This window comes from Sceloporus undulatus, chromosome 6 (assembly GCF_019175285.1).
Source record: "Sceloporus undulatus isolate JIND9_A2432 ecotype Alabama chromosome 6, SceUnd_v1.1, whole genome shotgun sequence".
In the NCBI taxonomy this organism is placed as follows: Eukaryota; Metazoa; Chordata; class Lepidosauria; order Squamata; family Phrynosomatidae; genus Sceloporus; species Sceloporus undulatus.
This window is the reverse complement of record NC_056527.1, coordinates 12,575,888-12,720,066: the sequence shown is the minus strand read 5'-3', so window position 1 is coordinate 12,720,066 and position 144,179 is coordinate 12,575,888. Positions and strand designations below refer to the sequence as shown.

Here is a 144,179-nt window from a genome sequence, read left to right as displayed (position 1 = left end):
CCTCCCTCCCTTCCCTACCCCTCCCCAAGAGACTTATTACCCTCCTCTTTGGCCATGGAAGGAGCAAAAAAGAGGGCCTCTGAGCATGTGGAGAGTGATGCCCAACTCCCACTGGGCAACGCTGCGGGTGGGCAGCCTTGGACCAAGGCAGGAAGACAGGAAAAAGAGGAGGAGGGAAGGAGGAATAGGGGAAGGTGAAAAAGGCAGGGAGAACTAGAGAATGAAGGAAGAGAGGATGGGAAGGAAGGGAAGAAGAAGAGGGAGGGAGGGAAGAAAAAGGCAGAGTGAAGGAGAAGAGAGGGAGAAGGAGACAGGGAGGAAAGGGAAGCCCTGAGAGGCTGAGAGAGTGTGACTTGCCCAAAGGCATCCAGTGGGTTTCCATAGCTGAGCTGGGATTTGAACCCTGGTCTCCCATTGTCCTAGTCCACTAAACCATGCTGGACCCTCCACTGTACTTAAAGGTACAGTATTCAGTTATTATTTGTTGTTGTGTACCTTCAAGTTGTTTTCCACTTTACGGAGACCCTAAAGCAAACCTATCCTGGGGTTTGCTTGGGAAGATTTGTTCAGAGGAGGTTTGCCATGGCCTTCCCCTGAGGAGGCTGAGAGAGTGTGACTTGCTTGAGGTCACCCAATAGGCAGGGAATCGAATCCTGGTCTCCAGAGTCCTAGTCCAAAACACAAAGCTACATCCCTAGTTTAGTGGACTAGGAGGACCAAGGATGTGGACAAGATTTTTCAAAGTATTAGGAAGATGACATGCTCTCTCGATCCCTGTCCTTCATGGTTGGCAGCTCAGGGGGGAACTTCTATGCTATGCCGTATAATTAATTCATCCTTCAGGGAAGGGCATTTTCCATCTAGTTTAAAATCTGCAGTTGTCAAACCACTGCTAAAAAAGCCCTCCCTAGACCCCCTGATTCGAAATAATTATCAGCTGATAAGGCCAGCTCAGTTCCCAAACAAACAACTGGCAGAGCCAGAGCTAAATAACAAACTCTTTGAGTATCACAAGATGTATTACCAAAAGAGTTGTCAAGAAGTCCAATATCCAGGGTATCAAATGGGCAGGTTGATAAGGCAGTCTAAGATCAAGGGTTCCAGATAATCAAGATGGGTCAGCAATTCAAGAAGCAAGGGTTTAGGGGCCAGAGATAGAGTCTTTCCTCAAGAACGTCAGATAATCAGTGACAACTAGACATACATGCTTCAACTGCCTAAATAGGTAGGCAGCAGGCGTTGAGGTGTGTCTGATTTGCAGCTTGTTTCTGATAAAGGCTCCATGACCTGGGAAGGCCCTCTTTTTCAGCTCAATGCTCTCTGAAGGTAGGCACACTTCCCTGATCTTCTTCTATGTCCACAGACTCAGCCACAGGCAGACTTGCCTGCTGAACCTCTGGAGAGGCCCCAGACTCTGCTACAGCAGAGCTAGGACCTGCCTCAGGTCTCAGGGGCTCTGGTTCATCCTCTGAGTCATCCTCCAGGCTGGGCACGACACTCTGACAAATGCAAGAATCTACAGCTGAAGCACCCCTGGAAATCCCTCCATGGCCATCCAACCTCTGCTTAGAAAGCTCCAGTGAAAGAGAATCTACCACCCTCTAAGACAGTTTATTGGACTGCTGAACATCTCTTTTCGTCAGGAAGTTTTTCCTAATGTTAAATCAGAATGTCCTTTCTTGTAATTTGAATGCATGTGTTCATGTCCTTTCCTCTGGAGCAGCAGAAAATGAACACACTCCATCTTCCACATGACAGCCTGTCAGATGTTTAAAGACAAAGGCCAGAATCCTCTATCACGGTCTATTCTACATTTACATATGCTTAGCAACATAGCAGATGCACTAAGAAAACCTGTGAGCAAATTGCAAAGATGCTAGCAAGAGTGTCCCAGTGTGCATCAGGCTCTATTGATGCACATCAGCACCCCATAGGTGGAGGTCCGATGCATAATAGGCCAATGCGCATTGGTCCCATTCTGCATCAGTCCCTTAGCCAGTCTAGTAGGATCTTCTTGAATCCTGATTCTATCTTCTGAGGTATTACCTACTGACCAAGTTTGCTGTTGGCTTGAAATCTGATAAGTGTGCCTTTGATTCCTTCACTGATGCTCTTTATATAAATGTTGAATAACAGTGAGGCCAAGATAGAACCTTGTGACCTCCCTTTGGTCACTTCTCTCCACGATGACAAAGAACCATTGGTGAGAACATTCCTTGTATTCAACTTCTAAGACACCTGTTAATCCACCCAAGATTGACATTGTATAACCCAAGAGTGAGAAAAGTGTGACATAAGGGGACATTTGTTTTCCCTCAAGACCACCTCCACAACCCTCAGGGTCTAATCTCAATTTTCCAGATTCAACACATTTTTCCATCAAAAATATATATTGTTTTGCAGGTCAACCCAGGACCCATTGAAATGGCTCACCCTGCCCTAGTTTCTTGCATGTTCTTAACATTATATCATCTGTAGACACCATAAGAGCATATGGCAACCATCACATCCTTGGCTGGCTACTATATCAGTCTGCTAAGAACAAAGAAAGTACAACATCAACTATGTTCATATAGGAAATCTCTTTTAGATAATATTGATCATGCTAATATTGACATGGTTCATGTCTGTCCTGATAACATAGGAGTTTCTTCATAGATTCAGGAGCACACAGGCAAACAGGACAACCAAATGGCAGGAATCATTCAGTTATGCAGAACTTAGGGCCATCATTCTCCTCAATACAAAATATTGACATTATTTTTCACTGTAGACATTTTAGTGTTTAAAATAGTTAGAACTTCTGTGCCTCCTCTCATTCCCATTATCACATACTGTGGGCTAATTCATACATTAATGTCCATCATTCTGCCCACCATAACAAAGTTCACCTCTACCTCTGGCATGATGGATTTTTAAGTTCCCAGGAACATATTATGTGTCTCATTTAATTGGCACAGAATTTGTTCGTTAATTCACATTTCCATTAGAAATGTTGAACAAGTTCTTGAAGGTAGCGCAACTGGCATCATATAAAAGGTAGAGTAGTAGCAGTAATGTTATTTTAAAATTGTGCTCATAATTTTGCAATGGTATAATGGCGTGTGTGCAGTTACAGACCTTTAAAAAGTAGAAATTTACTTTTCTTATAAGAGTGTCTTTTTTTCTTACTTAGCTGGAGTCATTTTTCTTCACTAATAAACCTGTGAAATTTAACTATGACTTTCCTCCAGGAGTTGGATTATGAACCTTTATGTATTTTTTTAAAACCTCAAACATTAAGAATCAAAAGAGAAAAGCTCCATGACCACAAGAAAAAAGGAGTAATTTTTAAAAACTTTTTCTTCCTTTTGTACTCTTCAGGGAAGCCAGTTTCAAGTCAGATATTTTTGTTCCTGTGTTCGTCTTAAATTTTGTGTGTCTATATACAAAGTCTCATTTTGGCTATAACATGACGTGAGAGGATTTGAGGCAGCTGAGCTTTTCTTTAAATAACTTTGGCCATGCTGTTCCAAACAGTTAGAGTCACTGAACTCACTGAAATCAGTCTAAATACATGGATAAAAATCACATTGCATTGAACAAAAAAATTAATAGTAAAGGGACGAAAAAATGATATAGGAATTAGAACATTTGCATTATTTTCCTGACAGAAAGGTGGTTTGAATGATGGACTATGACTCTGAAGACCAGGGTTCAATTCCCAGCTTGGTCATGAAACCCACTGGGTTACCTTGGGCAAGTCACTTGCTTTCAGACTCAGGGGACGGCAATGGCAAGCCTTCTCTGAACAATTCTTGCCAGGAAAACCTCATGATAGGTTCACCTTAGGGCTGTCATAAGTCAGAAACAACTGGAAGACACACAACCACGAACAATATAGAATGCAAGGAGTTGCAGTATGCACCTGAAATGCCACAATGCAGACTGCTGCTTGTATTCCAGCTTCTAACATTTATTTAAGGACAGAACTACAATATCTAAGTCATGGTTATTTCCACTAAACCATCCCATTGTCTAGGGGGTGGAGGTGGGCACATGAAGACTAAGCTTTATTAATTTTTTAAAGATCTTTTAAGGTCTTTAAGAATGCAAACATAAATTGGATATAATACCCAGCGAGTTCCTAGTGAAATCTCTAAAACCAAATAGAAGTCAAGTGGGGCTCTAGTAGCTAAAGGACCAGACATTGATGTAACACATAATTCTTTGCTCTTCCTTATAAACATAAACAATAGGAATATCAGCAAAGATCTCCACCCAATGGAAGAGCACATGCTTTGCATTCAGATGCTCTTGGGTTCAATCTCTTGTGTGCATTTTAAGTATCAAGTAGCAGGCAATGAGAAAGCCCTTTGGTGGTTCAAGCCTGGAGAACTACCACTGCCAAAGCAGGGTAGGTGATATGATAAACAATGAAAAAGTCCAATATGATTTAAGCCAATTAAAGAGTCCAACATGATCTAAGCCAGCATGATCTGGTGTGTGTTGTATGTGTGTATACCGTCAAGTTACCTGTTGACTTAGGGTGACCCCACTAATTTCATAGGGCTTTCATAGGCAAGGCACTCAGAGGTGTTTTTCCCCCAGTCCCTCCCTATGAAATATAGCCAACAGCAGCTGGTATTCATTGGTGGCCTCCCATTCAAGTACTAATCAGGCTGATCCTGTATAGTTTCCAAGAACACATGGGATCTGGTGCCTTCATGCTATATAGGCCAAGTCAACTTACACGTTAAATTATTTACAAAAAAGGATTTCTCTGTACAGGGGTTGAAGGAGATATAGAACTCAATTGTCACTATGTCAGCCACCCATGAAAAAGGTTTTGTTTTTAGGAATATTTCAGATTTTGGAATTCCGGGTAAGGGAGACTCAAGCTCCCGTACTAGTATTTTAAACCAGTGTGGAAGTAATGGCTTTTTTGGCCCATTATGACAGAAGGAGATCAATTCAGCTTTGGGGCTGCATTGCCTTCTAATTTCTGAAGACACATTTTATTTATCTGAAAGACCATATGGCTTATCGGGTAAGTGTGTATACAGTATAGCTACAACAAATCCACAAGGAAAATAATATTTACCTAATAGACCATAACTGCACAGAATAACACAATATGGCCTCCTATTTTGATACAAGCATGTGCTATCTGAATGCAAGCCATTTGAAGAGCAAGCTATCATCCTGGTCAATCCATATTTAGGCAATTCAATTCAAAGTGGATTTCTGACAACGGAGAGATTAGAGGCATCCCTCGGATGCATTATGGCTCATGTAGTAATTTGGAAAATACTTTGTACATTGCTGATAATTGACTCCAAAGGAGCTGTTAGGCTTTTATCAGTTAAACACATCCTTTTGATATGCAGGGTAAATTTGAAAAGCAAAATATTTGCTGAATAATTTACTATTCTGGACTGAGTGCAACACATGTATATTAGGGGCTCAGCTAGACTTTACTGTTCATTATATTTTGCCAACAGGGAGGCAATGTAGACGGGGGCGGGTGGATTGGAGTGTGAGGGGAAAGAATCCTACCCCAGAGCTTATTCAGTGCAAAAGGAAATAGCACATGTTATGTCAGCCTCATGGGATGCATCCATCAAGCAGAGCTAACACAGGACTGAAGCATATGATTTGAACTGTTCATCATGCCCTGTGCTTGGTACACAGAGGTAAGCTGAATGCCTGGGGCAGGTATCATAACAACACAGAGATGCTACTAGTATGTGCAAAAGCATTACACACACCCCTCGATAATGATTATGATGAACACAGATATTTATACTCCACCTTTTCCCAAAAAACTTTAAAAAGTTCACTGTGTGTGTGTGTGTGTGTGTGTGTGTGTGTATGTGGTGTGCCTTCATTTCTGACTTACAGTGACCCTAACATGAACATAGCATTTTCTTGGCAAGGCTCATCAGATAGGGTTTGCCATTGCCATGTTCTGAGGCTGAGAGAGTGTGACTTGTCCAAGCCCACCCAGTGGGTTTTCAAAGCCGAGCAGGGATTTGGACCCTGGTTTCCAGAGTCCTAGTCCAACACTCAAATGACTACACCAGGCTGGCTCTCAAAAGTTAATCATTTTCACATTAAAAAACAAGGACGTATCCTGTGGCAGTATGTATCAGGTTCCTAGTTCTAGACATTTCAAATACATTCCCCCTCTTGTTCAGGATTTACTGGGAGTTCAGAAACAAAGCTGTTTCAAGCCAGTTTCTAATACTTAGCACTTAGAATCATAGAATCACTTTCAGGCTCAACAAAACCCTTCTTTTTAAATCAGGAAACCTGGTGTTCCTGCATATCCTGCTATGTAGCCAAAATCCTACAGAAATGTGCTTTATGCAAGTTCTTAACATCTTCCAATAAATGCAGCTAGATCAAGGCTCCCATTCCCATTCTCTTTCTTGGGCCATGTTCGCATGAGTGGGGAAGAAAATGTTCGTGCCTGTTCCTGCACTGACTTATTTAAATGATGCACAAGGACAAAATGGAAGAAACATGGGTCCAATTTGCACTCCATGGCAATTCTCCACGGTAAAAAGAGACCCCATTTGCAAGGCTGACCAGACAGGACAGTACTGGTGTTTTGTTTTTTTCATATTTACAGGCCTGTCTCATCATTTTAAAATAAATATCAATTTTGTCCTGTTTTGAAGAAAAATGCCCTGTTACATTGCAAAAATGGTTTGAAGATCCCTGTTTGAAATTGTGGTTGTCAACAAAACAGACAGAACCCACAAAAAGAAAATTGTGACATGGAGTGTGAGAAATTTTATGATAAGGTGTTGAAAGACCGAAATTTGCCACATAAAATTACTTCACTAGAGAAATATTTGTGGTACTATCATAGTGAAATGCCCTTTACATCTACCTAATTTTTTGTATGAGGTCTGTCTAGGTCAATACACCGAATCATACAAACCAGTGATAATGCTGCAAAGTCATTACAAGACACCAACAAAGTTCCCTTGATGAATGTTGGTCTGAAACTATGGGTCTCTTTGTCTCCACACTTGCCCTCTGCTTCCAAAAATCCTCATAGAAATGAAGCTCAAAATAAGGGCAAATGTATCTTCTCTTATTTTTTACATCAATCCCAGCAACAAGTCACCTGACATCTCCAATCAGAGGTTTAGATCATAAAGCAGATGCAGCTAGCTAGAATGATAGCAGCCTTTTCAGCAAGTATCACATTTCCAGGTGCAATGAACAGGAAAGATTAAGAAATATGATTACTGTTGTATCCCACAGATCAAACTGAGATTTACTATGAACCTCCACTATAACATCAGAAAGAGTGCTCAATCGGGCTCCTCATAGAAATCTCCTATGGAACACAAATGGGGAATGAGAGGAGAAAGAAAGAAAGACAAGTGGTATAAAAGAATTATCCTTCCAAGAAGAAAAAATCATGCTTATTTTGGGCAAAACTCCTGACTCTGATCTATAAAATAACATTGTCAATTTATCTTGTCTCTAAAGAGGTGAAAGCAAGAACAATCCTTTAAATATGGAAGAAGCACCGCTTAGTGATTTTTGAGGGGCATGGCTTGAATGCAGACAGGCCAAGATTCAATCCCATATTATTACTAGTTCAAAAGATCAGTTATTCAAGACCCTGGAAAGCTACTGCCATTCAAAGAGACAGTACTAGGACAGATGGACACTTAGGATGTGTCCACACAGGCCTGACTTCAAAGTGCTTACACATATTAAAACACAGATAGAGCTGCTCTGACGTCTCCCCCCCCCCCCCCCCCATTAGCTGGGGCCCTTCACTGTGATGCTAGGTGGTTGTTTGCACATGTGTCTCACTGTAGTACCCCCCACTACTACCACCACCGCCACTATGGCGGGTCACTCGCACTGAGATGAATGTTGATTATGTAGCTAAATGCTTTGTTCTGACCTCAAAGCGAGTGTCGTGGTGGAAGTGGCACAGTTGGACACATTGTAAGCAGCCACCCTTTGTCACAGTGGAGGGCTCCAATTCTTCCAGGAAGATCTAGATCAAAAGGTGAGTTTTTTAAAAATGTATTAAGGTGAGTATATGGTGGGCTCAGTGTTGAATTACTTGCTTGTCATCTGGACAGTTTGCACCAAAACTGGGCACTAGGCTCTGCATTGTCCAAACTCCTCATCATGGGGAGGAGGACATTTTATTTGGCCCATGCAGATAGGACCTTAGTTTGAACTAGAATAAGGCGACTTTGTATGTTCTTTGTAATTTGTTCTTTGCCATTTTCATTTCTATATGAACCAACGCATGGGAAGGCTCTGGGAAAGCCATTCTCTCTGTCTCATCACCTTCACAGGTACATCTGGTGAGAACCTGCAAGAGAGCCTTCTCAGTGGTTGTTCCCAGGCTGTGGAATTCTCTTCCTAGAGATATTAGACTGGTGCCCTCCTTGCAATCCTTTCATAGGCAGGAGAAAACTTCTTTGTTTCACTAGGTCTTCCCCTACTCAAAGGAAGGGGCTTTTCATATGCAGTGTTGATTATAGTTCCTGTTTTTCTTTTTAATGATCTGTTTTTAACTGCTTTTAATTTTAGTAATAATTTAGTAATAATTTAATTTAAATTTTTTGTACAATGCAATTTTTAGCTGTATTTGTTGTAATATTTGTAAGCTACCTTGAGTCCCAAATTGGGGAAGAAGTGGGCAATAAATTAGTAGTAGTAGTAGTAACAACAACATGTTCTGTATGCTTTTTACATCAATCAACACACTTAACAGATGAATTAATTATCACTGTCTGCAGAAAGAATCATTCTATATTTCATTTTTTCATGATCTCTGCATTTACAATGCAACTGTCTGCAGCCTACCACTCATGATAACATTCCATGTATTGCATGAAATGTGAAATGGAAAGCTTTTGCCATAATAAATTAGCTTTCTAAGGTGCCACAAAGCATTTCTTTGGGTTCTTTTTTTATGTGAATAAATAATCATCCATAATATAATGAGAAAGAACTTTAATACTAAACAACCAACCATCATGGATTGAGAAAATTATCCATCTCTCTATGTGGTAACACTGATCCCATGGAAACCTTTAAAGCAGCCTATTTAATATAGACACAGTATCAGTATTACCACATTGTGAGCCAGATTATGAGCTGCAGCCCTCACTTCACCCGCTCCAAGTATATTCACTGGCCCTTATTCCACAGATTTAAACATTTTCCATTGTGAGAGATAATAACAACAATAATAAAAACAACAACATGAACAGTTCCTCCCCAACAAAAACACAGCAAAAGAAAACCACTGAGAAGGAGTCAAATATCAAGTTTGGAGAGAAATGGGATTCAGAATTCAGATATTAGCCTGTTCCAGGCTTGTGTTACACTCCAGAGAGAAGTTCAGAAGCTATGCTACTCAGCTATAGAATAAGAGAATCATATAGAGTTGGAAGAGACCTCAAGGGCCACCCAATCCAACCCCCTGCCATGCAGGAATACACAATCAAACACTCCTGACAGATGGCCATCCAGCCTCTGTTTAAAAATCTCCAAAGAAGGAGACTCCACCACCCTCCGATGGAGAGTATTCCACTGTCACCATTGTTACCATTAGAAAGTTCTTCCTAATGTTTAGGTGGAATCTCTTTTCCTGTAACTTTAGTCCACTGCTCTGTGTCCTAGTCTCCGAAGCAGCACAAAACAAACTTGCTCCATCCTCAAAATGACATCCCTTCAAATATTTAAACATGGGTATCATATCAGCTATGTAGTACAGCTATGCAGATATAGTTGCCCACTGATCCTCCACATCACATTAAGTTCCCTTTTACTCTATGGAATTATAGCTCTGTATGCCACTTTAACTGCCATGGCTCCATGCTGTGGATTTTGGGGACTTGTAGCAGGTGAGGAACTAAAGCTCTCTGGATGTGCATTTTATCCCCCCTCCAACTCCAAATCCCAGGATGCCATAGGATGTTGCCATGGCAGTTAAAAGGGACTCATTGCACTATAACTGTATAGTGTGAATAGGCCTTAAATGCATTAGGGCAACAGCAGAATAGGCACTCTTTCATTAGTGCTTATCTAGGGAGTAATGTATTCTCTACAATGACTACAACATCAAGCTTTTGTTTTTAATAATGTCATTGTTTGAATATTCAGGGAGTGGGTGGATCAAGACCCCTAGATGATAAAACAAGGTTTGCTTGGATTTGTTTTGCTTCAAACACTGGTCTGCAAATAACATCTGAGGCTGAAGGGATCCAGGGAGCTCTTACATGTAAAAAAAAGTGGTTAGCTGCCATAAGTTTAAAAAAGTATTTCCCTATCCTGGTGAGAAACGTGACCAGGCATAATTAGAGCTCATGAAACATTTTAAAGATTTAAAGTACTTGTTAGTTTTTCAAATGTCTGAATTTCCTTACTTTGGTTTTAATTGGCTTGGCTCATAACCTTCAATGTTCTCTCCCTCTATTTTTGCATGTGCCTTATTTCTTTGTAGGCAAAATTTAAATGCATCATATAAAGCGGCATGAATAACAAAACCCAGCACTCCATCCGAGTGGTGTTTAATTAAAGCTGCTAGCCCACTCCTCTTTGGTGATGCTTCCAGTTGTTCCTACTCACAGCTGCAACTCAAAAGGGAGCGTGTTGGAAGGCGATAAATGAGGGGGGAGGCTACATCATCCTGCTTTTTTAAATTGTTGGTGGGGGATACATTTTTGACAGTGGAAGGGTATAGAGTCCAATTCTTCTCTGCTGGACTATGAGAAATTATTTTTCCAGAATATTATTCTACATTGCACCCTTTGTGTCTGCTTTCACTCTGCCTATTTGACTATGCAAGGGTAGCAAACACAGAAGCTGGAAGTCCTTCCCCACTAATTTCACAGCCAAAACTGACTGCCACATAGAGAACATAACCTGAGGTGGCTTCTGTAGTTGTTTGTAGTCAATGGCTTAGGACCATATGTATTGAATATTACAGATTTGCTCTTGGCATCCAGCATAATGAAAATCAGGTATACATCCAATATTATCCTGCAAGCAGATAATACCACCACCACACTCTTAAACAGCTCTTAACATCAGAAAATTCTTTCTAATGGAATCTATTTTCTTTTCTCTGGTTAGCAGAGTTACAGCTCGCTACAATTTGTCATTTGCATAGCCAAATTAATTTGTGTCTTCAACCTGCAAACAAAACTAACTGAAATGGAGGTATGGAAACTGCATTGTGGAGGCTTAGGATTGTTGAGAGGGTGCTATTTACCAATGCTGAAGAGGAAACCATGGAAAGAGGGGTGTGGTTTAGATGGCGTCAGAGGGTGATATGGAAGAGGAAACTCTGGATGGTTGGAGATAGCTCTGGTGGTTGTTCATTGCAATCACAAACTGGACATGAGGGGGGGGGGGATATTTATATCCTGTTTGGTGCTCTGAGGGGGTACTTAGTGTTCCCACACAAAGTATAAAGAGTGTGATTGCTTTCTCATGAGCTTAACAAAAGGGGCAATTTTGGCTGATGGCTTTAATTCTGGATTAACAAAACAGTGATTGCATCTGGGACAACCCCAAAATTGCTGGACAGGAAGGATGGCTGGGAACAAATCAGGGATTAGGTAGGAGATATCACACATCTTAGTGCAATGGGACTGCCTTTGTCACCAGTGCAAGAGGATATGCGGAAAGCCGGGGGGGGGGGGGGGGGGGGGGGGGGGGAGAGAACAGAGTGAGCAGCAAACCCATTTAGTCTTTCTTTTGGTATTATCTAGATCCTTCACATGTCTTTGGGTCAACATGCCTTTCTCAAGGAAAGCTTTTTGATGTTCCAAAGGTTCATTGTGACCTCTTAAAACATGCCAGGCTCCAGATATGAAAATATGATGCCCCATATACAACATAAGGGGTGTAGGGGGTGCTAACACCAGTAAGTCACAGCAGATTTGATGGCACATAACAACAACATGAAGGCCATAGAGTAGGCAGGTCAGAGTAAGCAAGTCAGTCAGTCAGAGCTCTGACCAACAACACGTTGCTCTTGCTCCCTGTTCCCCAGCAACTGCTGCCTCTCTGTACTTCATGATGTTGGCTGGCCCTGTTTCTATGTATGAAAAAGTGAAAAGGCCCTCTAAGGAGCTGTGATCATTATGCCAGTGAATGTAAGCCTTTTTCATCCTCCTACAGGAGTGGTTTTAAATGAACTGCCCATGCAGGCACTGTAGATTTTAGATGGCAGGACTTTCTGTGAAAGGCAGCAGCAAAACATTAAGAGCTGAGGGAATCTGAAAGTATGCCAGAGCACCAAACACCAAACATGCAAGAGGCTCTGACCACATCTTGTTGCTAAAAGTTAAGGTGGGTTTTTCAATTCTGCCATATGTTCAAGAGGGAATGCCAAAAGGCCATTAGTCAGAGCTAATTCCCCATTACTCTGGCCTGTATATATACAGCCCAGTCAATATCCTTTCCTGTAGTACTTTTAAAAAATTGTTGTTTCTAATCAGCATTGCAAGGAAATTCATCTCACTTACTATACCACAGACTGTGCTGCTTAAACATGTAATGAGGTGCTTTTTAAAGTAAATGTGCTTCAGTCAAGCCCCTTTCACTCAGGCATTTATATCACTGACTTATAAGCTTCCTTTATGGATTTTTCTGCTTCTGATATATTATTCCTTATTCCTTGCAAAAGCTTCATCCCTTTCCATTAAAGCCACCTCCCCATGCTCCTTAGATTTCCCCCTAAAACAATTTCTTCCTTAAAGCCGTTCATTTTTGCTGAGCAACCTTGGCTCAGTGTTGGGTGTATTTTATTTAATCAAAAAAGTAAAAATTTTGCACCAAGACGAGATCCATATTCTGTGAGAAAAACATTGCATTCTGAAACCTGATTATTTTCTACATAGCTACAATTAAGTCTTCTTTCTATTTTCTATCATTCCTTTACTTTTAAGGGGCAAGGAGAGGGAAATCTTCCATATTACCTTTGGCTTTTTAAATATATGTACCCAGACATTGACCACACATACTTTAAAACACAGTCTTACAACAATGAAGACAAATAACTTGCTTTAAAAAAACACACACAGTAGAGAATACATGTGTGTGTCATCCCTGGCTTTTGTGGAATCCCACCAGATGCATCATTTAGCCCTAAATTTTCTGTTCACTTTTGTACCAACCATCACATCTTAATATTAATACCTCACTCTGCCGTAAGGACTAAATTTCTATATTATCTCTAGTCTCTAATAAAAATGGTACTAAAATAAGTGGCAGTAGTATTAACACCTCTCCATTGACGCCCCCTTGTCGTGGGGGAGAGGCTTGCGTACCCTAATGAAGCTGTGGTATAATAGCCACCAGCAGAGCCTCCCATGCCAGACAGGTCACAACCAAAGGGTCTGACCAAGAGCGCCAAAGGGCAGGATGTGCTCTCTAGCCTTATGGCAACCATCCTAGGAGAAGGAAAACTGTAATCCCAAACCCGGGCAGATGGTGCTCGTCTAACCCTGCAAGGTCAACCATCTCAGACAAGGAAACTCTAATCAAACCTACGACCCGAGGACCTCGCTGCCACTGTCCATGCTTGTCAAGGCCTCAGCAGACGAACCTCTGGTTCGTCTTACTATCGCTTACTATCTGATGTTCTGTTGTTGGCTGTTTATCGATCCATTTCCTGTATTGTATTACTGTATATGTTATCCTACTGGGGGGAGTTGTTTTTCCCTGAATAATGATTAACCTTCCATTTTGAAGCCAAGCCCTCCCTTCAGTCCATCTGCCTTGATCCAGGCCTCGGAGGTTGAGAGGAACTGCTGGACCTCTTACCCTTTCCCGTCACCACTCCCTTCTCCTTCTGTGTTATGTCTTTTTAGATTGTAAGCTTGAGGGCAGGGAACCGTCTAACTAAAAGGATTGCATGTACAGCGCTGTGTAAATTTACAGCGCTTCATAAATAAAGGTTAATAATAATAATAAAAAGGGTGAGGCCAGTTCTGTGCACGCTGCGCTCCACCAGAAAAATCCATTGCACAGGCTCGAAGGACACATCCAATCTCCGAAAAAGGCGAGGGACGAAACGGCAGGTGTAAAGATGCACTGGAAGCCGCAGACCCAACCCTGCATGCAGGCGGTTCAGGACTTTGGTCGTTCGAGACTGACCAGGGATGATAGTCTTGTTCGGCAGCATCCTGAATGACCAAGCAGCCTTTATCACGGAGAGCACTGCTTGCTCCATATGGAGAGGGGCCTAGAAAAGGTGGCCTAAAGAAAGCTCATCCCCAACAACCCGGTTGGCTAGCCGCGGCCAACGGGAATCATCTGCTGCGGTCAAACAAAGACAAAGAGACAAAGGCACACACCAGCCTCCAAAGGTGCAAACAGACTAACGCTTGCATGCTGGAACATCAGAACCATGCAAGATTCTGCAGACAGTGGACGTCCTGAGCGTCGTTCTGCTCTGATAGCCCATGAATTGTCACGACTTAACATCGACATTGCTGCTCTTAGTGAAGGTCGTCTCCACGAGGAAGGCAGCCATAAAGAACACGGTGCTGGCTACACACTCTATTGGTCTGGCAAACCCAAAACTGAAAAACATCTTTCAGGTGTAGGCTTCATGATCAAAAACTCCATCGCCTCCAAACTCAAAACCTTGCCAACAGGACACTCTGATCGCATTATCTCCTTACGCCTCCCACATGTTGTTCTCTTCAGTATATATGCCCCAACTATGCAAGCCGACCCTGTGGAGAAAGTCAAATTCTACTCAGACCTACGCCACCTTATACAAAAAGTCCCTGCAGAAGACAAAATCATTATCCTAGGTGACTTAAATGCCAGAGTAGGAAAGAACTTCGAAGCCTGGAAAGGTGTTTTAGGCAAGCATGGTGTTGGAAACTGTAACGATAATGGACGTCTCCTGCTAGAATTTTGTGCAGAACAGCAGCTGACTATTACAAACACCATCTTTCAGCAGAAAGACAGCCTGAAGACAACCTGGATGCACCCCAGATCCAAACACTGGCACCTCATTGACTACATCCTAGTGCGCCAGAGAAATATTCACGATGTCCGTCATACCCGAGTGATGCCCAGTGCAGAATGTCAAACAGATCACCGCCTCGTAAGATGTAAACTAAATCTTCATTTTAAGTTTAAATGTAAGAGGGGTGGCATCCTAAAGAGGAGACTCCAAGTCAACAATCTTCAACAAGCTGCCATGAGAGACAACTTTCAGGCAAATTTGCAAACAAAACTTGAAGACCACCCTATAGACTCTTCTCCTACAGCGCTTTGGCAACATATCAAAAACAGCATCCTGCAGTCTGCGGAAGAATCCTTAGAGTTCTCCCTCAAGAAAAACCAAGACTGGTTTGATGAAAACAACCAAGAGATCCAGGAGCTGTTGGCAAAGAAGAGAACTGCTCACCAGGCACATCTCGCCCCGCCATCCTGCCATGTAAGAAAAGCAGCCTTTCATCTCGCATGTAATCAACTCCAACAAAAACTCAGAGACATTCAGAACAAGTGGTAGATCAATTTAGCAGAAAAGACACAACATTGTGCCGATCTGGGTGATTCCAGAGGATTTTACGAAGCTCTTAAAGCAGTGTTTGGACCTACATATCAGACCCAAAGCTCCCTATACAGTTCAGATGGTCAAACACTAATCACAGATAAAGCTTCCATTCTGGACCGATGGGCTGAACACTTCCAAAGCCTCTTTACTGCCAACCGAGTAGTCCAAGATTCAGCTATTCAACAGATGACATAACAACCGATGAAAAAAGAATTGGACATAGCTCCCACTTTAGAAGAAACCATTAAGGCCATACAGCAGATGAAAAATGGCAAGGCTGCCGGGATTGATGGAATTCCACCTGAAGCTTGGAAACATAGAGGTCATGCACTCCATGCTAAACTCCATGAACTCCTTGTGAGTTGCTGGGAAAAAGGTGAACTGCCATCAGATCTCCAAGACGCAGTCATCATCATTCTGTACAAGAAAAAAGGAGCAAAATCGGATTGCTCGAACTACCGAGGTATAACACTGCTCTCCATTGCTGGAAAAATCCTCGCAAGGATACTGCTGAACAGATTAGTTCCTGCCATTGCAGAAGAACTTCTTCCCGAAAGCCAATGTGGCTTCAGAGCTAATAGAAGCACTACAGACATGGTATTTGCCCTCAGACAACTGCAAGAGAAATGTAGAGAGCAGAACAAAGGACTCTATGTAACATTTGTCGACCTCACCAAAGCCTTCGACACTGTGAGTAGAAAAGGTCTGTGGCAGATCCTGGAACGACTAGGATGCCCCCACCAAATTCCTCCAAATGATCATCCTGCTACATGAAGGCCAGCAAGGTCAAGTCAAATATGGCGATGCTCTCTCAGAGCCCTTTCTAATAACTAATGGTGTAAAACAAGGTTGTGTTCTTGCTCCAACTTTATTTACAATCTTCTTCAGCATGATGCTCCAAAGAGCTATGGCAGATCTCAAAGAAGACAACGGCATTTATATACGCTACCGTACTGATGGTAGCCTGTTTAACTTAAGCCGCCTGAGGGCCCGCACTAAGACTCGAAACCATCTAGTCCGTGAGCTGCTTTTTGCTGAAGATGCTGCCCTCGTTGCCCATACGGAAGCAGCTCTGCAGCGCCTCACATCTTGTTTTGCAACAGCTGCAGAGCTCTTTGGTCTGGAAGTCAGTCTGAAGAAAACGGAAGTTCTCTACCAGGAAGAAGACTACCATCCCCACATCACCGTAGGCACATCTGTGCTTAAGTCTGTCCAGCAGTTCACCTACCTGGGAAGCATCATCTCCTCAGATGCCAAGATTGATAAAGAGATCGATCACAGACTGGCAAAGGCATATAGCACATTCGGAAGGCTTCACAAAAGAGTCTGGAGTAACAAACACTTGAGGTGAAGCACGAAAATCAGAGTGTATAGAGCCATTGTACTGTCTATTCTCCTCTATGGTTCTGAAACATGGGTCACCTATCGCCAACACCTACGACTCCTTGAACGCTTTCATCAGCGCTGTTTACACACAATTCTAAATATACACTGGACTGACTATGTGACAAATGTTGCTGTCCTTGAGCAAGCAGGGATCACCAGCATTGAGGCCATGCTATTGAGGACGCAGCTGCGCTGGGCAGGACACGTTTCTAGGATGAAGGACATCGCCTCCCCAAAATAGTATTCTACAGTGAACTCGCCACGGGTCAGCATAAGAGGGGCGCCCCAAAGAAGAGATACAAGGACTCCCTGAAACAACATCTCAGGCTTGGCCAGATAGATCACCAACAATGGTCCTCCCTGGCCTTGCATCGGGAGGCATGGAGACGCACTATCCATGATGCTGCAGCCTTCTTCAAAAGCTCACGCCGAACGAGCCTCGAAGAGAAACGACAACACAGAAAGAACCGCAACCTGGAAACACCACCCAAGGAGACTTTCTGCTGTGCTTTCTGCAGCTGGACCTGTTTATCCCGAATTGGCCTTTTTAGTCACCAACGCGCTTGTACAAAGCGCGGGATGAGTCCTTCCTGAATCTTCGTTTGCGAAGCAAAGCCAGAGAGAGAGTATTAACAGCAGTTCCTCCAAAACGGATTTGAAACCATAGGTCAAATCGTAAACCGACCATAGTCAAGACTACAGGAATCAAAGAAATAAAACTGTTAATTCGACTGACTGCAGATGCAGCTACAGTGCTGAAATACTACAGTTTGCCACCACTTTAACTACCATGGCTCTATCATACACAGTCCTAGGATCTGTTGTTTTTTTTGTGAGGCACCAATATCCCAAAGGATGAAACTAAAGTGGCATCAAATTGCATTATTTCTACAGTATAGATCAGAGGTAGGCAACCTACGGCCCGCGGGCCAGATCCGGCTTGGCGAGGCCTTGGGACCGGCCCCAGCCCGATCCTGCCGCTGATTGCCGCCAGGGCCAGTGGCCTATCAGGAGGAGGCGGGCAAGTGGTGGGCAAGGGGGGGCAAGCAGCGGGCAAGGAGGGGCAAGGGGGGGCAATTGTCTATAGAAGCCTCAGAAACATGCATTTATATTAACATTTTTTTAAAAATCAGCAAATTTTTTTCACGTGCCTTCCATTTGAAAATTTTGTCCTACATTTGTCCCTGTTTATTTATTTATTTAATTTATTTAATTTTTTAATTATTTATTTTTTGGCTTCAGCCCCCCAGTTGTCTGAGGGACAGCAACCCGGCCCCTGGCTCAAAAAGGTTGCCTACCCCTGGTATAGATCTTCTATACAGAGGAGACTGCCTCACTAGAGGCCACCTCCAGGCTCTCCTCAGACCCATTTGTGGACATCCGGCTGGTACAAACTAGGAAAAAGAGCTAGGCTGCATCAGTACTGCAGGGATAATCCAGTTTGACACCACGTTAACTGCCATGGCTCCATGTTATGGGATTCTGGGAACTTTAGTTGTGTGAGACATTTAGCCTTCTCTGTCAGAGAGCATCGGATGCTAATTGCTCTAGGTTACACTTCTATAAGAATTATAGGTGAAAGAACCAGGAATATGTTGGTAGCCCTATATTCTGTCCATTCATGGAGCTTCACCTGTCTTCACCAATCCATACGCACCTAGCAAAATTATTTGCCAGCCTGTAACAAATAGTGGGAATGGAACGCATGATGATGTTCTCAGCCAAAAACATGAAGAACAGAAGGTAGATGGAGGTGGAAGATTCTGTGCCAAACATGAAGATTAACTTGCCCTAGTATGGTTATAGGCAAAACTAGCTGTAATTCCATTTTCTAAAAATTAATAGGTGGACATTAAAAGGTATTCTGGAAAGGAGAGAGAAAAAAATGTACTCTAATGTTAGGTTGGGTTTTGTTTTTTTAAAGAGGCTTTTTCTGTTGCAGTTTGCCTTTTGTAGTTTGAATTCAAACATAATGTTCTTTGGATTTAAACATACAAGTCCAGTGGCTAGCAGCTGCAACATTTGTTTGTTTTTTTAAAAATCCATGTAAATATGAATATGAATTGTGAATATGAATTTTGCATTGGATCCTGTCAACCACTGCTATTTAAGCAACTGTCGTTTTTCATTAAAATATCAAATTTGTTTCATCCACTGTACATCCATTATTTAATGCTATAGTGACAATGAATGCAACTATGTCTTATAAACACTAGTTATCGGTAACTCCAGCCCAGGTGGGTTATAAAATACTTTGTGGCAGACCCACAAAGACAATCTTACTGCATTTCTTTAACAATCAGTTTTAGGAAGAACATGAAATTCATGGAGGAATGCACACACACACACACACACACACACACACACATCGTGCAAGAATACACGTGCACACACGCACGCGCGCATGCGCACACACACACACACACACACATGCATGCACAGGGTTTCCAGGAGCCCTTATTGCCATTTTTAATCCATTATTGAACAGCTCAAGAAAAGCAACAAAATAGGATATTTGGGTCAGTGGAGACAGCTACCATTATTCAAGGGTAGGAGCATGTGAAAAGTTAAAGAGGGTTTAAAGGGATGTTGCTTTGTTGTACTTAACACTGATAAATGACATACAAGTCAGGATAACAGGGCAGAGCTCCTGTCAGGGAAATGATGATAAATGAGAAGGCTGAGACAGAAAGGTCTACTAAACAGAAATCTGTATATGACACCTTTCTCATTGATAGACTTGTCTGCATGGGCCAACTAACCCACAAACCCAGGCTTCTCTTTCCAGCAAAGTTCCTTATTGTGTCTGTCGTACACAACGCTCTGTCTCCTGTTGGGTATGGTTTTCCCCCCTCATTTCCATTTGGCAGGGATGATCAATTGGCCTGAATGAGGACAACACACTAGTCCAGGAATTGTGGGGGTGGAGAAAAGAAAAAGCAGAACTACGACAGAAGGTAAAATAGTCGCTTGCAAATATGTCTGATACCCATTTCAGGTGGCTAATAATAAAACGAAAATGAACCCCAAAGCAAAAACCATTTTGGGGAAGGGGTTATTACAGCTGCCCAAATAATCTCATTCCTCTTGAAAGCAATATGTTCATATATATTAAAAAAAATCTTTGCCTCACAGGATAGAAGGGGATTGCTATTCTTTAGGGAAAAGGCACAGCGGCTGTGATTCATGTCCTGAAGCCATGCTCCTTAACCCACAGTGCAGCCTTCACCTTCCAGATGTCTTTATCTCAAAACAGGAAAGATGAGCAGCAAAATGACAAAGGAGAGTGAGGTCTAAAAGGCACTCTGTCACACACTCATACTAAGTTGAAAAGAAAATATCCAACAACAATCACATGCAACTTTTCCCCCCTTAACAGATGTCTGTCTCTTGGTCTTTCAGGAAAGGTGTTTGTCATTGAAAGCTACATATTATCATGCAACACACATGAAAGGAGGAGGTAAAAGCAAAACAAATCATCTGAGGGAAGGACGTCCTAAAATTCTGAAGAAAACATGTCATCTGAAATTAAAGACTTGTCAGGTAGGAATGTATTTTAAAGATCATCAGAACCAGTGATTTTCAATTTTCCACCTTCACAGAACACTTACAATTGGGGCAGCCTCTCCTGGAGGGAAAAGGCTGTGTGATGTTGCTCCAGGGCCACATGTGACGTACCACACAGATGTGACAATGAAGCCAGCCAAATTCACAGATCAAAACCAGGACAATATGTGGCTGAGCAACATCAGAATGTGGTCAAAACACTGTGACCAGGCAACAAGAGGGCAAAAGTTATTAATGAAGAACACACAAACTACTATTTTAAGCAGAGAACCGCTGGAATTTTTGCATGTCGATTTAGGAAAGCCTAAAAAGAAGTAGACTGAGAATAAGCCTACTGAGAAGGGTAAGACTCTGTCCCCATTTAACGGAGTGGAAACTACAGTCAGCCCTCCATATCCATGAATTATTTATCCATGGATTCAACCATCCACGACTTAAAGATATTAATATATATATATATATGTATAAATTTCAAAAAGCAATCCTTGATTTTGCCATTTTATATAAGGGATGCCATTTTAATGTCCACTGACCATGTAGGATGTACATGAATTCAACCTGAACAATGAGGAAATTGAAATAGTAAAACAGTTTCCTGTACATTGGATCAAATATTGATTAGAATGGGGACTGCAGTCAAGAAATCAGAAGAAGAATAGGAATGTGAAGGGCAGCTATGAAAGAACCACAGAAGACCCTAAAGGGTAAAGATATACAAGTGAGCATGAAAGATGAAAATCAATTCATTTGAGATGTGGTGCTGAGGAAGAGTGCTGAGAATAGCATGGACAGCCAAAAGACAAAACAAATGAGTTTTGAACAGATCAAGTCTGAAGTCTCCCTGGAAGCCAAGATGATCAGTCTGAGGCTGTCATACTTTGGCCACATCATGATAAGGCACAACTCACTGAAAAAAACAATAATGCTAGGAAAGTTGGCACGAAGTAGAAAGAGAGGAAGGCCACATGCAAGATGGATGGACTCTTTTAAGGAGGCCACAGGTATGAATCTGAAGGATCTGAGCAGAGCAGTGGAGGATAGGGAGTCTTGGAGATGTCTCATCCTCCAGGTCGCCATGAGTCAGGATGGACTTGAAAGCAGTTAACAACAACAACAAATATAATGGGATTGAATATCCACAGAGTTTGTTATCCATGGAGGCTCCTTGAAGTAAACTCCAGCAGATACCACTGTATCCACTGTATTTATTCACTTTGAACTCAGTTTGCAGCTTTTGAAGTAAGCTCAAGATGAAGGAGAAAAATGGGAAGCAACGAGAGAAACCGAGACATTTAAAAAGTAGCTGAGAAAGCAAGAAAGCAGAAGACTAACTAGGACTGTCTCTGCTAGCTCAGGACAGTTGAAGGCTGTGCAAATATTGTACCTGAGAGGAAGGCACCTTCTCCCCATAACAGAGAAGCAACATGCTACAATCTCCCTGGCAATTCCCTGGAGCTAGCATGCCCTTGAAACTGGTTAAAGAAGGAGCAGGTACTACCATAGGGGATTTTGCAGCTGTCTTCTTCCATAGCACCTTGGCTCTGACATACCTCCAAGTCAGACTTTTTTTAAAAGCCATCTCTTGAGGGCTTCCTACAGCTCTTCAAGCAGACCAGGGCCTCCTAGGGTCACCAGTGTAAAAACTGGAGCAGGCTCCTTTAGTTTTAATAGTTGCATAGAAGAGGGAATTTCAGTAGGCTTTGCTTGTTACTTGGTTGTGTGATTGTGCAGGGTTACTACAGGCTGAGTCTCCTTTATCGGAGGTGCTTGAGACCAGAAGTATTTTAGATTTTGGGGCACTTGGGAATACAAAGGCTGACTGTGCAATATCCTGGAGATATCTTTAGAGTCCAAACATGAAATTCATTTATGTTTTGTATATATCTTACACACATAGCCTGAAGGTAATTTTATGCATAATGATTTTGTGCATGAAACAAAGTTTGTGTAAACTGAAACATCAGAATGCAAAAGTGTCATTATCTCAGCCACTCAGGGTGACAATTTTGGATTTTTAGTGTACTGTATTTTGAATTTTGGTATTCTAAATAAGAGATACTCAACCTGTATTCTAAATAAAAAATATCCTGTGATGCTGACAATACACTTTAACCCCTTTTATTTTCCTGGTTGAGGAAAGGGATTTTCGTTAGGAATATGGTGAGTGAGTGAGTGACCAGCTGCACACCGAGATTTCCGTTTCCCCATCCCTTCTCCCTTTTTCCTGGCTCTTTTCCAGCTTGATGAACTTGATGTAATCTTATCACAATTTATTTTCCAAAGCCAACAAGCTTTCAAGAATTGACATAGCTAGTAGCACAAAGCCAACATTCGGTTAAAAGGGCCAGTTTTCTGCCTTGGTAATGAGTCTTTAAATTAAAAAACCCTGACCATGGTAAAGCCCTCTTGTAGTAGTCCATGTTAATTTCAGTGGGACTAATGTGGAGTAAATTGAACTACTGATTGCAAGTTGAATTATCACTCACACTCATCTGCAATTTTCTGCTATTAGTTTGCAACTTTATCATGTTTTTCCAGGTCTGGAGATTTTTATTACAAGGTTTAGGATTGAGGATTGCCTAGAAATGCAAGATTTGAGATAAACCATCACATTTAACCATTTTCATTTGATGCTTTTAGCTATCTTGCTTACAACTAGATCTAAAGAAATATGACAGGAATGTATTTCAAAAGTGTAAAAACAAAAGATAAAAGGAAAAGTCTTCCTGGTTTTTTTAAAATCTCACTGCATTAGTTTGTTAGCGTGTTTGTCTTTTTAATACCATTTGCAATAGCTCAAAATTGCCTAAGTCATCCTAACACCTTGATAGACAAATTGTCTGTAGAACTGCACACTGAATTAATGTAAATCTCCTTGGGGAATTATAGTATGTGTGTGTGTTCTTATATACACTCCTTCATGCTCTGAATCTTATGGCTATTTTATCATTGGAGCAAATGGATTTTTTCTCCATCCTGAAGAATACAGAGAAAATATACAGTACACTAGGGGCCTGCAGCCAAAGAACTGGCTAGTTCATTCAGATCAATATGTGATATTCAGTGTGTCGCTGCCCCTTAGGATGGTCAGGTCTTATTGCTTACAGTCTGAGCTAAATTGTCCATTGCATGTAATTATTCAAGCACAGAGGCTGTCCTTTCAAGGTCTAAAATATTATTTAACATATTTAGGGTTCAATTCTCTACTGAAAAAATGCCACTTCAAACTCAGTGGGCCTAAGAGCTTTATCACACTATCTCGTGAAAACGGGATTTAAACTAGAGTTAAATTAAATTCAAATTTAAACAGAACCTGCAAATTTGGGAAGTTTATCACACTGAATAGATGCTAAACTGAAATGACGCAAAGTTAAACCGAAGTTAAAGCGGAGAAAAACGCCACCTTTTTACTCTCAGAATTTCCATTTTTCTCCGGTTTAACTTTGGTTTAGCTTTGCATAATTTCACATTAACAGTGCCATTGTGTGATAAACTTTGGGCATTTCCAGGTTTTCTCTAATTTAACTCTCGTTTAAATCCTGTTTTCCTGTGGGATCTTGCTAGTGGGGTAAATTCCTAAGTTCTGAATATATGTGTATAGGATTGTAGTATTAGGACGTGATCTAGCCAAACCTGAGCCTAGCAATGGCCCCTGGTGATATCATTGAGCATGATATATTGAGCATCAACCATAGTTGCTCACTGTGGGGATAAAATGAGAGGAATTAGCAGTAAGATATAAAAATAACATAATCAGGAATCATGTAGTACTGCACTGAGTTTTTCCTGAAGCAGCAAATACCAAGGCAGTTCAATATTTCCCCATACTGTCCAATCCTATCCATGGAGCCCAAGCATCAGATGAAAAGATTAAAAGTTTATGGTCATTCCATAATATCCCAGCAACTGAATCAGTGATGTTAGAGGCTTTATGCCATGAAGAAAACATAATACATGGTTTACCCATCCATATCTAAAATATATACATGAATATTCCTTTTTATTTTGTTTTTAAATCCCTGACTTTAATGTTCATGTTTTTCGCTAAACAGTGAAGACTAAAACTGAAAAGTGACAAAGCAAAGACCTTTCAAATACATTAATCATAATACACAAAGCAAATTAAATATATCCTAAGTCTTTAGTGATTTGTTTTTTATATTAAGAGAAATTCTGCTTTACGATCTCAGTGTTAACATTTACACAGAACTACAAAACTGGAGCTTTTCGTATTGCATCCCTAAAAGCAAGCATAAGAAGAAATTAATATTTTATATTACAATTTGGTGCTTATTCATCTGGGAGAGGACCTGCTTCCTAGCCAGTACAATTTGTCTTCATACAATTTCACTTAACAGACTGGCATTTGAGTCATTTCTTAATCCACACACCTCCTAAAATGGCTGTGTTAAAGTAAAACTTGTACATATTGGTTTAGTGTTCTCATTTGGGGAAAACAATAGCCATCAAATAGAAAATCTGCAAAATACAATTTAGGATGCTAATAATCAACTGTTAATTCTTAGTCAATCCAGCGTTGTGTAGTGGCTTGAGCATTGGACTATGACTCAGGAGACCAGGGTTCAAATCCCAGTTTGACCATGTAAACCTACTGGGTGACCTTGGGCAAGTCACATTCTCTCAACCTCAGAGAATGGCAATGGCAAACCCCCTCTGAAGGAGATTGCCAAGGAAACCCCATGATAGGTTTGCCTTAGGGTTGCCATATGTCAGAAACAACTTGAAGGCACACAACAACAACAATTCTTAACAGGAATCCCAACGATAAATGTTTTTATTGGTGTGTTTGCCTTAACTATTGTAATAATATGATATTGTCATGTGTCTTCAAGTTGTTTCCTACTTACGAAGATCCTAAGGCACTCCTACCATGGGGTTTTCTGGGTCTGAGAGTACATGACTTCCCCAAAGTCATTCAGTGAGTTTCCATGGCTGATTGAGGTGGGGGGAATTGAACCCTGATCTCCAGAGTCATAGCTCATCACTCAAACCATTATACCACGCCGGCTCCAAGTAAACTGGAGAATGCGGACAGCAATCCCACATGTGATATAGCTATGCGTAAAACTGGATTATAATACACAGCCCATCTGAAGGCAAGGAACTGCAGTTCCTCAACAAATCATATGCAGAAGTTGCCTAACTGAGGTCCTGGCATCTCAAGTGAAAATGTTCTCAGTGAAACGTCTCCTCTTTGAAACACTATAGAGCTTCACCAGTACAGTAGAAAATAGTGATCTGGATAGATCAACATCATGACCTGGCATAAGGCAACTTCCTACATGGATACAAGTGCAGTGGAAATCAAATCCTATGTGAACTTGGACACTAAGCAGGGACCATGAACAAATACCAAGTGCTGCTGTAGGCTCTGTTTCAGAGGAAGGTACTGACAAAACCACCTCTGAGTATTCCTTGCCTATGTAAACCCTATGAAATTCATGGGGGTCGCCATGTCGACTTGAAGGTACATATACACACACAATCCAATCCCATTTTTCTGTTTCAAGAGTATAACAGAAAAATCTGTCCCATTCCTTGAAAACTTTGAAAGATTTGATAGCAAAAGAGTTGGCAAAGGATGTGTTTTTTAAAAATCTCATTGAAACATTGATTATGTTGTCTCTTTTCCTATTTTTCAAGTTACTCCCTTCCCTCTGCCAAATAACTGCACTGAAGCATGTGAACTTTTCCTGGAACTGATTCATTTTCAGTGTGATTTAAATGGAAATTTTGCATTGAAAATAACAGCAACAGATGGCTTTCTCTGAATTGAAGATTTGTATGCTGTTGTTGTTTGGGTTTTTTCCTCTTTTACAAGAAAAAAAAGACCTAAATTATATATTTATCAATTATGAGTGATTATGAGTGATTATGGCACGTGCCATAATCACTCATAATTGATAAATGTATAATTGAGCTAATAGTTGAGTTAAGGAAAGTCAGGCTGCATCCGCACTGCAGAAATAATCCAGTTTGACACCATTTTGTCATGGCTCAATGCTATGAAATTCTGGAAACTGTGGTTTGTTTTGGCACCAGAACTCTCTGACAGGGAAGGCTTGGGAGTTTTCCAGCTTGGGGAAATGGCCAGCGGAGCGCTTATGGAAGCGAGAATGGACCTAGACTGAATTTGGGTGGCAAATTAGGCGGTAGAAACCATCTGATAATATCAGGATGCCACCCGAATTAAGGTGTAAACCAGATAGAGATAAGCTGAATTAAAATGCCATGGGATAAGCTCCCATGTTGTGGCTGCAGTATCGGCATTTAACCACTGCATTTCCATGATGTTGAACCAGGGCTAGAGAAATACTTTTGGTGCCAGGTTGCAGCAGCACATCCACTGTAAACAATGCAATAAAGCTTGAGCTGGGAAAGAATGGGATTTTGTTCTAGCCAATCTTATTGTTGCTGTGTGTGTCTCCCTACAAAAGGCAAAGTAAACAGCAGCTGCTGCCACTTAGTATGCATAAACTGCAAAAGAGAGGGAAAAGTTGAAAGCACATTAGAACTTTATCATACCAATCTGCTGTCCTCCCACAGTTGTGATAAATAATTGAAACATTGCTTATCACATTTTCCCTCACAATTGTGTTTTGGCAATTCATGATCCTGTGATTTGTTTCCTGCATTGCCAGTGGGGGAGAAGGGGGAACAAGTGATTGCAGCTGCCAATCATCTCCTGAAAGTAAAACTTGTACATATAGTTTTAGTGCTTTCTTTAGGGGGGAAAAATAGCCATCAAATAGAAAATCTGCAAAATACATTTTAGGATGCTAATAATAAACTGTTAATTCTTAACAGGCATCCCAATTACAGTGCGCCCTTGCTTTACGCAGGGGATCCGTTCCGGACTCCCCCACGTAAAGCAAATTCCACCTATACTTGAGCCCCATTTAAATGAATGGGGCTCATGCACACGGCGGTGTGGTGGCACAGCAATGTATGAGCACCACGGGCACATGTCCCATTAATCCCTATGGGATGCGCCACCCCTTCTCCCCACGCAGCTTTCAGTGTATACTGAAAGCCGCATAAAGCATGCCCGCATATGATGCAGGTGCACTGTATAAATGTTTTCATTGCTGTGTTTGCCTTCACTACTGGAATAACGTGATAGTGTTGTGCACCTTTAAGTCATTTCTGACTTATGAAGATCCTTTATGGGGTTTTCTATCACTGAGAGTGCATGGGTACATGAGTGAGCCACGTGCACACAGTAGTCGGTTTCAGGAAGGGGTTGGTGGCTATGATGGCTGCTCTGCCCCCTTCTCAGAGTTTGGCACTGCTGTCTGGACGTTCATACAGTAGCCCTGTGCTTTGGGCAAAAAAGCAGTTGTAGCTGCCAACTACTTCCCAAAGCCGGCTGCTGTCCTTCAAGAAGATGTTGGCGACCACGATGCTGCAAAAGATTGCTGAAGAATCACACCACATAATTGCTTGAGAAGTGGAATTGCAGCAAAAGGGACCAATCACACAAAGACAGTAATGGAATAGCACTGAGATTCAGAGCCTATTGATAGGTTTTGCCCATCAATTCAAAGGTGCACATCAGTAACAAATGGAATGCAAAGCAGAGGCAGGATGGACACAACATGGTGTAATAAGTACCAGTCAAAGATGCTTTCATCCTGTTAAAATTCTGCATTTATAGCCTTATGTGATAAAGTTCTTATGCTGCCTCACCAGCTCACCCTGGCATGTTCTTTAACTTTGGCCATCTAAACAGAACTCGGAAGAAAAGTGAAGACTGATGGAAGAAAAAAAATCATCCATTGGTACATTTTGAAAGATGCCTTCAGGTGGTATCTTGAAGGCTTGAAATGTTTATTTATTCAAGTAAATTATTCATATCATATGTACATGCTGTCAGCTCTGAATGCAAACTTTGTTGAAACATGGTCAACTGCTGTTCCTTTTTGTGGTGCATGAAACTATCCTTACTACTTCCATTTTATTTCTGTCTCTTTTACCAAATTTTCTGTTAAAGAAGTAACACTCAGAAACACGTCTACTTCATTGTTAGGGCATACCTTTACAGTTGGCTCTGCATATCCACGGATTCCTTATCCATGTATTCAGCCATCCATGGCTTCAAAATATTTTAAAATTATATAAATTCCAAAAAGCAAACCCTGAGTTTACCATTTTTGATAAGGGATGTTATTTTGCTACACCACTGTATTTAATGGAACTTGAGCATCCATAGATTTTGGTATCCACAGGGGATCCTGGAACCAACCCCCAGTGGATACCAAGAGCCCATTATTGTATTTTAGTTTTAATTTCTGTGTTATAGAATAAAATGGACCAATCCCCCCCAATAGGCAGAAAAAGAAATCTGCCAAGAGAGACCCTTTAAGATGTATACATCTGCCACACAGCAACTGTCACACTGCTTTAACTGTCATGGCTCTATCCTATGGAATCCTGGGATTTGTAACTTGTTGTGACACCCCAATTCTGTGATGGAGAAAGCTATTCTGACCAAACTGTGAATCCCAGAATTCCGTAACATTAGACCATGTCAAACTGCCTTAATTCTGCAGTGCAGATGCAGCCTAGGTCAGTATATCAAGTCATATATACTTACATATATAAACTTACATAGATGCATCTGAACTGCAGGAATAATGCAGTTGGCCACCACTTTAAGTGTTATAGCTCCATCCTATGGAGTTTTGGGATCTGTAGTTTTACAACATCTTTCATCTTTTCTGCCAAAGAGTGCTGGTGCCTCACAAAACTACAGGATTCTGTAGGATGGAGCTGTGGCACTTAAAGTGATGTCAAACTACGTTAATTCTGCAGTGTAGAGGCATCTCTAGTCTGTGTAAGTCAAGTATATTGGGCCTAAAGCCAGCCAAGATATTTTGGCATATGAAGCAGAGAATCTCACAAGCACTGCATCCTACAACAAAAACATAAATAGCAAGCAATTTCTGCCCTTTCATGATATACAAAATCTGTTGCCTCGTTCTGTCGAATATTGAGGCCAGCCCTGCCTCCACACCACCTGTAAAGTTGAAATCTGAATCTCAGCCATGTTACTATTTGACAATAAAAGCTGTTAATGGAAGGTGGTGCTCCTCAGAAAGGAAACAGAAGTTCTGCTGCCCCTTGGAAATACACCGCAATAAACCTTGGAGGTTATTTTCTGTAGCATTCTGGAGAAGGTGCCTGTAAATGCAAGCTGAAATTACTATCACTTTATATAGTTCACGTTTTCACATTTAGTTGGCTCTCTTATTTTAAACATAAAAGGGCTAGAGAACTGTGGCGGCCTGCATCCTACTTTCCAGCATGGAGAAAATTACATTTTTGCCATACAGGATTGATGATGAAGATTTGGCAAATACATTCTGCAGTGTAGAAGAAACAAATGCACTTGGATATAATTTGATATATGCCTCTGTTATTGGTACAGAAGAAGAAAAAATGGCATATCTATCTGCCAGAAATATAGCTTCATTATTAAAAGATGACTGGTTTGCCAAAATAATAGTCAGCTACTCTGAAATACTGTCACTTAAGGGTCAGGATTTGGTTTGAGTTAGGACTCAGTGTGGAACCAGTTTTTAAAACCTGTGCATTTGGTACTAGATTCTAGCTACTAGAATTTTGTATTTAAAAAACAATACAAAAAGAAATCAGCATACAAGGAATGGTTTAGAGAAAAGATGAAAAAAATCTATCTATCTATCTATCATACCACCTTTTCTCAGCCCTAGGATAGCATGTAACTTAGGCTGCTTCCACATTTCAGAATTAATCTAGTTTGACACTGCTTTATAGCTCAAAGTTATGGAATTCTGGGGTTTGTATTGCAGTACCAGAGCTTTCAGATAAGGAAAGGCTAAATATCTCACAAAATTTCAAATCCCAGCACTTCATCGCATTGAGCAATGGCAGTTACGGTGATGTCGAACTGTATTAGTTGTGCAGTGCAGATACAGCCTTACAAATTTTTACAAAAGTATAGAAGAGAGTTCACATTGCTAAAAATATACAAAATTCAAAACAGAATTAAGCTGTCAATAAAATAAAAAGCAATTTAAAAGCATACTTGCTAATAAAGCAAAACAAAATAATACAGATTATACTGCACACTATGCTGCTGGTCCAAACAAGTCAAAATTTTCATGATATAACTCCCTGGGTTTTTTTTTTGGTTGTTGTCACCTTCACATCCTCGCATATCATTCTTCTCCGGGGTTATTTGTGGCCAGGTCTTGGATCTGTGCTGGAATTCTTCCAATGTTTTTATTAAATGGGGGCAGAGGTTTGTTAAAGTGATTCTATGGCTTGAAGGGAAATTTTATCCCTTGTATTTTTTATTAATCTAAGTTCTGGGTAAATAAAAGAAAGGAAGAGAAACAAAGGAGTCTTTTTCTTGTTGCTGTTTTCAGACAGTCTCAGAAAATTTAAATTAAAGTTAAATCTGTTGCTATTGTTATTGTGTGGCTTCGGGTAATTTCCAATTTATGGTGACCCTAAGGCGAACCTATCGGGGTTTTATTGGCAAGATTTGTTCAGAAGATGTTTGACATTGCTTTCTCCTGAGGCTGAGAGTATGTGACTTTCCCAAGGTCACTCAGTGGGTTTCATACTGGGAATTGAACCCCGGTCTTCAGAGTCATAGATGTTTATCACACTATACTCTTATAGTGCTACTATTCCACTTTGACTGCTCTAGCTGCTTCCTGTTGCATTCTGGTATTGGCAGTTTTAAGGAGGGGTATTTAGAATTCTCAGGCAGAGAACTTCTCCTCCAATCCAACAGTCCCACTAAGATTTATGCTCAATTTATCCACAGGTGATGTCAGAATCCATAATTTTGGCCCCAAAACCTGACCTCAATTTATACATGAGGTTGACCTATACTCGAATATGTGTGATATATCCTCCAACTGTCCTGATTAATCCTTTTCATTCAATTTTTTCAGCTCTTCTAAATTATCTCAACGTCTCTCTCTTCCTCCTACTTTCCCCTTTGTCCTCAGCAGGGGCATCACTAGGAGTGTGTGGGAGGGTGTGGATCACACTAGGTGACACTTCAGGGTGGTGACACCTGGTCGAGTCCTCCATCTGCTGGGCTTACTGCTGGGGGTGTTGTACTCCTGCAACCCAGCAGCCCCTTCTGGGTCTGGTGGAGCTGCTGGCTGGTTGGCTGGTGGTGGCAGCAGTGGTGCCACAGACTCCTCTTCCTGCCACCATCACATCCAGCTCCCAGGTGGCAGTAGCAACTCCCTGCCATTGCCTCCTCCCGTTCCTGCTTCTCTGCTGCCTTGGGCTCCCAAGGTGGCAGTGAGTCATGAAGCGGTGGCAGGAAGGAGCTGTTTGCAAGATGGAGAGAAGGAAGGGGTTATCAGGTGGCAGAAGCTCCCTACCACTGCTTCCCATCCCTTTTTCTCCACTGCCTTGGGACCCCAAGACTGCAGAGAGACATGAGGCACAAGCATCTAGAAACTATACCCTCTGAGGATAGACTTAGGGAGCTGGGTATATTTAACCTGGATAAAAGAAGGTTAAGAGGGGTGTCATATTAAAGATTGAGCAAGCTTGTTTACCGCTGCTCCAGAGAATACAAACTGGAGCAATGGATTCAAACTACAGGAAAAGCAATTCCATCTCAACATTAGGAGGAACTTCCTGACAGTAAGGGCTGTTCAACAGTGGAACAAAATCCCTCGGAGAGTGGTGGGGTCTCCTTCTTTGGAGGTCTTTAAACAGAAGCTGGATGGCCATCTGTTTGGGATGCTTTGATTATGAATTCCTGAATGGCAAGGGTTTGTGGTGTCTTCCAACTCTATGATTCTACTATTTTAAGGCAGTGGTAGCATTCCATGCCTGCCAGCATCTGCAGCAGGTGGAGTTGAACATGACACCAGCTTACTTCAGTTGCTGCAACTGAGTTAAAAGTACAAAAGTACTTTTCACTCAATTCAGTGGAGGGGGAGACAATGGGGCAGAATCTTGCCCTTCCCAACTGGCTCAGGCAAAAGCAAACTGCTCCATCCTCCCCTACCTTGTGTGTTCTTCCTCATTAATAACTTTTGCCATCTTGACCCTACTCTGATGTTGCTTGGCCATATGTGTCCTGTGAAATGTTGGAAGATATGTACTACTTGGATGGGGAATGGCAAATGAATATCATGTGCTGTAGGCTCTATTTCAGAGGAAAACAATGGTAAGCCACCTATGAGCATTCCTTGCCTAAGAAAACCTTATTGAATTCAATGGGTCACCATAAGTCAACACACACACACCTGGTAAACACTGCTTAGAGTCAGTCTGATCCAAGAGGTTTTGGTGTCAGAGCAGAGGAGAGATGATGCCATTCCAGATAAAGAAGTTTTACCTGAACATTGATGACTGTGCCTCCAAGACTAGCTTGATAGGGCATGTATAGCTTTTCCTACAAAACTGGAAATCCCAGATGGTTCAGAAGGACTGGCCACTGCTGCCCCTGCATCTGCATCCTTGGAGGTCTTCAAATGGAGGCTGGATGGCCATCTGTCGGGGATGCTTTGATTTGGATTTCCTGCATGGCAGGGGGTTGGACTGGATGGCCCTTGCGGTCTCTTCCAACTCTATGATTCTATGTTGTCTGATGAGTTTGCTTTATTTTGGCTTATGGTAGAATTAAAATACATGAAGACATAAGAGACTGACTTCTGAGCCTGTGCAAACCACTCTCTTTTTACCAGAGAGTAACTGGAAGTAGCATGCAATCATCTAGAATCTGGGAGTGTTTTTGAAATTAGATTTGTTTCCACACGGTGGCTATTTAGGATCTATTTGTAATTTTGGCCAAACCCAGGTTCTTAGACTCAGTAACAGCATTAATGTCAAAATAATAAGTCCCATAATGAAATATCCATTGATCCACTAAAATGCAATTGAACTTAACTTGTGTTTACCCAACAATGTTGGGGTGGAGGGAAGTCGAAGAAAACTAATCACTTTGCTTTACACTGTATATTTATAAGAAGAAACTAAAGGCCTTAGCAAAAGATATAATGCAGGAATCTTTCCGTTATCCTTTGTTCATGTTTCTGTATGGACGTTTAGCTAATAACCAAGGTTGCTACACTCAGTTTTTAAACAGAACTGATGGATGGATTGTCTTCCATTCCATCATGGATGTAGTGAATCCTTTCCCTCCTTCCTTTCTGCAGTAAACATGTCCCTCCAGTGGCTTCTTTAAAAATTGCATCATAAAATAACACATTGGTTATTTTGCTTCTTTTAGGGAAGAAAGGCAAGTATGGATTTTTTTTCCCCCTCATAGGAAACTAAGGTTTGGAGTTTTTATTTTGTTTGTTGGCTTAAATCCAGGGTTGCTGGCTAATAAAAAAAAGAAGTTCATCTTCCTAACAGGAGAAATGTCTTAGAATTTCATTAAAAATAACAAATGTTCTAATGGCTGGAGACAGCTTATAGGCAAACTGACACAAGCGTCCACATATTCACACACATTCAAATGGAGAGCAGTGTTCAGTGATGTGACCCAACAGTTTTAATGATATATCGCCACAAGGGACCCCATCTTCAAAAATACACCTTTAAAATGGGTTTAACTCTTTCATTTGTTTCTGAGAACTAGGCTTCAAGTTATAATGATATATTATGCAACTGTCCCAATTTGACAGGGACAGTCATCATCACCATCATCATCATCATTATTAATATCCGGCTTTTTTCCAAAGCTGAAACTCAATCAATCAGTCAGTCTTTATTTACAATCAATGGACCCAACAGGAGACGCTGTAACTTAAACAATGTAAAAATAGAGGAACTATATAAAAGATACAAATAAATTAGATAATATTAGGTTAAAAGATTAAGTTACAGCAAAATTTTATTAGTTATAAATCTGGGATAAATTACCATTAGAAAAATGGTAATTGAGTTGGAACTCAAAGCAGCTTACAGTTTAAAATAATACAATTAAAAACATAATTAATGCTTTGATTTCTCCTCTGCCATCCCACTTTTTCAGCTGCTTTTAAAATATCCCAGTTTTCTCTCCTTCTCCCACTTTCTCTCTTTGTCATCAGCCCACTTTGGTTGCTCCAAACAGAGTTCAAAGTGCAAAAAGTAGGTTTTGCTCAATTAACAAAGCAGGAAAGGCAGGAGAGGAGAGGACAAAGCCTTGCCCTTCCCAGTAGGCTCAGGCAAAAGCAAACTGCTGCAGTTTCTACTAGCGTGTCTGTCCTTCCTCACTAATAGTTTTAGCCATCTTGACCACACTTTGAAGTTGTTTGATCACATTTGTCTGGTTTTTAATCTCTGAAATGTTAGTGGGTATGTAATAGTGCATGGGGTGAGTGAAACGGTAGAGGTTAGTGGTCTTGCTGGCTGGGGGATTCTGGGAGTCACAATACAACATACACACACACCTGCAACTATCCCAAGATCTAGCCTAGTCAAAGTACCCTCTACCCATATTGGTGAGCCCTTACCTTTGGTGTTTTCAAGCGGTGAGAGGGGGTTGAGCAAAGCTTCATGTCCTAAGGTATATGCATGTATTCTCTTTGTTCAGAGTCACGGCAAATAGGAGTGTTTATCTCACTTCAAAATCTTGCAGAACCTATTTGTGGGAGACATAAATGGAAACCACCATATATCAAAATGTTCCTCATGTCCAAGACTGATGCTGGTGTATTTCTGAGAATTGCCTGCAATAGGTCCTGATATATGCATTCATATGAATTTCTTAAAGGACAAAGGACATCCCTGGATGGAAGACAGATCATGGCACAGTGCAACTATTCCATCTTTTACTCCCTAACAGGTTTTCTTCAGGAAAAACAAAAATGGAAGAAGCAGTCGACAAACAAGGAAGGGTTGTAAATGGAAGATGACATTGTATAGAGTCCCCATAAAATCAAGTTAATGAGACAGGGCAAGGATGAGACTCATCTGACATTGTTTTTTATGGATGCATCCACACTGTAGAAATAACCCAGTTTGGCACCACTTAAACTGTCATGGCGCAATGCTATGGAATTCTGGGATGTTTGTTGTTGCACAAACCAGATTATTTCTGCAGTGCAGATGCAGCCTATGTGCCCACAAAGTATTTGTAACAAGAAGCCTGTTAACAGCGCAAGTTGCCAATTCTAAGTATCAGCCATGGCCCCATCTGGAATACCTTGTATTAAGGATTGCAAAAATATGTATCCTTTTATTCTTTTAATCTTTTTCAACAGCTGGAAATGAATTAGGAGGGGTGCAGGAAGCCGAAAACCCTTTCAAGACATTGTGACAAGCCAAAACCCATACACAGGCGCATATTGTGTGATAGGAGATCGCCTAATCCACTTCTTGCCTGAGTAGGCTCTCCAATTTCTGCCTTAGAACTGACAATTCCCTTTGGTTTTATGGAAGGAAGGTTCTCGTTCTTTTTTATTTGCTGAATTTGTCTCTAGGGAAATCTCAGAGGATCAGCCTCTGTGCTACGAGCAATACACCCCCACCCTTTCCTCCCCTTTAGCTTTTTACTCATTTAGATAAGCTACACAATTCCATTAAATGTTGCTTTTGTTTGGGTTCCTCCCCCCCCCCCATTTCAACTCCAAAGTATTTGGTGCATCTTTAACAGCATGATTTAGTTGGGCCACCTCTGCTAGGCTAGATAGACCTTGACTGACCCTTTAACAAAAATGGTTCTCATATAACTGCTTTTGCAGAAGGAGTTGTGGAAAGTGGGGTTTGATTTAAGGACCAACAAAAGTAGAAGTTGGCTGTTACCTTCACATCCAGGTATCTGTTTCTCACAGTGGACTAGATAGGCTTATGTTTGTTTGTTTGTTTGTTTGTTTGTTTGTTGTATGCATTCAATTAGTTTCCAACTTATGGCAACCTGAAGGCAAACCTACCATGGGGTTTTCTTGGCAAGATTTGTTCAGAGGAGGTTGAGAGAGTGTGACTTGCCCAAGGTCACCCAATGGGTTTCATGGCCAAGCGGGGAATTGAACCCAGACCTCCAGTGTCCTAGTGCAACACTCAAACTGGATCTATAGGCCTTTGTATTTTCCATTATTCACAGCAAGGAACTGGGAACTTGTAATTCTGCCTAACAACTATTTCATTTAATCTCTCCCCCAACCAGTAGCATCACTAGGGCTGGCATCACACAGTGCAGTAACTCGGGATCTAGGCAGATCATATTTCCTTGAGACAAAAATAGGACATTGGAATAGCAAAAATGGGACGGGTTTGTGTAATGTTCCATATTCATGAAAAACTAAAACAATAACCCGAGTTTTATTACATGAACATATTGAGCTAACAATTATTCTTTAATGACAGAACTCATACAAAAAATTGGAGGGGAACTGTATTTCATCACAATTGTACCATTAATATTTCTCCAATGGAGTAATCTTATGTAGCAAATTTCAGTCTTTCAACACCTTATCATAAAACATCTTGCACTCCATGACACAATTTTGGGTTTTTTTGTTTTTGTTTTTGTTTTTTGACAACATCAAGAATTTCACACACATCATCTTGAATTCTTTATAATTGTTTCTAGTTGTTTAACTTCCTTACAATATTTTCTTCTATGCAAAGATATTTTTTTAACCATCTTTTCTCATTCTACTAGTTCTTAGTATGTATCTCATCCTTATGACAACCACAATTTCAAACAGGGATCACACTGTAACAAGGCATTTTCTTGAAAACGGGACAAAATTGACATCAATATTAAAATGACAGGGCAGCCTGGAAATATGAAAAAAAAATTATACTGTCCTGTTTGAAATAGTCCATATGGTCAGCCTATCATGGTGTCACCCCCACATTGGCCTCCTCCCATACCTCACCATACAAAATCCTTAGTAATATTTTTGTACTAATGTTACTCATAAATCGTACTTCCCATATATCACTGAATGTAAGTGTAGTCAGTGTGACATAAACAACTAGCAAAATTAAAATTATACCGTTCAATTACGATATCATATGCACAGCCTAAATATATTTACATCTACATTGCTTCATGTACTGTAGTTAAAATGAAAATTTGGTAAAATGTGATGTTTTTACAGAAAATTTAAAGAGAATAAAAATGTAATGAAAACACTTCAGCAAACACTTAGAATATTATTTTGTAATCATTTGATGTACCTGCATCTCATATTGTTGTTTAATTGTTCTTTGTTGTTGTTGGATGGTTGCTGTTATGTTAACGTGCTGCATTGTCTTTAATTTTTTTTATAATTAAAGCCTCATCCCACTCATACCATCTCTTCAGCATTTGAATGGGACACAGGTGAACATCACAGCTCACTTCTGTCCAAAAGCAGATGTTTAGGGAGCAGTGGAGGAATTTCAAAATGCCTTCCATATTGAGCATGACTAAGAAGCATGAATTTATATTTCTATGAGTGTTTTTAATTTTTATTTGGTAATGTCCTACATTTTTCTTGAATGCCCAACATTTTGCGGTGCCTTGCCCTCCTTTGTGGTTAGGACATCTGATCATCCTGCCCCTGTCCCCAACCACATGGAACAAAGGAAGCTAACTTATACAGTGGCCCCTTGTTATCCAGTGGGGTTTGGTCCCAAGATCCCCCATGGATATCAAAATCCGTGGATGCTCAAGTTCCATTAAACATAATGACATAGCAAAATGGTGTCCCTTATAAAAATGGAAAATCAAGGTTTGATATTTGAAATTTATACTTTTTTTGAACATTTTCAGACTGTGGATGCTTGAATCCGTGTATAAAAAATCCATGTATAAGAAGGGCCTACTGTACATGTCTGTTTTCTCCACTATTATGTACTCTGAATGCTGTTGACCATCAAGAGTAGCTGTCCCTTAACTGGTACTTTCCATATAATGGGCTACAACCCCTAATACCATTTGGACTGGGGATGATGAGGGCTGAAGTTATACACATAAAGTATATTAGGTCTGAGAAGACTGCTTTTGGTCTTTGCTTTTCAAGCCAGCTGTTGCCTGGTCCCATCATGTAGGGTTGGCACACGCAGCTGTAGCCAGGAAAGGCCAAATCAAGATAGTTTGCTATCAGAGCTAAAGGACAAGATAGTGCTTTCTCTCACACACACAGAAGCTATAAACTGAGAGCTACATCTTACTTCATCACTGGCATCCTCCATCATATCTAAGAACAGCAAACTAGCTTAAGGTATATGGCAGGGCAAGTGGCACACACACACACAATGATGTTGCCACCACGTTGCACTCCTCAGTATCTTCTGCTTGGTTGTCTCAGCACCTGATAATGTGTCAATTTCACAAATAAAAACTGGGAAATATGTGGCCAAGCCACATCAGAGCAAGGTCAGAATGTCAACATTTGTCAGTGAGGAAGAATGTACAAGCTAGGAAAGGCTGTAGCAGTTTGCTTTTGCCTGGTTCTACTGGGAAGGGGGAGATCCCACTCCCTCCTCTCCTCAACACAATCACAAGATCAGTTAGTCAGGGAATTAGCTGGGTTGACTGTATTACAGTACGTATGTCTAAAAAAATAAAATTGGTGAATTAGACCTGTGGAAAGCAGCTGAAAGTCCAAGATCATGGACTTGGTTCATTAGAATGACCAAGCTGTAAAATGGGTTCTCATTCAGCTCCACCAACACAACTCTGCACTTATCTGCACTAGTACAAATGATCAACAAAATTCTACACAAGAATATTAAGGTAAGGTTTTAAAAGCCAAATACGAAATTAATAACAGAAGTTAGGATGCCAAATTGCTGGCATCATTGTCTTTTCCACATAGTCATCCTGCACTTGAGTGGTTCCATTTTTGTGTTGGTACAATCTGTCATTTCTCTATCTTGCTCCTATTTTTAGTTGGTGCAGTTTCTCATCCAGAAAGTAAATGTGATTTCAGAGAGCAGCCGTCTGTATCTTACAATCAGGAGGATGCATTTTGCAATGTTAATCGACAAAGAGAGAATGCTTCCATTTAGTGCGGCAGAGAAATTGAATTTTTAATCATTCTGTTTAATTCTAATTTTAAGAGGTTTTTTTAAAAAAGCCATGATTAAATAATTGTGTAACCTTAATGAATAGTTCAGAACATGAAAGGGCCAGATAACAACTTCTTTTTGCTAGCAAGTACTTTATCTATCTATTGAAGGTCGTTCCAAAAAATTTGGCTGCTGTAACTTCTAAACTCTTTGCCTAACTTTTTCCTCAGGTTGGTACTAGGAAATTCTGGGCTTGAGAACAATTGGCCTTCAGCTCTAAGACATTGACTAAAGCCTTGTCTGCACAAGCCAAAAGTCCCATCCCTCCCCTTATTCTTTTTGGACACCGCATGTCCCAAACTCTGATTCTAGGGAGAGCAGTCCAGACAATGTCAGGCACATTCTACACCAGAATAGGGCCATACCAGCCTTAAAATGGTGTAAAAAATATAGCTGTCGTAAAGCAGAGTTGGTGATCGAAAAGCCAGACATAAAATGATAACATCAACTATTGAGACCTCTGAAGGACTCTTGTGGACCTCAGAGGATAATATAATCATTTCATGTCTGGCTACAGGGACATAGCCAAACAATTCAACACTCCACTCTCCACAATGTATGGAATCACATGGGAGCTTTAGCAGTTGTACAGTAGGGTATGTGAGTGTGTGTGTGCCTTCAAGTCACCTGCTGACTTATGATGACCCAATCTATTGCATAGGGTTTTCTGCAGCAAGGAATACCCAGAGGTGGTTTTGGCAGCTTTATTGTTGTTGTTATTGTTGTTGTTGTTGTATGCCTTCAAGTCATTCCTGACTTATGGTGACCCTAAGGTAAATTTATCATGGGTTTTTCTTGGCAAGGTTTGTTAGAGGAGGTTTGCCAATGCTTCATCTGAGGCTGAGAGCATGTTACTTGCCCAAGGTCACCAGCTTTGTAGCCAAGCTGGGATTCCCAGCTTTGTAGCCAAACTGGGAATCAAACCCTGGTCTTCAAAGTCAGACTCGAACACTCAAACCACTGCACCACGCTGGCTCACCAAGGGATGGTAAATGATTCAGCATAGCACAGTTCTGCAAACAGGACTACAACGCTACAGTGTAAAATGCAGGATTGAGGCCCCAGTCCAACAACATCTGGAGGGCTACACAAATGAGAGTGTGGGCAATGAAATATGCCCCTGAACAGTATGTAGAGAGATACTGTAGCACCTTTGAGACTAATTGAAAGAAAGAAGTTGGCAGCATGAGCTTTTGTAGACTTAGGTCTACTTCCTCAGATGAATTTGGAGCATTGGCCCTGAATAGGAAAAAGAAAAATTTTGCCACTCTTGCTATAGATGCATGTTAGAAACAAAAGGAATTAACATGCTCTCCTCTTTCCCTCCTTCTCTCTCCTCCCATCCTGTCATCTCCAGGCTCTAGATTATTCTCTTCTACTTAGAAAAGTCTGGCATTATTTTGTCCTTTTTGTCTTAGAATGTGTTCTTGACTCAGAGCCAGGAACATCGCACAGTGGTTTGAGTATTGAACTAGAACTCTTGGAAACCAGGATTTGAGTCCTCACTCAGCCCTAGAAAGCCAAACCTTCTCAGAATAATTCTTACCAAGAAACCCTATGTTAGGGTTGCCATAAGTCAGAGTTGGCTTAGGACACAGAACAGCAAATAAACAAACAACTGTTTCTGACTATTGCCGATACTCCTTTATGAACCAAAAACCACACACAATTTAAAATTGATTTTTTAATGTTAAGATATTCAAACAGTTACAGAATACACCACCATCTAGAGGGAATAGTCACAGTCAGACCACTGACTATCTCCCACAAAACCAAGTTAGCAGCCAGAAGAGTCTTTTAATTTTTACTTGCAGATAACACTCTCAGGTATTTGAAGGTATACTTCTCAGCTGTGCCTGACAAAGCAGATGTGACCAAAAGCTTACCTGGCAAGCTTCTTTCTCTAGCCCCTGCCCCGTCTGTACTTTCAGATGGCATCCATAATTCTGAGCCAATTTCATCCCTTCAAGTTTTGCAAACTTGGCCCAATCTTTTAAAGGGAGCTGCAGATCTTAGACACACATGAAGAATGGACGGAAGCAGCATATGGTCTGGGACATTTGGAGCAGACCTCACAAAGGAAGGACTGGTGCTTTCTTCTAGGCTGTCATTCCAAATCTGTTTTATTTGCTGCCGGTAAAAACAAGATTGGGCGAATGCCACTCCTTTTACCCTGCCAAGAAGCAGACTTTCCTCTTCCAAGAGAAAGTGGGAATGTATATTTCATGCCAAATACTGGAACTACCAGCAGTATGAAATCTAACCTGAGGCCTGTGATGTTTGTACCCATTATAGCTATGAAAATGAGAAGTGAGATGAGTGTGTGTTTATAATACGTATTATATTTTTAACACTTTTAAAAGATAGGAAGCCTAAACTTTACACTGTTCTACTCTGACATGCTTAAAAAATAGGAATGAGTATCCTGTGACTGAATGAGCAGAAACCAGCAAATATGAATAGAAATCAGAAGTACAAAGATGGATTCAAAAGAGTGCAAGGATTTAAATAAATGATAACTATTTGTATAGTTCCATGGTGAGGAATGAATGAGAATGTCAACATGAGTCCCAAGCCCAGTGGAGATTATTTTTAAAACATTTAATTTGTACATCACAGAAAACTGAAGCAAAATTTAGGAGCATTAGATTTAGAACTCTAAATCCATCTGTCTTAACTAGAGTAGAAACACTGAACCACATGCTGAGTGATAGGTCAACACAGATGTAAATCCCTTTGATACAATTTGGGAATAACATTTTAATTTAGGCCAGGGTAGGAATCATATAACAGCCAGATGTAGCTGGACTGCATCTTCCAGCAGTCCTAAACAGCATTGCCATTGGTGAGGGATGCTAGAAGTTTCAGTCTAATAACATGACACCTGCCCCTGATTAATGCCATAGAAAGTTATTTTCTAAATCTATTGCATCAGACTATCTAGCCCAATACAGTCAATCTCAGAGAGACACTCTAACTAGTCATATCTCTCTGAGGATTCAAGCAAGATTTTTTTCTTACCTGTACCTGGAAAATAAACCCTGGGAAACAGATTTTTGGTAAGTATTTATTGCTTTCACACATCAACATTAACTGACCACAGTAAAGATCTTAAAGACCTCTATAACTTTATGCAGCCCTTTAAAAATTTAGGACAAGGGACATGATTTACATCTTTCTGGATCTTATTACATTCTATCCCACTCTGACAACTGTAGAAATCTACTTTATACCTGAAGCCTTGATTTGGTACTGCATCTGGTACTACATCTGGAGAAGTGGATTTATATCCAGGAAAGCTCATGAAAAAATAAAAATCTGTTAGTCTTAAAGATGTTGCAATGCCTTTTTCTTTCTTTCTCTTTCTTTCTTTCTTTCATTTTATTTTTTTCTCCTCTCTTCCTTCCTCCTTTTTATACTGCAAGACATTAACATGGCTGTTTCCTTGGAGATAGATTGCTGGTATTCCCCAGCAGGTCCCTACCCAAATGTTAACCAGGCATGATCCTGCTTAGCTTCCAAATTTAGACAATTAGACAGGGTGGCATGAAGACATAAATATTAAATTAAATAAAATGATGTTGTCATATCAGACCAGAATGACAGAATTATAGAATTGGAAAGGGCCTCATGAGCCATCAAATCCAATCCCCTGCTCAATGCAGAATCTCCATATGTCTACCTTTACAGACTGTCTGGGATCCCATAGTACTAATAACATAATGTTATTATAGTTTGCATAGTGCATTTCCACTGGACCCTGGGGTTGTGGTGATAGCTTATTTGGAGGAGACAGGCATAAAGAGGACACTAGCCAAGATCCCCTAAGCCTTTTGAGGATGGGGTTATAATAATGAATCAAATGGGCCATTGGTGCTGGTGACTTTCAAGAATTTTTAATTCACAACGATGAACCTTTTAAGTATTGTTGTGTGATACTGTTGATACTTTACTCCTGAAAAACAAACAAGAAAGAGTGTGGGGGGAACTATTAAAGTTAGAGGTTTAATTGCAGAGGCACCCCCCCCCCCCGTAAAATAAGACTTTTCCCTTCAACCATTTATTTCTATGTTTGTGGCATGTTCACTTTTTAAAAACATTTAGTTTACATCATTTTTAAAAATGAATATAAGCTTTATTTTCTGCAAATTGAAGCATTTGCGGTGAGGGGTAGGAATGTAGGGTTTTTGTTTTTTATTCCTACAGGGATTGATTCCAATCAATACTTTGCACAGCTGGATAAGAAAATGATGTCAAGACACTTTCTGACGATCAAGAACTAGCCAGTCATTATTCTGCACAGTCAGCTTCTACTTGAAACAAAGAAACCTGGACTGGATATAAAAATCTGGAGGTCTGTTTCAACAGTATGGAGGCAGTCTATGTGTGCAGAAAGAAACATTCTGTATTTCATTTTTCCCCATGATCTCATGCAACTGTCTGCAACCTACAGCTCATGATGACACTCCATGTATTTGATAAAATGTGGTATATTTTATGTTGTTGATTTGTAAGATCTTGGAAGACAGAGACTCATACCATTTGGTTCATAAAGGAGTACAGTGGATCCTTGTTATATGCTGGGGTTTGGTTCCAAGATCCCCCGTGTATAACAAAATCCGTGTATGCTCAAGTCCCATTAAGTATAATGACATAGCAAAATGGTGTCCCTAATAAAAAATGGAACATCAAGGTAAATTTATACTTTTTGGGAACATTTTCAAACCGTGTATGCTTAAATCCGTGTATAAAAAATCTGTGTATAAGAAGGGCCGACTGTATAGGCAAATCAACTGTTTCTGCTACATTCATTGGTTTTAAGAGCCTAATCTTCATTGGGAATATAATGTAGATTCTACATTTTTAAGCAGTCCCTCTTTCTGATAGCAAGATCCTGGATTCTCCTGCATTTCTCTTGTAAGTGATTGCCACAAGGGGGCGCATTTACACAAACCAAAAACTTGTAATCACAGAAAACCTACACATTTTCCTTATTCCAGGAACTAACTGGGTAATCTGTACATATCACACTTTATCTTTAATCTAATGGAGGTTACAGACCATAAAATGGCAGCCAGTATGTACATTATGACTGTGTGTGCAGTTATAAAACATCTGCAAGAACCCTAAGATTGGTTCGGATTATGCAGGGCTATATATAATAATCACTTTCTATGGTCAATTCTAACTGTCCTTGGGTGCAAGATCACACAAAAATGAACACAGTATGTGAAATGGCAAAGATAATCACAGGTAACATCTTGTGTTGTTGGAGCACTGCAGCCATGGAAACCATGTCAAAATCCAACTTTAAATAATCCATTATTTGAGGTTTATCCCATCTGTCTCCCAAAAATAGGACTCTGGGGGGAAGTCACAATTAAATAGACCAAATACAATTAAAATGGAGAATGAATAAAAATATTAAAAGCTGAAACAATTTTTAACTAAAAAGGAAATCATAGTGCAGTGTACATATCACTATTTTGTTGTTGTGTGCCTTCAGGTCATTTCTGATTTATGGAAACCCTACTGCTAATATTATAAAACCTAATATCATATTATCATATAAACCCTAGTATCATGGGGTTTTCTTGGCAAATTTCTGATCATATCACTGTATTTCTTCACAAAATCCCATACCCAAAATCCATCTCTTTAACCAACCTTAAACAATCTGGTTTGACACCACTTTAACTGCCACGGCTCAATGCTATGGAATTCTGGGAACTGTAGATTGTGGTGGCACCAGAGCATTTAGGTATTTCTACAGTGCGGTTGCAGCCTTAGTAGTTTTGATTCCTCTGTATTCCACAAACCAACATTCAGTATAAGTTCAGTACAGAAATTGGCTAGCCTAATTTGATATATACAAACCATGGTCTATGTCACTTATCGTGCATTATTTTTAAAATACATATATATTAAATACAATAGTATTTAAAAATGTATTTCACAAAATTTCCCACATGCAATATGTAATAAATCACATTAATTATCCATTCTTTACTACCTTTTCTAAATCTTATTCATATTAATCCATCTTGTCATGCATTCTAAAGTATTTTTAAGTCTAAAGCCAGTTTCTAGTTCCGACCAGAATAGACGCACAGAATCAATTTCTGAATGGTGAACATTTATATAAATTTTATTGATTCAATGGGTTTACTTTAGCCCAGCTTGACACTGCATTTAGGCTTGCCACGGCTCCTCCTGTTTTATGGTTTTAAAAAATTTGGGGACAAAAAAGTAAACTAAAAATGTAACAAGTTGCTTAACAGACAGTGTTCCTATTCAGAATACTATATTTACAGCATTCAAGATTGCACGGCAATTGTTCAACTCAGATGGCCCAGCTGTTACAGTAAGTCTGTTATCCCTGCTAGACCCATATGTGTTGAATCATTTTCAGGTGATTTTCCATTTTCGCATTCCACTAAACCACAGCTAGGAAAGGCAGGCTCATTACAATGTTGCAGGAAATTTCCACTTAACATTGCCCCAAGGAGAAGTAGAACGTGGGTTAGAAGAATACACCCATTTCTTCTTCCCTTTCACGATGTGATCCTAGACTGATTCATTTGCATGTTCTTTCACATCCCTGTTGCTTGTGTCAGCAGAAACTTTAATGCAGCAGATAAACTAGATCTTTCCATATATTTTTGGGTTGACAATGCTTTTCAGGATATCCAAACTCAGGAAAAGCCACCATCTCCCTTCTATCTGGACCCAGAAGGTGCCCTGGCAAAAAGAGTGTGTAAAGATTTATGTGTAATAGGTCAGACTATATAAAATTATCACTCAGATGGTGGGTAACTATATTAACAGTATGCAGTGGTTAACAAAACGTACCTATTACTAGATGTGTAATAGACACATCTATGTTTAATAAGAGGGGAAACAATGGAAACCTATCTTGTATTAATGTTGATACAGTACTTGTAATATGTAATGGTACTGAAATTGAAAAGGAGTCATAAATAGGCAATTTTAGTAATGTAGTTGTGTACAACTCTAGTAGAAGGTACAGGTTGAAAGTTGAATATTCCTTACCTGGAATTCCAAAATCAGAAATGCTCCAAAATCTGAGAGTCACGCCTCTGCTTTCTGATGGTTCAGTGTACACATATTTTGTTTCATGCACAAAATTATTAAAAGTATTATGTATAAAATTACCTTGAAGCTATAAGATGTATAAGGTGTAGAAGAAACATAAATGAATTTCATGTGTAGACTTGAATCTCATCTCCAAGATATATCATTATGTATATGAAAAGAACCCAAAATCTCAAACACTTTGAGTCCCAAGCCTTTTGGCTAAGAACGATTCAACCTGTACTGTATTTAGTTTGCTGAGAACCTTGCCTGTTTCCCAAATGTGAAATGGCATTTTCCCTGGAGCTTTCTCTTGCTTACACACTCCTAAATTAGACCCATCTGGACAAATTGTGAGAACTGCTTGCAACATTACATCTTTTCTATACAAATGCACAGGAAATATGTATATGTCAGCCTCTATAGAAGAGATGAGGACTGAATTTCTCACTTTGTCCTAAAGATGTCAAGTATTTCCTTGAAACATACTTGGCTGGTAAAAGCAAGCAATACATGCTAGTCAGCACATTGTGGGAAATGTTGGTCACGTTACTCACCTGTACAGACAGGTTTGTCAGAAGTATTTTATAGTATGTGTGGGTTTTTCCAGTTGACTTACCTTTGGTTAACAGGAAATGATTAACCGTTGTTCTAAATCTCCAGAGCGGTTACCAATTTTGAAAGGAATACGAAAATCTATACCCTGGAAGTAGATCTAGAATAAAAGACTACTGTGAAAGTTGTCTATAGTAGACTACTATGAAAATAGTTGAAATTGGGCATCATGTTGCCAACAGACTGTACTATGTAAATGCAGGTTTTTCTAAGCAGAACAGACATTGGGAGCTTTCAGCAACCAGGCATACTTTTGAAGATCTTAAAGATAGTTGAAAGAATGGCCTAAAGAAATCAAACTTGATTTGCCTCAATCCTGGAGGATGTACAAGATCTATAATTAAAGATAAAACCCGAGTGTGCTACATATCCCTTTAGAAGCCCTGAAGCAGCAGGAGAGGTGGCTGCTGCTGAATATTGTGTATTTCATGGAGTCTTTTGCCTATCTCTCGTAACAGGTATACCAATTATCTTCATTTTGTACCATAACAAGCAGGTGTCCACCATGGATTGTGATGCTTTGTTTCATTCGAACTGTCAAAGTTGTTGTTGTTGCATCTTCCAGTCATTTCCAACTTATGGCGAGCCTAAGGTGAACATATCCTGAGATATGTGTCCTGAGAAAGCATGGCTTGTAAAACATTTTTCATAAAGACTTCCCTTCACTAAAGCAGATTTGTTCAGATTTGTTTGCCCTCCTCTGAGGATGAGAGAGCATGACTTGCCCAAGGTCAACCAGTGGGTTTCCACAGCTGGATGGAGATTGAACACTGTTCTCCAGAGTCATAGCCAAACACTTAAACCATGGCAAACCTTTGTATTGATTTAAAACACAGTTTTCCTTGTTTTTACACAGTAATGGGTTCTCTCCCTTACCCTCTAACTTTTTTCAAGATGCTATGCCTTAAATCTGTTTATATATTACCTGGTAGAATGGTTTTTATGTATAAAGGTATGCTTCTCTGGAGTATTTTAATGATTCCTTTAAAAAATATTGTAGTTGTAATTTGGCTTTTAATGTATCATAGGGTTACACTGCATCTAATCCCCAGTTACCTGTAGAGCTCACTTGAAACATGCTAGGTCTTGAGCTAGTTTTTCCTGTGCGCATCTGGTCCAAAAGAACATCACATGCAACATAGTCACTGTTCAGAACACCAGTAAGATGCTAAATATATTTGCACATGGATACTAAACCTATTAGGGGAAAATAATAGAATGTTACCTATTTGTCAAGTATAAAATATATTAGATGTTATTGTGTCTTCAAGTCATGTTTGACTTATGGCACCCTATCATGCTGGGGTTTATCTTGGCAAGATTTATTCAGAGGTTTACTATTGCCTTCCCCTGAGGCTATGTGACTTGTCCAAGGGAGTTTCATTTGAACCCGTGCCTCCAAAGTCGTAGTCCAACACTCACGTCACTACGTCACACTGGCTCTCCCATTTTAGATATAAAAGTGTCTATATGTTTTCTGATGATGGTTAAGGGGGGAAATCCTTTTCTTCTCATAGATTGCAGCAGCACTGAGTGTCTGCACCCAGGTCTCAAAATATACTCATAGCACGTTACGTTGTTGTGTGCCCTTCTGACTTATGGCGACCCTAAGGCAAACTTATCATGGAGCTTTCTTGGCAAGTTCCTTTGGAGGGGGTTTGCCACTGCCATCCTCTAAGGCTGAGAGAGTGTAACTTGCCCATGGTCACCCAGTGAGTTTACATGTCTGAGCCAGGATTCAAACCCTGGCCTCCAGAGTCCTAGACCAACACTTAAACCACTAAACCATACTGTCTGTTAGTTACATATTTTGAATGAACTTGGGTGCTACATTGCCCATTCTGAGCAAAGCATCCCAAATTACAGTATTTGCAGGCTACAATTATGTATGTGATATAAATATCACATGTGGAAACTATTCATCAAGCTGCAGAGCAATGGGGGGGGGGAGCTGTTCCATTACCTCTCCAGGCCTCCTGAAACTCTCGCCTACTTTGCAGTCGTTCCTTCAAAGAACCTGGAAGGTTTGCATGCCACCTGGTTTTTAAGAAACTGTGCCTGAGCTTGTTATTCTTCCTTTTCCTTGCCCATTCATTTTTCCTTGTGTTACCTCATTTTAACATATAAACCTGAGAGCAGAACTTTACTACCACTGATCTTTGTAAGCCACTATGGGAACCTTTTTGGCTAAAAAGCACGATAAAAACATCCTTTCATAATTTACATAACTCTTACTTGAGGCAGATTTTCTGTTCCCATAACTGTTCTGATGTAAACTCTGCTAGAACTCCAATCTTTGGAAATCTTATCTTCAGCTAAAACTAAATGCATTTTAAGCTAACTGCTCTTGTCCTAACATTTCCCAGGTTTGCTGCTATCTCCTCCACCAAAATGGTAAATAATACATCTCTTTTTTCAACTCTGAACCATCAAATGTCCTACTAAATAAAAAATACTCCCCGGTTAAGCAGAGGTTTCAAGTGACTTGATGCAGTTTATATTCAGATGCCCACAGTTTATATTCTGATGTTATTTTTTGAGTTTCTCAGATTTAAAAAAGCCAAGGAATAAGGGAAGGAACGTTTATTTCTTTAAATATTAGTAACACTGCACGACACACTTCAGTGGTATTTATGTAACAAAAAGAAAAAATGGTTGTGCACCTTACTTCAGGCATATTGTATTTTAAATACCCAAATGATTTGCATTAAGATTACATTTTCATAATACAAGCATTAAAGATGAATCCCAGTAAGTACCCCAAATCCTCTTATATCACCATCTTCCTCACCTAAGCTATATTATTAGGGCCTGATTAAAGATTTCTCCAGGAAATTTGGGATTCCAACAGTGTCAAGGGGAATAAGTGTCACATAATTTAATGGCAAAAGAAGAAAACACTGAGGGGACAAAAGCAGCTGACAACTTCAACTCATGGATTTAGCAGCAAGAAGGCAACTTACTTACAGTAACCATGCCAGGAAGAAGTTAAAAGCAATGGAAAGCTCCATCTTAGTATTTAGTTATGAGGTTAACCGAAGCTACGTACCATGCAGATTAAACACTTCTATAAAGGGGAATGAAACTATCTTGTTATATTCAAAAACTTACTTTTCCAGGTATGCAAATGCTTCACTCCCAATTTAACCCAAACAAGAATCAACACATATTGTGTATTCCTAATGTACAAAGTTAGCACAACAGATGGCAAGGACTGTAAAGCCTTAGCTCTTTCTGGCTAGTCAAGACTCAACCTGAGCTTCAAATGGTGGACAAGGGAAGGCGGATGAAACTGGGAGGTCGAGTTGGTATTGTGATCCTTAGGTTTAGCATGTAGTGCAAAGACATCTCAATGACAGCTGATTTCTAGTTAATGGAAACAATGTGTTATTTTAAAAATGCAATGGTCATTATTTGGCTTCTGGGGTTCTAGGGATCATTAAAAAATTCAAAAGGATCAATATCATAAAGCAGATCATTCGGATTTTGTTCTCTCACTCCACTATAGTAATGGTATTCACGATGCAAATATGTAAAGAATAGTATGCATATGCAAGGAAAATCAACAACTTTTTTCAATAGGGAAAATAAATGGAGAAAAATCAGCCACGTTTGCTCAGGTGTTATTAAAAAGCTGAACTCTCCTCAGAGGGAAATTTAAATGAAATATTACTGTTTAGTTTAGGCTAAGATGAAAGACTACCCTTAATAAAAATGCTCATTTCAAAAACTAAAGACATTCTTTACAACTTCATTAAGTTTTAAAAGACACTAGACTACAATAGCTTTAGCCCCAGTAAAGGAAAAGATCAAAAGGTTCCACATTACAATTTCTGAACTTCAAAAATACACACTTCTAGCCCCAAATCTGTTTATTTAACGTATGGAACATCCTGATCCTAAACTTGTACTTAGAAGGCACACCCACTGACTTCAATGGAAATAATTTCTACACAGCAGGTTTCTGACTGGGTGTCTTACAGAAACGTAAGCGAATCTGTGTGATGCTCAAGCATAACAGTGCAAGTTCAGTGTTGTTTAACCAAGAGTCATCATCACTCTTGCTAAGTGAGAACAGCTATAAGAAAGATATACACCAGGAATCTGGGGAGGGGGTCAAATAGTATGACATCAAAAGGTCAGTGTTTAGGGGCATCGGAGTCCATTTTAATATGGTGTCTTGGCTGACTTCTTCTTCTTCTGTTCCTCCCTCAGCTTCTGCTTCTTCCTCTTGCTGACTTCTTTGTGTCCTGAGGAGACATGGCTTGTAAAAACATTGTTCATACAGAAGACTTCCCTTCATTACAGCAGAAGTATCACACATTCTCTTAATTCGAGGGAGATCTTTGCTAAGGAGGCATATGCAAATTGCTTAAACAAAAATAACCCTTGCCCTGATCATTCATTCACCCCTTTATTAATTTCTGGTGTTCCACATTGGCTTTTCCACATGGAAGCTACTTCTCTAAGGGACTACACACATGGAGCCCTGGTGGCGCAGTGGTTAAATGCCTGTACTTCAGCCATTCACTCAAAAACCACAAGTTCAAGACCAGCAAAAGGGCCCAAGCTCGACTCAGGCTTGCATCCTTCCAAGGTCGCTAAAATGAGTACCCAGACTGTTGGGGGCAAATTAGCTTACTTGCTAATTAGCTTACTTGCTGTTCACCGCTATGATCTTTGGAATAGTGGTATATAAATAAAACAAATTATTGTTATTATTATGGGTACTACAGCACAGGATAACCTTATGGAATCCTGCCTGCAGGTCTGGCTTGAATCAGGTATGCTAATGGGTAGGTACTCACCTTCCCGCACGCCCACCACTGTATTGTAGAGGCTCCACCATGTGCACACCTTGCCTGCTGCGACTGCATTCTCTCTGAAGGCCCCCCCATTATGGCCCATAAGGGAAAAAATGGACCACCTGGTGTCACTCATATGACTTTTGGGCCAGCATCAGGCCTGAACTGCTGGATCGGTGTTTAGTATGGCCAATTCTGGTTTTGGACTATTGGTCTGGGCTGTCCATACAGGACACCAGGCCCAGGGAATCATGGGCCACATCATTACTATCATATTAGGAGTTTCCAGCTTTCCTGCCATGAAAGCTCTATCAGCTCTCTAAATATTATATCTAAGTCATGGAGACACTCTGTCATGTTGCAGCGGAGTAGTCCTGCCCTATGTCAGTCCAATACTATATGTGTACTTTGTGTGTTTTCCAGTAGATCAAGAAAATTGTCAACCCTTCTGTTTCTGATAAGCCTTGTATCCCAGAAACTGTCAAGCTACATTGTGAATTTTGCTGCCCCCTTTCGTCTGTAAGCTATTCTGCCTTAGTCAGGACATGACTGCACACAATTTATTGAGGTTTGGGAAACTTTTGTTTAAAAACCCTTATCTGATTAATTCAGTTTGATTGTTACTGTTACTTTTATTAAAGCTCCTTTGATAACACGCGTGCGCGCACACACACACACGCGCACACACACACTCACGCACACACTTTTTCTAAAAGGTACATCTTTGAAGTTAGGAAAGATGTTACCAAAACGTTCAAAGGACTTGAAGCTATTTTGGATTATTCTCTTTTCCAACAAAATAGGTAAAATTGATATGTGCACGTATCTGTGTGTAAACAAAAGAACTGTATATGAGAGGCCTTTGAATGATCTTATGCAGTATTTGTTACTGTGTAATATATTTATATGTTGCATACGTAATACAAGGAATTAACATTTTAAATTAATCTCATAATCTCAAGTACTATGTATCCAAATTCAACTGGATGTCAGGTTAACCTATACCAGACATCTTGTGCTATAGGACATTCACAGCAGTTTAAGCTGATCCCACAGTTTGGGGCAACTGAAAGTCAATGCTTCATTCAAGGGAAACAAATGAATCTTGAAAGCTTTTCTGAAGAGGCTGCATGCACCTCAACAGTTAGCTACGCTGTCAAGCGTTTTCCAAGGGTGAAACAATCCACTGTGTGTTTTTGAGGTGATAATTCACTTTTTGGTTCCCTTAAAATGAAGAAACTGCTCAAATCATTCACTCAGGATCCTACCCACTCACTTGTGTCAGTCACCCAACAAGAGAACCCAATCTGTAAGGTAGTACAATTATCATAGGTGAGCTGTCCCTAAATAAGATATTATTAAGAGGCTGCAGAAACCAAAGTACAGGGCAAGACTTTAAAATTATGGTTCAAAAGGATAATCAGGACTCAGGAGCCTTCTAAGTAGGCCACTAAACTACTAACAGAGATAACAGTGTAATAACATAGCTCCACTTCCATGTACAAGACTGGAAGAGACAGCTCAGCCTCATAAGGGAGGGGAAAAAAACACAACAGGCTTTTGTCTCAGTGAAGGGTGAGGAACCCACTTGTGAAAGCAGCACTGAAGCTTTGTATCAGAAAGTAATAGCATATACCATGCTACTTCGTGTAGAATTAGACCATCAGCTCATCTTAGCCAGTAGTGACTATTCTAATGGTACTGACTCTCTAAATGAGATAGACATTTCCTGACACTTGCTACCTAAGAGGAGTTTTATCTGGATATGCCTAGAATTGAAAGATGTAACAGGGTTAGCTTGGAAAATAAGTATACAAAGAGATCTCATAGCAGGCTTGAGACAAACTAAAAGAAAGAAGCTGTAGCATAAGCTTTTGTAGACTTGAGTCGACTTCCTCAGATGCATCAAGTAGACACACGTCTAGGAAAGCTCATGCTATTAGCTTTCTTTCAGTTAGTCTCAAAGGTGCTACAAGACCCCTTTGTAAATTGGATATGACAGACATTAAACCCAGACCTCTGGATTAAAAGGATGTGCTCTGCCACTCAGTTAAGTTTCCCTCCCACCCACCCACCCTCCCAGAACTAGCCTCTGCAGAAAAGCTGACTTAGGCCTGTTACAGACTGCCAAAATAAAGCTGCTTCGGGACTCTTTGGAGGTATGCTATTTAAATGATGCATGCATCCTAAGAATCCGGAAGCTGCGCCAAAGCTGGACTCCAGTGCTTAGGAATGGAGTGTGGCTTTGGCGCGACCTCCGGACTCTTAGGACCCATGCATCATTTAAACAGCACACCTCCAAAGAGACCCGAAGCAGCTTTATCTTGGCAGTCTCTAACAGGCCTTAATCTCTTCGTCCATTCTTCTCTTCCCAGTATGGGTAGCTTTCTTATCTGTAGTTCGCCTCTACCATGCAAAGTGATACATACCTGAGAAAGCAAATTCTTTAAGGATGCACGAATCTAAATGATCCATTATCAAGATTTTTGAAGCTGTATTTGATTGGCTATCATCTTTTTTAAAAGGAAGCAGGCAAAATCTGGCCCTCCAGATTTTGGTGGATTGAACTCCCTCCCTCTCCCATCAGCCCTCTCCAATATCTATACAGGCCCAGGGCTGGCGTGTCTGCCTGACAACACCTGAAGGGCCAGAGGATGCACATCCCTACTTTAAAAGACAGAGCTTGTAAAGTATAATTTAGGCTCCACAGCACCACCACAACTGCCACCTTGTTTTTAGAATATGAACAAACACACTAAACACAGTGTATAAACACTGGATTTGTTTTGTTTTTTCCTGTAGCCACAGCAAAGATGTGGTTCTCATTTGTAATGGTGTCACATGAACCCTTCTGGATTGCTGTTCTAATGCTTTATCTAGCATTTAAAAGGAGGGCACACTAGGCTGTAGGGCAATTTTGGTAACTACTCTTTAAGTTGCTGAGCAAAAGCACATGCTGCGGGGGGGGGGGGGGCATTCTGAGAGCTGTAGCCTCCAGAAGTAACATTTCCAAGCTCTGGATATGTGCAGTATCAAATGCCAACAGCGCAGCTTGAACTAGGGTACCAATGGTCTCCACAAATATGAGGGCCTACCAGAGGGAAATAGGCAGAGGTGTAAAAGGGCCAACACAGCCCCTGGATCCACTTTTGGAAAAAAAAAAGGGCTTTCAAGTTTAATTTTAACGAAATAGATTTTCTCACACCTATTTTTGCATTTGTAAATTTAAAGAAACAAAAATTGTGTAAGAAGGTCACCAGTCACCACCCTGTGCTCTAGCTTCACTGAATCACTAGGATTGGTGGAGGCCTTGAAGATTCAATCCACACCTGTATGTTCATAGCTTCTCCTCCTAGCAGATTAAAATTTCAATAGTCAGATTGCAGAACACCATAAATATAAGAGGCCAAACAAGATGCATGAAGCCAGAAGTGACTGTAGGCAAGGAATGGTGAGAGGAAGGAAAATGTGAGCTAGCACTTGACTCCTATATAAGAGGGAAAGGCTAGGCACGCATGTTCTGCTTCCTATGACAGAAACAAGGTGGACAGAGTTAAGCTATCACAGCACTACTTTCATGGCATTTTACGATACAATGCTGGGCAACTGACTGAACTGATCAATCCTGGCTTCTCAATAGTAAGTGTTGACCACATTTACCCAGTGGGTTGGAGCCAAATATAGCCTTCCTCTGATCAAAGCAGCCCCTTCTCCTTCCACCAAAGAAAAGGCCTTTTTATCCAGCCCACCCTGTATTTATAGATTCCCACAATATAATGATATATGAAATGTCTCTCACATTCTCACTTCTTTTTAGTTTAAATTACTGTTGCTTGTTGAACTGGGAAACACAATAATTTCATCACTTTCTTCAGCTCGTCAGTTATGAAAATAGGGAAGGCAGGGAGTAGGAACCTGGCATAGGGAATGTGAAAGGTTTTTTTGAAAACACAAAATGTTTTCAAAGGAGGATTCTAAGCCATACTTGGGGGAAAACAGATTCAGGCAAGCGGTGACTGCTAGAGTATCACGATTTCTCATTTTAGCATGCACATGAAACAGACCAGATCAGCAACATAATGTACTTGCCTTTTCAATGATGACAGCCAGTAAAAACAAAAATAAGTATGAACATTGGATTATTCATATTAAGGTGCTTGTTAATACTGGATACCAAGGGAAGTGTGAATTTTGCAGTATTAATCTGCATATTAGATGCTTTAGATCTGGCACTAATTGAAATGAATGGAATGCTGAGTGGGCTGTTCCCAGTCCTCAGCTAAGTTGCTGGGACTTTGAAAAGAAAATGAAGGGGCGTGTTGTCAGCATTGGTTCCAAAGATTCCATCAGATCTTAGCATTAAAAATTCTAAAGTAATAGGCCAATGTAAATTATATCCTTGCAGCAATCCAATGAGGCTGCTAGAATGCCCTTGCGGTCTCTTCCAACCCTATTATTCTGTTATTCTATCAAATTAGCTAAAAACTGGAATTTGGAATAAGGAAAGGAAGTCATACATCAGCAATTAAATAAGGTCTTGCAATCTGCAGTAAGTTTTGACCTTTTGGGCATAAGGCATGGATTTTATTTCAACAGCTTCTGAAGCTGGTATGATGATGTCTCCCAGAGAACTCAGAAGCTAATCTAAACGCAAAGAGAAAAGAGCAGCATGTGAAATATTAGGGTCAAATCAGCATGCAGCACCATGATCTCACTCGGCTCTTTGTCTTAGGCTTTTGGCTAACTGGAATATCTTTTTTTACTGGTCCTTGCTTTATCTTCACTTCCTTCTCTTTTATATTTTCCTGTTTTTTTACCAGTTCCTTCTTTTCTACAGGTTCCTCATTCACCCTCTTGTGCACACCTGATGAATAATGGGGACTCTCCCAGCCGGTCATAACCAAGTCATCGTCCTCATCACTATTACAGTGAAAGACATGCTTGGGATAGGCAGCAGGCTTCAGGGACTTTGGAGAGCGGACACTAGTAGACTGGAAAGGCAAGGCGTTTTGTCCTCTGCGTCTGCATTCCTCTGCAAAAGCTTCATCATCAGCTACACCTGAGAGGGGGGAGAAAGCAGACTATTCAAGAAAGAAATGAGCGTTGAGAAATGAACTCAGGCTTTGTGTTCAATGAAAAAGTGAAAAATCAAAAGCAACCAAGTCTGCAACCCAATCTTAGATGTTCTTCTGGGGAAGTAACTTAAGCTGTGTATATTTTCATTTCTCCATGTGTAAGCACACTTATGTGTCTCTATCCTATGGGCATCTTCATGCCTTTTTATACCACAAACTATGGCTGTGGAACTACATTGTTACAACCTATAGTGAGTTTAAAAAAAAACAACAGCTACTAATCCTACACACAAGTCAAGCATTCTGACAAAAATACAACACAATATGCACAAAGGAACTACCATATCCTCCATATTTTGAAGGAATTTCTACAGAAAGTGCTTTTTATTTAAGAACTCAACAGGCACTACATTCCACAGGTTCCATGGTAGGAATACCATACTCCATGCCCATATCTGGAAACAACAAATTACTAGAAGACTTCTCAGGGAAATTTTGCTGCATAAGTTCACAGCAAGATTCGATCAAGTGACCTACCTTTTTGAATGTTCAGGAATAGTATCAACAAATCAGCCATTTAATTGCTGCGCTAACTGGACGCTCCTAAAGAACACAATCAGTCCAAAGATAGCAAGGGTACTTTGGTAATAGTAAAGCATTAACTGTGGTGCAAAAGAAAATGTGAGGATTCTAAGAGTAAAGATTAATCAGAAAACCATGCAAAGAGAGAACAGATTTGCAGGAGACAGCCCATTATTAGTTGGGTGCTTCATGTTTTAAGTAGAAAAAATTAGCTTCCATTTATAAATCCCCATACATGTATTCAGCCTCTTAGCTGCACAAGATAAATAAAGTTTGTAGGCAACACTTAGTTGTGAGGAAAAGTACATGACATGCTTTCAGGGCTCTTTAGAGGTTTTTGCCTGTTCTCATAGAATCATAGAATCATAGAGTTGGAAGAGACCACTAGGGCCATCCAGTCCAACCCCCTGCCATGCAGGAAATCCAAATCAAAGCATCCCTGACAGATGGCCATCCAGCCTCTGTTTAAAGACCTCCAAGGAAGGAGACTCTATCACCCTCCGAGGGAGTGCATTCCATTGTCGAACAGCCCTTACTGTCAGGAAGTTCCTCCTAATGTTCAGGTGGAATCTCTTTTCCTGTAGCTTGCATCCATTGTTCCGGGTCCTGTTCTCTGGAGCAGCAGAAAACAAGCTTGCTCCCTCTTCAATATGACATCCCTTCAAATATTTAAACAGGGCGATCATATCACCTCTTAACCTTCTTTTCTCCAGGCTAAACATCCCCAGCTCCCTAAGTCGTTCCTCATAGGGCATGGTTTCCAGACCCTTCACCATTTTTGTCGCCCTCCTTTGGACACGCTCCAGTTTCTCAATGTCCTTTCTGAATTGTGGCGCCCAGAACTGGACACAATATTCTAGGTGGGGCCTGACCAAAGCAGAATACAGTGGCACTATTACTTCCCTTGATCTAGATACTATACTTCTATTGATGCAGCCTAAAATAGCATTGGCCTTTTTAGCTGCCGCATCACACTGTTCACTCATGTTCAACTTGTGGTCTACTTGGACTCCTAGATCCCTTTCACACGTAGTTTCATTCAGCCAGGTGTCACCCATCCTATATCTGTGCATTTTATTTTTCCGCCCTAAGTGCAATACCTTACATTTCTCCTTGTTGAATTTCATTTTGTTAGCTTTGGCCCAGCTTTCTAGTCTATTCAGGTCATTTTGAATCTTGATCCTGTCCTCTGGGGTATTAGCTATTCCCCCTAATTTGGTATCATCTGCAAATTTGATAAGTATGCTCCCAATTCTGTCATCCAGGTCATTGATAAAGATGTTGAACAGCACTGAGCCCAGGACAGAGCCCTGTGGGACCCCACTGGTCACTTTTCTCCAGGATGAAAAGGAGCCATTGTTGAGCACCCTTTGGGTTCGGCCGGTCAACCAATTACAGATCCATTTAACATTTCCTTTGTCTAGCCCACATTTTACAAGCTTGTTTGCAAGAATGTCATGGGGAACTTTGTCAAAGGCCTTACTGAAATCAAGATATACTATATCCACAGCATTCCCTTCATCTACCAAGCTGGTAATTTTATCAAAGAAAGAGATTAGGTTTGTCTGGCATGACTTGTTTCTCTGAAACCCATGTTGACATTTTGTGATTATGGCATTGCCTTCTAGATGTTCACAGACTCTCTGTTTAATGATCTGCTCCAGAATCTTTCCTAGTACTGATGTCAGACTAACTGGACGATAATTGTTGGGATCCTCTTTTTTCCCCTTTTTGAAGATGGGGACAACGTTTGCCCTCCGCCAGTCTGCTGGGATCTCTCCTGTTTTGCAGGAGTTTTCAAAGATTATTGCCAATGGCTCCGATATTACATTTGCTAGTTCTTTTAATACCCTTGGATGGAGTTCATCTGGTCCCGGAGACTTAAATTCATTTAGATTAATAAGGTATTCCTCTACTATCTCTTTACTTATTCTGAGCTGAAATTCCTCTATTCTGTCCTCTGCTCCATTATCCTCAGGTTGAGCACCCTTTGCCTTTTCTGAGAAGACTGAGGCAAAGAAGGTGTTTAGTAATTCTGCCTTTTCTCTGTCTTGTTAGCATTTTGCCATCTTCTCCACGCATTGGCCCTACTGTTTCCTTCTTCTTCCTTTTGCAGCAGACATATCCAAAAAAAGCCCTTTTTATTGTTCCTAACCTCTCTAGCAAGCCTGAGTTCATTCTGCGCTTTAGCTTTTCTGACATTACCCCTACACATGCCTGCTATTTCTTTGAATTCCTTTTTTGTGATTTCCCCCTTTTTCCATTTCTTATACATCTTCTGTTTCAAACTTAGCTCGGTTGAAAGTTCCTTAGTCATCCATCCTGGTTTCTTAAGACACCTCCCATTTTTCTTTCTCACTGGAACTGTTTGAAATTGTGCCTTCAGTATCTCCCTTTTGAGAAAGTCCCATCCGTCCTGAACTCCTTTATCTTTTAGTATTTCTGACCATGGAATTGCCCTCAATACTTCTCTAAGTTTACTGAAATCCGCTCTCCTAAAGTCTAGGATGCGTGTCTGACTATGCCTGGCTTCTCCTTTCCACTGTATTACAAACTCCAGGAGAACATGGTCACTTCCACCTAATGATCCCACCACTTGCACCCCATTAACCAAGTCATCCTTGTTGGTTAGGATCAGATCTAAAATAGCTGACCCCCTTGTTGCCTCTTCCACCTTTTGGACCATGAAATTGTCTTCCAGGCAAGTGAGGAATTTGCTAGGCCTTGAGGATTTTGCTGAGTTTGACTTCCAACAAATATCAGGATAGTTCTCGAAAAACCAGTTATGAGTTGAGATGATATACTGTGGTTTACAAAATTCACAGCAGAAGTCTGACTTCTCAAGGCATAGAATTACATGATCCATCATGTCACTCCACCCAGATCTTTGGAGCAATGCTCTTCCCTGCCATGTCTCCCTACATCCTTGCTTATGGGCTTAAAACACAGAAACTGGAGGATGATAGTAGACTTCTATATGAGGATATCACACCCAGTGTGATGTGTAAGACTGAAATTCTGAGAGCACTGCTATCTCAGTACATTCCCATCACTAAATAAGCTCACAGAAGCAAGCAATTAGAAAGTAAAAGGACAATCATTTATACAGACATGAAAACATCCAGGGTTCTGACAGAAGCTGGCATTGCAGGTATGTTCAAAGTTGCTGCTGTGAGGCAGTACAAAAATCAAAAGTACAAAAGAAAATAAATGGACTCATCCATAGCTCCTTTCAAAATCATGTTCCATTTCTAAAGGCACTAACATTGCTACCATCTAGGGCATGATTCATGCCCGAATCTGAAAAGCTGCTGTATTCCGTGGATTCCTTGCCCAGGAATATGCAACAGCTTACGTTTCAGGGTCCACGAAAGACCCCCTACCAAATTTCAGAGGTTTTGTAAAAACCTAGGGAGGGACACAAAATATCTCTGAGGGAAACACATGGTCTGTGGGCCTCACTGTACCCACCCTTGACTTAACTATTGTATGTAATGCATACCTGCTTACATCCCATCTCATGGAGCTGCCTCCTGCTCCTAAGTAGTCTATGAGCCTCTGTGCTAGTAGTTTTCTTAGATGAGGGTAGCAAGTAGACACACTGCTTTGGAATTCTCTCCTCAGAGGTATGCATTTATTCAGCTCCTTAACTGCAACTTCTTATCTGCAACTTACTCTTCAAGAAGGCCTATGGTATCCAAACCTATGAGTTGAATGTATCATGTTTGAGGAACAGGCTGAATCTCTCTTATCTGCAACTGCAAAATCTGAAATATTACAAAATCCATTTTTTTCATGGGTGGCTGAAACAGTGACACTTCTGATGGTTCAATGTACACAAACTTTGTTTCATGCACAAAATTATTTAAAATATTATGTATAAAATTATTTTCAGGCTATGTGTACTAGGTGTGTACAAAATGTAAATGAATTTCATGTTTAAACTTGGGCTCCAGATGCAAGATATCTCATTATGCATGTGCAAATATTACAAAACCTGAAAAGCTCAGAAATCCCAAACACCTGTGATCCCAAGCATTTTGGATAAGAGATACTCAACTTGTATCAGTTTAAAAAAAAAATCATTTACTGCACTTTTTGACTCCTAATAATTGAAGTTCTTGGGACAGCATTTAAGTAAATTAAAAATATAAACTAGGAAATCACAGTAAAACAAAGATAACAAACAGCACAAAATAAATCTAGCTGTGAAGGATTAAAAAACAAAACAGCACAAAAAAATAAAGTGAATACTTCAAAGAACTCAAATAGATGTTAAAATGCCTGGGAGACTAAAAAAGCCACCTGAACTTCTACTGACCTATTTTGTCACTATATAATCTGTCACTAAACAGATTGCAGTGACATTTCAACTGCATCACCAAACCATGGATGTCTTACTTCTGCAGGAGTGCAATGCCCTCTGGAACAGGGTGAGCATCTCTTAATCAGACAAATGGGTCATATCTATACAGTATTTCTATCTTATCTGGACTAAATCGCCACTTGGTTTTTGATCTATCATATTTTTCTCCCCAAGGATGAGTTCAGGCCAGCTATACCTCTTTACTGGAAGTACTGCTGAGTATCATCCACATACTGGTTACAGCTTCGAGCCATTTCATGTAGATGTTTGAAAAGTATAAAGGACAGAATAGAGTTCTGAAAAACCTCATAGGATCTGTGGTATGAGGTTCCTCAGAAATCAATCTCTCTACTTTATACCTTATGGAATCTGTTCTTCAAACAGGAGAAGAAGTAGTGCAATACAGTGCATTTACAGACCAACTCAAACAGTCTATCAAAGAAGTATATGACAGTATACAACAGTCACTGTTATCAACACCTGCTGTGAACTGTAAAAAAATTAACTGGATCAACTTCATCTTTTTTGGCATAGGATATCTCACAACATGACCACGGCATTTCTGTGCCAATACCAGGCCTGAAGCCAGACTTTAATAGATCTAGGAAATCAATGCCATCCAAAAGTGCCTATACAGTGCACCCACATCATACGCGGACACACTATGTGTGGCTTTCAGCATTCGCTGAAAGTCGCGCAGGGCACAAAGGGTGGCATGTCCCATTTAAATTAATGGGGTGCACGCCTATGGCGCGTGCACGCCGCCGCGCCACCACACATGCACGAGCCCCATTACTTTCAATGGGGCTCGAGCATATGCACCTTTTTACGTGGGGGGGTCGGGAACGGATCCCCCATGTAAAAAAAAAGGGCGCACTGTACTTAGTCAGTGACCACTTGTGTGAGCACCTTGCTCAAAAAAGAGATGGTGGAATTGGCTTATAGTTGGCTACATCTTCTGGGTTCATCTTCACAAGTGGCCTGATCATTCTGTCTTTAAAGATGCTGATTTCACACATACCCTTCAAGGGGATTTATATACTTCAGGACCCAACTAGGACTTTCCTGTAAGATGTCAGAGAAAGGAATAAGGACTGAATTTCCCCCTAACTTCCTGTGGGCAGAGCACTGCAAAGTACTCTGATATTACCACCCTTTGGTGTAAAAGCCTCAAGAAACAAGTCATAAGCATTAAAGACCTCGAGGACTGACCTAATCACAGGAGATGCCCCCAGCTGGATAACTCCAGTTTTCATGTGTGAATCCTAAAAAATAATACAAAGGGGGGAAAGGGGGGGGGAGCCTAACAAAGTAAAACAATAAAGAAAACTTTACCAACACAAAACCATTAAAATAAAATGAAGGAGGTGCTGGAACTTCTTACACATTGTTTAGTTCATCTTGTTAATTACATTTAATAGATAGTTATTAAGCATGGCATCATTCAAGGTGGTGCCACATTCTGTACATGTTTTCCCAATTGGTTCATGTATCAGCTGGTTAAGATGACAAGAAGGCTAGACGCAATTAATGACAAGGAAGTATTGTAGAGAACAGCACTATGAACTGGTGTTAAGGAACATGAGTTAGTGCAAGAAGATAATAGGTCCTTTAGAACTATTTCCTGAATAAATCTTTCTAGCATACTTTCACACTCCAGCATTGGGAGAACAAGTATATTAAGAGCATGGTACTCAAACTCCACTGAGACCTCTTTTTTCAAGAAGGAATGACATGCAAAACTGGTGCATGCTAGTTCAAAACTAGGGTTCAGTTTTGAGATTAGAAATAACTTAAATCATTAAGCCATCTTCTCTCACCCCATTTTTGAGTTATGGAAATAAGTGATCTACCGAACAAGGAAGATCAGAACAGTGAGGCAATTTCCAAGAGAATTAGTCAACAGTATAGCATAGAAATATGTTTAAATTAATTTCAGAAATGATTCCTACTTCTCGTTCCACTGCCCAAGACCTCTTTATAAATGGCCAGACATAAAAGTTGCAGTGAGAAAGTTCTCACCTCCTGGTTTTCTAGGATTAAACCAATGGATATATTATTTGCTTCACAAGCTCCATTTATGACAGTGTTTCTCAGCCTTTGGCCCTCTAGATATCTTAGACTCCAACTCACAAAAAATCCTACACAGTATGTCCAATAGGTAGGAATTCTGAGAGCTGAAGGCCACAATATCTCAGAAATCAAAGGCTGAGAACCATTGATTTATGATGAAGTGATGATGAGACTGAGAGACTGTCTGGTGGAAAACTGGAATAAAGCTTTTTTTCATTGTCTTCTCCATTTCTCAGACAACCTTCTCCCCTGATGTCTGGGAGGGGGCCAACTGGCACTGGTTGTTGTTGTGTGCCTTCAAGTAATTTCCAACTCATGGCAACCCTATCATGGGGTTTTCTTGGCACAATTTGTTCAGAGGAGGTTTGCCACTGCCTTCCCCCTGAGGCTGAAAACAAGCGATTTTGCCAAGGTCACCCAGTGGGTTTCATGATCGAGCTGGGAATTGAATCCTGGTTTCTAGAGTCGTAGTTGAACACTCAAATCATTATGCCATCAAGGCTTGCTTACTTAGGCTTTTCCTGAATGTGCTGCCCAGTCTGAAATTTGTATTGTGAACTTTTGATTTTAAATGCATTAACTGCTGACTACATAACATTTTGTATTTTAACAATTTGGGGGGGGGGGGGTTTAACTGGTTTTTACTTTTTGTACACTCCTTTGAGATTATTTTAAAGGATTTGGTATTCTTAAAAAACAGGATATAAATTGCTGAAATCATTCAGTCAACCAAATCAGCAGAAACTAATTCACTATTACTTTCCCTCCTCCCCAAATTAGTTGGTTAGATGACTCAGGAATTACTTGGCTTAAAGAGAGAAAATACACTGTAAACATCACTCTTTCCTAAATTGGTTTGTGGATTCCAATGTGTTGTAATGTATACGGCTGAAGGACCATTATTGGTAGGTCAAGGCAGAAAGCCATTGTGTTGCAACCCCAACCAGCAATGGTACTAGACAAAGTGACAATAATCCTGTAGTCTCCTGATGGCTTAGAAAATAAGAAACATATGTCCAAAGATTATTCTGATAAGAAACTGCTGCTTGTCTATACCATGAAAGCCAGTCCTGGCTTCTAAAAATGTACAGATGATCAATAAATGAGTCTTAGGATAAATGAAGTCTAAATTCTAAGAAGTGAAAATGACCAGACTGAGGCTATTATACTTTGGCCATGTCATCAGATGATATGGCTCAACAGAAACGTTTTGTAAAGTGTGAGTGCATTACAGGTGGATATAGACCAGTGATGGCGAACCTATGGCACATGTGCCAGAGGTGGCACTCAGAGCCCTTTGTGGGCACATGTGCCATCGTCCCAGCAGAGAGCTTGCCAGAGTTTGTTACTAGAAAGCCATAGGGACATGGCACTTTGCAATAAATAAGTGGGGTTTGGGTTGCAGTTTGGGCACTCGGCCTCAAAAAGGTTCACCATCACTGATATAGGCGGGTTACAGACTGCCCATTTGGGGCGGGCTGTACCTACCCCTTTCCCTGGAGTATCGGGGCCTTAGTGGCCAGAACAGCAGCCGCTGAGGCCACGATCTGCCGCTTTCCGGGCTGCGGGGAAGCGGCAAAAGGCCGCTTCCCCACAGCCTGGAAAGGGGTGTCCCTGGGGCTTCAAGCCCCAAGGACACCCCGCAGTGGCAGGGAGGAGGAGAAAGGGGCCCCTTTCTCCTTTGGTCCGCTGAGCGCAGCCGTCTGAAGGCTGCGCCCAGCGGACCAAACCAGGAAGGAGCTCCGAAACAGAGCTCCTTCCTGCTCCGCGGAAAGGGCGCATTATGCGCCCTGGCGCGGAGCGAGGACGTCACGTCCGCGCTGCCCTGTATAGAGGCGGCGCGGTCATGACGTCCTCATGGCGGCGGCCGTGTGGAACAGCCGCCGCCATTTAGTGCGGAAGCACCGCCCCTTTCTAACCCTAGGGCGCGCTCTGCACGCACAAAAGGGCCCGTTTGTAACGGGCCATAGACTCAAGGAAACCACAGCTCTGAGTGTGCAGGACCTGAGCAGGGCTGTTGGTGGCTGAGGATCTTGAGGGTCTCTGAATTATAGGCTGCAATAAACTGAAGCTGATTTGACAGCGACTAACAACAACAAACACGCAACTAAGGACCATACAAGGATAAGACTACCACTAACAAAACTGTGTGCTTAAAGAATTCTTACTTTATATGAGGTGGGGAGAAGAAATAGTCCTTGGACTCTTGTGCTTCCTGGAGAAAGGAACTAGCACAGGGTTTGAATGAGCACTCTGACTTGTGCCTTAGGTCGGAACCACACTGCAAAAATAATCCAGTTTGAGAATGCTTTAACTGCCCTGGCTCAGTGTTAGGGAATCCTGTGAACTGTAGTTTATTGTGGCACCACAGCACAGAAAAGGCTAAATGTCTCACAAAACCACAGTTCCCAGAATTCTCTAGCATTGAGTCAGGGCAGTTAAAGCATCTAAAACTGGATTATTTCTGCAGTGAGTGCTGGACTTTACTTAAGTCACTTGATTGGGACAATTTGCTGTGTGCCTTCAAGTAATTTTTGACTGATGGCAACCCTAGGGTGAGCCTATCACAGGAGTTTCTTGGCGAGATTTGTTCAGAAGGGTTGCCTTTGCCTTCCTCTGAGACTATGAGAGTATGACTTGCATAAAGCCATCCAGAGGGTTTCCATGTCTGAGCTGGGATTCAAATCCTGGTTTCCAGAGTTGCAGTCTAAAACTGAAACTACTACACCACGCTGGCTCTCTCAATGGTACTTGATGGGAAAAAGTATTGAAGAGTACCAGAAGCTGCTCCATTCCTCCTGCACCTTCTTCCATTGAGGAAAACGTAGATGAGATTCAGCGGTTACTGCAGTCAAGACCTGAGCCAGTTCTGGCCTTTCCCTCTCCTCCTCCCCAGTCAGGAAATAGGAGGAAGGAGCAAATATAAATAATGCACAGCTTCAAGGCTGAGTTCCGTTTGTTCCTGCTCTTTCCCCCAACTAAAAATAGAATGGGCTGAGGCAACCCAGAAGTTCCCCTTTGTTTATCATCTTCTTCTTTAGTTACACATTTGAACACTTTTGTTCTACCACAGGAGCCAGCAGATTCCCTTATGTGTGCCCAACAAGTGCCCCAATTATTTTTCATAAATAAATAAAACAAAATAAAAATGTAAAAAAAAAATTTCAGGTGAAAGGCCACTGATTACATGCTATCAAATGCAACCTAGCAGTACCCAGTATATCTGACACCCGGTATGGATCATTTTTTTAATACCACCCTCCTCTCTCCAACAACCTTTTCCATGTCTGGTGGAGCTGCTGGCCAGGTGGCAAAGAGAGGTGACTCTTTTTACTCCCTTGTCCTGGAAGTCATCCCAGTCTCACCAGTGCACTGGGTGAGACCTCCCTCAGTCACACGGTGCAATCCGCACTCCCTGTCATCCCTAATGATGCCCCTGTCATCTGGAATGGCATCAGAACCCCAACAATCCCACATGCTCAGAAAGTAGCCCAAAATCTGCAGGAATTGTGAACTGGAAATGGGATTCCAATCACTTTCAGGAGCATTTTCACCTGTTGTTTAGTGAACTTTGGCTCCTGCTTCAACTCACACCTGTTTCTGCCAGTATCATCACAGACCAAAGAAAAACAGTCTCAGATATATTGCCACATGCACAGGAAGGGTCATCAGATAAGATGACTGTGCACAGGAAAATATTGTGATGTTCTTAAGTCCGTTTCTTCTTTCATTTTAAGTGGGAGAAAAGAGAAATGGCCTATCAAGTGTTCTGGCACAAGAAAATAGGCAGCCAACCAATGGAAGCAGGTCAAGTTAGTATTCATTTTAACTGTAAGCATTTCTTTAGAATTTCAGGAACAGGCAGGGTTTGAAAATGGTATTGTTTAGAACAACAACGTCTTATCTGCATATAAGCATGCCTTATTTGCCATTCTGGGTGGGGGATTCGGAAAGTAACTTCTACAGCCTATCGGGTATCTGATTTTTAAAAAACAGATGCCAGGCTGCAACCAGGAACCCTTTGTATGCAAAGTATGTGTTCCACCACAAGTTATGGGCCCTCTCCTGCACATGTATATGGGGAATCTTCCCTTGAATTACTGCTTGTACATAACAAAATCTCTTAATATTTCCATGCCCATCAATATAAGCAAGGCCTTTGGTCACATTCACTCCCAGCTGCATCCATGATTTAGATAGAAAAGCATTGGGAAAATGGGAAATAGGCAATTGGGGTACTGAAAATTACTCCTGATTCAGAGATAGTGGCTGCTCTGAACCACTTTCTAAATCAAATGCCAGAAAATCTCTTCCTAATGTTCCAGGAACTGGTGCCATACTTATGCTCATTGATTAGAAGTTATTCTTTCTTGGCTGAAAATTTGTCATGGACTGGCAGCCAGTGGCTTGTGACACTTAGAGTAGCACTGGTCTATAGCAGATTTCTCCAAACTAGCGTCTTCTGTATGTGTTGTACTACATCATCCACAAGCATGAGCAATGGTCAAGCTGGTCAGAGATTATATTTGCAGTCCAATACATCTAGTCTAAGTAAAGATGGTACAAATATCGCCCCCATGAGCAGCAACCAACTATGATGAAGTGGGATAGAGCAATGCAGCAGACATATTTCCCTTCTTAATGCCTTAATTGGCTGAAGCTACCTGAGGCTCAGTGCTGCAGAAACATTTGCAAGGCACTATGAGATACTGGATAATTTATTGAAATTTCTATTAAATGAAGCGTCAGTGTTGTCAAAGGCATGCCCTTAGGGTTCTAATTCATATTTTATGAATCAGCCTAAGTCACAGAAGTTACATTCTGGCATTTGATAGAATTACAAGAATGTGAATTAGCTTAGTGTTCTATTGTAATGTACCACATAAAGCAATCACACAAGCAAAAAAATCCAAATCCCCTTATGATATTGTGTTTGAACACAATCCTCTTATCTAGAGAAGTAGGTGCACTGGGAAGGGGAGAAGAGAAAGAGATTGAGAGAAAGAGAGAGAGAGTTGTGGATTTTTTAAAAAATGAAATATATATTCTAGCCAGTGGAGGGCAATAGTGTACAATGAGAAAGATCAACAGTGAAGTCATCTTTCAACACTTTAATAGGAATATGTTTTTTTAGGGATATGCCTAATAAAGGGATAAGAGGAGTGTTGACAAGGCAGTATGTTTGCAGAGGATGCCAGTTTCAATACTACTGGGAAGCCCTTGCTCTCAAAAGGAAAACTGTGTGTCATGCTATGTCATCAATGCCCATCAGCATTTGACATCAGGCAAACAGGCCAGTCCCTGCACCAGAGGATAAATGGACATAAATCTGACATTTGTAATGGGAATACACAAAAAACAGTGGGAGAACATTTCAATCTCCCCGAGCTTTCCATCTCAGACCTCAGAACAGCGGTCCTGGAACAAAAGAACTACAAAGGTAGATTGGAAAGAGAAACAGCAGAACTGCAATTCATCCATAAGCTGCAGACCCTCAGCAACGGATTGCACAGGGATAATGGCTTCATGGCTCACTACACACACTTCAACACTATATCTGATCCTGTCTTCAGGGGCCAGCCTACACTCATCTATTCTATTTTCCAAAGCCAAACTGGTCTTGCCTCTTCATTTCCATACACACTGGCCAGTTCCCATTGTCTTTGTTCACTAATGACCATCGTTAAAACTAGACTTGTTACTTCATTTCCATACACAAAGGACTGTGAATTTAAATTGACTTTCTCACATACGAATGGCATATATATGTCTGTCCCCATTTTCCATTCCACTAAATGCATCTGAGGAAGTAGGCTGAAATCTATGAAAGCTCATGTTGCTAACTTCTTTCTTTCAGTTAGTCTCAAAGATGCTACAAGATCTCTCTACATAGTGATTCTACAGACTAATATGGCCATAACTTTGAATGTGCACACGTAAGCTGTACTTTATACAATTGTGAAATGGCAAAAGACAGCAACTTATCTTTATTTTGTGATGAAGTGTGTCCTCAAATGGCAGTCAAAGCAGAATATAAATTAAGGGAGGGTGTTTTAGCACCAACACTGCAGCATGTGGCAATAGTCTCATGCTTGCACAGTATTAAGAAAGGATTTGAGAACAGGTGAGGTAGATCTATCAGTCAACATTACACATTATGGCCAAATGAAATCCTGCATTAATCAGCTGTGGCTACCAAATACTGGGAAAACTTCCAGAAATAGCTATTTTCATCTATCTTCTGAATTTTTCAAGTCATTGCTGGAGACAACGAATGCTGGATTAGATAGATGCCTCTTGGTCCAAGGTCCCTGTTCTCACGTTCTGCCCAAGTGCTATTATTTCTTAAAGGAAAGCATCAACGTGGATCAAGCTTCTAATTAAAATAAGCTACCAAAGTTTGCCTTGAACAAACATATCTCTTAATTCAAGTTCTGTATCTAGCCATGAAAGATGAGGCTGTAAAAAAACCCTTACTGTTTGGCATATTAGAGAACAGACTCATTTTCCTTTCTAAATGGAAGCAAGCAACAAAAAGAGGAGACTCTGGTGAGAATTAATCCATGTATTCGGCTTTCATGTCCAAATATTTCAACATCCTCATGGTATTAGCTTTGGGGTTCTATGCATTTTAGACATGAGGCTTAAATGATCTGCAGAATCAAGCCTGGGATCTATTTTACAAAACAGACTGCTTATTTCCTGCATGCATACAGTAAGGGCTTACAGGGCGAGTATTATCCAACTTCCAACCTTACACTCCCTGAATTATTTTTAGCATGGGCACTGGCTGACTTTTCAAAACAGATTTACCATCAACGCTATTTGGGAAGCTGCAGCTTCATGTTGTTTGGTGCCACTAAAACTGAGCATGCTACGAGCTTCACACAGGACATCTCACGGTTAAGAGAGAGGGTGCACACTGCCAAAACAAGACTGAGCTTGCAATTCTTTGGGTGAAGCAGCAATAAACTTACTCCTGCACAAGTCATGACAGAAGCAAGTGATCAACTGGGGGGGTTGACACTTTCACAAGATGGCACACAGTTTCCTGTATCACACCCTGACCTGAGGCTGCATCTCATTTGCTAATGGTGATGTGTGTACATGTGTGTGAAAAGAGTGCTTGCTTTGTCTATATTGGTTTATGCATTAAAAATAAATGCCCAACCAATGGAAGCCACATTTACTTTTATGTGCATAAACAGCACATTTAAAGTGTTCTCGTTTTCAAAGGCAGGAGTGTGGCAGTTATTTTGAATTATTTTCAAGGATACATCATTAATACTAACTTAGAAGTGCCACCATACAGGTAACTCACAATGCTCTCCCTTTACCGTTCACATTCGTCCCAAAATCAAATCTGACTGCTTTGTTTCTGCCAACCACTGCTGCACCAATACTCCACAGTTATCAGTAAAACTGAAAAAAGCTGCTGTAAGATTTTGAAAATTAACTTTTCTAATGCTGATGCTGGGTTTTGTGGACTTATGATTTGTACTACCCCGTAAGTACAAATCAATACAGGTATCTAATATCACTCCACATGAAACACTATTCATATACCGCACTGCAAAATTCCTAGCTATAGTTTATATATCTATCCTGATAAACAAAACTCAAAAGAAGGTAAATGGCGTTCCCCTATTCAGGTATTGGTCAGACTTAAGCCAGTTTGGGCCAGTAACATATTTAATGTTAGTCCGGCACGAACTACCATATTATAACCCACAATTTATATAGTTTCGTCAAATTGATTATATCACAATGTTGCTGTAACTCAGAAACAACAGCATCACTGAAAACTAAGGGCTACAATAGACCTGATCCATGCAATAATTCAGCACAAGTGACCATTAGAGAAGGAAAGCACTGTATTGAATGGTCTCAGGCATGAACACAATCCACATCAAGGCGCAGGAGAATCAAGTTAAATGTCAGCTTCTACATAAAAAGAACCTGAAGCTCCAAGCATTAAGAACTGCCTATGCTTTCAGGCTCCTGCCCACAATTATGTAGGTTACAGTCTGTTCTAAGACATAGTTCATGAGTCCAAACCATGATGTTCTGTGCCATGTTCTGTCCCATTTATAGAATCAAATATAGGAACATGCATTCCTAGATTATGGGACACAATCAGCTGTTAAGTATTTAGGAACACACAGTGTTTATTAAACTGGGAGGTTTGGATAATTGGGGGGGGGGAACTATTTCTTAAATTTAGTGCTAAAGCAGTCATCAGTCCCATAAACAGCAGCTCCCAAACTTTATGTATGATTCGGCAGTACTGTCAGCAGGATGAGTGCTAGAAACAGGGGGCCATGTTTTGTGAGATTCCCCCCTTCCTCAGTACACAATCACTCTACATCACTGTAAATGTTAAAACCCCTGGGCAGGATATAAATGCAGGATGGGAGAGATCCATGACAGATAACTGCCAAATCCTAAGCCTTGCTGGTGTATGCCAGCCAGCGTAGAAGCAGAATTTTAAATTATTCTGTCTTTTAAAATTATTGTAACCTGCCTTGACTCCCACAGTGGGAGAAAGGCGAGGTATAAATCTTTGAAATAAATAAATGAATGAATGAAATATATTTTTTTATTTATTTAGGTATTTATATCCCGCCCTTCAGCCTTAATGGCTCTCAGGGCGGCTTACAATATTACTTTTATATAGGCTGTTGAGTTTTTATTTCCCAGCCTCTGTGATTTCTTTCTTTCTTTCTCCCTCTCAGGTAGAAAATAAGTTGTATCAGATTCAGGGCTACCATTGTTATAGATTCTGGCTTGTTCAGAAAATTCATACTTCAGAAGATTAAAAAATTCAGTAAACCATTATTCAGTTATAAATCCACACTAGAAATGCTCACTGACAAAACTAAACAGCAAGTGTTAAAAATCCCTAACTACACATCATTTCAAAGTGTGGGCTCACTATTCATTGACTGTCAATTAAAAACAATCTTAATCTGTCTCAGTTTCCATACCACCCCTCCATGTTTCTTTTATCCTTCCCAACACAATGACCTTATTTTAGTACAAGCTGGCCATTCTTGCTATGCTATTGTACCAGCTGTGAGATATCCATTTCCTTACAGTAACTGCTTCACTACATTGCCCATCACACTACATCTACCTACATTGCAACACTTGGCACTTGATGTGTATCAGGCAGAAAATGAGGGGGCAGGACCAATGTATTCTGCCAGCCCCATCCCTAGAACCATGAAACCAAGAGTTTTTTTCACCCTTGGCACTAGAGAATCCCACAGAGGCCTGTGGACCTCCTTCTTTGCTTTGCATCACGATGAACCCCCTCCAGCACCTCCCAGGGAGCACTGTGTTACTGCCCTATGCATTTTTTCAACCAAAGACTACCCACAGATTTTATAATACTGCTAGCTCTATTGTTTTTTTGCAAACACTTCTGAATATTAATATTTCTTTCCAGCTAATGCTTGAAATTCCAAGAAAACCCACAAGGTTGCTACAAGACCAAATAAGGCAAAGTTATAAAAATCCATTTGAGTTTAAAAAAAAAAAAAAGCAAAACTCTCTTGTTAATGTCTCACTATATTACATATTTTTAACAAGAATGTCAGCTTATATATGTCATATTAACAAAAAGAAAAACATTCCAACATTTAATATTATGTGAAAAATCATCATTTCAGAATTTCCTGACCAAAACATGCTGACAGGAGGATGAAATCATCCAGTAATCAGTTATGGAATGTGAGGGCAGCTGCTAAGTCAGTAGCATTTAAATTGCATTTTTACAAACTAGGGAAGGGAGGAGGGCTACCAAGTTACAACACAATCTTGAGCAAGCTTGTTCAGATGTCCTACTGAGCTGATACCTTAATTATTATATTGCAAAATGTGAACAGTCAAGTTGCTGTAGCTGATACCATTACATAGACACATACTCATCCCCACAATTTTTGAATAAATGTTTTCCTTTTAGCTATGGCTAACCATAGGTTGAGTCTCCCTTATCTGAAATGCTTGGGATCACAAGTGTTTTTGATTTCAGGTTTGTTTTTTCAGATTTTGGAACATTTGTGTATACATAATCAGGTAACTTGGAGATGGGACCCAAGTCTTAACATGAAATTCATTTATGTTTTGTATGCACCTTATACACATAGCCTGAAGGTAATTTTATACCTATTTTAATAACTTTGTGCATGAAACAAAGTTTGTGCACACTGGACCACCAGAAAGCAAACGTATCACTATCATAACCACCACTCATGTGGACAATTTTGAATTTTGGAGTATTTCCGAATTCCAACTAAGGGATACTCAACTTGTATTTTCTATAATCTAAATTCTCATTTCTCAACATGAGTTCTCTGGAACTATAGGGTTCTACAAGAGGCTGCTAGGGGTTCTGTGAGAAATTGTGATAGAGGGAAATAAACTTTTTTTTTAGTTGTAGCTACAGCTTTTATGCAGCAGTTCGCTGAGATCTGAAAAATATTTCAAAGGTTCCTCTAGGATTAAAAAAAATTGAGAAAGGCTACTCTAGATTAACCATTGTGAGATGCACTAGTAAGTAATTTGGTGTGCATCAAGAGAATAAAATCATAAGATACTAAATTTATGTACAGTACAGTATAGTGAACAGGTGATATAGGCTATACAGGATGATTCAAAAAGAATGGGGCAAAACTGAATTAAGAACAGCTTTATTTTTGTACCATTTTTTGAATCACCCTGTATTTCAGAGGAATGAACTGGCAAAACCACCTCTGAGTATTCCTTGTCTATGAAATCTCTATGAAATGTATGGTGTTGCCCTAAATTGAAAGGCGACTTGAAGGTACACATACACAAACACACACCCTCTTGCTAGTTCAGGGAAGCCTAAGTGAATGCAACACTAATTAAAACAAATAAAAATTGAACATGATTGTGGATATCAGGTTGAGAGATATGGATTCTGTTTCGCAATCCAGCACCAGTTGTTCCATTGCACCCAGGATTTCTATCTTCTTTGACCTTCCTCACACTCTTCCAGTAACTGAACCAGATGCTTCCAGTAACTGCACCTCATTCTATCCCTATTTGCATTTCTAGACTGGGCCTCACCCTGATTACAGCTCTTAAATCCCATGTTCATTAGATGAGAAAAACTCAAATTGCCTTCTTGTCAGACCTGAAGATGTCTAAGATCTATCATACAAACTTTCAATGTTGAATTTATTTTTACTGATTACTTATGTTATTGTATTCCTTCCTCTAAAGAACACAGTACAAGATATATGCCACCCAACACTTTAGCTGCATAACCGCCCTAGGAGATTATGCTGAAAGGATCAAAGTCAGCCAAAGAGTTCAAGGCCACCTGATCCCATTTTTACATGTATATAGGGTGCAACAGCTCTGAAATAAAAGTTGGGGAGATATTAGATTGAGCTGTAGATGCCAGTGAGAACCTGAAGACAGCATGCAGACAAGAAAAGAACAACATTATGTGATAAGAGAAATGAAGGTGAGATGCACAACCATGGCAATGGTGGATAATTGAATGGCACAAGCTAGATGGGAAAAAATGCTGTATTTTCTGTGCCATATAAGGACAGCTGATGATTTGGGGAAATTATTTCCTGGTGTGACAAATCTTAGTAACCTCACTTATTTCTCTGTACCTTTTAATCTATTTTTATTTCAGATCACTGTGTTCCAAATATGCCTGTGCAACACTGGGAGGATAAACTGGGAAATTCCCTATCTTCTCATATTGTTCCACACCTTGCAGCAAGTATGGGGATCAAAGATCTCAGAGGGTGATGCTTGGGGAAAGTCGCTCAGCAAGGAAAGAGCTTAATTGTGGTGTCCCACAAGGCTTTAATTTTCAGTCTTCAGCTTTGACTTCAAATGGCATCTCTCCTCTCAATGATTGTCTTAAGGCACTAATGGATGGATGAAGGAAAACAAATTGAAGCTGAATCCAGACAAAATGGAGATATTCACAATAGTGGCCCCAAACCCAGGTATTGGGATACAACCTCCAGTTCTATATGGGGTCACTCTCTCCTTCAAGACTGTGTTCGCAGTCTAGGGGTGTTCCTGATGACGTATCAGGTAAATGTGATGGTCAGGAATGCCTGCTATCAGCTTTGGCTGATATGCCAGCTGCGCCCTTTCCTGCAAGTTAAGAACCTTGAGACCGTGATTCATGCTCTGGTAACCTCCTGTCTGGATTTCTGTAATACACTCTACCCCTGTGCTTGGCCCGACTGGTATAGAACATGGCAGCCAGATTGGTCTCAGGCACATCTAGAAGAGACCATATAACACCGATCTTAAAATCACTTCACTGGCTGCCCATTAGTTTCTGGGCTCAATACAAAGTGTTGGTTATTACCTTTAAAGCCCTAAATAGTTTCAGTCCAACCTATCTTTGGGACTACCTCCTTTCATATAATCCTCCTCGTGCACTAAGGTTCTCTGGGAGGAATTTACTCCAACCTTTAACAGCGAAGTTGTCTACGACCGCCCAAAGGACCTTTTCCGTGATCACTCCCAGATTATGGAATGGCCTGCCAGACGAGATCTGCCATATTACCACCCTGAACAGTTTTTTAAAAGCTATTATTAACAATTCCAAAAATTATTTTAATTACTTGCTAGGAAGTCAGTGTGGTGTAGTAATTTGAGTGTTGAACTACAACTCTGGAGATCAGGGTTCTAATTCCCCACTGCAGCATAAAAACCCACTGAATGACTTTGGTCAAGTCACATGCTCTCAGCCTCAGAGGATGGAAATGGTAGACCCCCTCTGAAGAAACTTGCCAAGAAATCCCTATGACAGGTTCACCTTATGGTTCCCATAAGTAAAAAATGACTTGGAGGCACACAACAACAAGTATTGTGGTAGTATACCATTATTATAATACAGCAGTTAATGAGTAGTAGTAGCAGCAAATCACAGTGACAGAAACTACAAACCACTGAATAGTAACAGTAAGAGTTGACCCTGCAGAGCCCAGATACGTAGCATCTGAGCTCTACAGGGTATTGTCCTTCTGATCATTCCTGTAGCACTCTGTTACAGGTTCCTATTTTTAGAAAATTTGATCTGGCAAAGCTACACCTCAAACTATTTTTAAAACCAAGCTAACTCTGGCAAACTGCAAAGAATTCCTCAGCAGTCAAACAAAAGCTCCGTAGAAACAATGAAGCCACCTCCAACGGATATACAGCATGTGACTGCCAGAACACTACAAGTTTTGTTTCAGTTCATTCCTCTTAACTCAGTTCTTTTCAGATGCTGAAATCACTGTAGCAGCACAAATAATGGGTCCATCAGGCTAGGAACTACGGTAATACATTCTTGAACCCTTGTCCTATGTAATGTCAATGTGGATGATCTGGACAGAATGTACTTTGTATTCTAGTCTCCCACCTTGAGCCAGCTGTCCACTTCGCCAGGCCATGAGCACAGTGGGAATACTGTATATTCCTGCATGGCAGATGGTTGGACTGGATAGCCCTTGAGGTTTCTTCCAACTTTCTGTTTCTATGACTCTGAATCCTATGAAAGACCTAGTCTAGGGGACCAGATAGTGTCTGGTATAGAAAAAAAACAGGGTATGGTAAGGTGGGTAGGAATCTACCCACTGCACCAAGACTGAAAACTACCCTTGCACATGGACACTAAAAAAGTACAGTTCAAAACACTTGTGCACAGCCCTGGTGAACAGTACAGTTACATCCACACACACATGGGGGTAGAGTAACTGCACGGTCATCTACTTTCCCTTGTTCTCCCCCCCCCCTCACATCTCACAAGTCTTGACACAGCTACAACCAGGCCTGTGCTCTCTCAAATTCTCCTGCCAATACATACAATGTGAACAGATCCCTTTCAGCCTTGTGACAATACAACAAACATCTAAGTCTGTGGTTTTCAACCTTTGGACCTCCAAATGTTTTGGATTCCAAAGTTCCAGCATTCCTCACCACTGGCTGTGATTTCCTGGAGCCGAAGCTCCAAACAGCTGGAAGGCCAAGAGTTGAAAACCACTAAGCAGTGAAACAAAACTGCCATAACCAAACATATGGAATAATATCTCAGCATCAGTCCATACCCCTCAGACACAGAGTATAACAAGCAACATAGCAACTGACAACGCAAGAGGGGAGGACTATAGTAGCTTGCAGAGGTGTTGACTGGAATACAACAGTAGTCACCTGGGCAAAAGTGTAGGGTCAACAACCTTTTCCGAAATTGGAATCAAGAACTATCATGGCACTAATTGAAGCAAATCCCCCCCCCCCCGGTCAAATTTCACCACACCTACATGCTCACTGCACAGGCCATAGGAAAGCCACTGATCTCTCATCTTCTGTTCACTCATCTGTAAAATGGTAATAACAATGTGGTCTGCCTTCTGTTACAGGATTACTGGAGGGATGATGTTTGTGAAGGGCTTTGAACACTTGGAATGTATGATATAAATGCTCAGTTATCAGTAGTCTGTGAAACACTGCCTTTTATGTGGGTGCCTGTGTTATGCTCAATTGTTTGCATTACTGATATTTGGCACTCAAGGGAGTACTCAGTGCCATGTCAGGTTGCCCAAACTTGTTTTCTGTGTTTACTCAGCAGACTACAAAATTTGCTGATTGCCAATTCATTGTTTTGCAAACGCTCGTGTAAGCCCCAGAAGCACCTCCTTTTAGACATCAAGAGTGCAACTCTCATTGTAACACTACGACAGGACTTTTGTAAGAAATTCTTCAACTTTTTTAGAAGAATGATTGGCTGTCTCAGGAATACAGCCAAGATCACACTGCAATGAAGATCTCTAATTAAGGAGCATGGGGAAATGGGAGTGCAGAGAAATAAAAGAAAAATAACACTGTACTGAGCCTTTGCATCACTTAAGAAATGTACAGTACAAGAATGTTAGTGTTGGAGCTTATGGTTGTAGCAAAAGTATGGTTCAGGATGCATTTTGCATTATAGACTGGTAGGCCTTGTTTACCTTGTTACAGAATGGGTCAAGGAAAAGTTCTCCCTGCATCTGGATGATACAGGGAGGTGGAGGAATTACATCCCAATGCCCAAAGATAAAGACGTTCCAGCTTTATCTTTGGCACCTGGCAAACAACTCAGTAACTAGCATGGGAATGTTTTCCCTTTGTTTGGCTCAGATGTTTTATGACATGATGTTTTTCAAGAAGCTTCTGTACAAGAGAAAGAGATATATAAGATGCTGTCAAACACAGGTTTTTTACTTTTTACCCACTTGCAGCCCTACATAGTCAATGTGTATGTATGTTTAGTTCCTTTTCTTCTTACATGTCTATTTGTCTGAAGCTAGAGTGTATACGTATGCCTTGTCTTTCTTTTATTCTACTTGTTTAAATAAAACAGCCTTTCTCAAGGCCAGGACTGTGTGGTAATTTCACCTGCCTCATACGCCGAACCAGCAGTATACCCAAGCCAGAGTCTTACTATTATCATTATTTATTGTATTTATATCCTGCTCTTTAGAAATACTCTCAGAACAGCCTTTTGAAAACAGAGAGAGAAAAACAGTATCTACCCATTTGGTTCCTTTTATGAGTCAGTGCAGCACAGTGGCTTGAGTTTTGGACTGAGACTCTGAAGACCAGGGTTCAATTCCTTGCTCGGCCATGCAACCCACTGGGTGACCATGGGCAGGTCACATGCTCTCAGCCTCAGGAGAAGGCAATGACAAACCTCCTCTGAACAAATCTTGCCAAGAAATCCCCACAATAGGTTCACCTTAGGGTCTCCATAAGTCCCCTTTCTGTGAAACACGTATGCAAGCCCTAAGCCATATTAAACTTTTAGCAACCTGAAGGGACATCTCTATGAACCTGCCTATGCATTTAAATCTTCATCAGAGACCCTGTGCTTCTGCCTTATGAAATCAGTGAGGTAGACAATATTAAGGTATGACTTCCTAGCTACCGTATTTTTCAGAAATTCTCTTTCCAGGGAAACAAATTAAGTGTATATTCTTAGGACCTTGTAAGATGCTTTAATATTCCAGCCTTTTAAAAGCCGAGATTGAATGTTTTTAGCTGGTTGCTGTAGGAAACAGTGTCTTTAGCCCATATCTGTGTTCATTCCTTGAGATGTCACACCTGGCCACTGTGACACATGCATTAGTTACATCTCATTTGGATTACTGCCACATGCTCTCTTTGGAGTGTGTTCAGAAACTTCAGCTGATCCAAAGAGCTACTGCAAGATTGTTAACTGGAGCTGCCTACAGGGAACACACAATTCTGCCTGGAAACAGACAGGCATCCATTGTCTGCCTATCCATTTCTGGGCAGAAGTCATAGTGATAGTGATGGCCTATATATTCGATCCTTCATATCTAAAGATTTTTTATTCACAGATTCAACCATCCATGGCTTTAAATATTTTTTAAAAATATAAATTCCAAAAGGCAAACCTTGACTTTGCCATTTCATATAAGGGACACCATTTTACTATGCTGTTGTATATAATGAAACTTGAGCATCCATAGATTTTGGTATCCACAGAGGGTCTTGGAACCAAGCCCCAAAGGATACCAAGGGCCCACTGTATGACTATACAGCTTGGGTCCATCTGTTTGAAGGATTGTATTCACCTGTATAAACCTGCCCATGTTTTGAGAACTCCTGGGTAAGCCCTGCTCTCAGTCTCACCAATCTCACAGATACATTTGGTGGAAACGTTGGAGACAGCCTTGTAAGTAGCTGCTCCCAGAGCCTGGAACTACCTTGCCAGAAGGGCTAGAATGGCAACCTTCTTACTGTCTTTCTGCAAGCAGGTAAAACACTTTTTATTCCAGCAGGCCTTTGGAAGAACTGATTCCAGAAAAACTAGCCTTACTTTTATTTTTATTGTTGACTGTTTTATTAATTTAATTGGTTTCAAATTTAAATATGGTTTAATTGTTTTTTTAATTTATGTTGAGAATTGTAAACTATGGTTTAGCTGTTGTAATCTGTTGAGTCCCAAACTGGGGAAAAGGCAGGGGGGAGGGATTGGGGAATGGGGAGAGGAGACAGAGGGGGGGGGATAGAGAGACACTGTTGTTTTCATAGCTTCAATTTATGATTTAATGTTTGCCTAAATTGCTTTATTTTGATTCTGGAAAAAAATAATGGTAACGCTGGTAAGGGATAGTTGTAGTGAAATGCAAAATGGTAAAACACTGGAGAAAGTCAAACTGAAAAGAGACTTTATAAATCTAGACCAATCCTAGAACAAGATTTTTTGCAGACCTTTGTGATAGCATTGGAAGAACAATTGTCCTTGATTTAACAACAAAGAATGAGCAAGCACATTGTCTTAGGCAGACTACTTTGGTGTAAGAAAAACATATGCTGCCTGTATGAAGAGATAAATACTTGTGACACTTGCATGCCTCCTCATAACAACAAAGTAGTGGCTTATAAAAATAAGTTCTCTTCCCACTAACTAGGGTGTCTTTTGATATTATGTTTTATGGAGCCACACCAGATGCAGCATAACTCTTTCCTGTATTGCTTGGCATGTCAAAAACTCTTTGGCTCTTTCCCACAAGAGTCACATCTCTCTGGCAATGGCAGCTGGAGCAATGCTGGCATTAGGAAGAGTGGCATTCTACTCTTCCCATAAAACATGTCAAGAGATGCAAAAAGGAGATCCTACTGCAATGGGAAATGTTGAAGGCAGTGATACAGAGGTTTTCCTACATGGTTCTGAAATAACCGAGTAAAAAATTCCCATGGATAATTTGGTATCTTTATAAAGAAGGTCTGGGGCCTAAATACACTAAAGGCACCAGATCTTATCTGATTTTGAAGTGAAGCAAGGTGAGCCCTAGTTAGCCCTGGACGGGAGGCTGCCAACAAATACCAGGTGCTGCAGGCTGTATTTCATAGGAAAGAACTGGCAAAACAACCTCTGAGTACTCCTTGCCTATGAAAACCTATACATTTAGAGGGTCGCCATAAGTTGACAAAAGACATGCACAAAGGTCAAAGATCACTGTACTTCAATGAATTAAATAGACGTATCCATAAAATAGTAATAAAGGTTTGAGACAGCACAGATTTTGTCATAATTAAAACAAAAGCATAACCAGTGTCCTGGCCAGAAAAATCCCAAGACATATCCATGCATTCTAGTAAATACTGTTCTTCCTGACAGTATGCTAAAATAAATCGTCATCCTTAAATGTTAACAGAAATTAAAGAAATCCCAAACATAATGAATAATTGAAACAATGCAAATAGGATATTATTTAGGTCCAATGGAAATACAAGTATTTTTAATTTACAGAAGTGCAAAAATAAAGAAAATGTCCAAAATAATCCAAGTATACTGTTCGGTTCTCTAGGGGAATATATACTATGATTACTCTCAATTATAGAAGACCCAATGAATCAATGGAAAATCAGTACAGTTGGCCCTTGGTATCCCACTGGGGCTTGGTTCCAGGACCCCCTGTGGATACTAAAATCTATGGATGATCAAGTTTCATTAAATACAATGGCATAGTGAAATGGTGCAAAATTGCATAAAATTCCAAAATCAACATTTGCTTTTTGAATTTATATCTTTTTAGAGTATTTTCAAACTGTGGATGGTTCACTCTGTTGATAAAAATCTGTGGATATGGAGGGCCAACTGTACATAGGCAAATGCTGCTGATTCAATGAGTTGGGGGTGATAATAGAATTGAGACATACCTGTGTTGAGACACTACTGTTGAAATCAATTTACTCTTTAGGATATCACTGCTAACCAAAGAGGCCTATTCTGAAACCAAAAACCTGATGAATCAATAAGCATTTGTGAGCAGATGCAGCCCTCCAGGTTTTCCTAGAGGGGTAATGCAGTTTCCTGGCCTTCCACACTTGCCCACCCATAACTTACACCATATTTCCAAAACACAGGAAAAGATCAGGAAAGATGTTTGCTCTCCTCTAGAACAGTGCAAGTATGGCAAGACCCAGCTCTCCTGTTAAGCTTTGTGCTTTACTTGGACTGAAGAGCATCTCTTCAGAGGCACTGCACTGCTAAGACTTGAGTGCCACTGAAGTGTAATACAGATGCTGGAATGATTCTCTTACTTATGACTCCAAGCTCAATAAGTAAGCTGGGTCCTGTACTTGTTATATTGCACAGCTGTGAAGCTAATGCCCTGCCCTTTCCTAAATACTAGGAGGAAAGTTGGAATCTGTCATGCTCCTAAGACAATGATAGAACACTCATCATGGCATACAAATATGTTGATCCCAAATGCAAATTATATATTGGTACATTAGGAAAGTTTACTTAGATAACTTTAATACACTTTTTGAGACTATGTCTTTTCTGAGACAAACACTGTTTTTGTTTTGTTTTACTGATCCATAGCAATTAACAGAACTTCATCATGAGAATGTATCTAACTTATGAAATACAGTCAGCGCATAGTTCTATGATTCCATATCCATGAATTCTGTATCCACAGATTCAACCATCCACAGTTTAAAAATCCTCCTCACCATTGCAAAAAGCAACCCCTGATTTTGTCATTTATATACAGGACACTATATTACTACCCCACTTATATAATGAGACTGGAGAATCCACAGATTTTGGTAGGGGAAAAATCCTGGAATCACACCCCAGAGGATAGCAAGAGGTGTATTTAGTGGCTAAAGACGTAAAAGAGACACAATTCTTTTTTTATCCTATGGGAAAAACAAGTAGTAGACGCAGGACACCAAGAACGTATATGACAGCTCTTGGTTGTTTAACTGAGATCTCTGATTCAACCATAGGAACAACGGATCCAATACTTTATTTCTGCTCAATTAGTCTTTATTTAGTCCTTTCACACAAACTTCTTGGAAATGCTTCTTAGCAGTACTAGTGGTTGTTGTTGTTTTAAAATAAAAATATCTTCCAACATAAATTTTTATCTTGGTTTCCTTCACATTTATTATTACTGTTCTGGACAGACAAGCTTTTGATTTGTAAATAACCATGCTTGTTATAGGTCTTCCTGCAGAGTACAGGCAACTAGTATGGGTTACACTGTGAAGATGACCATTTGAGTGCTTTGACACTTCCCAAAAGCCAGTGGAAGCAAAAAGGGGGTTACACAATCCTCTAAAAATACAACAATCTTCCTTTAAAAGAAAATTTCTTCTTTAGGAAGCTATATCATGAGGGCAACCAAAGTATCATTAGTGAACGTGGAGTTCTTAGCTGATCTTACAGAAAATGTACAGACAGTACTGTCATCTAGTCTAGAAAAAAAGGCAATTTAACTTACCGTAAACCAGACACCAGCTGACAAGGCAGCAAGTCTTAGCTTGCACCAATTGTCCTAGATCACTCACTCTGCCCTAGCACACATTCTCAAATATTTTGCGAGGGGGGGGGGGGGGGGGGAGTATAGCAACCCCTGAGGACAGGATCAAACTTCAGAATGACCATAATAGATTAGAAAGCTGGGCCAAGGCTAACAAAATGAATTCCAACACGAAGAAATGTAAAGTACTCCACTTGGAAAAATGAAATGCACGGATATAGGATGGGGGAGACCTGGCTGAACCAGAGTACATGTGAAAGGGATCTGGGAGTCCAAGTAGACCACAAATTGAACATGAATCAACATTGTGATGCAGCAGCTAACAAGGCCAATGCGATTTTAGGTTCCATCAATAAAAGTATAGTGTCTAGATCAAGGGAAGTAATAGTGCCACTGTATTCTGCTTTGGTCAGGCCCCACCTGGAATACTGTGTCCAGTTCTGGGCACCACAATTCAAAAAGGACATTGAGAAACTGTAGCGTATCCAAAGGAGGGCGACCAAAATGGTGAAGGGTCTGGAAACCATGTCCTATGAGGAACGACTTAGGGAGCTGGGGATGTTTAGCCTGGAGAAGAGAAGGTTAATGGGTCATATGATAGCCCTGTTTAAATACTTGAAGGGATGTCATACTGAGGAGGGAGCAAGCTTGTTTTCTGCTGCTTCCAAGGTCTACTCAACCTGTGAAACAACAGGCTAGATTGGACAGAGTTACCTGTTTATGACAAGAGATGTACATTAAGTGCACATGTGAGTAATTTCTCTATGCCTATATGAATGGCTCTAGCCTTTTATTTTGACCAGTTCTGCTCGGCTAGGGTATATCAGAACTCAATAGTTGTATGTGTATCATTAAATACTTCCCTTTTCATTCAGCTGGGTGGTTGGGGTGCTGAACCTAGCCTCTCTTTTGCATTGTAAACCTTCATTCTGTCTGATAAATTGCCTTCCACTCCCTTACCTCAAAGGTAGGTCTCTGACTTAATGGAAGTTAAAGCATTATAAATGCATTGCATCCAACTGCCCGGCATTGAGCAAAGTTTAGTCTAAGCATGAATACGCTGGGGAGATGAATGTCTCAGAAAATACTGTCTCCTCTAGAAATAGAGAGGGGTAGATTTTAGCCCACTTTTTAAGTTGGACAAATCAATCTAATTTATAATTCCTAAACTAATCCACATACAGTGGTGCCTCGGGTTACGAAATTAATTCGTAACGCGGCCGCTTTCGTAACCCGAAAAGCCTTCGTAAGCCAAATTGCCATAGGCGCTAATGGGGAAAAGCCGCGATTCCGTGCGAAAAAGCCAAAAAAAAGCACCAAAAGTTTTTTCGTAACCCGAAAAAACATTCGTAACCCGGAACAATGATTCCCTATGGGATTTTTTCGTATCCCAAAAATTTCGTAACCTGGGTATTTCGTATCCCGAGGTACCACTGTAGTTATCTTTCTTACGGTTGAATCTGTTAAATTTGCAATGCAGTTCTCAAGACCAAAACTGAACACATAGGAGAAAGTTGTGTACAAAAATGCCTATACTGTATTTTGTGGACATTGCATATTTTACTGCATTTTTTAAAACAGAACTTCACAACTTGTTTTTTTTAAATAAAATTGAAACTCTCATTATGAAACCATAAATAAAGGTTAATAATAATAATAATAATAATACAGAACAAACTTGCATTTGAATACACAGTAAATTAACATGTACCAGAAACTGACTGATACTTTGGTCCTTCAAATCCTACCTCTACACTCATTTTCATTTTGTTCCTATGCACTGAAGAGTGAAATAGGTTGAATGCTAAGAAGTAAATGCGAACAGGTCTATCAGTAATGGTCAGTCAATATTCAGCTAAATGGATCACTGGTCTAAATTTAAGACCATTTTCTATTATCTCTAAAGGTACTGCATTTCTATAAGTAAACCTCTATCATTAATGTATCTGTGATAGTTACTTCACAGAATTAAGCCATCACAGGTAATGAGAGTTAATATTCTGAACCCTATCAACTTAGATTTAACTAAGACTCTGTTTTGTTTGACCACAAACAAATTAAATAGCTATCTGTTGCACCAAGATTGGATTAAATCCAAAGGAACTAAGAGGAAAAGTATTTTTGGAATGAATTAATGGGGAACATGAGAAATCTAATCATTAAATGAAAAGCAAATGTGTACATTTAAAGGCTGCTTTGTTTCCAAAACACACAAGGTCAATTACTACTAAGACAGTTTCCATAAAATCAGAATCAAAAGCTTCCATGAGAAAAACAACTGGTCCTTTGCTGCCTCTCACAACAGAATTACTTCTGCACCTACAAAAGCGAAATGAATAGATTTTGGCCCTGTTGCCACTGATGAATTCTCTTCAACCTCTGTTCAAAGAATCAACTCTTCCTGTACTTTTAGGTATTAGGACACGATTGTTGCCACTTCCATATCCACCACAGTAAGCAATGCACGACCTGGTGTGATTTGTCAATTTGGTGATGCCACCCACATTTCTGATAGTCATCTGGCAGCATGCCTTTCACATTTAAGTCAGCTACATGGAGAAAGAAGGAAGTGCATTGAAGGTTTATGGCCTTCTGCTGTTCCTTGACCCATGGGGGCTGTCTAGTTACCAAACAGTGCCCTATATTATCAGCTTCTCCAAACAAGCTGTCAGTTCAAACTCTCTTATTCTGGCTGCTGGTTATTAACAGGCCCAAACCTGACTAATAAGAGAAAACAATTTAGGGTATTTTCATAACCACACCCAGTAATGAACTTTGATCTCCATCCAGGACCTAGTAACTTGATAGGCTAGTACTATTTAGCTTAGGTACATGTCAAAAATCTAATGCACCATGGACTATTCCAAGGCTCTCATAACAGAAGGTATGTCGCTTGCCCAGGCATATTTGTGCATCTAATAGCTGTGATTTATGGAAGAGAAATAGTGTTACCATGGATTCAATCTTATGCAAACTTTCCAGGGAGGACAGACAAATGAAAACACAGTTGTCTGCCCTTTTAAGTATGAAACTGAACAGCAAAGTTTCCAAAGGCACATTAGTTCTTATTTGTATCCTAAGAGTAAGGTGACTTAAGTGGGAAAATAACTTTTACAACTAAGACTTCTGAGCTTTGAAAATTTAGTCAATACCATATTTAAGCGATGCCTTATTAAAATTATATTAAAACAAACTTCTCAAACAGTAGAGTACCTTACTCAGCAGTTTTTACAGATATTTGGCCAATAGTTATGTCCAAAATAGAACATAATTATGAAAGACAAATCTGAGGGTCATGAGGCTGTTAAAGAAATTAATAGTAAAATCAGCTGATGCATGTTTCAAAAATATGCTGATCTACAAGTTCTACACTTGAATAATTACTGTACCTTGCTGAATCTGCTCATTGTGCAACAGAACAGCATTCAGACATGAAGATGAATGTCTTTAGTAATGCCTTAGGCCAAATAAATATATGTTGAACTTGATTTCTGTGGCTATTATCACTTGCTCAATATTATAGACCTTCTTTCAGCTTTCCTGAAATGTGACAAAGACCTGCTCCTTTCCCACATCTGGAACACATCCCACAGATTAATCTTTTCTTCTTATAGTTACTAAATTGCTTTTTAAGTTTCTTGTTGTCAGCCACATGCTCTCATCCTCAGGGGAAGGCAATGGCAAACCTCTGAAGAAATCTTGCCAAGAAAACCCCATGATAGCCTTAGGGTTGTCATAAGCCAGAAACAACTTGAATGCACACAACAACAACATACTGTCAGCATTCACAATCATTGTAATACAGTACATTTTCTTATACAGTAAAGGCCAGCATCTGATCAGGTATTTCTGCTGCTTTTGGAAGTGGATTAAGGGATTTTTGCCCCTTATATCCATGATGCTAAAAGCCTAATGACTGTCGAAACCTGCTCCAGAAAGCTTCTCTTCCACAGCACATTTTAGGGTTCAGAGTATGCAGGAGAGATCAGCCCCTTTCAACTCTCATAGTGGAAGTAATGGCATCTAGTTGTTAATGCATAAAGTTTCCTTATCCATGCTGTCCCTATTAAAATACAGCATCCCAAATGCAGAACATTATGATCGAAGACTCTTTGCAAGATAAATTTCACTACAAATTCAGAAGTAAGACGTCCATAGCAAGAAGGAAGATGATAGGTTTAAGAGTGCAGTCCGCATATCAAGCACCCTGCATAAAGAAGCAGAAATTATTTTACACTCTAAAGTCATTATCCATCATGAATTTAAAACAGAAATAAACAAATAAACCTAAAATATTATCTCTCTCTCTCTTCCTACAACTCATTGACATAAGAGTCTATATAAAGATAAAAAGGAGGAAAAAACTAGAGTTCTATCAGTGACAAGTGAAATATCTTTATGAGCAAGTCCAAGCTGGGGGCCTTGGAAATTATTTTATAAGTAAAGGACAAAGAAGTTTTGACCCAGAAGCCAGATAAAATATAGTGGGCCCTCTAAAACTACAGGTTTCAGAGCCACAATTTTGAATGACTGTGGAAAATCATGCCCTATATGGCAGCAACGTGAACATGAAGACTTCAGTATGTATATGTTCATGTTGTTGCCATTTAATAATATGGAGTGTGATCATCTTTGTTTCTACCTATCACTAGGACTTCCAGAAAACAGCCCATGCAGATTTCAATGGCCCTCTGTATAATCTTGCTTGTGCAAAAAAACTACATGCCTTATATCTCATATGGAAGAACTGACTGCAATAACCATAAAGATGTGAAAAAGTGCTACTTGGAACAACAAATATGTGAACTACAATGGCGACATTACGTCAAGCATTTGTAGTTGTTCCTAGTTAACCTTGCAACAGACAAACACAGCAATCTGTCCTTTGTACCACCATTGTGACAAAAAAGCAACCAGCTCCCACAGACAACTGTGTCAGACATTCCCGTCAAATGGAAAATAAGATTACAGGATTTGTGGAATGGTAAAGTATACAAAGTTAACTGATCACTGCCAGATGACCACTCAAAGTTTTATTACATTAAAAAGTTTTGTCCCAAGATCATTGATAATATAAATGATAATACAAATTAGTGAACTAGTTCTTTTTATATTGTATTTTAATTACTGAAAACTAACCTCTTTGTTAAAGGCAATTTTTTCCCTATCTAGAGAATAAAAAGATTTTTCTTGGTGTACTGAATGGGTAAGTCATAAAAACCTCACCATGATTAAATTTAAAGAGTGTATTCAAAAGACCAAATATTTCCACGAGATACGCTACAAAAAACAATTCTCTATGCCATGTGTCAAAATGTTCTCTCAGCCATTTGTTCAAAGGGAAACAAATCAGAAATCGCACCTGACTAGCATAAACTCCCTGGTATAGATCTGTTTGAGATCTGTGGCAACATTATTCATGCAAAGTTCATGAAACCATGTGTTTCATAACATTTTCAGATTTACTACAAAGCAGTATTTTTACTATTTAAATGTGGCAGCCAATCAGTGGAACTAAGCAACTTTTTAAACTAACAAATTATCTGAATTAATTCTTATACTCACTTCCAAAAGCCAAACTGATATTTTGACAGACAAAAACCAGCAGCTGTTTCGTCCAGGAAAAAAAACAACATGGTTGCACAGCTTAGAATTCAACAACTGTAGAATCAACTTTTGCTTCTCATTTTGAGAAAACTAGATTTCTTGCCTTTATGGTTGTGATGATAGATTTAGATGTAAATGGAAAAATATGTAGTATAGCTTGAGGACATGGAAAGAGAGTCAACTGGGAATTACACTAAATAGTCGAGCCTTGCAAGATCTTGCAAGAAAGACTTTCATATTTATCTATTTAGTATTTAGCAAAGATTAAGAAATAGGAAACTATGGTAAAATATACACAGAATTCAGTTATTTATGACAAAAAATACCAACTGTGCATATGCATCCATGCACAGAAGAACACAAAACCATACATCAGACCAAAGTTTTAACAGAGCAGCCAGCAATGAACCCTTTAAATTAAGTTAGAGATCCTTTATCCTTGCCTTGTATTACATCACTGTGAGGACACAGGTTGAAATTATACATTGCGACTGAGATACACAGCTACATAATCTTTTATCAAGCTTTTAAAAATCCACTAATTTCTCTCAAGTTCGTTTTAAATTACAAGACCTATTATAAAAATCCTTTCATTTTACACATGAAGAAACTCAGCTTAAGTGACTCATCCAATTACAGCATAATTGAATTTAGCAGACTTCATGCTTGAGAATTTGGATTTAACATGACCCTGTTAATATGATCAGTGAAAAGGAACACTGCAACACATACTGGCACATAACACACAACACAACTAGACAAATGCCACCTTCATAGAAACAAGTAAATTTAATCAAGCAAACAGACAAGAGAAAAAGTCCAGAAATGAAAATGGCAAGTGAGTGTCAAATATTTCTAATTTAAACATTAGGGAAAATAGCATTAATTATGCTTCCTTCACAAACACACCACTTAGAAATGGACATTTTAGCAATACCTTGTTGGAAATCAATCCCAAGGTACAAATGACAGCATTCAATCTAGTGACTAGACAGAAGACAGGTTAATGCATTTTTTAACTTATGTTAAAACTGCACTTTTGTTCACAATTTATAGAAATTAATATTAGAAAGCCTCATAATTTAATGTTACCATAAATGAACCACATTTCAAAGCAACAACATTTAAATAAATACTTCATTCTGATGCCAGAGAAGACAGCAGTCATTGTGACCTACCTCTGAATAAACCCATATACTTAAAAAAAAGCAGTTACTGACCCCTGGGAACATTTGGGAGGCTCATCCAAAGTTTGCACAGATGTAAAGTTTGCATCATGCAAAAGCAGTACATAAAGTTAGAGAACATAACCACTTACCCATGAGATTTAAAACAATATATACAGTAAACAAAATAAGCTGGATTCAGGCAAAGTTAGTTGCATTTAGCTTCCATTGAAATCAATGAAAAATTGTTTTCCATGAAATCTACATGTTATTTAGCATCCATTCATCCACAGACTTCAATCCCTCAAACAGCTGTACAATTTAGCCCTCTGTGTTCTCTCAGGATTGAATAAGTAGCAGTAAGGGACAGTATTGCCTACTAATTTGAGATTGATCTACCATCACAACTCTTCTGCATAACTAAAAACAGGAATTGGGCACTAAGTGAAACATCCACTGTTACCACCCCAACAGTGAAGTCTACTGGTGGGTGCAGGCACAATGTAGACAAAGAGAAAGAAGAGTATCAGCATGTTTGAGTGATTCTCCATAATTTGGAGAAGCAGAAAAGTATCTTAAAGAAAATAAAGACTGAGTATGTTCAGGAAAGTGGGGTGGATGAAACAGTTATCCTGGAAGAGGGCATGGCTGGCACACTCAACAGGACCACTCCAAAGTACAACACTTTATTGCTGCTTCTACTTGTTCCACCCTCAAGTGAATTCAGATGGCTGAGTGCTTATCAGTCTGAAAAAGAAACAGGGCAATTCTAAGATAAGGCACATGCACATTCATACGAGACACACACTGGGAACTCCCTGTGCATGTCAATGAGAAAAAATGTACATTAAAAGTTGTCAAATGACAAAAAATGCCCTCATTTGAACCTGTGTGAACTAAGACAACAAGCCTAGAGCATATGGGGGGCTGTGGCTCTCTCGACTTTATTGGGATGCAACCACAACACTGTTTACTCTGGCTACGACCAACAAGAGTTGCACATCATAACATCTTGAAGGCCCACCCCTACGAAGCAAGAGAAGTCTAAAGAAATCTAAGTGAGGCACACTGTGAAAGTCTATAGTGAAATTCTAGGGATGGCAAGGGACATTTGTGACAGCCACATGAAATGGACAGGGAAATGTGACCTACTTAATCCTGACTTTTATGATGAACAGCTCAGAATGGAGGTGTCTAGAATTAGGCTGAGGAGATGCACACCTTACACTACCAAGGATGCTGGCATGTAGAAGGAAGAGACATTTCCCCCCTTCCTGTTCTCCAGAACAGCATAGGGCTATCCTTCCCCTACCTCTGAATACCTATATGATGCTTGGTTTTAAAACCTTCCAATGATACATAGTACAAGAGGAGAAGGCCTTAGGCAATGGGAGAAAAGAGGTGTTCTTTATTCCCTTCCTAATCCTGCAATTACTCTTCCCCTCCCTCAGGCTGAAAAGCATTACAAGACTTCTGTTCTGCTGTCCGGAGCCTGCATGGGAACCAGCAGTCCCCCAGATATTGTTAGAGTGAAAGTCTCATCATCCCTTGCCTTTTTGCTAGGTAGGCTTCAGCTAACAGAATTTGTAGTCCAATAAGGAAAGCCTACAAATCCTCCACTCATCTAAGGCTTAGCAATTACTACAACACATGTGAGGACCAGGTGGCCCTCCAGATCATAGGAACACAGGAAGTTACTTGCACTGAAACAAACTCATCAGGGCAGTATCATCAACTACATTCTCCTAGGCCTACCCAGAGGTCACTACAGTTTCCTAGTAATGTACCGTTCAAGGATTATGCCCAACCACACTTAGCTTTCAAAAGCAGTTAAGATTAGCTATGTTCAGGCTGATAACAGTGCTGTGAGATTGCAACTTCCATGAGCCCTAGACACCAGTGCCAATTATGGGAGCCATATGTAAAGAGATCTTGTAGCACCTTTGAAACTAACTGAAAGAAAGTTGGCAGCATGAGCTTCATACACTCATGCTGTCAACTTCTTTCTTTCAGTGAGTCTCAAAGGTGCTACAAGACCTCTCTACATACTGATTCTACAGACTAAAACAGCTGTATCTTTGAATTCTACCATTATGGGAGCTGTAATCTAACATCATTGGATGGGCTACATCCTCACACTACAACACTGTGAAGATCGTGCCTGTTCATTCTTAATCAGTAATGTAGCTATTCTTTGTCCATGACTTTTCAAACGAATTCATCTGAGATTTTCATTGTGATCAAGATATGAAAGAAGATGCAGGGGCAAATGGAAGCAAAAAGTAGAAGCTACAGCAAGAGCTACTGTTATAATAAGGGCTACACCCACAGCTTGGTACATAGTCATTTGTGTTAGAGAAACTGTGTCCCATTCCCTGGTTTCCATGATTGAAAGACCCTCACCTGTTTTTTCTATACAACTCAAATTCCATTTGTATTGGGGGGGGACAGGTGGGGGACAATATGCAGGCTTTGTGCACATTCTGTAGCTCGGCCTGCAGCCAGATAAAGGTTTAGCTTGAGAATTGCTGCTCCAAATTCAAGTAACCTATGATTGTGCCAACTTTATGATTCAACTTATTACTCCTCATATATCCAAAATATGCAATGCTAAGCAGTCTCCCGTTGCTTTCATTGCACACCTTTAGCGCTGTACAGGCCATCCAGCCACTCTGATTCTCAGTGGCAATTACAATGAACACAGCAGGATAGAATTGTACTATTGTACATGCAAACAGCAGCTGGCAAACAGTGCCTCAGCAACACGTTCATTCAGTCTGCAAAAAATGAATGTACAGTGGTACCTCGGGATACGAAATACCCAGGTTACGAAATTTCCGGGATACGAAAAAATCCCATAGGAAATAACTGTTCCGGGTTACGAATGTTTTTTCGGGTTACGAAAAAAATTTTGGTGCTTTTCGGCGCTATTTCACACGAAATCGCGGCTTTTCCCCATTAGCGCCTATGGGTTTTCGGCTTGCGAAGGCTTTTCGGGTTACGAAAGCGGCTGCGGAACGAATTAATTTCGTAACCCGAGGCACCACTGTACAAACCAGGCAGATTCCTGTTAGTTTCCTCACCTTTAAGGACTATATTTCAGTCCTATAAACAAGAACCAGGGACTGACTATGTTTTGTCAGATCAAACTCAATACCCTGTATGTATAGATAACGTGAAGTGCTGCTTTGTTAGCATTACTGGAAAGGTTAGCATCTAGCCGTTAAGATGTGAGATCCAAAAGATTAGAAGCCGGCAAGTAGGATGCGGTGCATGTGGATAAAGAGAGATTTGCCAGCCACACTGTACACCAGGGCTGTGTGCATTCTATGATCAGACTACAGAAATTGGTAAGTCATCTAGCACAGAATTTAGTTAAATAGCCTACAAAGTGTGTGCTGCATGTTTGGCAGTGATGATAGCTACATGTTTGTTAGAGCTCCCATTAAGGTTGCACCCTCACTCAAATCGGTTCTGAATGTGTTTCCACTAATCCACACCTAGTGACATTGAGATTTCAGGTGATATGTAAGACAGATTCAAAGAAAGAACATGCATATTGTACAATGGTATCACCTAAGGCAACATGTAGAATTGTTGTTTCTTTCAACATTTTTTATATTTTTTTAACCACAGTATACACACAGCCCTGAGTTTACTTGCAGAGAACACTCCAACAAAAGCAGGTCATACAATGTTTTTGCAATATATATTGTTCAGTAATCTATCCTGTGACAAAACAGTTTAGAAGCTAGCGAGCTAATCTTCACTCTTGTTAAATTTTGTTGACTAGGACAGTTTTACACTTAATTGTATATGAGGAAGAAGTAGCATGGGGGATAGTTCATTTGGTAAGAATACTAAGGTGACTAAGGGTCTACTTATTTAATGGAAATAACCTGTTCATGCTCTCAAATTGGATGGACTTGATGACTGAAATGGAAAGGCACAAAAGGCTACTGATTTGTGTTTTATTTAAAGGCATCAGTGTATAAGGCGTTGCCACGCTGAAATGTTCACTAAATATTCACTAAATATCTAATTCCATAATGCTTATCTTCACTCAAAAGATTGGTGGCAAATTCATCTTAAAATCTTAGCAACTGTAAGCCAGTGTTATTACAACACTCCTAAAAGCTCATAGCAGGAGTCTTTAATAACCTGTTTATCCTCCCCTATTTCTAATGTGAGCCACTACATATGTTTACTCTAAGTGTCATTGTCCCAAGTCTCAGATCCTATAACGAAAACAAAATTCAATTTGTTAAAATCTTACTTATCTATCTGACCTGAAATCTATTTATTGGACCCCCTGAAGAATGTATGTTATTTGTATATTGTATCTTTGTATACAATTGTATTATTTTACTGATGTATGTTGTTTGAAATTTTTGTGCGAGCACTACCTATTTGCACATAATAATGCAGCTTTCTAAGTGAAGAGGCTGCCAAAAAGATACTAATGTAACAAAAATAAAAAATAACCCTGCTTTGTTTTGTTTTTAACCATGAGTCATTTACTACTATAACGTCTATTAGGTCTTGTGTCCATTAGCACTGATCATTTAAAACAAAGTTTGGCAGGCACTGCCCCAAAGACTAAAGCTTAATCATTTGTGTCAATTCACAAAAATTCAGAGTACAGCCATTTTATCATTCTTTTGATTACCCAGTCCATAGGAGTTATATCTTGCTAATTGAGAATGTCATGGCTAATGTTTCAGTAGCAATAAATGTTTATACAGATGAATGTTTGCTAGGAAAAGGTTTGAAAGAAATGGGGTACTGAAAGCAAGGTATGGTTATCTTCAAAGTTACAGAGGCACACAAAAAAGCTACAAATGTTACCCATGAAAGAATGCACCACAAACATCATCATTTATTCATTTTTAACGTTTTAGCAAAAATGACAAGATACCCAAGCTCACCAGATTTAACTTTTGTTAGCTTAGGCTTAAACATTACACATTAAATTGCCAGCATTCATGCACAACTAGAAAACATCCTTAAATTGTTTAAACCAGAAATGCACCATCAGTAACATATTAACATTATTCACTACTAAATACTGAAAGCTTGAAATTAAATTTGCCTCAGAAATGTTAAATTCACAGTAAACGTAAAACAACCAGTTGGCTCACATGTCAAAAAAAGGAAAGAAAGAAAATTAAGATTCATGCTAATTATCACGTACAATTTGGCCCTAGCACTAATGCAGGGTAACTGCTAATCTAGAATCATGTTTAATAAAAAGCAAAGTGCATACAGAAATTTACAACAATTTTAAGGACAAAAAATGGTCCTATTCATGTGGTCCCAGCAATTAAACGCAAAAGTCTGACATATGAGCTCCAATGAGCTGTTTATAAATACTTTAGATTACGTATAGTATAATGAAAGAGTTCGTTTGGAATCTTCAAAAAAATGTTCCTGTTAATCCTCAAAGGGTGCTTGTTATAGCTTAAAATCTCTTAAATGCGTGCGTTGAATTACTTGTTATCCAAGCGTAGCGGCTGCTCCTTACCATTTATTGTTAAAGACTTTAGCAGGCCATCTTCTTCAACTTCTACTCTCTCTTGTCCATTCTCAACAATTCTGTAGGATAAAAATCCATTTTAATAGTGTGAAGTCGAAGGCTTTCATGGCCAGCATCCATAGTTTTTTGAGGTTTTTCGGGCTCTGTGGCTGTGTTCTAGAAGAATGTATTCCTGAGGTTCCACCTGCATCTGTGGCTGCCATCTTCTGAAGATGCCAGCTACACATGCAGGCAAAACGTCAGGAATAAATTCTTCTAGAACACGGCCACATCCCCCCCAAAACCTACAATAAACAAAATGAAACATTTTAATAGTCTTTTTGAATTTTCTGAATAGCTATCATGTTGTGCATGGATCTTCTGCCCATAAAGTGATGGTTCCAAGTAGAAACAGCTAATCTGGAAAACCTGACTTTCTACAAAAGCTTGGAACAATTAACACAGCTATGTCTTTGAAAATTACTAGTTTAACAGACTTTTCGGCACCGGCAGCTATGGCGTCTTTTCCCTAGTGCAGAAAGGAGAAACTTTTTGTGGCTCCCTTTTGTACTGTGGACAGGCGAGATTGGGGCCATGGCGTGCTGTTGTTGTGGCTCAGATCTGGCGCTAAAAGGGTTGGCTACAAACTGGCCCTTAGGGGCGCTCTGTACAACCCCTAAGTTACTAAAATGTAAATGAAACCCTAATGCTAGCTTCTTCCAGATATAAAATTTTCCATGATTGCTACATTTCTAATCCATTATACTTAACCTAGGCACCTTTATCACAGGAATATGCAGCAAATTCAGCCCCACTCCCCAACACAAGGGGAATCAAATCTAGTAATCCAAAAACAGAAAACCAGAAAAAATAAGGATCGTATGTCATTAACATGAATAGTTAATGGTATCCTTTCAAGAAAATTTTGATGAAAAGCTCAAGCTTCCTAACCTTCTTCTGCACATACTACTAAGAAAACAATTCATTGATATAGTTTAGTATTTAAAAATGGGTTAAGCAGATAAAACAACTGCACAGTTAACAAGCAAGCATTTAAATTTAAATCACTGTACCTCTTTGTAGTAATTTTTCTGCCATTAACTATTTTGGTTGAAGTGGATACTGATTTGAAGTTACCCATCCCACTGCCACCAAATGACGTGGAGGAGAATGAAGTAAGACCTCCGTGTCCCAAAGAACCAAAAGAAGTGAAACCTGTAAAGGAAGTAGTTGCACATATTTGATTGAGGAAAATGTTATCTTATTTATGAGTAACTGATTTTATTTTTCACCTATGTTTTCTTTTTCACAGTAAGATAAATGTTAAGGATTCAAGGTGGTATCAGATCACTACTAAATGCATGTTTGCTAACTATAGCTACCAGTTTATATCCCAAATTTTGGTAATTCTAAATACCAACCAATCCTACATAGTTTAACCATGATTGTCTTCAGTTTTTGACAGCCTATTCAAGGTGAGCTGTGTGAGTACTTGATTTTCCCAATATAAAAATATGAAGGAATACAGAGAGGATATGTCAGAGGTGATATATCCTCTGTGTAACTGGAAACTCTGTTTTACTGTCTTAGCCAATACTGTGAGCCTTTTGAAGAACTAGATAGCACATGCTAACCCAACTTCCATTTCAGATACTCTTGCTAGAATCAAAACAGGTAATTCCTATGCCATATGGGAAACTACTTTTGAAACTGAGATACGTTCTAAAACAAACTATGAGTAGGAAGTTCAAATTAAAAAATATCAAAACATTCAGTACAGTACATATAAGGTAGCTTTCTGACCTCAGCAATGTTGCCTCTCAGCTACTTATCTCTATATTCTTAGCTCATGCATATTGGGTTCCTCAAAAGAGATCTGTGCTTGTGAATCTACATAGTCTGAACATTATTTTAAAAGGTACTTGAGTACTTATTCAAGAAATAATTTATTACATTTCAAATTTAGTGCAAATTCACCAACCTGTATCAAATGAAGAAAAGCCACTTCCAAAAGCAGGAAATCCACCAAAAGCAGAGAAAAAGGATCCTCCACCTCTATTTCTGTTTCCACGTGGCCCCCGCCTATTACCAAAGAAGTCTTCAAAAGGATCCTCTGCAAAAACAGTGAAAGATTTTAGAAATAGGTGGATTTTAGTGTTCTTATGTTTCATAACTCATGTAGAGGCAAAGTAATCTCTCCCATAAGGAAACATACATGGGGCGTGCTACACATACACACTTGGTAGCCAATCTGCATTCCTTGAGTAATACCTGAATGCTGAACTACAAGTTTTCCTCTCAACACTTTTTCAGGTACAGTGCAAATTAACTGTGCCAAAACATTGTTCAGTTTTATTCACATATGGAACATTAAAAACTAAACTATCATAGACATGGTCCAGAAAAAAGAGAGTGAAACATTTAAAATAAAATTATCCAAGGCTAAAGAAAAACTGCTTAGCTAATGCAATTATGAGTGTTTTTATGAAGATGAATGTTTGAACACAGAAGACTAGAACCTAAGTGAGTTCCATTCATTCAACTGATGTATTGTACCAATTCATTAACTGGGATGCCAAATGTGGCTACAGATGTGAAATGCTCCACTTCCTGAAACCTGCTCATCCAAAACATGTTTGTTAAGGTCTCCTTCAAATTATGAAATTAGTCATCACTAAGCAACTCACATTTATTTCAATATGACACTAAAACAACAAACAGTCTACAGTATACACTATATCATACATAGCATTCAAATATAAATACTACCAAGCATCCACTTTCAAGATTATACAGAAATGAAGAGACAGGCCTATATGTTAGGTCAATTCAATCCCTGAGGCATAGGAGAGATACAATATAACAAGATGCCATAAATCATCAAATTACAGTACTGCAATTTCCAGTATGACACATTTACCACTTCAAACATATCAACTTCAAAAGCATCTATGATGCTTACATCTATCAGAGTGTAAATAAGAAAGAAATTCCAAGTACTATGATGTTTACATTAGAATCTACTCAAACAATGTGGGTTGGATTCAGACACACCTGTCTAGAAACAGAAGAATGCCTTAGGAAGAGAGAAGGATCTCGTCTAGTGGAAGCTACCACTAGAAAAAGAGGAACGAGGAAACTTCAATCCAGTCACCTTTGATGCTGCTTCAAAGTTTTGGGTACATCCTGCAGAACACTAAGGAAAGTGGCATATGTGGCTGAAGGGAGAAGGAAGACTGTGTGTAAATACTGTTGCCCCACTCCACCAGAGCCTTCCATGAGGGAAAACTGGATCATGTTCCAGGTTTACAGTATTGCAGAGATAGTAATTTTCAAGCAACACCTAAAATGTGACAAATGTATTATACCAATTTGCGAATTGGGATGCCAAATGTGGCTGCAGATATTCAGTACTTGCTTCCTGAAACTGGTCATCCAAGACATGTTTGCTAGGGCTCTGGTTGTAAATATTTATTTTCCTTCTTTCACCCACAGTTTTATGGGAGATGCATAACTTCACAAAATTAGTAAAACTGAAAACTCAGAAACAGATCAGTTTTTGTTCCCCAGCAGCTCAGCTACTCCCCTGCTCCTTAAATCATGTATCATCTGGAGAAAGGAAAAGATTATCTACCTGGGAAAGTCAACCAAAAATATTACAAATAGAATAATTAATCCTTTGGATTGTTAATGTTAGAAAGCAATAAAATATGTTTGTTCAAGCTTTCTAATACATAAAATCTTTCACAGTATTGACATAAGCAAGATTTTTAAAAATCCATTTTTAAAAAAAAAACTGGTTTAAACAAACAAGTAAATCTGCATCACATTTCCAAGGGCATTAATGGTGTTACTGAAGTTGAAATTCAATGAGACATAGCTGCAAATGATGGAACTTCACCTTCCACCACCCCAACCCTGCAACCCTAGGAGCTTCCCAAAACAATAGCCTAAGAGGTTTCCCAGCCCCTATAGCATTTTCTGTCATGCTGTTTCACCCAATGAATGCCATGCAATGTATAAAGACCTGAATATACACAACCAACACTAGATGACCTTTATACCAGACTTGTGCAAATTGGCAGGGAATAAACCTGATGCTCTGGACCAACTAATTACAACAAAATCACAATTCAACATTCTGCCTCCTGTTATACAGTACTTCCTTTGGGGCAGTACACAGATGAAAGTAAAGATGAGCTGGAGTAATCTCTTAATCCTTTTTCATTATCTATCTATTTATAGGCTATATATGGGTAATAGAGATGATGTGAACTTAAGCCTACCCATCCAAAGAGCAGAAGTAACTAAGCTATTTCTTGGTTCACACACCTGAAAGAATAAGGGGAGGTGTCCAATGTGCTATGTTTCCAAAAGTTAGGAGATCATGATAATCAATTAATAAGTTTTTATTACTTTTAGAATTTCTCCTTTTCTGCAAAAAGCTCAAGAAAGCACCCATTTTACCCTAACAATTCTGCAAGGTCACCTAGAAAGCGCCACAGCTGAGTAAAGTTTTGATCCTGGGCTTCCTGTCATCCAGTCTACAGCCCTAAATCTACCACACTGCTTTCATTTTGATTAAACTCACAACCCAAAAAGGGGGAAAACAGAAACAGTCCCTATTGGTTTCACTGTCACATACAGATGCATGAAAGTTGGGTCATCACTTAAGCTACCTTTCTGCTATCCATTCATATAGGCCAATAACTCAATTGAGAAATTAAACCTGAGAGGAAACCATTCAATGCCCAACTATAAGAAATTAGCTGTGAGTTCCATCTACTAACATCCTAGACTATGAAGCATAATTTTAGGTCAGTTAACTAAGCTCTCCTTTAACAAGAATCATTGTTTCGGCATTTTGGCCAACTATCCATCATAAAAGACATTTAAATTTACAAGTAAAGTATTGTTCATGTATAAAAATGCCTGAATACAAGCACCTTTAATTTGGCACATTATCAGGTAAGCCACTAATGTAACAGTCTAAATTCTTATTGCAAGTTAAGAGTGTGAGTCACAAGCAAACTATGAAGGTCAGTTGTGCACCCATGAGTTATATTATATTACTGCCCACTATTATGCATCTATACATAAGTCATTTTTTAAAAAATATATTAGGTGTTTTATTAAACACATTTTGTCAAATTGACCATGTATTTACAGGATCATGAAAGCACCATGGAAGACCAAAGATAACTCTATATTTTAAAATATTAAACTTTAAAGAACAAGACTTCATCCCCAAGGAACAGAACATTACCTTCTACTAATATTTAGCAACACTGAGTTCTCAAAAGATTTACCAGTGCCAGGCTTTTTTTAAACCCTATCCACGCAGTCCCATCATTACAGACATTTATACTATATTGGCGTATAAAGAATTGAATTATTATATGATACAGAAACGCCAATCCTTATTCTCACAACACATTTCTATAGAATGATAAATGTACTGTTAATTTTACCTTTGTTTTGTGTTTCCTTTAATAATAAATAATAAATAAAATAAAATTTTTATTTTTATACCGCCCTTCCATAGATCAGGGCGGTTGACAGCATAATATCAAACAACATATACATCAGGGTTAAAAACAATTTAAATTTAAATTTAAATTTAATTTAATTTAATTAAAATTTAATTTTAATTTAAATTTAAATTGAGAACTAGAATTCTCAATTTACACAGATTGGCATGTTCTAAAATCAAGCCTGTTCAATAAAGAATACCATTCTGAATTTGAACACAATACTGCACTTCAAATGAGGAATTCCGAACTTTAATATGCCTACACTGAATACACTGAAATTTGTAAAACAAAACTAACTGAACACAGATATAAGGTCTTCAAGTTATTTATGGATTGTTTTATACCTCCTACCCTATTTTTCCATTCTCTCTGCAGAACTAGAGGCATTAGAGAGGAACCTGCAGTTACAGAAAACTATCACAGAAAAGTACAAATAGAGGAAAAGCCTTTACAGCAGGACTGGGGAACCTGTGTTCCTCCAGACAATATTGGACTTAGTCCCAGCCTGCAGGGATAATAGGCAGGGGTGACAGAAAATGAGTCAAACAACATTTAGAACACCAAAAATCCCCTATTCCCGTCTCCTCTGTCAATGAGATCTTCCATGTATTAAGATTTATGTATATGTATAAAGAATCTGAATATTTATGTTTGCTGATTTCAAACTTGTCTGCACTTGTTCAACAAACTTTAGTGTTCAAACCAAAACCAAGGGTGAAGGGCAAGTGAGCCAACACCAACTCCTTGCCAGCATAAAGGTGCCCTAGCAGCCAACTTGTTTAATCAATTTTGATTAAATTTGCAAGTGAAAGCTTGTGACACATCAACTGAAAAAATAACCAATGGCAACAAACTGAAATTTCCTTTGGGCAACAAAGTAAACAAACCTCAAATAAGACCACAAAATGTTGGCCACAGAATATTTAATGGTACATAATTCTGTACACAGACATGCCTTCTGTGCCATGATGATGAGAAAAACACATTTTAAGAAAAAAAATGAAATGAACCAATTAATTTGCAATCAAAACAATGAAAAAATTCCAATAGCAGAAATAGTGCCTGACATGGTCTCCTTCTGTCTTGAAAGGTGCTTGGAGAAAACATTCTCATCACAGACATTTCCATAAATAAAGGCAGTCACTTACACTGAAAGGATCAAGGTCTGCTTCCTTTGTGTATGTTGAAAGAGTAAAAAGCAATTGCATGCACAGCTAAATTTGACACACTTCTTGCTCATCTATGCTTTGGTTGCTAATATGGGAGTAGGTGTCAGAAGAAACAATGATCAATAAAGTCACAGAAGAATCCTGTTACCTGGCTACCTACACATAGAACTTTAAAAGCATACCATTCCCCAAAAAGATGCCAATAAAACTGCAATATTTCAACCCCTACTTTTCAATCATCCAACTAGTGAATGTAACAAAGCCAAATATTCAGAATATAATACACATTTAGTCATTCAGAAATCTATTTGCTTTCCATGTTATCTTGAATCAATAAGGTCAAGCTTGTTCTAGTCTAGTCTTTAGTAGACAGGATTAGCTTAGAGTTTAACAGATGACTAAGAATAGTTAATTTCAGAGGGCAAAGAAAATATAAACCTGAAGATGCCAGCCAGAGATGCAGGTGAAACATCAGGAATAAATTCTTTTAGAACATGGCCACACAGCCCGAAAAATGCACAAAAAGCTATGGATACCGGTCATGAAAGCCTTTGACTTCATAAAGTATAAACCACTTTTGAATCCTTTGTATCTATGTAAACTGCATCATATTAAACAAACCAGCAGTAATCCAAAGGTATCCCATTTTAAAAAAGAAAGTCAGATTTTTATCTTCTTGGTAATATGCCTTTGGCAATACCGAAAGTGAACACATGGCAAAAGCGTGATGTATGAAGGATGGAAAAGTTTGGAACCACAACCATAGAAAGAACTTCACAGGCAAGAAAATTAAATGTAAAGCACCTTATATTATCACCATAAATTTCAGTATCTTATATGCTCATATTTCCCTGCAGCTCAATATGGTACATACCAAAGAAATCAAATGAAAATGGGTCTCTTCCACCAAAAAACTCCCTGAAGACATCCTCTGGGTTCCGGAATGTAAAACCATACTCAAAGGGACTGTCGAAATGACTTCCACCTATAAGAGTACATTCAATATTTTATTTCGAGCTCTTAAGGATATTAATGCATTCATATTTCAAATATTTATATCCATTTATATGCTCTCAGTAACATATTCATGTGAAGAACCTTGCAAAATTATTAATTACAGTTTAATTCTTTTTAAATAAAATCTTAAGAGTTGCCACACAAAATACCTAAACCAGGAATTTTAGAATAATTTAAAAGTTTTCTACCACTCTTTACAGAATGTATTTAACAACCACCACCACCACCATCATAATCTCAAAAGAGTCTTAATAAATGCAGCTTCCATCGATCAGTAAACTACAGTGGTGCCTCGGGATACGAAATGATCGGGTTACGAAATTTCCGGGATACGAAAAAGTTGGATTGGCAAAAACTGTTTCGGGTTACGAAATATTTTTCGGGTTACGAAATTCATTTCGGCGCGAAATTCAAATGCTGCAAAGTGCAGCTATAGGCTTTCCAGTGCTAACGGAAAAGTGTTTCGGGTTACGAAATTTTCGGGTTACGAAAGGAATGGCGGAACGAATTAATTTCGTAACCCGAGGCACCACTGTACAGCTTAAAATTGTGGTGAAGAATATGACTAGGATATTTTGATTATTTTACTCATTGTGGACATAGGGCTGAGAAACTTCCAAAAATATAAAATGTTAAGTGAATTAGCAAGATATAGTTATCCCTATAGAACAAATTAGCACAATTTTAGCTATCCCAATAGAAAATTACAAAATATATTATTTTGATCACAATTATCTTGTGATTCTGTCAAAAAGTGGCAAGTGTGGTCCTCTCATTTTACCTTCTCACTCAGGGGTAGGCAACCTGTGGCCCGCGGGCCGGATGCGGCCCGGCGAGGCCTTGGGACCAGCCCCAGCCTGGTCCTGCCAACGATTGCCGCTGGGGCCTTTGGGGAGCAATTGTCTATAGAAGCCTCAAAAACATGCATTTATATTAACATTTTTTTTAAAATCAGCAAATTTTTTTGCGTGTCCTCCATTTTTTTAAAAAAAGTGTCTTCCATTTGAAAATTTTGCCCTACATTTGTCCTGGTTTATTTATATATTTAATTTTTTAAAAAAATTATTGATTTTTTGGCTTTGGCCCCCCCTTTGTCTGAGGGACAGCAACCCGGCCCCCGGCTCAAAACCCGGCTCAAAAAGATTGCCTACCCTTGTTCTCACTCTCAAACTAGGTAAGGAAAAGAAAGTTCAAATGAGTGTCATGGTTGCAAGGGTTTTTAACCTAGTTCTCCACCATGTTAGTCCAACATACTAGCTACTTCATCATCTTATCTGGAATACTCACAACAATACATATGCATAGGTGAATATAGTGATAAATGCCAACATACCTCCTCCTCCATTTAAGCCTTCTTTTCCATATTTGTCATAGATGTCACGTTTTTTAGCTACAAAGAACAAGAAATAGTTAAAATTCAAACTATTTTGTCATAAGATGTGTCTTGGCACATTGGTCTTGCAAATTTTTCATACATTTATTTCTCTGAAAGTCAGGTATTGGGAAATAGTTGCAGGATAAGCTGCTGTCTTCCACTGGAGAATATCTGCTGTTCCTTGGGCCTTAACCCTACAGGATCCCTTAGTCCTAGAATGATACTTAGAAGGCAAAGGAAGAGACAGTGCAAATTCTTTCTGCGCACGTTTCCTTGGACCCACTCACTCATTTGCCACAAACATGAAGACTTCAGTAAAAGTTTTAATGCATACCATTTAATTCTTTACAATGAAGGCCTCAAGGTGTGCAATGTAACTGGACCTTCAAGATACAGAGTACATATACAAAACTGACGGCACAACTTTGGAAGGCTAAGTTGATTTGAAAATCCTTGACTAAAATATATATTTTGGTATTAACATTATTCTACTTCTGCACAGCCTCCTCCTCTGCTTAGCTCTTGCTTGGTTTAGGAATACAGTGGGCTGCCTGTATCCACAGAGGATTGGTTCCAGGAGTCTCATCCACAGATGATCAGGCCCTTTATATAAAATGGAGACATGAGACAAGAGAGATGTGAGGCTAGAGAGAAACTGAGGATCTGTGAACTGGTGGGTGACATGGATTCAGCCCAAGCACTATGTCTCTCTCCAGCCTTAAGTGTCATCTGTTGGCTACTTGTGTTGTCTACTGTGTACAGTATTGTGTTGTGTAGTTGGAATCTGCAACTGGTTGAATCTATGGATACAGAGCCCATGGATACAGTCGCCCACTCGTAGTCATCTGTTCTCAAAAACAAACAGATGAAGCTTCATGATTTAGCAATTTGAAGTCCATTCAAAATAACCTGTAAGCATCTGACTTTTTCCTTTACCTATCACTCACTGGTCTTAGATATTCTTATACCATGAACTTTACAATCAGATTGAGGCTCCTTCAAAATCTAATAAATTAACCACAGGACATCTCATGTTCACATTTAAAGTAATCCACAAAACGTCTACTAAAAATTACACTAAAAGTTTCAGCAGCTATTGAAGGAAAAAAACATGGTTTGAGATAAGCAAACAAATCTTAAATTAGGAAACAGGGCACAATCAAAGGAACCATTTCTGTAATTTCTAGTATATGCAGAAGCCAAAGTGGAAGAATGATAACCTAGCAAGTCTACTAGTTTTCACATTTATTTTTATGATTATTGGTAAGTTTACTGAGAACTTATTTAGGGAGCAAATGAAAATCAAGTGTGTTGCATTACATTTGAAAACAGGATCTCTTACCAGATCCTAAATTCATAATAAACTTGTTTAATGAACAAATTGGCTTTCTGTGTAATAAAAAATCAATTTTATACCGTAAAAGTCATGACTATTAAACAAAATAACCAATATAGGTCAAAATAAACATGGTTCTACAATTAAGATTATGGTTGTGTGCCTTCAAATCATTTTCAATTTATGTTGACCCTAAGGCATATCATGGAGTTTTCTTGGCAAGATTTGTTCAGAGGAAGTTTGGCTCTGCCTTTGAGGCTGATTGAGTAAGACTTGCCCAAAGTCACCCAGTGGGTTTTCATGGCTGAGATGGGATTCAAACCCTTGTCTCCAGAGTCATAGTACAACACTCAAACCACTACACCACACTGGCTCTCTACAGTTAGCATACTGAGTGGGATTTTTTTAAAACAGATAACACGTTTTATCTTTGTGTCTCAAATTTCTCATGCAGTTTCTATACCAAAACAAAACCCAGTTCCACAACACCATAATAGGACACTGCAATTTCATTTATACTAGGGGAAAATTCACATCCATCTATTTTATGCTACAAAATTCACATCCATCTATTTTATGCTACAGCTTTGAGGTAGGAGTCAATGGAAGCAGTGAAGGCTATATCAAAGCAATTGGGGCAAAACAGCTGTGAGAGGAAGTGCTTGCAAATGCTTGCTACTCTTAATCCAACAGCATTTCTAATCTCCTCTGTTGTGTTTTCTTCTGGTAGTTGCCATAGATCTTAATTTTTGATACTCTGAAGGTGAGAACACGCTCAATAAATACATACGGCAGCTTCCAAAAAGAAAAAAGGACAGAAATATCTGTTTCAAAGCTATTCTTAAGAACAGATGACTTGCAATATTAAATATTGTACTACTCACCATCTGACAGAACTTCATAAGCCTCAGCTACTTGCTTGAATTGCCTCTCTGCTTCATCCTTATTATCTGGATTTTTATCAGGGTGCCACTTTAAAGCTAGTTTACGGTACCTGAAGTCAAAGCGGAAAGTTACAGATCTTAATAATTAGTTTATTCAAGAGACACACAGTATACAAAATGAGAGGAATTACCAAATTACCCAGTTGAACAACGATAATAAAATGTATAGTCAACACACATTTGCTTTAAATACCACTGTAGTTACTGCATTGCTCATATAAATGGAAGGATACCCCCAACTCCTCCCTAAGAGGGCAGATATCTTTTGGAAAGACCAGTGAGATATATAACTAGAGATGTAACTGGGGAGGAAACAGACATAGGCAGTTTGCGAGAGAATTACTAATGTATTTATATCTTCCCTTTTCTGTGACCAAAATGGTGTACACAGCTTTGTTTTTGCTGTTAACTGCCATCAAGTCAATCTCAACCTCTAGTGACCCCATGAATAAGAGTTACCCTATCCTCAAAAAGCCCTGCTCAGGTCTTGCAGACTCAGGGCTGTGGTTTCCCTGATTGAGTTTCGGCATATGGAATAAGGTCTTCCTCTTTTCCTAATGTCTTCTACCTTATCAAGCATTATTGTATTTCCTAGTGAGTCATATCTTCTCATAATATGGCCAAAGTATGACAGTCTCAGTTTAGTCATCTCGGTTTCTATTTTAACCTCCAAATCACTCTCATAAGGTAGGTCAGACTAAAAGTCTCTAGTGTGTTTTATGGGGACAAGAACCTGGACTTCCTGAGTCCAATTCAACATTCTAATCACTATACTACACCTGCTCCCAATCTCATTAAAACTATGTTTTAAAAGTTAGACTGTGGACTGATCACACAGTGCACCTGCGTCATACGTGGAAGCCATGTCAGAAAAAAAGCCTCTCGCACCCTGGAATTTTCTCTTAGGGGGGGGGGGGGAGAGGGGCAGATCTTCCCACCTAAGAGAAGGGCCCACTTTAATTTTATTATCAAAACAAGATTAATATCAGGCAACATAATATCTACAAGAATTAGAGCAAGGACTGACAATCAACACCACAACATTTTGGAAGTGGAGGAGACTATATAGCACATGCAAGTCAAGTTGTTTCATCCAGTTGCTGCCACATTTGCTGGGATTTCTCTCTCTTACAAGATTTCCAGCAGGCTCTGAAATGGCTTCCTTGCAGGCTAAAGACCAGGAAGTGCCCCCACTCCAGCTGTAACACTCCTGGGAACAAAGTGATAAAAGCAGAGCTTCTGTGGGAGCAGTCCTTTGTCAACATGGTCGGTACCCAAAGTAGTGACACCAAAGAAGGTGGCCTCTTTAGGGGAAAGAAACTGTCTCACTCTTCAAATAAAGCGAGGAATGTTCAAGTTCTACACAATGGCCTGCTTGAATTTTTGCACGGAGAAGTTGTTAGCTTTATTTCCTGCCTGCTGGAACTGTAGGAAATATCCTCAAACAGTCCTGCACTTCAAACAGACTGGATGGCCTTGGCAGCAAGACCCCAAGTCAAAAATACTGTGCTGAATAGCAGGTTGGTCAATGACAATGCAGCAATTCAGGATTTGATCCTGGATGAGCACACCAGCCTGGCATGTATTATTGAGACCTGGCTGCATGAAGCTGATGGAGTTTATCTCTCTCTCAGCTTTACCCAACAGATTTCTCTGTACAACATCAGGCAAAAAGGGGGGACAGATGTGTTGTTCTGATCTATCTTGATTCCATCTCTTTCACCAGGGCTGTGGTACAAGTTACCTGTACCACATCTACCTTATCAACTGAGTTGGAGACAACACAGGTTTTATGATGTCATTTACAATACATTCAAATAATCTCAAGGAGTATCTACAACTTGCCATAGAAGCATGGGTGGGTAAATGTGGCCTTCCAGGTGTTTTTTACCAACAAATCCATCACTCTGTTGTCAATAATAAAGGATTATGAAAGCTGAAGCCCAAAAACAACTGGAGTTTACTCCTGAAACTTTTAAAGATTAGTACTTACGCTTTTTTAATGTCTTCTTGAGAAGCATGCTTGTGCACACCTAAGACTTCGTAATAATCCACCATGTTTTATACAGTTCTTATAAAAGAGTCCTGTAAAGAAAGCCTTATTTTAATATTTATAACTACAAGTTCTATTGACAAACAAAGCTCTGGACTCAAACTATATAAACTCCAATCAGACTTGGAGCTGCCAATTAATGAAATCAGAAAGCTAAGCAAGATATATAGCTATTTTTCAATACATCTGAATGATTTAGCTTCCTTTACCAGCTTTCTTTCGAACACCAGTTTAGAAAGACTTTAGGCACACTTTATGCTCAGCTGTCTAAAAAGAAAAGCAGTAGCATCCCCTTCATCCACATCCTATAGAAAATGCTGCTTCAATTTCTCTTCTCTCTAATAGGTACAGGACCATTAACCCTACTTCCACGCTGGTTTCAGCTAAAAACTGGAACAACGCTTTGACAACGAACTCCTTTGCTATATTATATAAGCCACACACATACCTAAATAAATAAATAAATAAATAATACATTTTTGTAATCCTATTGTTAAAGCAGCTCCTAAAAGATTGTTTTTTTAAAAAAGTATTTTAATTTTTAAGTTATTATATGGCCAAATTAACCAAAACATTGTTAACAAAATTTACAAATAAGAATCAAAATAGAATATAAAACGCATGGGGAGAGAATGAAGATGAAACATAAAACAATTCCTCTTCAGTATTTTATCAGCCTGACATGACACAGTATAGAATTCAAAGATATATCTATGTTAGTCTGTAAAATCAGGATGTAGAGAGATCTTGAAGCACCTTTGAGACTATCCAAAACAAACTGCAGAAATAATCCCATTTGAGACTGCTTTATCTACCCTGGCTCTATGCTACAGAATTCTGGGAACTGTAGTTTTGTGAGACACTTAGCCTTCTCTGTCAAGAGAGCTCTGGTGCCTCAATAAACTACAATTCCCAGGATTCCCTAGCACTGAGCCAAGGCAATTAATGCAGTCTCAAACTATTATTTCTGCAATGTGTTTTGGACCTCACTGAAAGGAAGATGTTGGCAGCATGTACTTTCATAGATTTATCAGTAAATCTACTTCCTCAGATGCATTTTGCCTACTACAGTATTTCTTAGGAAAATGGACTGGAGAAGTATGCTGGTATTTGCCATAATAAATGAAATGAAAATGAAATGACTGGAGAAGTAATTCCGCATACTATACCGTGAACAGATTCTTTTCAACATAACCATTTTTGCTCTTTGGAAATCCAGCTGGAATATTGTTGCTTCCTTTTTTAACTAATTCTATTTTATATTACTACCTATTGTTTATATGCATTTTGTAGATTGTATGCCACTGGCAGGTTTTATATTTTTATTGATTTGATTATTTGTATGTAAAGCGCTGTATTCATTTACAGTGCTATAGAAATAAACTATAATAATAATAATAAATATTAATGATTTCCAGCTGTCACTAGGTTCAAAGATTAGAGAAGTTGTGTAATTTCTTGTTATTGTCTTTTCTCACAAGCCACATACTTTTATCAGACTGAACAAAAGGAAAATTGAAGTTCAGGTCCCACCACACCTTGCAAACTGATAGAACTGAATAAAATACTTTATAGAAGCTCCTCCAAGTTACTAGAAATCATAACTGTATCAACATAAGCACTGGCAAGTTTAAGTCGACTGCTAAAACTTCAGCAAATATAGGGAGGGGTAAACTCAAAGGTACCGTATATACTTGTGTACAAGTCGACCTCATGTATAAGTCGAGGGAAGGTTTTAAGATCAAAATCTTGGATTTTGATATGCCCCGTGGATAAGTCAAGAGCAGAATTTAGGAGACAGATTTTAAGATTGGCTTCAAAGTGGAAGTGGAGGGGGGAAATGAGAAGCTTGGTTTTCAGAGGAAACGCGAGGAGGAGGAGGAGGAGGAGCAAAGGTTTGGAGATCAGCTTGCAAATGGAGGGAAAATGGGGAAATGCAAAGAGGAGAAAGAAAAGTCTGGAGATAGGATTGAGAAGGGAATCACTACATGCAGCACACTCACACTGGTGCCTCTCAGCTTTCAGCAAGCGCTGCCAAGGCATGGAGAGTGGGACATCAGGGCTACTTTTTAAAGGAACTTTATGAGCATTATTGCTGTTTGTTGTTGTTGTTGTTGTTAACTGTCCTCCAGTCAATCTCAAACCATGGTAACTGTATTGACCCTTGTATAATTCGGCACCAGATTTTAGAGTCAATATTTGGGCATAAATTTCACAACTTATAGTTGAGTATATATGGTAGTCGAAAACAAATCTTATGTTTGCCAGGTTAACACAGAATGTTGTATCCAACTGGCCAGTAGAATGGACACCGTTGTAGGATGGGTTTGAATTCCCACTTAGCCATGAAACACAATGGGTGACCTTGGTCAATCACATTCTCTCAGCCTCAGAGGATGGCAATGGCAACCCACCTCTGAAGAAATTTATGAAGAAACCCCCATGACAGTAGGCTGAACAGCGAACTACAGTAGTATTAACAATTGGTAATGACAAAGGGACATGAATTTGCATTGCCCATGAACTAGAAAATTCATACCTATGAGGATTTCTAAAAAGTCTCCAATATTCAATATAACTTTTAAAATTAAAACAATGTCAACAGCTCACTGTACATTCCAAAGTAAAGGGGCATTTATTCATAAGCAAAAAATTTGAACTCTAAGACAGAAGCAGTTCATTATAAATATGCCAGTTTTATGTCATCAAGAAAATCCTGGTTAATTGCTTCATTAGAATTTGAAATGGTCAGTGCTTTCAACAAGCCAAGCACCACTGTCATTTGCTAAGACTGAGAATAAAGGACACAAGGTAATAATGTCATCCAGAAAGTCCCAATATTTTTGTCTTCCTTCTCAGCTAATACATGTGGGATACAATAATCAAGTGCAATGTAGTGAGCAATTAGGCTAATGCAAACTACTGACTGAAAGCAACACCAATGCATCAATAATGACCATACAATTTATGCAATGAAAGCAACTTTTAAACCAGTAATTGGATGTTGTAAAAATCTGCTCATCCAATTTTAGCATCATGTTTTTCATCTTACTTTAACAGGTACTACAAAGCTAGTGATTCTATGGCGGTATGTGTGGGGGGGAAACAGGGAACAGCAAGGTTACTTCCACCACCACTCCAGACTTAATTTCCTGGAAAAATTGAAAGGGCTGAATCATGGAATATTTTCTTTCAAATTGACAAATAAAATGCTGAAGGTTTCCACACATTTGATTCCCCATCATATCTAAGAACCATGCAGCAGGGAGACTTTTATGTAGGACTCTGTGCAACAGTGCTATTTAAAGTGGTAATTCATAAAGCTGATGTAAAAGCCATCAACAGTGAGTTTCCAGGAAATAACAAAGCTTCTGTAGCCAATGCATACAAATATGGCCCCTACCCCTGGCACAGACAAAAAGGCCATTTCCCCACATGAGATGGCCTGAGATGCATTGATATACAGTGTAAAACTTCTTTAATTCATTTTCTTAGTTCCTTCTATGGTAGTCGGTTAAGAACTAGAGGCAGGTGTATTATTATTATTTTATTTTCTTATATCCCACCTTTCTCCCAATCTATAGCAATAGCAAGTACATTTCTATACTCCCTAAGCAGTTTACAAAGTGTAAGCTACTTGCTCCCAACAATCTGGGTACAGTACTATTTTAGTGACCTTGGAAGGATACAAGCCTGAGTCGAGCTTGAGCCCTTTTGCTAGTACATGTATTGAATTTGCAAACCTATGGTTTGTGAGTGAGTGGCTGCAGTACAGGCATTTAACCACTGCGCCACCAGGGCTCCAATCTAGGGACACGCACACAAAGGGACACTCACATATATAGTGTGCATGTGTGTGGTTGTTTTGCTAATGTTAATATCTCCTCTGTTGTTTTTTTAAATTTATTCTCATAAACTGGCACATCCAGTAATTGTAATAATTGTAATAAAATTTATTCGGTCTTTGACCAGTACATCCAGTTTATGGATCCTTACAGTTCAGCACTTATTAGTTGTATTTGTCAGTAACAACGCAATTTTAAAAAGCAAATTTTCTGAATAAGCTGTAGTTTTGGTATACAAAATGTGACAATTTTGGGGCCAAAGCAAATTTTATTTCTTTGAACTTAACATATTTTATGTTCTTAAAGTAGCAAAGTGAATTCAACTGATAATATTTCATTTCTTTCCATTCCTGAACATTTGTTTTCTCTCCCCCCCCCCCCCCCCCCCGTGTCTTTGAAAATTCTGGAAACTGTAACTGCACATTCAAGTCTGCTTCATTCAAACATGCATACTGAAACTAACAAAGTCTCTCCACTTTCACACCTCCCAGTGTCTAACCCAGACCATGAGCCTTACTCGTCTCCCTTGAGTTAACCTTTCTTATAACCTGGTCACAACAACTAAAGAGGCATTTTCTACTGCACCAAAGGACACAGACCCAGAGGGACCAGAGAATGCAATGTGGGTGCCATGGGGCATACTCAATTCAGTTCAGCATCTTGCTACTTCTTCCTTTCCTTCCCCAACTTCCATGGCTAATAGAAGTGCCAGTCCTGGATCCCATTATTTCTTCTATCTCAGTCCACCACTTACCACCTCCTGTACTATTTCGTGAGGGTCTCTGAACCCTTCAGAGCGAACTGTATAGATAACCGTCCAGAGAGCCTACAGAACAGAACTCCAGTTCTTATGCTCAAATCCCATATATATCAATCCCTGTAGAATAGTGGTTCCCAAACTTTGGTCCTCCAGATGTGTTTTGGACTTTAGCTCCTAGCATTCCTGACCAAACTGGATGGAATTTCTGGGAACTGAAGTCCAAAACACCTGGAGGACCAAAGTTTGGGAATCACTGCTTTAGAGCACAGTTTCATGCATCAGTGCAAGCAATGTAAAGTAAGAGCCAGGTACCAGCAGTTCCAGCCTTTTACAAACTCGGAGAAGCAGAAGGTTCATCTACTCTTTCTTTCCTTCTCAGAACTGCATCACGAGTGAGATAAAAGTTTAAGCCCAATGAACTAGCCAGGGAACTTAAGAGGGTGGGAAAGGGTGCACTTATCAGCAGCATTATTTACTTTCCCTGTACTTTAGCTGAAAAGGTGGCTAACAGAATAACCAAAAAATGGCCTCTTACTTAAAACCTTTTACTGACACAACAGAAAAAGAAACCGGTATGGGGCAGGAAAAAGTAAACACAACAATTCAGGCAGCAGTTCTTAAAAGTTTATGTAACAGTCAGTTTATGGAAACATTTCTGGAAGAGAAGAGCAAAACAAAGCTGGTTTCTCAGCTGAGATGATGCTGTGGACCATGACCTTTCTCTAAAGCAATCAAACAGAATTGCTTTTAGACAATTAAAGACTCTATAAGACTAAATTTATGGCACAGTAACAGCTATGGCATACTGCTCTACATCTTATTCTTGTTAAAACGTGGGCACATCACTTGTTCCCAATAATCTTAATACTATTATGTACACCACATGAACGTAAAGAAATCTTGTATATCCGTGTTGTCAACTAGAACTGATCTTAAGCTTGGAGCAGGGAATGAAATCAGATATCAAGGCTTGGAAAAAGACCAGAAAAAAATCAGGGGAAAAACCTTTCCCCTGGTTTTCACTGGAGCAAAAATGAAATATGGAATATGGAATACTTTTAGAAAGATCAATGAAAAATTAAATAGGTGTTCCTTCATTGGTTCCACATTATTTATAAAAACTAGGTAGCAGGTAGGTTTAAGTAAAACTCTTAGTTTATCATAACACTGTAATTTCTGGTCTTCATTTCCTTTCCTGGAAATTGGTGCTTTGTGTCTGCTTGGAACTATGAGGGCTAGAAGAGACAAAGTAATTTTGCTTTAATGATGTTGATGGTTTCTTTTGGGGTGGATGGGTAGAGACAGGGGGAATTGCCTGGTTCTCATAAATGGTAAAACCAGATACGTTCTCATAAATAGCGAAGCCAGAGAAGAGCTCAGATGACTCTTACAAGACAGAACCTTGTAGCTCAATCTCTGTGGGGGCGGGGGTTAAAAAAGGAAATTCAGTTATGTACTGTATTCTGAAACACATGTAATTTAAGTATACTAAAAATTTTATTGTATGCCAAGCCAAGTTATGTATAATCTACTTTGTATTTCCAAAGCAACAAAGTGACTTTCAATCTGTTAAGCGTGTTCATACTGCATTTTTATGCAAATGTCCATTTCTCCCCAGAAAAAAACAGGAGGAAGTGTTTTTATTAATGGCGTCAACATTTCTGGAAATTACTGTGAGAACACCTTCAAAACAGAGCTAAAACTGAAAAATTGTCTTATCTTGCCTTCACAAATGTTTCAGGAAGGTAAACTACAGCCTCAGACATTCTGTACTTTTCTTTCCTTGCCCACATTGCTATGCAAGTGATAGCAGACTATGCCTCTCCCTTACAATTGCAGGGATCTTAGAATAAAGGATAAAATTTCCTTCCGTTCTTCAAAGTGACAGATAAAATCAAGAATCTGTCTCACTTGTTTCTAGCATTTTCCAGGCTAGAAACATGACCGGGGGTGGTAGCAAGAATGCATTTTCTTTCGTTCTGATGAAAACCCCGGAACAAAGCAAAATATTATATCAACATTACATCTATAAAGACAACCCAGACCAAAAATTACTTCCATTAGCTAGCTAATATTATATCCCAAATACTTGACAGAAAGCAGTACCACATATTATTACATACTGTGTCTAGAAATTAGGAGTTGTAGGGACACACATTAGAGGATAACTAACCCACAAACTCTTTAAATTGGAAAGAGAACTATTTTACTGTTGTTAACTACTGTCAAGTCGACTGATCCCATGAACGAGAGACCTCCAAGTCACCGGACCGTCAACAGCCCCCTCAGGTCTTGCTGACTCAAGGCCATGGCTTCCTCAATTGAGTTTATCCATGTAGAATGCACTCTTCCTCTTTTCCTTCCGCTTTCCACTTTGTCAAGCATTACAGTGGTACCTCGGGTTACGAAATTAATTCGTTCCGCGGCTAATTTCGTAACCCGAAAAACCTTCGTAACCTGAATTGCCATAGGCGCTAATGGAAAAAAATAGCTCTCTGCTGCCCTCCGGTGGCGAAATAGCGCCGAGGTTTTTTCGTAACCCGAAAAAACCTTCGTAAGCCGAAACAATAAATCCCTATGGGATTTTTTCGTATCCCGAAAAATTCGTAAGCTGGGTAATTCGTATCCCGGGGTACCATTGTATTCTGTTTTCTAGTGAGTCATGTCTTCTCATGATAGGTCCAAAGTATGACATCTCAGTTAAATCACCTTGGCTTCTAGGGAGAATTCAAACTTGACATGTTCTAGGACCCATTTATTTGTTTTTAGCTGTCTATAGTATCCATTGAACTCTTCTCCAGCACCTCATTTTAAATGACTTGATTTTCTTTCTATCAGCTTTTCTTCACTATCCAGCTTTCACAACCATACATAGTAATGGGAACTATAGTGACATGGACAATCCTAACTTTAGTATTCAATGATATATTGAGATTCAGCAACTTGTCTAGTTCCTTTATAGCTGCCCTTCCAAGTCCTAGTATTCAGATTTCCTGACTGTCGTCTCCATTCTGATTAATGACTGAGCCAAGGTATGGAAAGTCTTGAAGTACTTCAATGTCTTCATCATCTACTTTAAACTTATGTAAATCATCCATGGTCTTTATTTTTTGTTTTTTCTTCAACTGTCAATCTGCCTTTTCACCTTCTTCCTTGACTTTCTTCAGTGAACATTGCAAGTCTTTGATATTTTCTGCTAACAGTATGGTGTCATCTGCACATCCTGAGTTGCTGATGCTCCTACCTCTAATTTTTACTCCTCCTTCCTCTGAGTCTGATTTTGCTTCACGTATATGTTCAGCATGCAAATTCAATAGACAGGATGATGAAATGAAACTTTGCCTACCCCCATGCCAATTGGAAACCATTCCATTTCTTCCTATTCTGTCCTGACAGTAGACTCTGTCTTGAGTACAGGTTAGGCGTAACAGAAAATATATAGAATGGAAACAACTTTTCTGTCTATATAAAACCAAGCAGGTTTAGAAAAATGAAAATCTTAATACTGTAAAAATGTTGAAATAAATCCAAATTTAGAACTTATTACAATTAACAGAATGCAACTTTTCAAAAGCCAATTCTCCACAAACTATGACTGATGGTCAATTTAACAAGCAGGGAAGGAAGCAGCCACACAGACTGTCAATATTGATTCAAATGAGTCAACTGGATTTATCTGGCACATGCCTAATACTCCAATAAACAACCATTTGACATTACAGAATTGCATCTTAGAAACTCCAGCTTCCCATAATCCAGTAAGGCAGAAACAGAACAGTAATTATCTCCAAACAAAGTGATTCTGCTATGTCCTTATTTTTATAATACTAAATTTAAGAACACCATGTCAATTTTGCTTGAAAGATAGGAGTTTCTACTTGATATCTTGACCAATCAAGCTCCAGGGAATAGATCACTCTCCAAATCAGAATGTAAATTCTACTGTTCAAGAAAATATATTTATCATGGTTGCATGCTCAAAAAAACCAGGAGATTGAACATTATTACTAAGAGGTGTATTACAAGTTGGACTGGAAGAGCAGTAAATAAAAATAAATATTACAGGGTTAAAGAGAAGACAGAGGAAGGTATGGGAGAAGAAAGGTAAAGTCAAAAAAGTCTCAAGAGAGTTGGTAGAAAACAACATGGCATCACAATAAAAAAATGGAGCAACAATGCAATGCAAATGAGTATTATCCCACTTGTAATTTCAATCTCATTTAATGCCATGGTTCAATGCTATGGAATTCCAGGATTTGTAGTTTTGTGAGATATTTAGCCTTCTCTTTCAGAGAGCACTGGTGGCACAACAAACTACAAATCCCAGGACTTCATAGGATGGAACCATGAAAGCAGTGTCAAACCGGATTAATTCTGCAGTGTGGCAGTAACCTTAATGGCTCAGGTTATTTACAGAAGCTATCTGTCTGAAAGTAGATGTATGGAAGCAATAAATGAACTTGCTGCTTTTGGAATATATACGGATTTGCTTCAGGTCAGAAAGGCCTCCACAAATAAGCCTCTGCTTTCAATCTAACATACTGCACAAGAAACAGAAAGTAGGAACGGCAAGTACAGGAGCCAACAAGTACAGAGTCAACTCAAGCACATGATTTCATTCCCAGAGAATAATTGTCACAATGTGTAACATACATATATGTAGCATTATTTTTATTAGTGTACCCACACAGAGAGATTTTATATAGCTTTCTATTATATATATATTTACATAGACTTCTATTAAAACAAGAAGTTTAAATACTGAGATCACAGCATAATTACAACTACATAGGCATTTACTAAGATCCTGAGTACCCTGGTAGTCTTTCATAATATGTTCATCTCAGCTCTGGAAGTTTGCAAAATTAAGATGGCCACCACCCTGTTTCTTCACCTTTATTAGATGGGGGAATGGAAAAGTCCTTTTTACTGACTGTGTAGTGAGATAATAGTTGCTGTACAACTAATCTCAGCAGTACACAAAACCATTTCCCCCATTACATCAGATTTAACACTGAAATTCTCCTCTGTGCAGCTTTTCTACTTGGTCTATCATGAAAATTGTATCTTTGAAATTGTTGTGAGAAGGTAACACTCTTCCAGATACTTCTGGAAGCAACTTCAATCTTTCATTTCTAGCAACTGTTTTTCTGATGCTGAAGCGTTATCCTTTTAATTCTTCTTTGAGTAATTTTATTCCTAACTACTACCTATAATCTTTTATAACTGTTACTAGCTCGAATTTGAGTGGTTTTTTTATACTGGTCCCTTCCACCAATTAAAAGAATAGTTTGACTGAAAGGTATAGTGAAGTTTAGCAGAATACATGCTACTCCACAAAGTTCAGTATCTTCAGTAGCAGACCTAGCAAGGACCTTGGATGCCCACGTAGTAAATTAGAAGATGGTGATAGACCGATGGCCCAATTTTTCATGAAACAACTCCTTATATTCTCCCCAAGATGAATTATGTTCAGAAAAGCAAAATAAAAGACTGTCAGAATAAAGGAGGGATAGAATCAAGAATATAAAAGCTTTGATTTTAAAAATGTTTCAAACCACCACACCTGAACTCTTAAGTTAAGATCAGACTGCTTTGGCATTCAGTTGTTGCAACTGTTCTGATAATAAAAAGTCCTAGAACAAATAGTTTTGTATATTTCTTCATCCAGTTCACCGTAAAATGCAAGGAAAAGAGTTACACAACCTGACATAGAGTAGACACGACATACAGGAATTTCTACTCTGAACTCTCTAGTATCATCACACGTACTTTTCCAAAGCATTAATTTATTTTGAAAGGAAAAAGGTACCATTCCATTATTACTTAATTTGCTTAGGCTCCCATATGATGACTTTATCTATTTCTTGAACAAGTGGAAAAATCTAGTGATGGCACAAATAATGTTAGCCCATTAACTGTCTTCAGCCCCTTTGCTGATGGTCATCTGCTTAAAAGCAAACTTTTATTCTGGAATAACTTTTATTGTGTTAATAAATTTAATTTGAATTGCATAATATGGCTGCTCACATAAGGGTCAATAAATTTCAATTCTAGCGAACATTAGGGCAAATTTCACTTTTGAGGCAAAACTGATTAAAATAGAAAAAGAAACAGGATAAAAACTTGAGAAGCCACCTCCCTGGCTGCTCCAAATAACTTATTTGGCTTTTTCTATAAGCCTGTTTAGCCATTTAGCAACCATTGCTATTTTTAAGACAGATTATATTAAGTCGAACAATATTGAAAACTAAAATACAAAAAGTTTGAAGTCAGATAATTAAGTTAATAAATTCCATTTCTATCTTCTTTACAGTGTATCTCAGTTTTCGTCAGACCCTTTGAACCTCTGTTACCCCACTGCCATAGATATTAAGGGCTGCCTGTACTAAAAGCCTGTACTTTTCTGCCTTCTTGCTGCTTCCTCCTAGGTCTCTGCAGAGGACAACCACTTCTATTCTGATTAGACAGCAAGTCTTTGGGTTGGAGATATGGGCCAGGACTGAAAAAAAGGAACAAAAGGACAGATGTGGGAAAAGAGAACAGAAGGGGCCATGGAAGGCAAGTGAAGAGGAGAATGAGGGGATAAAGGGAAGCCAGTGGCCAGGAGGGATGGTGGAAAACAGATCCACCATGGAGCCATGAAGAATACAAAAGGGAAGAAAGGCCACTGCCAGAAAGATATGAGTAGAGAATTGGGGAGATGAATTAATTGGCATTGAAAGGAACTTAAGGAAGCTCTACTTGCAGTGACCCAGGGTCTTTCCTCCTCCTCCTCCTGCCATTCCATTGTTTAGAAATAACACTTTTAGCTGAAAGATTTCAACCAAGTATTTCTAATTGCCAAGGAGTCATCTAGGTAACCAAAGACCTCGAAAGCCTTATTTTCAAAATATTTTCTCAATAAATCCTTGTTACTTGATTACAGAGGACTTTTTCAACACCTTCCTCTGCAATTTTAACTGTACCAAGTGGCACTTCTTTCCTAGGACAGTAGGTAATGTTCATCTTGCTTTCAGATTAGTTTCTGGCCTCAATTCAGATCATGACTCACCACAGCATTTCAAATGAAAACTATGACCTACACTTTTAAATTTTCCAGAAAGACAGAAATCATTACACCACTATTTTCAGCAAACAACTGAAACCCCTTTTTTGTTTCCTTTTTAAAGACAGGATTATTTCCTGTAAGGTAGTCAGCAGAAACCATGGGGGAGGGGGAGCAAAGCAATGCTTCTCCTCCCATTTACATGTTAAAAAGCAATGAATAGAGGCAGGAAAACTGCTATCACTTTCAGATTTGATTTTAAAAGCTGAGTGTGTGTGTCATCCCTCCCCAATTTAAAGTGACCCCATGAATTTCTTAGCCAAGGAATAATCAGAGGTGGTTTCCTCAGTATCTTCCTGCCTATAGCACCTGGTATTCCTTGGAGGTCTCTCATTCAGGGCAAACTCTGTTTAGTTTACAAGATCAGACAGGTTCACCTGCCTCTGGGGTATTTATATCCCTTTAGGTGTATTACAGCACATTAAAGTTGTTCTGGCATTTAGGATTAGCATATAATAAGCAGATATTGTAGAATAGGCTTTTGTGGATGAAAGTTTTTCTTTCATGGAGCCCATGAAAACTTTTCCTCCAATAAATCTATGCAATAAACATGGCTTACTTTCATTGTTAACTCATGTTTTATACAACTATCTGATTTAGATTTCTTTGAAGGGGACAGGGTTAGATTTCTGTTCGCCTTTAAAAAAAACTACATTTCCTCCTCTGTGTAGCAGCTATGCATGTGTTGTGTGTATCTATTTATGAAGGCCCCAATGTATTCCAAAATTGCATCATTATATGTCTTCCAGACCTCCCCTTTTGTAATTTTGTTAATCTGATCACATTTTCAAAGGTATTGCATGTGCTTATATAGCTGCCTGCAAATATTGCTCAGCCCAACTAGACTAGAACCAGTGAATCAATTACCGAATGAGGAGTCAACATATATGTAAATCCATTGCTTCAGAACTAACTCAGACTGAGCTTGGAACATTAGCTTTGCAAATTAGTTCAAAAATGTTCACTGTCAAATACTGTATTGTAAAATTAATCACTCTCTGATGTGACTGTGAAGATATTGCAACTCTGTTGAAGAGCTGAGAAGACCAGAGGAAATATGTCCATCAATAATGAACTAAAAGAACTCAGATATCTATCACCCCATATTTCCATTTACTCTTATGTAATTGTGTGTAATCTCATTTTAAATCAATAAAAATTAAAAAAAATTAAAAATTGTAAAATTAATTCACTACCATAAACTCTGTGAAATCTCTTAATTAGTTAAGGCAACATCAATTTAATCACTGATCAAAATGTTAGTGTAGGGCCAGACTATGGGACTGACACAGAATAGCATGGAGATTGGTCACTATTGACACCAAAGAGTACAATACAACCCCTGTATTCACAGGGGATAGTGAAAATCGTGGTTAATAGCAAACCCTGTATTTCTGGTTGTTGCTGGCCATACAGTCACACTGGAGGACCTCCACATGTTTAGAGAGACGGTATTTTTTGGATGTGGGTAAGGGAAACCATGGGTATTTTTATTACCTCCTTCTAAAAGGTTGTTTTAAAGCTCTCTCCCTCCAACCTGGATTTGTTACTCACATGGACTACTGTGCACATAATGTGATTCGTTTTCTGGGAAAGGTTGTGAAAGGCTGTCCCACAGCATAGTGTCTCATCTTACAACCTCTTGAATTTACTTCATCACTCAGCTGTGTGTCTTTTCTCCTCTACCCCCCAAAATTCAGCACTGATCCTCCACAAATAGAGCAATACGGTTGAAGAGCTACAAAGATCAGTCAAGGGTGGAAAACGCTCAATCAGAAATGGTTTGAGAGCTTCTGATTATACGCAGAACGTTTCTCTATGCAACTGAATCCTATCTGCCTCCCTGCTCCCAATCAAGAAGTATGGTCTGCAGATATCAGGGGTAGAGCACATGTTTTCAATGCAGTAGCCAAATTCAATTTGCAGCATCCCTAGATTAAAAGGTCACATATATACCTAGTTATTCTCTGCACCCAAGTTACCTTAATTTGTGTTTAAATCTCAAGCCTGATTTGTAAGGCTAATGAAATCAAAAACAACTAGATCAAGTATGCAAAGGAATATACCTCAGAGACAAAGGAATTTCTCTGTTGAGTCAGCTTGGAAAATGCACTTTTTAGAAGTAGATGGAGCAACCCTAACTACTCACATGGAAGTAACTGCCACTTAACTGAAATCGAGATTTATTCAGAAGACTTCATTGTAAGTATTTTTAATTAAAAATATTAAAAAGGGTAGTAAGCCATAAACTTTGACAACTTTATCTTTTCAGTCTAGACTACAAACTTACCAAATCCCCCAAAGTGTGTAAACAGACACAATGAAGCAAAAAGCAAAACAAGAAGGGACTGGGGAGAGGGAAAAAGGAAAAGGCAAGCAACAAGTAAAAGGGGAAGGCATTTGTTGAAAATGTTTTACTTAATTATTCAGTAACCTAGCGTTGGGCAAGTAACACATTAATAAGCTCCAAGGAGGCTCACTGCAGTCTTCCCCAAATAATATTAAACAATAGTTATGTATCATAGAACAATGTTGTTTCCGATTTATGGTGAAGCTATCATGGGGTTTTCTTGGCAAGGTTTGTTCAGAGGAGGTTTTCCATTGCCTTCCCCTGAGGTTGAGAGTGTGTGACTTACCCAAGGGCACCCAGGTAGGTCTGGGCTGAGCAAGGAATCACCAGAGTTGCAGTCCAATACTTAAACCACTAAACCACACTGTCTCTCATCATAAAATACACAGCAGACATCATTCCACAACAGAGGAAGAGAAACTGTAGAAGAAGGCCGCAGTATATCTCCCACTTCACAGAAGGAGCATTGATGGAAGGAAATGAACGCTCTGGAAGGGGATCTTCTTGTTGGAAGATTTTTGCACTCTCTTTCCCTCTCCTTAGAGAGATGGGAAAGATTTCCTACATGCAAACTCCTCTCTCTCACACAAACACACTCAAACCAACCATGTGATTTAGGCCACTCCCCCTAACATCGTCACTCTATATTTTCCACCTTCCTCCTCCCTTAACTTTCTTTGGAAAGACGGCAAGGAGATCAGGATCTCTTTTTAGCTGAACTATTCTCTAGCTAGATGAGGATATAGCTTCTATGTCTGTGTTTTTGGAGTCAGTCTCAGTGTTTAGGGCAGCGCCATTAGACAAAGGCACATTCCTGCGACTCTGCTGACTTAGACCTAGACCCTAACAGGCCTGGCCTTGATGTTTGTCAAAGCAAAGGCCAAAGCCTTAGGAAGCTTCAATGACTCCATAGGCCTGCCTTTCAGGACTCTGGGGGCTATCATCCTGACCTCCTTCCAAGTCAGTAATTGATTTCCTGCGTCTGCCTACTCCATTCCCCTTCCTAGACCCATTTCTCTTCCAAAGTATTCCCTCCGCTTCCTTCTATCTCCCTGAAGAAGTCCTATGAGCTTAGCAACAGAGCCAAGGGCTCTCCTGAGTCAACAGGCCTTCCTGTTTTCCTGAACAAAGGAGCCTCCAAATCCTAACAAACCTCATTCAAGCATGTGCTCCATTTCCGTACTGAGAGGGAACTGCTGCCTAAATACCTCGACAGGGTCAGTCCTGGTTAGTCCTTGGCTGGGAGGCCGCCAAGGGATGCCAGGTGCTGCTGTCGGCTTTGTTTCGGAGGAAGGAACTAGGAAAGCCTCCTCTGAGTATCTCTTGCCTAAGAAATCCCTTCCAGGCCACTGGAAGTCAGCAAGGAGACTGGAGGCCCACAGAAGCGCCCAGGCTGTCGATCAATCAGCCGAAGGGAGCATAAGACGAAGCAGCGCAAATGTAAGTTAAATGAGCAACAGAATAACGATCAACGAATAAAACAAGGGCTTTGTGGGAGAAATCAAGGCGGATTATATCTCTTTTTAAGAAAGGCCACTGATTAAAAAAATTATTATTATTATTATTATTATTATTATTATTATTATTATATTAACAGTAATTAACTCATACTACTGCGATATGAATACCTACGAAGCGAAGCGGGGTTGGTCCGAGGCGGTGGAGGAGGGAGCCTGCCCGATTCGCAGGTTAAACAGAGAGAGGGAGAGAGAGGAGCAGCAGCTGAGTTGAGCAGACAAGGAGCTCCAGAAGATGGAAGCCACCGCTCAGGACTACAAAAACGTCACTCCGGCTGAGAAGCCGCCACCAGCCAATGGGCGACCACCCTGGGCACCTTCCTCCCGCCCCCTGCAGTGCCCCTCAGCCAATCAGGAGCCAGGAAGGGGCCCAACCGCGCTGCGAGGCCAAGAAGACCCTCCGCCTCGACGTCCCCGTCTTCCAGAGCCACTCACTCACCCGAGGAATCCGCCTTCGAAGCAGCAGCGACTGTAGCACTACGATGGTTTCCCTCCTTTTCCTTCCTCGCTTCACAGCGCGCTCTCTCTGAAGGGAAGCGGCGTCCGAGGCAAACTGTGACGGCGACGACCGTATCCGCTTTCTCTAACTGGGCCGCGGGCCGGAAGTACGTCATGCGCAGGAAGCGTCCGAACAAGCGACGCGTGGCCCCGCCCCCTTTCTCCTAGAGGGAGGAAAATTGAAGAGTGATACGTTGGTTATGGATTTTCCGGGTTCGCGGCCTTGGGTTTCCTCTCTCCCTCACCTCAGATTAGTATATAAATGTTTTATGTGTACTGTATGTCTATATATACACACAGAGAGAGATATGTACATATATGCATATATAGGTATATAAATACACACACACACATCTATATACATTATTAAACATTTATGTATAAACAGAACAAGCATTACTATCTCGCACCCCAAATAAGTAAAACACATGCAAACAGATACACACAGGCTGCATCCACACTGCAGGAATAATCCAGTTTGAGTCCACTTTAAATGCCCTGGCTCAATGCTAGGGAATCCTGGGATTTGTAGTTTGTTGTGGCACCAGAGCTCTCTGACAGAGAAGGGTAAATATCTCACAAAACTACAAATCCCAGAATTCCATACCACCGAACCATGGGCAGTTAAAGCAGAATCAAACTGGATTAATCCCACAGTGGAGATGCGGCCTCTCTCCAATTTTTAATTTCTATTCATCAATGCCTCCCCCCCAAAAACCTGTGCCCTTTAAGAGATTTTGGACTCCAGCTCCCAGAAGCCTCAGCCATGTTGGCCAATAGCCTGGGATTCTGGGAGATGAAGTCCAAAAAACCCTTAAAGGACACAGTTTGGGGGGAGGACACTGCTATAAATAAAACACACATCTCTCTCTCTGTGTCTCTCTCTCTTGCTTTTTAAACAAGATCATTCCCTCAACAAAAACTTTTATGGAAATAAAAACGGCGCGTCACTCTATACTTTTATATCTCTGTAACCAGTTCCTCTGTAGAGAGTTATCGCGAGATGACGCTGACCCAGTTCCCGAGGCTACGAGATTCCGGATGTTTCTAGAATAGGTTCTGCTTCTCTCTCTCTCTTTTCTCCGCTTGGCTTTCTTCTGCCGCGCGCGCGTGCCACCTGGTGGCTGCGAAGTGGTACTACACCTTCAAGGGAGCGATGATGGTGATGGCTGCTTTGTCTTGCTTGAAGGAGGAGGAGGAGGAGGAGATCTAGTGCAAAGGATCCCTGGGTCCCTTCCCTTAGATCCAAAAGGATCTGCGAACCCCGGCTGTTGGATTATGAACTGAAGCACCTAGACTGGGCTCTATAGGCTCATGGTTGCTCCAGCCCAGACATCAAAAGGGCTGCAAGACCCAGGAACAAAATGTGGTTTGGCCCCATGGGAGGTTTTGTTCAGAGGAGGAGGTTTGGCATTGCCTTCCCCTGAGGCTGAGAGAGTGTGACCTGCACAGGTCAAAACACTGTTTGAAAGCACTGAAATCCTGGACCATGTCAGATGCACAGAGAAGCCATTGAAATCCACAAACACCTGGACAATTTCAACAAAAGAGGAAACCCTTCAAGTGAACAAAATTTGGCTGCCTGCCAGTCCTGAGGAATAGCAAAAGTAGGGCTCAGCAAATGCAAATGGGAAACCACTCAGTCAGGGGCTTTCCCAGCAGATATCCAAGTATTAACCAGGGCTGACTCTGCTCACCATCTAAGCCAAGACGGCATCTGGTACCTTCGGGGCATTTAGGCCTCTCAAAATAATGATAGCCCAAACTTGTAGGATTCGAAACAGGCTCTGAAGCCCAGAGGATGAGACCTAGAATGAGTTAAAAACAAAGGGAGCAGGAGTTTCTGGCTAAAGGGGTCAGGGATGACGTCCATTGTCTCTTGCACAACGTTGAACGCTTTTTTAAAATCTTTAACTATATTTTATTCTTTAATACACAATCTGTATTAATATTGTAATACAGTGGTCCCTTATTTGGTTAAAGGACCCCCGTGGATATCAAAATCCGTGGACACAAAAGCCCCGTTAAGTACATTCGGGTAGTAAAATGGTGCCCCTTATAGAAGGTGGAAAAGCAAGGTTTGGATCAAGAGGGCCAACTGCAATTTGTTATTATTATATGTTGAAAATGGGATGCTAGAAGACAGGTCCCTGCATCCCGGTGTGTGTTTGTGTGTGTGTGTGTCTATACGCACATTTGTATTTTAGCCAGTTTTACTTAGGTGTGCCGGCATATTTGTAAGTTTGTTTTTATTGGTTAATACTAATTTTTGAGATACTTTGGTTGAAGACTGTAAATAAAATCGATTGATTGAATTCTGTTTTAATCATGTAACACTTTTCTATGTTTTTAATTGTACTGTTTTTAAACTTGTAAGCCACTCTTGAGCCCCAGTTTCGGGGAAAGGGTGGGATATAATTATAACAACAACAACTGTTATCTGCCTGTTTGGATTAATGCAGTATTCAAAAGCAAAAGGTGTCATCAAGTGTTCTCAGGTAACATTTGAACCTGTTGATCTGTGCCAGGAAGGCAGGCTTCAGAATAGGGCCATTGTAATTGCCCAAGTCCAAAGATATCCTTGTAGATTTGTCAACTGGGTCATAGCATAGCAATCAAGCTTGGATTGTTGGTTACAGGAAACAACTCACCTTTTAATGAAGGAGTGTATCCTGGAACCCTTGTGCTTCTGCCTGGTTCATATCCTTTACCTTGTTCCTGGGAGTTTTTGCAAGGTGTGCCTTCCAGAATCAGTACTGATTATTGAGCAGTTAAGGTCAAATAGTGCCGTATATACTTGACCGGAAGTCAACCTCATGCATAAGTCCAGTCTGAGAGCATGCAACTTTGCCTGAGGTCACCTAGTATGTTTTACGGACAAGGAGGGACTCAAACCCTGGTCTCTAGTCATAGCCCACTCAAAACTGACTTACCAGGAATTAACAACAAACAAGAGACCTTGGGCCGCACTACGCAATGCATCATTTAAAGTAGCAACTTGAAAAGGGAAATTAGTCAAATAAATTCCTTAAGAAATGTATAATTTTTAGTACTAGTGCTTATTATACCTGGAGTATCAGGCACAATCTTAGTGCCTCCTGTAAGATATATGAGCCACTGTAGGCCAGGCGTCCCTAATACAGCACCCTCCCAACAGCCCCCATCCACACAGATAGTGGTTCCTTATACAAATTCATTATCTGCAACAAAGGGGAAGAATGAGGCCTAATCTTGGCAAAACTACTCAAGCAAAAATGGGACTCACTCATTCAGCTTCAGGCCATCTCTGTGTGCATTTCCATGTCAGTTACTGTTTTATGGATAATAAGTAATATTTAATGAGTAATATTTCAGGAAAGTAGCAGAGAGGGAAGGAATACATTCAGTCCCTCTTCCAATCTATCTACTGCTGTTATATATTTTTAAACGTTTCAATAGATAGTAGGGATTGAATGTATACCTTCCTTCTCTGCTACTTTCCTCAACTATACTGCTCAGATGCCAACTGCTGTTATAAGGGCAGCCTTGCCTATAGCACTTTTTGGGGTCCAACCAAGTTTGTATCAACATACAGTACTTCCCCCTCATTACTCTATTAGGCATCTTGGCTCATGCCACCAGACCATAACAAGCTGTTTTGCAATTGCACAGATTGGAAAGATGTTGATGAGAAGCAGACCTGCGTTGTTAAGTATGCTGGACCAGTTTGCAGCCCAGAGCAGCAAGTCATACACTCCAAGGGAAGAGAGCTGGAAGGCGATCTAACTATCAAGGTCAGATCTTACAGCTGAAGGGAGGATGCTTTCCCAGCTAGTTAGTGTTCTTATTCCCCTCAGCTGTAGATGGAAACTGAGTGTACATGATGGCTTTTTGATTGGCCTGGGGAGCCTGTACATCTACATTTGATTTATGAAAAGGGACACAATGGAATGGCAACCAAATTTGTCTCTGGGGCACAAAGAAGGAATTTGCCTTGCTCTGAATCTTCTCGGGGGGTTCTGTTAGGTATCTGTATGTATTGAACTGAATTTATACCTTACTTTTCTCCCAAGACAGAATTTCCATCTAGGTTATCTGTAAGCCCATTTAGATATACAGTTAGCCCTCCACATTTGCAGCTTTGAGTTTTGTGGATTTGATTATTTGGGTTTTTGATTAATAAGTTATCCCTAGAAATTTCTAGGTTCTTCCAGTGAAGCTCTGCCAGGCATTGACCATAGAGTTGTGCTGGAGAACCTAGAAGTGGTAATTGTAGGTCCTTCAGCATGATTCTATGATCAACCTCTGGTAGATGATGACCATAGAGTTGCACTGGAGGACCTGGAAATTCCTAGAGAGATATTCTCCTAGGTAAAAGCAATTGTTTTGTTATTTGCATTGTTTCCACACTCATGGAGGTCCTTTACCCCTAATCCCAGCAAACATGGAGGGACCACTGTATATAGCATTTCAGATGTACTGTTAAGAGCGGTGCCGCTTTTATCCTGCAGCTCTAACATTTAAAAAAAATGCACCATTGTAGAAAGTGAGCTGTGTGTAAACCTGGTTATTCCAAAGCTTATGGCTTTCTCTGCTCATTTGGCCTGAGTCATTCTGTGCAGGGCTGGGAATTCACCTAACCTAGGTTACAACAGGGCAAGGGTGGAGTAGCTGCGTTATTTTGCAAGAGTAGTTTCCCCCCAGCTTCATTAACAAGAAGGGAATTGACAAAGAAATATACAGGTAAGACATACGTCTGTGTTTCTGGAATTTCCCTTCTCTGCACCAATATGCTATGAATTTCCCTTGTCACAAATGTGCTATGAGAATACTACTAGGGTACTGTGAAACTCAACCAGTTTGAGTATCGTAAAGAACAGACTGCCCAAATTGCTTTGTGGTTTTAATCTTATAAACCTATAGGGAATACAAATAACACCATGCTTACCACAATATGCAAGAGAGACAGTTACCACTGTAGATCTCTATATTCTAGTAAATGCGGCTGCACTAGTGTCTCATTAAGATTTCTGCTGCAAGTGCAACACTATCCCTTGTTACATTAGATGGCTGGAAATTATAAAATTATAAAAGCCAACACTTTATAGGTATGGGCCCCTGTGTTTTATAAGACATTGTGATTGTGGAGGGTGTTGCTCAGACCTCAGTCCAACTGTTCAGTATTCTGTTCACAGCAGGAACGAAGAGCAGTGGTTCTGCAATGGTGAAATTCCATAACCTGAAGAAACAGTGAGTTGCTGCAACAATTTTCTTTTTACCTTATGGAATGTATTTGTACCATCAGTATCCTTGCTGTGGTATTGAAATGGCTATAAGCAGATTGAGATAGCCTTTGCTACTTAAAAATTGCACAGAAAAAAAGGACAACTTGGTGTGGCTTCTTACATAATGCAATGGGAAAAATAAATCCCATTCTTTCAGTGCAGCTGAATAGAAGTAAATATACACAGGCATTGCAGCCTTACTGAGCACCATCTAGCTTGGACTGCTCTTGTTCACTATTTTCCTATGTGAATTTAATTTCACAGGATCTGGTTCAAACCTTGTAACCCAGGCAATGAGTAAATTCTCTTTGTACATGGTAGGGGAGTGGAACACTTGAAGAAGGTTTAATAGTTACTGTTGTTAAGAAGTACTGGCCAGAATCCAGAGGACTAGGCAACCAATCCAACATCCCCATCAGTACTTTCTTAGTCTACACCTGATCTTCATGCCACATTTCAAAATACCTCAAATGGAAAGAGCTAACACATTTTTAAAAAGAATTTCCAATGGCAGCAAAGTGGGATAAGGGAGAAATACGTAAAACAATTTCAAGTGTTGGGTGTATTGAAGGGAGCTCACTGGATCTTGTCCAGCCCCGTAATGTAAAATGTTTTTGTCAGGTCTACCCAATTTGGTCTCTGTGACAATATTTTGGAACTTGTGCCATATTGCACAGTAGAAGCAAACGCTGTTCCTAGCCATTAAAATAATGTGGCACAACTCCAATGAAATCTTGGAAAAATTATGGAAAGTCAATAGAAAGTTTAATTTGCATTTTACAACTTACAAACATGACAGTTGCAATCAAACACATGTATTCAGTTGAAAAATAATTTCAAAAATATTTAATACTTTGAATTATAAAATAAATAATGCTTTTTAAAAGGAAAATGTCCATGTTTTTGCTTTTGAGAGAAGGCAGAAGTCCTGTAAAGGGTTTCTATACATCCTTCTGTTTTAAGCTCCATAATTGTTTAGAAACACAAAGCAGGTAGATAACCTTGGAGAACAGAATAGGCAGGGTATTTTAATCACTATCATAAATAAAACAGCTTACAGCAAACCAAAAAGAAAACGATTCCTTTATTTCTGTACATGGAGACTACAAATAGTATTTTTAACACTTCATTTCTTATCCAAATCATGAAATTATACATTTTTGTACTAACACTAGTAAACATCTTAAAATCACCCAAGAGCTGTTCTGCACATTTAAGATATATTGCTGTTCCCTGCTAATTAAATATGAAATCCACGAGCTTCTTTATCAGCAAAATAGTTTTCAGTCTAGGGGGTCACCAATACAACAGCCCCCAAATGTAAAGTTCTTGGGTCTCTTTCAGTTGACAGCAAAGGTTGTACTTGATTTTGCCTGCTAACGATTTCGTTTCCAATTATATAATAAAATAATTTGATGAGAATTGCACGTGAAGACAGACACTGACCACTTCCAAAACACCTCTTTGTGACATAAAAGTAATGTTTCCCTTGGCAATCAACCATCATCAGGTAGCACATTCCTTTACTCCATCTCAAAGCCAACAGCTGAACTGAGCAAACCAACTCATTATTTATTCATGGCAAATACTGGACAGCTCACTTTTTACATCAAGCAGATACTCCAGGAGGGGAAAGCTAAAGAGGGTATGGGGACATCTGCAGGCTTTCAGATATAACGGATAAAAGCCTAATGCTTTAGTTCAAATTTGTTTCAATTTTTATTAAGAAGCATTTGTTTTCTTCAGCCAGAAGTACTGTGGATATGCTATATGTCAAAGAAATCTGATGCATTAAATAAAAAATTCTACAGGCACAGAAAAGGAAATGGAAGGAGGGGAGAATCCAATAGTTACACAATTTTTAACAATGTCCAGTTAATCATGTCACAAATAAAGAAAGTAACTGAACAAGCATGCCCATTCAGATTACTGAAGGTAAAAAAATGCAAACAAAACACAAGTGACATAAACTTCTCTCTCAGTATCTACCCATTGACCACCATGGTAATAAAAATGCAGTTTCCTCAGTTGCAGAAAAGATTTGTAAACAATTTCTGCCACTCCTAAGGACATGGAAGTACTTTCAGTAATCATATTCTAGCCCACCAAAGTTCCAGATCATTTGTAAATCATTTTCTTCCCACTCCAAGGACACTGTTTCGTCCTCTTAGGTTGCTTTGTTATGTTGCTTTATTGCCAACATGTGGAATTATTTGCATTTGAACAGCACAAAGCCAAAGCTTCATCTTTGGTTATTTTCACTCAGATGTTCCTGTGCTCATACTGTTTATGTTCTTTCTCAGAAAGCCTACCAAATTGCACACAGTATTTCATTATTCTGAATCCAAACAAGGTAGCATCGCATCAATGCAATTAAATGCTAATGGAAAAACAGCGAATTAACATCTTGTGTTATAACTGAAACTTACTTAAGGAATATTGACAGGTAAAATGAGTTGCACAAACCTACATGGATTTCCCTTAATCTGCTTGGTATGGGTGCTGCTTATGGAGTAGGCACTGATTAGTTCCTCAACAGAGCATTTGATTAAAACTTCATTTCAACTCAGCTCGAATCCAGCAGCACATTCAATGGCATAAAGCAGTTTACTTCTCATAAGGTTTTCATCATAGAACTCTGGAAGCTTCAATAAATTCATGCAGGTACTGGCAGTGGGGAGTCGCTCTAAATCAGAGCCTCCATTGTGTATGCAAAAAGCAGGATATAATTCCTGGGGAGAAAAGAAAAAGCCTATAAAGCATGAATAACAATTAGAACAAATTTTCTGAAAAGGAGAACATCTCACTGGCATTGCCAAGCACATTCCATATTAAAAAGACACAGCATTCGCTTCAGGAGTTGAAGTCATTCCTAATGATGGAATGAACTGAAAAATCTTGAAACATGGATAATAATTAAAGTTTTTCCTCCTCTCTGTTATTTGACAATGCAATCATGTGAGGCTCTCAGGTGTGTGGGATGCCCCCCCTGCCCCTTAATATGCCAAGGACTGGTACCATATTTATACCCACTGGGTATAGGTTATAATTACAGACATTGCAACTTTCTTTCCTGAGAACTTGCCAGACCAGTAGGGAATGGATCATGCACCAGCACTGGTCTACTGATGGCCACTTTGAGCAGTGCTGCTGTACACAGTGTTACATAAAAGTCTACCTGTTAACATAGTCCTTAGAAATATATGTGGTGAAAATAGACATAGGAAATCTTACTGTACCCATTTCATTTCTCCTTGTTGAAGACAATATTGCAAAATCCTTCTTTGCTCCCAGTTTTCCTTCAGCTATTTGGTTATTGGGGTAGAAACCCTACAACACTTATTAGAAATAGTTACGTTCATTTCCTATTTGCAAAGGGTTCAAAACCAGGTCTTTTAATTGGAAATAACCATTTTTGAGCCAGAAATGGGATTGGTTATATTGGGGTTGGGGAAAGGAGGGCTCAGAGCTACTCAGAACAAACAGTTCACCTCATGTTAACATTTGTTTTTTCACTGGTAGCTCCGGTTAGTAGTTGGATGGGTGACCACCAATGAACACCAGGTGCTGTAGGCTGTATTTCAGAGGAAGGAACTAGTAAACCCACCTGTGAAGACACACCCAACTAAAGGTGGTGGCAGGTTTGGGTGTGCAACGCCAGTACCCTGGTGAGATCAAACTCTTTACCCAAAAAAGGCTCTGAAGCTGAATGTAAAGTTCAAAAGGGGGGAAATTTAATTTAAAGGACAAAATAAAGAGTTTTCTCCTCCCCACCTCTAAACAAAAGTTACTTTACAGTTTCAGCAATCTTCTGGATGTCATCTTTCTGGGTCTGATGTTGGTTTGCTCTCCTCACTCAATGGAGCTGATGCAGGGTCTTTCAGCTCCTGAATTCATTTATTCGCTTAATGATAGTAACTAATTTGGCTGAGTAATTTGGTAACTAAATTGGCTAAATTGGTAACTAAAATGGCTAATGTGTAAGAAATGCCCTTTCCGGCTGTCTGGGCCTGTTTGCCACCAAAAGACAGCTCTCTGCCTGGTCACAGCAAAGACTGCCCCAAAACTAAAAACTTCTAGCTAAAGCCGAGCATGTTGGGAAAGGGCAAACCAAACCTGGAAATAATGCAGGGGAAACCTACATTCCTCCCACAAACTAATACAATGAACTTTTCCTACACTAAACATACTATGGCCTGAACCAATGTGAAAGAAAATGCAGCGGGAGATTCAATCAGTCCTGGCAGGACATCACACCACCTCTGAGTATTCTCTGCCTAAAAAAATCCTATGAAAATTCTGGGGTCGCCATAAGCCAACAAGCAACTTGAAGGCGCACATGCATTGTGGAATATGCTCGATTTTGAATGCCTCAACACTCCTTTGGATGTGGGACATTTTTTAAAATCCTCCAATACTCTGCAATTCCCAGGGGGTCATATAATATCCAGAAACCACCTGGATGAGTGTTAAAGAACCTATAAAATATTTTTCTCTTGTAATAGTACAACACTTATCCCCCACCCCATCCCAAAAAAGTCTGCAATGCTATTTTGTTCCTAAGCATTGTTAAGGAAGAACCAGAGGTCAGTTCTCAGATTAACAAGGATATCAAAAATCGTCCCAGTTGTTAATATTTGTCCTGGACATTTACAAATGTATTTTTTTTTAAAATAAAAAACTCATTTTTGTATATACAGTGTCCCTCTGTGTCCTTTCCAGATAATATTACAAAGTAAATTTTATGGATGTGCCTTGGGACACATGTTAGCTGAGCCGCACATTACATCTTACATCCAAAGTTCTTCTTTCCTTAGTAATAGTGTACTAATATCATCAAATGCTTTGGTGAGTGAAACAGATTGTCTAGTTTTAGACACTGCCAAAAAGGAAGAAAAACCCTAACACCCCAAGCTGGGAGGTTAATGAGATTTTAAGTTAAATTATTGTTTAAATGGAGGCCTTAAAATGTATGTCATAGCTAAAATGCTATATTTTTAGTGTTCCTTTCAAACTGCTAATTGAATTTTCCTACTTTAAGCTTTAAAAATGTTAAAAATGAAGTTCTATATTGAAAAGTCAAATCAAGGGCACCATTTGTTTCATAATTAAATACTGTGCAACGGGAATCGGCAACAGTAGGGGGAGGGAGAAGCACCATCAATTTATTGTGTGACCTGATTGGAACTTAACAATTTCCAACTGCACTTTAATGATTTTTTTTGTCTGTAACAATCTCATTTATTAAACTTATTAAAGTTTAATTAGCTTTAGCATATGTTATTGTGAGCTCAAGCTGCTGGCAGCAAAGATTCCCATTTTTAAAAAAGCAGTGCAAGTCTTGACTATGCTATTTATAACTAAAGTACTTCAAGACACACTGCGCCCTTCTAAATGAGTCTGAACCAACTTTAGCAAAAAGGTGAAGGTTCCGCAATGTAGTATGAATACGATTTCAAAGCCAGAAAGTTATGTTCTTAACAGCAACATTTAATTATCTTCTGTTCCAATAGAGCTATGCACAATTAATTACAGAAGACATTGTGCTCTAATTGCTGCCCTCAATATATATTTTTTCCTTAAATGAATCCACTTATTGCATGGCAAATACTAATTACTACTTACAGTACATGGTGCACTTTATCTTCAAAGTACTGCAACAACATTTATTATACACACTGAATTATTTTTTCTGAAGGTTCCTTCTGTACTGCTAGGACACAAAATTCTAAGAGTACAGTCGCCCCTCCAAGTCCACGAACATGCCTGTGGCACACAACCCATTCAAACCTATGGGCACTGAATATGCGTAAGATCTGGAATTTGGGAGGGTCCAGAAAGGATCCCCCGCAAGTTCCAAGGAACCACTGTACTTTTTTTCACAGTGTGGGGAACAAACAATAACTACACTTGGTATTTGGTAGAAGAGAATTCACCAACCAAAGCAGATATCATAACCACTTTTGAGAATCTTTACTGATTCAGGAAGGAATCAGTTCTTTTCTCATCTACTACCCTATGTAGGTGAGAAAGATTTTTCTGGGTATGCATAATGTCTATAAAAAAGTGACCGAGTTGTACTACTATTAACAATCTGTTCTCTTGTGAAGCTACATACAACATAGAAAGTAGAAATAGAAAGTAAACATGGGTGGCATAAAAAGCTTGTACAAATTGGAACCAACTTTATTTCTTACATGCATACATTGAAATATTTATTCATGTAAGAACACAAAATCCAACCTATACATTAGAAAAATTACTTCTTTTCAGTGGCCATGCTGTCTGGTGTATTCTGAGGTTTACAGCGGAGGAGGAAGAGGAAGATTTCCAAGCTCTAATCCAACCACTCATGTAGAAATAGATAAATGTAATAGATCAATAGTCATACTTTTTGCAGCATAAAAAAGAGGGAGGGGGGAAATAGAAAAAGAAATGTGGTAGCACCTTAAGGCTATGTGGTTTTTATTTTCACATGAGCTTTCATAGATGATACAAGAACAAAACCCACTTCTTCAGAGGCAGTACAGAACAATAATAAATACTCAGGTATATTTACACAATTGTGAGAGTGGGATGGAATGTAATAGAATCCAGAAAGATGGAAATCAAAAAGATGGGCACTGTGAGACTAGTATTTCAGATCTTTATAGTGGCCAGTTAGTGTAGATGGGTTAAAGCAATAAATCTACTTACCAAGAGTCAGTTCCTTAGGGTTCAAAACTCTCTCTCATAATATTCCTTTTATTATAGGTGCAGTATCAAGGTCTCTTGTATTAATCTATGTAGTGTGCCAGTTCATCCTTTTTGCAGAAATTGTATGAATTAACCCAGTGGTTCTCAAACTGTGAGGCAGGACCCCCAGGGAAGGTACAAGAGTTGATCAAGGGGGGGGGGGGGTCGAGACTTGGAAGCTCTGATCATTGTTATTATTCCTCCTCCTCCAATTTTTTCTATCCTGGAGGGGAAAAGAAAGGCAAGGAGGGTGCTTGGAGCCTCTGCCTGAGCGGGAAGGAGGAGGAGGAAAGCTATTCCTTTACAAAAGGTTAAAATGTAAATATACATGAATGTGTCAATGAAAATATGTACTCTTAACAAATAAAATATTTTTATTCATATATTACGTCGAGCAGGGAGTGTGATGTCTGCATGTAAATGTACAGGGTGTCACAAGGATAAAAGATTTGAGAATCACTGAATTAACCCAAAGTTTATGCACCTTTATGTAATGGAGATTTCTTGATTAATAAAGAACTGATCTACTTTATAAAAGATCAACCCAGACTACCTATATAACGGGCATCCTGGCAAATAATCCAGATAAAGTCTCCTGCCCCCATGAAGCTTGGGAAATGGATCATTAACAAATGCAGTATCTGATAAATCTGATGTCTTTGAAGAGCACTGCAAAATCTAAGACATGATTGATCTGCCTGGGTCAGCCATGTGTATTGGTCAGTCCTTAGTTTAACTTGCGCAGGGTAAACACAGTTTAAAAAGTATTAAACAACAAGAACAATACCTCACTTGAAAAATACTCCCAGTTGGGTTAACAGAATTAAGGTCTATTACTTTTTATTTATTTTTTTGCTGTTCATATTATTCTAGAGCCATTCTTCTCAAGAAACAATATTCTATTACAAATAATTCCTCTACAACAAACACACAAGGCATAAAACGCATGTGCTCAGACTGCGTCAGTACCAAAGTGCTCCTCAGGACATTTATCAATGGTAACTCAGTAATACTGAGTAAATAAAAATGTGCATGTGTTATGTGCCTTCAAGTTGTTTCCGACTTATAGTGACCTTATGGTAAACCTAGATTACCCAAATATAATTATTATGGATAGATAATAAATGTTTTCATACTTCAGAAAAAACAAAAATACCTAAGTCCAGCTCTGGACCAGGATGTTAATGGCTTTTATGTTTATGGGTCCAAGATCCCAACTGTATCAATGGAGGCTAGAGTAACCAAAATGTTCTTAGTATCTTGGACTATGATAATGACTGGACTAAACTGGACTAATGCTATTAACTGTGTGCAAAATTCAGGAAAACTGATACCTTAAACCCCAAGAGTGGAGGTCGTGAGCAGCTTGTTACGAACTTTAGTAATTTTCGCTTTTCGTCATCAGTGAAGCTTTCTACAACTCTCCAAAAGATTTTGATTACTGGATGATCTGCAGAATAACCACCTGCAATTTTTCAAAAGAAAATGAAACTGTATTACAACCAAACTTCACTGCTATTATGCATCATTTGAAGATACAGTGTAAGGGAGGGAGATAAAGGTCATGCCATGCTGCAAGTTGTGAAGATTCAAAAGATGTACTGTGCAGGATAACCCATTTGTCTGACTCACAGAGACCTCAAAAAAGAACTGCTGGGTTCCCCCCCCCAACTTTTTGTTCACAGTTTTGGCAGTACTTATGATAGGAAGCCAGATGGACTACAGCCTGTATGTGCCAGCAACAAACCAGCATGCACTGAGCTATGTATAGAACATTAGGTCTGTGAGGGAAAAGAATGACACATCCACCAACATTTGAAATTTTTAATTTTCTTAGGAATGCAAAGAATCTGTAACAATTATGAGATTAAATACCAGCTGGGAGGCCTTCTATACAAGGCAAATTGAAACAACTAGTAGGCATTTTATGAAAAAATAGAGGCTACAAAAACAAAGTACAGGTATCTGATCTACAGTACATCCAAGTCTAAAATTAAGACTAATAGGGGAAACAAAGATTATCTGAGATTATCTGTATGTATGCACTGTAAATCTACAGGGCTATATAAATAAAGCATCGTCGTCATCATCATCATCATCATCATCATCATCATCATCATCATCATCAATTTAAGGCCTAAACTTTGGAATGACCTACTGGAGGAGATCCGTCACATAACATCTAAAAAAGCCATCAAGACGGATCTCTTCCGACGGGCATCACCAGACTAATACATGGGCCCTCTCCACTGTCCTACAACTGTGCCTTCTTTGACTCTCCCTTAAATCGCCTCATTGCAACAGGGATTAAATTTTACTGTAATTTTATTGCGATTTTAATAACTGATTTTATGCTGTTGTATTTTAAATTGTGAATAAGAGATTGTGTTATTATTTTACTATGTTTTATTTTTATTGTAACCCACCCCGATCCTCTGGGGAGAGGCGGGCTATAAATAAATATCATTATCATTACCATTATCATTATCATTATTATTATGGAGTTATTATGGAACGTGCTGCCCTTTGAGCTCCGCTCAGCCACCTCCCTAGCCCAATTCAGGAAGGGGCTAAAAACCCATCTATTCGAACAAGCGTACCCCTGACCAGTAATTCTCCCCCCCCCCCGTCAGCATTGCTTGCCGCATGATAATTTTATTATTTTTATTGAATGTTCTTACTGTATTTATATGCTTGTCTATTTGTACTGTTATTCATTGCTGTTCACCGCCCTGGTTTCAGAAGGGCGGTATACAAAAAATTTTATTATTATTATTATTATATTATTATTATTATTATTATTATTATAGCTTGAATTCCATGTAGGAAAGCTAAAACAAAAAATTAAAAAATAACATTAACATACAGTAAATTTTATACGTTCAATTTATTGAAAAGTTTTCATTTGAAGTTTTAATCAAACATACACTTTTAAAGTTAGAGGGCTGAATCCAAAAAAGCTCAACTGCAACTGCAGCCCTGCCCTCACAACAGGTGCTTCCTGCTTGTCATTTCTTTTATGCCCTGACCTCCCAAACACCCTTTAAACCAGTAGTGGCACAGCCTTCCACCTATTCTTACAAAACATTCAATGTTTTGGGGAACACTAAAGCTTGAGATAACTTGCATTTTAATAGAACAAAATGTAACAACCATGGACCAAGACACTATATGTGTAAGAGTTCCACATGCAGAACTACCCTAGGGGAGCCCTATCACCACCTCCGAGACTCACTGCTGTACAACAATAGCTCCCTGCATGGCTATTCCATTGCTGGTGCAGAGCAGACACATCAGAGAAGAATTCAGATTCTTCTTCATGTCCCCACAGCCAGACACAGACTGAGGACATCTTCCATGGAGGTCTACTAAGATCCTCTGCTGGATGATACCGTTGAGATCTCCTAAACTTTCCACCAGCAATGGAATGGCCATGGGGGAGGCCTCCTATTGTTGGGGGCAGAAGGGAATATCAATCTCTGTAATATAACTGAAATAATACATGCACAAGACAATCTTAAAGTCACAGTGAAACATGTTCTTAAACTTTGTGGAGCTGCCCTCAAAAATATTTTGAGAAACTGAATTCATATACAGTCGACCCTTGATATTCATGGAGGTTAGGCGCACAAGATCCCTGTGAAAGTAAAAATTTGCAAATAAAGTGGGAAGACGAGAACAGTGTGCGTGTTCCTAAGCTCTGTGAGGTGCTGGAAGGGCAAGACAGCATGCATTCGTGACTCCCTCCTTCCCTTCCAAGACTTCAGGGCGCTCTCTAAAACCTTGGAACGGCAGGAAGGAGGGCGAGTTCGCCTTCCCCAAACCCCTTCCCAAGGCACAGAGCTGCTTAGGGAAAGAGGCAGCTCTCCATCCTGGAAAAGGGTGGGGGGTTATTTTCCCCAAACCTCTTCCCAAACCAAGAGCAGCCATGGGAGATCAGATGCCATGAAAATATGGAAAACAAGAAAGACATACTACAGCTGTCTTTCACCAGGCAGCTCCCTGTCCTGAAAAAGTGTAGGGGATTATTTTCCTCAAACCTCTTCCCAAGGCAGAGAGCCGCTTGAGGAAAGAGACAGCTCTCCATCCTAGAAAGGGGTAGGATTGGCGCACACATCCTTCTTGGCTTCTCCTTCCAGGGTTTTTTCCCTCCCCAAGGGAAAAGCCTGGGGGGGATGAGGAGGAACAGGACATGGGAAGTGAGTGGCCTTGACCTTGCGAATAATCGAAACTGTGAGTCAACGCCACAAATGTTGAGGCACAACTGTAGTATATCTTTGTTGTTTTCCATATTTTATTCATTGCACCTGATCGCCCATGGCTGCTCTTGGTTTGGTTTTTAAAGGCAAAACTGTTTTTTTTCCCTGCTAGAATTTTTGATTGGGGACTGAATTGAGATACATTAATTTCAGGGGCTGGAGGAGTTAATAAAACAATGAACATATCTGCTCAAATAACTGAGAATTAGCTGTCCTAAAAGTTTTTGATTAATGCCTTTGATTTTGAGTTGAGATAACTAATTCAATTACTGTATAATTTATTCAATTTTGTGAAAATGGCATTATAAATAAATATTATAATTATAATATACTTGCCTGAATAGTTGGTGAAAGTTCTGAGGTCATCTAAACTAATAGGAACCTGTGCACCAGAAATCAAAACCTAAAATGAATGGGAAAGAAATACATCCTTTATTTTCAGGCAAAGCTTTCACATATTTGTAATTTTTAAAATGTTCCTAAATAAAATACTTAGAAACTTATATAACAATACCTGGATTTCTTGCTGATCAAACATTCTAAGCCACTCAAGATTAACAACATTGGCCAGACCTTGTCTAAATGCAAGGCAATGCTGTCTGATCTGTTTGTTTAACCTGTAGTCTGCCACAAGGTGGATGTATGCAATTCGGTTAGCACTAGTGACAGGAATATCCTTCCCACCAGGCTTTAGTTCAACCACCTGTAAAAACACAAATGCTTTCTATGAAATGAATACAATTCTTCTTGGGTAATGAATTATATTTTACCTCCATATTTCACTATATCTTACCATCCAAACTATCCCTATGCTTTAACTCTGCTGCTAATCAGTAATTAATGCATTATTTGTGTACATATTGTTTATTTTATCTATTAAAACACATCTATCCTGTCCTTTATCACTAGAACTCATGGTGGCATCAGGTTGAGTATCACTTATCCGAAAATCTGCAATGCTCCAAAAGTAAAACTTTTTTCATTGGTGGTCAAGAGAGTGATACCTTTGCTTCTGATGGTTCAATGTACACAAACTGTATTTCATGCACAAAATTATTAAAAACAATGTATAAAATAACTTTAGGCTATGTGTATAAGGTGTATATGAAACAAAAATGAATTTCGTGTATATGCAAATACTGCAAAATTTAAAAAGTACATAATACTTCTGGCACCAAGCATTTGAGGTAAGGGATACTGAACCTGTACTACAATATAAACAGATGGGCATTTACAGAGTAAGAAAAAGAAGCTTGCATAGAAGGGCATACAATCTAAGAGATAATATGCCTGTGTTGTCACAATATGTACCGCTAGGTGGCATAATGGAACTGTGGAGTCCTACTTCAGTTAAACAGGGTATAGTTCAATACATGTTAAATCTGCATACTATTATTTCTTAATATTTTATTTTCATTTTTAATATACTTATTTATTAAATAATTTATTCCAAAAAGAAGAAATAATTATTCTCAGAGGCTTTATTAGTAAAATGCAACTCAAGTATATTAACAACCAATGTTAACAACATACATATCATTTTGGCCACAAATAGTTTAATATACAATTAAGAATGACGATGGAGCCAAAAAGGCTAACCTGTAACTACGTT

General features: G+C 39.5%; 2 protein-coding genes across 6 annotated transcripts in view; both read right to left on the bottom strand.

The window, feature by feature from the left end:
* Window positions 1-49,843: 49,843 nt before the first annotated feature.
* Window positions 49,844-126,423, bottom strand: DNAJB6 (DnaJ heat shock protein family (Hsp40) member B6). 3 transcript variants are annotated; one of them, XM_042474245.1, is made up of 10 exons: window positions 126,251-126,423; window positions 110,172-110,263; window positions 108,119-108,228; window positions 105,857-105,913; window positions 104,381-104,491; window positions 98,785-98,916; window positions 97,877-98,018; window positions 96,813-96,883; window positions 56,945-57,139; window positions 49,844-51,525 (listed from the first exon to the last, which is right to left on the bottom strand). In XM_042474245.1, the coding sequence occupies exons 2-10, from the start codon at window positions 110,234-110,236 to the stop codon at window positions 51,443-51,445; spliced, it is 966 nt and encodes a 321-aa protein (XP_042330179.1). In that variant the 5' UTR covers window positions 110,237-110,263; window positions 126,251-126,423; the 3' UTR covers window positions 49,844-51,442. The 3 variants fall into 3 exon arrangements, with proteins under 3 accessions (XP_042330179.1, XP_042330180.1, XP_042330181.1); XM_042474246.1 differs by lacking the exon at window positions 126,251-126,423 and adding an exon at window positions 125,923-126,065; XM_042474247.1 differs by lacking the exon at window positions 126,251-126,423 and adding an exon at window positions 125,927-126,065.
* A 5,898-nt stretch (window positions 126,424-132,321) lies between these two features.
* The window catches only part of UBE3C (ubiquitin protein ligase E3C), a 74,638-nt gene continuing 62,780 nt past the window's right edge, over window positions 132,322-144,179 (bottom strand). The window contains exons 20-24 of one of the 3 annotated variants that reach the window (XR_006104575.1): window positions 143,082-143,270; window positions 142,904-142,970; window positions 139,643-139,773; window positions 134,044-134,305; window positions 132,322-132,574 (exon numbers count right to left, since the gene is read on the bottom strand). Coding sequence is in view for 2 of the 3 variants with exons in the window: in XM_042474243.1 (XP_042330177.1) it covers window positions 134,135-134,305; window positions 139,643-139,773; window positions 142,904-142,970; window positions 143,082-143,270 (558 nt within the window). In the remaining variant the exon portion in view is untranslated. The other 2 variants (XM_042474243.1, XM_042474244.1) reach the window with 2 other exon arrangements.

What these genes read in the sequence shown, in the direction of transcription:
- DNAJB6 (XM_042474245.1), bottom strand. Translation starts at nt 110,236, where the DNA reads ATGGTGGATTATTACGAAGTCTTAGGTGTGCACAAGCATGCTTCTCAA. An exon ending in CAAGAAGACATTAAAAAAGC is followed by an intron (nt 108,229 to 110,171) that starts GTAAGTACTAAT and finishes CTTTGACTTCAG; the next exon opens with GTACCGTAAACTAGCTTTAA. An exon ending in TTATGAAGTTCTGTCAGATG is followed by an intron (nt 105,914 to 108,118) that starts GTGAGTAGTACA and finishes TGTTCTTTGTAG; the next exon opens with CTAAAAAACGTGACATCTAT.